The 137,189-nt window shown below is 49.5% G+C and overlaps 3 protein-coding genes across 3 annotated transcripts; all 3 read right to left on the bottom strand.

The window, feature by feature from the left end:
• Positions 1 to 16,984: 16,984 nt before the first annotated feature.
• Positions 16,985 to 45,347, bottom strand: BCL7A (BAF chromatin remodeling complex subunit BCL7A). The gene is made up of 7 exons (XM_066260646.1): positions 45,157 to 45,347; positions 44,702 to 44,797; positions 37,756 to 37,837; positions 34,301 to 34,397; positions 29,275 to 29,442; positions 23,696 to 23,817; positions 16,985 to 18,765 (listed from the first exon to the last, which is right to left on the bottom strand). The coding sequence occupies exons 2-7, from the start codon at positions 44,791 to 44,793 to the stop codon at positions 18,694 to 18,696; spliced, it is 633 nt and encodes a 210-aa protein (XP_066116743.1). The 5' UTR covers positions 44,794 to 44,797; positions 45,157 to 45,347; the 3' UTR covers positions 16,985 to 18,693.
• An 11,452-nt stretch (positions 45,348 to 56,799) lies between these two features.
• On the bottom strand, positions 56,800 to 122,992 carry CFAP251 (cilia and flagella associated protein 251). Its single transcript, XM_066260647.1, has 23 exons — positions 122,800 to 122,992; positions 121,718 to 121,929; positions 121,415 to 121,627; positions 119,193 to 119,561; positions 111,812 to 111,952; positions 109,882 to 109,991; positions 104,464 to 104,575; positions 104,124 to 104,204; positions 102,219 to 102,296; positions 100,829 to 100,879; positions 98,167 to 98,381; positions 94,425 to 94,619; positions 92,862 to 93,112; positions 91,944 to 92,095; positions 91,209 to 91,382; positions 89,361 to 89,545; positions 83,990 to 84,104; positions 83,205 to 83,368; positions 79,840 to 79,930; positions 79,473 to 79,616; positions 60,912 to 61,140; positions 60,140 to 60,241; positions 56,800 to 58,304 (listed from the first exon to the last, which is right to left on the bottom strand). Exons 2-23 carry the CDS (start codon positions 121,907 to 121,909, stop codon positions 58,171 to 58,173), a joined length of 3,498 nt encoding a protein of 1,165 aa, XP_066116744.1. The 5' UTR covers positions 121,910 to 121,929; positions 122,800 to 122,992; the 3' UTR covers positions 56,800 to 58,170.
• Positions 122,993 to 123,645: 653 nt separating this feature from the next.
• Positions 123,646 to 136,697, bottom strand: PSMD9 (proteasome 26S subunit, non-ATPase 9). Its single transcript, XM_066260644.1, has 8 exons — positions 136,426 to 136,697; positions 133,044 to 133,282; positions 130,040 to 130,142; positions 128,791 to 129,002; positions 126,713 to 126,814; positions 125,693 to 125,781; positions 124,282 to 125,374; positions 123,646 to 123,870 (listed from the first exon to the last, which is right to left on the bottom strand). The coding sequence occupies exons 2-7, from the start codon at positions 133,179 to 133,181 to the stop codon at positions 125,347 to 125,349; spliced, it is 672 nt and encodes a 223-aa protein (XP_066116741.1). The 5' UTR covers positions 133,182 to 133,282; positions 136,426 to 136,697; the 3' UTR covers positions 123,646 to 123,870; positions 124,282 to 125,346.
• Positions 136,698 to 137,189: the final 492 nt, after the last annotated feature.

The following is a 137,189-nucleotide window of genomic DNA, read 5'->3' as shown; positions in this document are numbered from 1 at the left end:
TCAAAAAGTTGTGACGGTTAAAACATAATCACAAAGTGCTTAGCACAGAATGAGTGCTAAATAAATGTACGACGGACTGGAAGAATTGAACCAGCCAGAGCAGAGAGGGACCTAAATAATGCTGGTATTCAACCGGTTTTGACTTACAAACGCAGCAATTTCCTTTGGTTCAACCCAATAGTTAACACTTCTAGAAAGCTATCAAGGTTTCAGGGACTCAAAGCCAGCCTGGGATGGGGGTGGGGAGGGAAGGGTGAGGGTGGGAGTGCATCGAGAAGTCCCGGGAGGCCTCGGTGCAGAGCGCCCATCCTAGTCCCTGCAGATCCTCGTGAGTCCGCCACGGAAGCACCCGTGCTCTGCTTTGAAACCAGTTTCACTTCCAGATTTGGATGGAGACTGATTGCCTTGCCCCACCCTCCTCCTTGAAGGGGAGGGTGTTGGGAATGGAAGGGAGGAAGGGCTCACCGAATTGGCTGCAGTAACGCCTTTCCTAGATGTCTCTACGGAGGAAAAGGTCACAAGGGACTGCCAGCTTCCAGTGTGAATTTGAGGTCCGCCTCCCCCCACCCCTCCCACCGCACCCCCACCTCCCGCCGCTGCCATCAAAGCACCACTTTGAACTCTGGTTGCAAATATCGGAACGTCCAGTCTTTGAGTTGCCTTCCTTCATCTGAAAATTTTTTTACTTGGTAAACTCTTAAAAGCTCAGCCACATTGGACACAGCAATTCTTTCACTTCTAGAATTTTCTCCCAAGGATATGTGTGCAAGGATGATGATTGTAGTGCCGTTTATAAACCGGAACAGAAACAATGTAACGTCTTTGAAGAGGGAAGTGGCTGGATATATTATAGCCCCAACTATTGTATAATAGAACACTCCATGCTAAATGATACAAATATCCATGATGCATTGTTGAGTGGAAGAAACTTTTTTTTTTTTGTATTTTTCTGAAGCTGGAAATGGGGAGAGACAGTCAGACAGACTCCCGCATGCACCCGACCGGGATCCACCCGGCACGCCCACCAGGGGCGATGCTCTGCCCACCAGGGGGCGATGCTCTGCCCCTCCGGGGGGTCGCTCTGTCGCGACCAGAGCCACTCTAGCGCCTGGGGCAGAGGCCAAGGAGCCATCCCCAGCGCCCAGGCCATCTCTGCTCCAATGGAGCCTTGGCTGCGGGAGGGGAAGAGAGAGACAGAGAGGAAGGAGGGGGGGTGGTGGAGAAGCAAATGGGCGCTTCTCCTATGTGCCCTGGCCGGGAATCGAACCCAGGTCCCCCACACGCCAGGCCGACGCTCTACCGCTGAGCCAACCGGCCAGGGTCGGAAGAAACTTTTAAAAAGTTATCTGTAGCTTGATATCAATTTCAAAAATAAACGAGTTCATTGGTGGCGCAGTGGATAGAGCCTCGGACTGGGATGCAGAGGACTCAGGTTCCAGACTCCGAGGTCACCAGCTTGAGCGCGGGCTCATCTGGTTTGAGCAAAGCTCACCAGCTTGGACCCAAGGTCACTGGCTCAAGCAAGGGGTTACTCGGTCTGCTGAAGGCCTGCGGTCAAGGCACATATGAGAAAGCAATCAATGAACAGCTAAGGTGTCGCAATGCGCAACGAAAAACTAATGATTAATACTTCTCATCTCTCCATTCCTGTCTGTCTGTCCCTGTCTAGCCCTCTCTCTCTCTCTCTCTCTGTAAAATAAATACATACATACATACATAAGTTCACATATTTATGTGTATATGTACTATGTTAATTAACACTAGTTATCTGGATTATCTCTGGGTGGGTGAATTTTTTAAGATTTTATTTATTTATTTTTAGAGAGAGAGAGAGAGAGAGAGAGAGAGAGAAAAAAGTGGTGGAGGAGCATCAACTCTCCTGTGCCTTGACCAGGCAAGCCCAGGGTTTTGAACCGGTGACCTCAGCATTCCAGGTAGAGGCCCTATCCACTGTACCACCACAGGTTAGGACTGTGTGGGCTGATTTTTATTTTTCTTCTTTATGCTTATCCTAATTTCCAAAAGAAACAGTTATTACATGTATACTTGTTTTTGGAGTGTACTCTTTATTTCTGTTTTGTTTCTTAACACAAAGAATATCCATGAAGGAGGATGTATACTTTTTATAATTTAAAAAAGTAAACTCAATCCTGGAAGATGATAACCTCTTTTATTTTTAACATTTTTTATTTATTGACTTTTTAGGGAGGAAGAGAGAGAGAGAATCAATTTGTTGTTTTACTTACTTATGGCATTTATCGACTGATGCTTGTATGTGCCCTAACGAGGGACCAAACCCTCAACTTTGGTGTATTGGGATGGTGCTCTAACTGAGCCACCCTGCCTGGGCTAGAAGGATATAACCTCTTAAGGCTGATGTTATTGTAGAATTTGGCAACCTATGGGCCATATTTGGTGCACACATATACTTTGTATAATCCTCACTATAAGTTCCTAAAAACTGTACTAAAGAAGAAACAAGATGAGGAAAATCACAGTTAAAACTGCAGGGAAGCCTGACCAGACGGTGGCGCAGTGGATAGAGCGTCAGACTGGGATGTGGAGGACCCAGGTTCGAGACCCTGGGATTGCCAGCTTGAGCGTGGGCTCATCTGGATTGAGCAAAAATCTCACTAGCATGGACCCAAGGTCACTGGCTCGAGTGGGGGGTTACTCAGTCTGCTGAAGGCCCACGGTCATGGCACATATGAGAAAGCAATCAATGAACAACTACGGTGTCATAACGAAAAACTGATGATTGATGCTTCTCATCTCTCTCCGTTCCTGTCTGTCCCTATCTATCCCTCTATCTGACTCTCTCTCTGTCCCTATAAAAAATAAAAATAAATAAATAAATAAAATAAAACTGCAGGAAGCAGAGAACCACCAAGAGTAAGATGGGTGCTCCAAGCTCACAATGGCTACAAGGAGGTCTCAGGGGCAGTTTCCCAGAAAATGGAGAATGCTTGTGGAGGATCTAGGCTGAAGCCCCCACCTTCCTTCCTACTGAGTGGCAGGCAGAAACAGCAGGTGTACAGAGGGACATGCAGTGCTGCTGCTCCAAAAAGCTGAGAACTCCCATGAAGGACAAAGAGCTCCCACACCCCGTGCACCACAAGTACACAGGTAGCCATCTCCTCTCCAGAAATCAGAAGCATTGTAATCATTCCATTGCAATCAAATCAGCAAGCAGGCAAATAGGAATTCCCAAAATCAAAGTATCACAGACCAGCAAAAGTCAGCAAACAAGTAAAGAAAGCCAGTGCTCTGGAAGAAAGTTCCTGAGAAGAAACAAGTAGGGGAAAAAGTTAACAGAACAAACAGAAGACTTTTAAAATAATTAATAACTTTACAAAGACTATGGAAGATCCTGTATGCATTAAGCAACAACCCATATGGGAAAGAAGCAAGGAGAAGTCTTGGACAATAAATATAAATTCAAAATTGTGAATAAGCAGAAAAGGCTGGGTTGAATAGCAAAATGAATAGGGCTGGAAAACACAGCAGTAAATCTGAGAATTTCTCCCAGAAAACTGCCAAAAGGACAAAGGGAAATTAAGTGATATTGGAGTATACAGTCAAAAGCTCCAACACCTGCCTAATAATTCCATAAAGAAAGAGGAAAGTGAGAGGGACAATGGAAAAAATAGAGGAAATAATAAAAGCAGTAATTAAAGAAAATTTCCCAATGTGCAAAAAATACAAGGCTTCCATATGCATCAGTACAGATTGTGCTGAGGTAACAAACCACACTCAAATCTCAATGGCCAAAACCCACACAGGTGTGCTTCTGGTTCAAGCTACCTATCTATTGGCTGGCTACCTGTCTATCACAGGTTGGCAGTGGACATTCCAAGACTCAGGCAGACAGAGCAGCCACCATTGCCAGTGGCTGTGACAGGGGGAAGGGGGGGAGTGCTCAACTGGGTCTTGCATTGTTAATTGAATGCTTTGGCCCAGAAGGGACATGTACTCACAAAGTAATGGTCAGAACTAATGACATGGCCACACTCAACCACAAGGAAGCCAGGAAGTACAATCTGATCTTATGACGGGAAAACAGCTAGCCAGAAATATTTAATGAATAGCACTGATGACTGATGACAACTATCTCTTTGGATTTCAAAGATCCCCATAAATGCAATCCCAGAAACAACCCTCAAAAGCATTATTCTAAGTGAAAGGAGCCAGACTGGAAAGGCCACAGTAGTCTTGCTGTTCGCTCTGCCCACTGCCACTAAATAGCCACCAATTGCCGGCAGCCTCTGGCACCTCCCTGAAGTCCTCTGTGCCTGCTGTCCCTGACTCTGGAGTCTCCTGATTTAATTTTGCACTAAATCTCCAGCCTCCAGCAGAAGGGAGAGAGGGGCAGTCAGCCAAGGCTCTGCAGGATGGTGGGGAGGGGGATTGGCAACCTGGAGGTCTGACTGCTTCATATGCACACTTTTCAACCAAACCCTGTTTTTTTGTTTTGTTTTTTTTAAGGTTTTTTTTTTTTTTTATTTATTCATTTTTATTACAGAGAGAGGGGGGAGAGAGAGAGAGGGAGAGATAGAGAGAGAACAGGGGGAGGAGCAGGAAGCATCAACTCCCATATGTGCCTTGACCAGGCAAGTCCAGGGTTTTGAACCGGCGACCTCAGCATTCCAGGTCGACGCTTTATCCACTGCGCCACCACAGGTCAGGCCAAACCCTGTTTTTAATCCTCTGCTTTCTGCAGTGCCTGCTGCTTCCAATCCCTGAGGCTTTCTAGGATTCAGGTGAGGACTGACCTGCGCCGTGGGATCTACCCCTGCAGCACTTGGGTCTGTTCTTCTTCTATCATCCTTTATGTAGTGGTTTGGGCCACAGATGTTGCCTTATTTCACTAACTATGGATTTTCTGCCTCTGTTCCTTGTTTTCTTATATTTTGGGAATGAGTCTGAAGAAAAAGAAAGGGGTGGGCCCTGGCCAGTTGGCTCAGTGGTAGAGCGTCGGTCTGGCGTGCAGGAGTCCCGGGTTTGATTCCAGGCCAGGGCACACAGGAGAGGCGCCCATCTGCTTCTCCACCCCTCCCTTCTCTTTCCTCTCTGTCTCTCTCTTCCCCTCCCGCAACCGAGGCTCCATTGGAGCAAAGTTGGCCCAGGCGCTGGGGATGGCTCTGTGGCCTCTGCCTCAGGCGCTAGAATGGCTCTGGTTGCAACAGAGCAACGCCCCAGATGGGCAGAGCATCGCCCCCTGGTGGGCATGCCAGGTGGATCCCGGTTGGGCACATGCGGGAGTCTGTTTGACTGCCTCCCCGTTTCCAACTTCAGAAAAATACAAAAATAATAATAATAATAATAAAAAGAAAGGGGTGAACATGTCCTTTTTTATTTTATTTTATTTTTTCATTTTTCTGAAGCTGGAAACAGGGAGAGACAGTCAGACAGACTCCCGCATGCGCCTGACCGGGATCCACCCGGCACGCCCACCAGGGGCGAAGCTCTGCCCACCAGGGGGGCAATGCTCTGCCCATCCTGGGCGTCGCCATGTTGCGACCAGAGCCACTCTAGCGCCTGAGGCAGAGGCCACAGAGCCATGCCCAGCGCCCGGGCCATCTTTTGCTCCAATGGAGCCTTGGCTGCGGGAGGGGACGAGAGAGACAGAGAGGAAAGCGCGGCGGAGGGGTGGAGAAGCAAATGGGCGCTTCTCCTGTGTGCCCTGGCCGGGAATCGAACCCGGGTCCTCTGCACTGAACATTTATTTACAATAGTAAAAAACAGTATCTAAAAAAAATTTTTTTTAGCCTGACCAGGCGGTGGCGCAGTGGATAAAGTGTCAGACTGGGATGTGAAGGACCCAGGTTCGAAGCCCCAAGGTCACTGGCTTGAGTGTGGGCTCATCTGGCTTGAGCATGGGGTCGTTGGCTTGAGTGTGGGATCATAGACATGACCCCATGGTCGCTGGCTTGAGCCCAAGGTTGCTGGCTTGAGCAAGGTGTCACTTGTTTTGCTGCGGCCTCCCCCCCCCCCCCGCCCCATCCCGTTAAGGCACATATGAGAAAGCAATCAATAAACAACTAAGGAGACTAAGAAGCCACAACAAAGAATTGATGCTTCTCATCTCTCTCTCTTCCTGTCTTTCTGTTCCTATATGTCCCTCTCTCTGTCTCTCTGATTCTGTCACACACACAAAATAGTTTTTTTTAAATGTGACTTATTTTCTAACATTTTTAAAATCATGACACAAACATAAGAATGTTAGGATTTTCTTGAACTAGCAGATCCAACATCCCTGGGCCCATATTTTTCCACTTGGTAGCAGCTGGAGCTTAGGAGTGACTAACCCATTGAAACACAGCACTCCACAGTCCCCACCATTCCCTATTGCCCAAGGTTTTTTGCTGATCCATATTCATTACCTGCTAGTTCCTGTAGGCATTTGAGTTTGAAATCCCGGTTAAGCGTCATTGCTAGCTGTGTGCCCCTCAGAGGGGCAAGTCAGTGGAAACTTTTCCTATGCGGTGTGAGAGAGAAAAGACAGCCACAGGAGAAGTGAAGGTCATAGAAGGAAGAGAATACTGGGGACCAGACTGAGGGGCCGGAAACCAAGAAGGTAAGGGGGCTCTGGGGACAAAACTTTCACCGTTTGGGGATAATTCATACTTACTTCATAAGGTTGTTGTGAGGATTGAGTAAATTAACATATGTAAAGCACTTCAGTGTCCCACATGGAGCATGTGTTATGTTGGCTATTATTAGTGGTGTTTTTTTTTTCATTTTATTGGAGTATGAATTACACACAGTAATGTTCTCTCTTTTTAAAAAGTTTTTTCTAATTGAATTTATTGGGGTGACATTGATTAATAAAATTATATAAGTTTCAGGTGTACCATTCTATAATACATCGTCTGCATATTGTACTGGGTGTTCACCACCCCAAGTCAAGTCTCCTTGTATCACTATTTATCCCCCTTTACCCTCTTCTACCTCCCCCACTCCCCTTTCCCTCTGGTAATCACCATAGTGTTGTTGTCTGTCTCTGTCAGTTATTTTTCTCTGCTTAATCCTTTTACCTTTTTCACTTAGCCCCTCAACCCTCACCCCTTCCAACGGCTGTCAGTCTGTTCTCCATATCTATAAATCTGTTTCGATTTTGTTTGTTAGTTTATTGTGTTCACTAGACTCCACATGTAAGTGAAATGGTATGGTACTTGTCTTTCTCTGACTGGTTTATTTCACTTAGCATAATGCTCTCCAGGTCCATCCATGCTGTCGCTAAAGGTAAGTTTTCCTTCTTTTTCATGTCTGAGTAGTATTCCTTTGTGTAAATGTACCACTGCTTTTTTATCTACTCATCTACTGATGGGCACCTGGGCTGCTTCCACTTCTTGGCCGTTGTAAATAATGCTGCAGTGAACATGGGGGTGCATATATTCTTTCAAATTAGTCTTTTGGGTTTATTTGGCTATATATATATATACCAGGAAAATAATGTTCTTTCTTGCCCATGCACAGTTCCACAAGTTTGACAAAATATACAGTCATGTACTCACCAGCGCAATCATGACGTGAAATCATTCCACCACACACACACCGTTCCCTCCGCCCTTGGCAGTTAACACCCCCTTTCTCTGCCCAGGCCCTGCTAACCACTGACCTGCTTGTTGTCTCTCTAGTTTGGCCTTTTCCTGAATTTCATATAAATGGAATTATTCAGTAAGTAGCCTTGAATCTGGCTTCTTTTCACTTCGCATAATGCATCCGGGTTCTTCCCTATGATTGTGTGTATTGTAGTCCATTCCTTTTTCATTTCTGTGTGGGATTTCATTTGATGAATGTAGTACAGTTTGTTGACCCCTTCACCAGTTGCAGGCCACTTCAGTTGTTTCCAGTTTTGGGAAATGACGAATGAGGCCACTGTAAACATTCATATACAGGCTTCTACATAGTTTCTGTTTCTCTTATGTAAATACCTAGGAGAGTGGGATTTGCCAGGTTATGAGGTAAGTTTATGTTTAACGTTATAAGGACCTACAAAATTCTTCCCAATGGCTGTCCCACTTTTTCTTTCCACCAGCATGTAGGAGAATGTTCATCTCTGCATCCTCACCAGCATTTGGGATGGTCTATCTTTTCAGCTTTTAGTGTGAACATAGGGCATCTCATTGCAGTCTTAGTTTGTCTTTTCTTAACTAACGATGCTCATCTTCTTTCATGTGCTTATTTGCTTTCTGTATATTTTCTTTGATGAAGTGTCTATGCAAATATTTTGCTAGCTTTTTGGGGGGGAGGAGGGTGGGTGCTGGCTTTCTTATTATTGAGTTTTGAGAGTCCTTTATATATTCTGGATACAAGTCCTTTATCAGATGAGTATTTTTCAAAAATCATCTGCCCATCTGTGGTTTGTCTTTTCATTCTCTTAACAGCTCTGCAGCAGAGCAGAAGTTTGGAATTTTGATGAAGTCCAATTTATCTTTTCTCTTTTATAGTTAGCACTTTGATGTCTAAAAAAGCTTTGCCTAACCACAAGGTCACAGTGGTTTTCTCCGATGTTTTCCTCTACTTTTTAGAGTGACATTTTGGTCTGTGACCCGGTTTGAGTGAATTTTGCTTCCAGGTGCGAGGTAAGGGCTGGGGTTCATTCATTTTGCACAGGAATATCCAAGTGTCCGAGCATCCATTACTGAATACTGGCAGTATCATCAGGATCTTCGGTGTTCTGGGGGTCGGGGTCAGCAAGAGCACATCCTGGCCCCACATATTCCTCCCACCTGACAGCGGGGGCCTGTTGCAGTCTTTTGCTGGCAGGGAAATTGAGTTCAGGTTATTTTAGGGCCTCTCTCTCCTCCTGAAATTTTTTACATAAAACAAACCATGAAAGGGCACGGGGTGGCTGAGCGGTCTGGCAACATCCCTTTAAAAATAAACAAGTGCAGGAACTGAAAGGCAGGAGCCATCTCTGGGGACCACTTCGAGAAACAGTTTGGGGCCTGGACATCCGCCGCGCGTGGCCCTCCTGCCCCTGCCAGATGACAGGTCTGATATGGTGAAGCCAAGCAGGATGTTTCACATGTCACCTCTGGCCAGGGAGACCCCCCCCCCCCCCCCGCCTCCAGACGTACGCCTTTGCAGAGACAGGTCATACTGGTCAAGCGTCTAACCTTGGGGGGAACTAGAAGACTTCTGTGGCTGAACAGCCCTCAACAGTCTACACAGCCAACCACACACCTCTAGGGGAAACTGAGGCACAGGGAGGGTAAAGAAAGAGGCATGTGGATTCGGCTTGTTTTGTTTTTAGCTTTATTGAGCTGTATTTTACACCCCGTGAAATTCACCCATGTTAAGTGTACAGTTCAAAATCATTTCCTCCTGCCTCCAATCTTTGCTCCCCATCCCAGACAACCCAGGCTCTCCCTTGTCTCCATAGTTTTGCCTTTTCTAGACATGTCATGTAAATGGAATCAGACAGTCTGTAGTCACAGTGGGATTTCAAGCCAGGATCTACCAAGGAAGGCAGAGAGCCAGGACAGCGAGCACCCCCACCTGCACCCAGCGCTTTCCCTGCATGCTATGCCACCTGGCGGGCAACACTCTGAACTTCCGTCCCCACATCTTTAAAATGGGGCTACAAATTGGTGGTACCCTGCCTCAGGGTTCCTCAGGATTAAAGCTAGGGAGAAACGGGGTAATGGAGGCCCAATGTCTTGCAGGTTCCTGATACTCCACAGAAACGGGAAGCAGACCAAGTGCCCAGCAGCAGGAGGGGTGGGCAGGTCCACTGTCGTGTCCTCACCCCGTGGAAGCCTCTCCAGCAACAACAATGACCACGAATGGACTCCAGTGGCATGCAACAGTATCGGAGGATCTCACAAACATCACCCAGAGTGAAAGAAGCCAGACACAAAAGAGAATACCCTACGAATCCATGAATATAAAGTCCAAAAACAGGCAAAATGCATCTGCAAAGAGAAGTCGGATAGCAGTTTCCCTTCAAGGGTAGTGACAGGAAGGGATGGGGGTACGTCTGGGGCTAGTCATCTGCTGTTTCTCTATCCAGGTGCTGGTTCGCAGGTGTATTCAGTTGTGAAAATTCACTGAGCTACACTCTTACACATGGATAAAAAATACAGAAAAGTCTCGCATGGCGCCTCTTAGTAGATAATAATTATTATTACAATGATACAGTGTTACAATAGGAGAGTGTGGTTGAGTGTAATAGTTGGCAAATTTTATCTGTACGGGGCCAGCATGGTGAATATTTTTGACTTTGCAAGTCAGTCTCCATAGCAACTACTCAGCTCTGCTGCTGCATCTCGAAAACAGCCCAGGATAACATGAATAAAATGAGTGTGGCTCTGTTCCAATAATACCTTATATATAAAAACAAGTGGTGGCTGGCTTTGCCTCCTCTAGTGGTTGAACTGGATTCCAAAGCCTCCTTATCAAGTCCCTGCAGGATCCTGTTCAGTCACTTCCCTGCCCTTGGTTTTTCTATCTGTATAATGGGTGGCTGATGCCAGCTCGACACTATTATTCAAGGTAGCAAGGAGATAAAATGAACTCGTATTTGAGGGCGCCCACAGGGAGGAAAAAGCAGGAGTTAAGAGCCCTTGAGATTCTTCACTACAAAGCAGACTGTTATTTCTGCCAAAGTCTGAAGAGAGAAAGACGTCGACCCCAAGTCATCCAGTCTCCTAGGGGTATCACAGGGGAAGACAGGCCCTCATCCTAATTGTTGTCTCCCAGAGGCCTTGCCCACAAGAGCCTGTGGAGGGGAAGCAATGGTGGAGGAGAGAGATGAGAAAAATGCACCCGCGGTGAGCTGGCCCTCTGAGGCCCAGGGCCCGGAGCTCCCTGTTTGGGCCCACATTGCTCAGCAGCCAGTGCCCGCGGCAGGGATGTGGTGGCGGCAGGGACATGGGGATGTCTCGTCATACCACCTGCCTTTTGCTCACACCCTTCCCTCATCCAGAGTTCTCTTCTGCCTGTTTCCTGATGGGCTTCTTCCCATCCCCCCAAAGTATGACTCAGGCCTGGGTCATCAGGGGTGCACTGGGTGGATAAAGTCCAGTGTCAGACATTTGGAGAAGAGGTGAGTCTTAGGAGAGCAAGGTGTACCTCAGAGGGTAAGCCCAAAGCAGCTGGGGGTGGGGGAATCGCGCTTTTCCTTGTGTCTCATTTTCTAGGAGCTGGACTTCTGAAATCTAAATATGCTTGATGATAATAATAATAACAACAAAAGCAACTAACATTTATTAAGATTCACTATGTACCAGGGCTTGTCCCAAGCATTTTATGTGTTATTAATTCATTTAATCTTCACAACAACTCAAGTAGACACCTCATTCTCCCCATTTCCCAGATGAGGAAACTGGGGCCCAGAGGTTGAGACACTCACCTGAGGTCACACAGCCCTAAGGTGCTCGACTTCTGAGGACCATAGAAGAGGTTGCTTTAGAAGTCCCAAATGGGTCCATGTTATCTTCTGTTTATTTCCTTGTCCTAGCTATGAAATTTCAAAGTACTTGTCACATGGAATCATTGAAAGGGTCACAGTTTGGAGGAGGGAGGGAGACACTCCCAGTTATGAGTCAGAGGACTGTATCAATAGCCACTCCCTCTGGATTTGTCCAGGAGACCCTCCATGCCCTGGGTGAGGAAGGGTGGGGCTCACATGGGAAAGACCCAGTGAAAACTGACCTACACTACCAAGGGCATCTATTGGCTCAAAAATTGAGACGTGCCAGGGGGGGCTGTAGCCTAGTGCTCAAATGCTGCTCACACCATCTTTCAACTCTCTCCTGGGTTGGCTTCATTTTCAGGGAGGCTTCTCCCCACCTTGGAGCAAAGCTGGCTCCAGCAGCTCCATTTAACAATGCTGGTGAACCCTCCCACAGAACTCTTCCCCAACAGTTCCCGCAAAAATTCCAGGACTGACCCTCATTGGGCCACTTTGGGTCATGTGATAACCCCTGGACCAATTGCTGTCACCAGTGAGAAGGACCTAGGCCTAGATCACATGGCCACCCTTGGGACTGAGTGGGTGAGAGGGGGTCCTCTAGTGGAAGAAGAAGGGAATGCAACTAGCAAAGGCAGCTGGTGTCTACTATAGCTAGTGCTCGACTTACGACCACGATTGGTTCCGACAGACCGGTCGTAACACAATTCGGTTGTAAGTTCAGTAGGCTATAGGTACAGTACTGTGAAATATTATAAAAATCTTTAAGTCATACTTTATCATAATTTTCTTTCATTATTGTTATCATAATTTTCTTTGTTCATTTTATGCCATTTGTATCATCTCTACACCATTTTGTTTATTTTTACATCCGTCAGGTTTAAGTAAAGCACTGCATTACCAGTACAACTGGTTTAACATCTGCAAAGACAATTTCCTCTTGGTAGGTATCTTGGGAGGGGTTTGATGAAAAATATCCAAGACGCAAAACACAAATTGCTGTACCGAGTCTGGGATAACAGTTGAAGTGGTGCACGCAAAGATGGTAGTGCTCCAGGAAGCTGATCTGCACTGTCGTGTGCCCAGCTGGGCAATGCTTGTGCTGCCAGATGCGGAGCAGTTGTGGCTAGCAATTGTGGTCGTAAAGTCAAATGGCCGTAAGTCGCATAGGTCGTAAGTCGATCAATATTTGTATAGGCATTTCGCCCAGAACGGGTGGGTAGACTTAAGGTGTTTAGGGGTTGTAGTCCCCAATGAGACCAACCACTGACCTCCATGACACTTGTTTAGAACCAGACCTGGACAAGAGCTTTCTCTGCCTCCCCCAGCCCACTTGTCTGTGGTACTGCCTTATATCACCTGGGGGCACAGAGCCCCTCCAGCTAACACCCAGCCTCCTGCCTGGCCTACGGTCCCAGTTCCCAAGCTGTTCTGCCCACACCTCCAGTCTGGCCTTTCCCAATCCATGCCACCCTAGCAACCCAGCCCACAGTCCAGCAGAGCCCTGGCTCAGAACCTCTAGCCACTCCTTATCAACAAAGAAAAACAACAAGGTTCTTAGCTATATACCTGGGTTTCCTCCACCATCCTAGGAGCCTCCCTGACTGTGCCATCAACATGTGCTTCTCCCGTATTTCCACACTGTCACACACCGATGTGGACCGGCTGGCTCACTTCTCTGCCCAGAGGGAAAGGGCCAAGTTTGAGCCACTGCTGACCCCGGCTCAGCACACAGATGGCGCTCAATGGATTCCTGGAAAGTCTTGCACAGGACTGCTCCCTGCACAGGGAGATGAGGAAGCTGGACAGCTCTGGACAGAGGGGGAGCGGACACGGACAGGGGTGGACATGGACAGAGGGGGAGCAGACACAGACAGAGGGGGAGCGGACACGGACAGGGGTGGACATGGACAGAGGGGGAGCAGACACAGACAGAGGAGGAGCGGACACGGACAGAGGGGGAGCGGACACGGACAGAAGGGGAGCGGACACGAACGGGGGCGGACATGGACAGAGGGAGAGCAGACATGAACGGGGGCGGACATGGACAGAGGGGGAGCGGACACGAATGGGGGCGGACATGGACAGAGGGGGAGTGGACACTGACAGGGGTGGACATGGACAGAGGGGGAGCGGACACGGACAGAGGAGGAGTGGACACGGACAGGGGTGGACACGGACAGAGGGGGAGTGGACACGGACAGGGGTGGACATGGACAGAGGGGGAGCAGACACAGAGGAGGAGCGGACACGGACAGGGGTGGACATGGACAGAGGGGGAGCAGACACGGACAGGGGTGGACATGGACAGAGGGGGAGCAGACACGGATAGAGGGGGAGCGGACACGGACAGAGGAGGAGCGGACACGGACAGGGGTGGACATGGACAGAGGGGGAGCGGACACGGACAGGGGTGGACATGGACAGAGGGGGAGCAGACACAGACAGAGGAGGAGCGGACACGGACAGGGGTGGACATGGACAGAGGGGGAGCGGACACGGACAGGGGTAGACATGGACAGAGGGGGAGCAGACACAGACAGAGGAGGAGCGGACACGGACAGGGGTGGACATGGACAGAGGGGGAGCGGACACAGACAGAGGAGGAGCGGACACGGACAGGGGTGGACATGGACAGAGGAGGAGCGGACACGGACAGGGGTGGACATGGACAGAGGGGGAGCGGACACGGACAGGGGTGGACATGGACAGAGGGGGAGCGGACACGGACAGGGGTGGACATGGACAGAGGGGGAGCAGACACAGACAGAGGAGGAGCGGACACGGACAGAGGAGGAGTGGACACGGACAGGGGTGGACACGGACAGAGGGGGAGCGGACACGGACAGGGGTGGACACAGACAGAGGGGGAGCGGACACGGACAGGGGTGGACACAGACAGAGGGGGAGCGGATACGAACGGGGGCAGACATGGACAGGGGGAGCGGACATGGACAGAGGGGGAGCGGACACGAATGGGGGCGGACATGGACAGAGGGGGAGCAGACACGGACAGAGGGGGAGCGGACACGGACATGGACAGAGGGGGAGCGGACACGAATGGGGGGGTAGACACGGACAGAGAAGCTTAGAGACACAGAGAACATAAAAGAGAATGGAGATGAAGAAACTGGGACCTGAGGGTTTGGGGACAAGAGGGGAAGAGAGTGCGGGGAAGATCCTTAGAGACAAGTAAGGAAACAAGGGGACTTCATCCATAACAGAGACCCAAGGAACAGACACACAGTGGGGAGAGAAAAGGGCAGAGGGAAAGGGTACCGACTAAAGCATTTGTTGTTAAGCCAAGGCCCCCATGGCCTGTGTCCTGAGCTGAACTTTCCTTATCAAGAGTTTATTCTGCACCTGACCAGGTGGTGGCGCAGTGGATAGAGCATCGGACTGGGATGCAGAGGACCCAGGTTCGAGATCCTGAGGTCGTCAGCTTGAGCACGGGCTCATCTGGTTTGAGCAAAAGCTCACCAGCTTGGACCCAAGGTTGCTGGCTCGAGTAAGGGGTTACTTGGTCTGCTGAAGGCCTGCGGTCAAGGCACATATGAGAAAGCAATCAATGAACAACTAAGGTGTCGCAACGAAAAACTAATGATTGATGCTTCTCATCTCTCTCCATTCCTGTCTATCCCTCTCTGACTCTCTCTGTATCTGAAAAAAAAAAAAAAGGTTTATTTTGCGGAGTAACCAGTCCTGGTAAAAAGACAGGAACACGTCAGAAAGGGAAGGGTTGGGGAGGGGTAAGGCACACAAATGCAGAGGATATCTGCCTCCAGGTCAGTCAACAGGGTGAGACCTTGAGCAGGCTCAACGATACTCCTCCCCTCTCCTTAGCTCCGCTCCCCTAGGGTGGGGGTGGGGGATCAGGCGGCAGAGGGAGACTGGCCAGAGGGGGAAGAAAGGAAAAAGGAAAACAGCTCAGGGATGAATCCTGACCTGAGGGGGAGATGTGCCTGAGCCACTGGGGGGGAGGGAAGGCCCTGGGAAGGTTCAGACTCTGGTGAGAGCGCCTCATCAGATGGCGGGCTAACACAAGTCAAGACAAAGTTGCAATCCACCTGTGCTGTGGACGGACCTCTCAGAGCCCCTGCCATGGGCCACAGCCTCCCAAAGTCAGGGACATGACAAACTGATGTCCTCGGCCAGGACCCAGGTTGGGGGGGCCAGGTGTGGCTTTTCAACATGATGTGAGCATGACAGTCCTAAAGTTGCCTCACTGGTGTCAGTTGGTCAACCACACCCACCCACAGCACCCACTGGTGCCTAATGATGGCAGCCAGTGTGACTGTGGGAGACACCAGTGTCTGTGTGCAAGGGACACTTTGTACAGGTGTCCTGCAGAAAGTCGGGGCCACGCAGCCATGCCCAAGGCCTGAGCAGCCGCCGGGGGACATTCTGACCATCAGTCGGGTTTTTGCTCTTTACTAACATTACAAAAAGCACATAGTGGTGTTTGTGACTTGAATTATTTATTTCTGAAATGGGACCATTGTACATTGTACAAACCATATCTACTGATGGAATAAATAAGTGAAAAATTATACTGCTGTACAACACACCAAAAAAAAAAAAAAAAAAGAAAGAAAAATAATTAGATAACGTGAAAAAAAGGTCTTTATACCTCTAACCAGGTCCTTGGCGGTAATGAACATTCCAAATCATGATGTCATTTTGTAACGGGAGGTCACCACCCTGTGAGTCGGTCAACTGCCCGCCGGGTGCGGGTGTAAGTGCCAGCACTTTGTGGAATGTGTAGCCGCAGCTTCCCCAACTTCAAGTTTCTCGGGGAATGAGTTTGCCCTGGGAGCCCTTGAGGCCGTGGAGCCCAGTGTCCACGGAAGGCAGTCGCTTGGGGCCCCGCCCTGGCTCGGCAGGCCCAGCTGAAAGGTCTGAAAGGTCTGAGATTCCGTGGCGGGAGGGGGCTGGGCAGGGGACAGCGGCTCCTTCCGGGGAGCGGGCTGCCGGAAGGAAGGAAGCACATCTGGATTCTCCGTGGAAGGCTACCCCAGCCGCCTCAAGGGGGGCCCACTGTCTGACCACCGGCCCATCCCTACCTTCAGGCACTTCAGAGAAAAACTAATGAGAACCTGGGTGGCCTGGATGGTGTCCTTATTCTCCACCATGTCAACTCCCCTTGCCTGTCCCAGCGAGGCCCACAGAAGGGGCGCAGGGGACCCTGGAGGACCGGCAGTTTCCATGGGTGCGCGTGTGTGACTCTCCTTCAACTGTCTTGGTTGTCATGTCACCTCTCGTGTCCCAAAAAAGAGCAGAAAAGAAACATCCAAATTCATCTGTCACCAAAATGGAGCTTTGCTGCAAAGAAAAATGTGACTCAAACTCTATGGGATCTGGAGGTAAAGCCGCCGTGAGTCGCTGAGAGGTAAGGGTGCCCAGTTCCCAGTAGAACTGACTGCCTGAGGGGTGAAACTGATAAGGATTAAAAAAAAAAAATTTTTTTAAGACAGAAACCTTTCGGCCATCACTCACTTCAACGTTAGATCTCCAAAGTTTGTTTGCTTTCCCTTATTTCAGGAGACATTTTTGCATGAGGTATTTGAAATTCAGGAAACGTTTCGATTCTTCTTGAAGTGCAGGAAATAGACTGGCTCCCTTAAAAAAAAACAACAGTAAGAGTCTCACCCTCAGAAACTCTTAGAAAGTGGAACCTGGCAGACACTTCCCATGGTGGTCAGGAGATCCACGCGTCAAAGGCGGTACCTGAATATGCACCAATCAGCAAAAAACAAAAAATCAAAACACCCCAACAACTCCAAAAAACAAAAAACCACCAACAAAACCCGCCCTGCAACCCCCCCCCCCAACACACAACTCAAAGGGAGTTGGAACTCCAGTGCAGTAAAGAAAGCTCGATAATAGGGTGAAAGTCTGAGGAGTCCACATAGGAACTAAGAGCAACCGGGCCTCTGAACCAAACATTTAGGCAGCTGGTCCAAGGGGGGCAGCTCCACGTTAGTGAGAGGCAGCTGCCCCAGCCAGGCGGGGCGGGGGTCAGGGGTTTGATCACCCCTTCCTGGAGGAGTGCAAAGCTTTCCAGCTCCTTGGTGCCTCCTCTGGCCCTGCAAGGCTGACCCATCTAGGCTTGCGTCCCTGGTGGGGACTGACATCGACAACGGGGTGTCCTGGGAATGAGACAGGATCCAATTTGGTTGGCTCGGTGGCATCAGGAACATTATGCAGAAGAAGCAAGTAGATTCCCTGGACTGCAATCTTGCCCCCCACCCTGGGGCAGGGCCAGGGGTCCAGGGGAAGCAGAGGGCAGCAGGTTACTATGGATTTGAAATCCAAGCAACATCCTGTCCTGTGAGACGGAGTTCTGCACCAGTGACTCCTGCCGTTTGCACCGGGCCTCCTCCACCCTGCTCTCGTCTTGAGACAATCCTGCAGTCAGCCACAGAAGCCACTTCCTCTTCAGAGGTGTAGGAGAAAGCAGAACGATGAGGGCTGAGGCTGGAAGCGCCAGAACAACCTAAGTGGAATCTGCATGTCCGTTGGGACCACTTGGAAACACCAGGCTCAGATGCCTTGAGCAAGTGAGCATATCAAGTCGCCAGCCTGTGGGACAGTGCCCTGACATCTGAGACTTCTCGTACCCTGGAGGCTTGGCAGTTGGCCGAAGTCCTACTCTTCTTCTGCAGCCTCAGGACTCTCCTCCTCCCTGCCCAAATCTATTCCCACTGAAGTTCTGGGGCAGGGAGGAGCAAGAAGTGAGGGCTGGGGCAGTGGCAGCCTCCACAAAACCGAGAGGGCACTTTCGCAAAGGGAGATGCAAAACAACCGGGAAAACATGCCAGAGGTCACCTCAAGGGCACAAGGCACAAAAAAAGAAAGCGGGAGGAATCGGTGGAACAGTGAAAAGCCCCGGAGGAGAAACGCGGATTCCTGATGGGCACCACCCTCAAATAGCTTATATATCGTTAGAGAGAGAAGTGGGGGAAAGGAAAAACAATTACAGCAGCAACGCAAATGTAATCTTGGCTTCAGAGACAGTGTCTGACACTCCTGAGCTGTCGACCTGCCTCCACAAGGACAGTCACTTCAAGATTTGAATGTTTTGCTTCACAGCAGAAAGTTCTTCAGTGTCTGAGAAGTCACGCCATCTAGGTGTTCTTGGATTTGCACTTGGTAAACTTGAAAAGTTAGTAGTTCTAACCCCAAGGGCTTGCCTGGGGGGGGGGGAATTGTAGAATGAAGCCTGCTGATGGACCTCCCGTGAGAGGGGGACCGGAGATGGAGCCGAGCGCCTACATCTCTTCAGAGTTTGGTTGCGAAGCCTCCAGTTTCATCTTTTTAGAGGGCGGCCCTCCTTCCAAATCCTGGAGGGGTGGGGAGAGCAAGAAAAGAGAATGGCAGGTTAACAGGCCAGGAGATCAGTTTACCGCACCTGGGAGGTTCAAGGTCCGCCCAGGAGGGAAATGAGGGAAGGACCTCTTCGGCCGGCCCAGTGAGTGTGGACGTTAGCTGGTGCACAGACCTGTGGGGAACCTCAAACCCAAACTCCTGCTGCATCTCCCCAGCCTGGAGTCCCACGGGCCCAGTCTGTCCCTATCACACTGGCTTCCCTCCGGGTCACCCTCTGTTTACCCCTCTTGGACACCTCTTGGAGCTGGTGTCCTCATTACCTGTCTTCCAACCTGCAATTAATAGCTAGGGTAATTATTTATGCACAAGTTTCAAGTTTACATTTCCAAGCCTGAAGGCCTAGACCAGCCTTACCACACTAACTATGGCTCCTGGGGGCCCAGGACTGGTGCCTGGCCCGGGCTGACACTCAGCATTTGTTAAAATGTGAACAGGCCTGACCAGGCAGTGGCACAGTGGATAGAGCGTCGGACTGGGATGCAGAGGACCCAGGTTCGAGACCCCGAGGTCGCCAAGCTTGAGCACGGGCTCATCTGGTTTGAGCAAAAGCCCACCAGCTTGAGCCCAAGGTCAAGGTCACTGGCTCCAGCAAGGGGTTACTCGGTCTGCTGAAGGCCTGCGGTCAAGGCACATATGAGAAAAGCAATCAATGAACAACTAAGGTGTCGCAACGCGCAATGAAAAACTAATGATTGATGCTTCTCATCTCTCTCCGTTCCTGTCTGTCTGTCCTTGTCTATCCCTCTCTCTGACTCACTGTCTCTGTAAAAAATAAAAAATAATAAAAAATGTGAACAGGAGTGTTATCCTGGGGAGAGGGTCCACAGTGGTCACTAAATTCCCAAGAAGTCCCTTGACTCAAAAACAGGTTCCACAGCTGCTCACCCACCTCCTTCCTTGACTGTTCTGCTCAGTCCTCTCAGGCATCTCCAACCTGACCTAACACCTGAGACTAACTCTTTCTTTTCTATTGAATTTATTGGGCTGACACTGGTTAATAAAACTATACAGGTTTCAAGTACACAATTCTTGTTTTGTTTTAAGTGAAAGAAAGGGAGACAGTGAGACAGACTCCCACACACACCCCAACACCCCCGTCTGGGCCTGATGCTCAAATCACCGAGCTATCCTAAGCGCCTGAGGCTGACGCTTAGACTAACCAAACCATTGGCAAACCAGCCAGGGTCTCAAGTGTACAATTCTATAATACATCATCCATATGTATTATGTGTTCACCACCCGAGACCAACTACCAACTCTATTTTCTTTAAATTTAATTATTGCCTTGGCAGGATAGTTCAGTTGGTTAGTGTTGTCCAGAAGCACAGGGGTTGCCAGTTTGATCCCTGCTCGGTCAGGGTGCATACAGGTACGGATCGATGTTCCTGTCTCTCTTTCACTCCCTTTCTCACTAAAATCAATAATAAAAAATAGGCTAAAAATAAATTGAAAAAGAAAATATATTTGAATAATTCATTTAAAAACGTATTGACTGATTTTAGAGATAGGAATGGAGAGCGAAACATCAACTTGTTGCTCCATTTATTTGTGGATTCATCAGTTGTCTCTTGTCTGTGCCCTGACCAAGGACTGAACCCACAACCTTGGGTATCGGGATGAGGCTCTTAACCAACTGAGCTACCCGGCCGGGGAACCAAGCCTGATTCTTGACTTCCCCCATTCCCAATGGGTGCTCCTGCGTCTGTTGGGGGCACCGACATCAATCTGGGATAAAGCTTGCCAATGCCTGGGAGGTCCCCCTCTTTCCACACAGCCACATCCAGCCTAACAGCAAGTCCCTTCAACTTCATCTGCGAAGACCCTCCAGCCCGCCCACCTCTCCCTCCGCCGCCACCACCTCTTGCTGCGATGAAGCCTCTGCCTGCTCCGCGGCCTCCCTGCGCAGTCCGCCTTCCATGCAGCCCAGGAGCGCTTTTCAAAACAGAAATCCCACGCGGGAGATAAAACCCGCCGACGCTCCCCCGCTGACCTCACAAAACCCCAGCTCCTCCTCAGGCCAGGTCCACTCAACCTCTCACCTTCACCCCAACATGCTCTCCCGGTCGGTCCGCTCGGCATCCAGCGCCCTGGGCTCCCGTCCATTCCTTGGGCTCATACCTGTCTCCAGGCCGGGGCACCTTTGGTTCCCTTTGCCCAGAAGGCCTGCGCTCCCGGCCCTAACATCTCATCTTTAGATGCCCGCTCCCAGCCCACGCCTCTCCGCCCACACTGTTCCAGAAGAGCGTCCCACCCCATCAGGCTTCTCTGCCTCGCCCTGTACTGTCTCCCACGGCGCACGTGGTCACTGTGGGATTCCTATGTCCGCGGCATCCTGGCCGAGTCTCCGCCTCCCCGATCCAGATCCGTCCCTGTCCCAAGCCCCAGGAGAGCAGGAAGGGACCTCAGCTGCTTGTTTACCCTGGGTCTCAACCTGGCCTAGTGCCTAGGAGACAGCGGGTGCCCAATTAATGTCAGATAGAGACCCCGGGTCTCCATGTAAGATGGGCATGCGCATTTCTTGCCACTCCTGGGAGCAGGGATCCCAGGGAGATAAACAGAGACTCTGTCTTTCCCCTCCCCCGTCCTTCTTCTCAGTGCTGAGAGCTCAACCCGGGAAAACAAAGCCGGTGAGCCACTGTGACCTGGAGGAAGGTGGTTGCTGCTCAGGAGAAGGTCGTCTTCTGCAGGGCCCTTCGATGGGAGCGGGGACCATCTGTGAACCTGGGAGTGGAATCCAGACAGAGGTGAACAGATCTGAGTGACACGGAGGGGGGAGGGCCAGGAGGCAGCGGGTGAGGGAGAGAGGAGACTCATAAGCTCGGCAAGGGAGACGCGCTGAGGAATCCTCTCGACAGGGAAGTGGGCTGATGCAGGACTCTTCTTTTTAAAACAGACACGGCTGAAGTTCAACGTCAAATTGTCTGCTTCACCAAAATGCACCCTCGGTCCTGCCAGCAAGCCTAGCAGCTCTGCAGGTGAAGGAGCGTGAGTCTGTGTGGGCACAGCGAGGATGGTCGGGGGTGGGGATGGCGGCATACTGGAACGAATGACTCCAAGACTTTCAGACGTCAGGGGGTGGGGGGAGCACCAGATGTCCCCAAGGTGTGGACCTAAGTTTCAAGCTGATCTTTCCTCCACTGAGTTCAAGAGTCCGGGAGACCGCAGCTGACATTTTTGTTTTATTAACTAAACACGATGCTTTGACTTTTATTTTCCATCTGAGAGGCTCATGCAAGGCCTGAGGCTTTGTGACTTGCTCTTTACATTTCACACAGGGGGACTACTTCTTCACTCTTTTTTTTTCTCTGTATTTTTCCAAAGTTAGAAGCAGGGAGGCAGTCAGACTCCCACATGCGCCTGACCTGGATCCCCCCCCTGGCATGCCCACCAAGGGGCGATACTCTGCCCATCTGGGGCATTGCTCTATTGCAGCTGGAGCCATTCTAGCGCCTGAGGCAGAGGCCATGGAGCCATCCTCAGCGCCCGGGCCAACTCAGCTCCCATGGAGCCTTGGCTGTGGGAGAGGAAGAGAGAGACAGAGAGGAAGGAGAGGGGGAAGGGTGGAGAAGTAGATGGGTGCTTCTCCTGTGTGCCCTGGCTGGGAATCAAACTCGGGAACATGCCAGGCAGACGCTCTACCACTGAGCCAATCAGCCAGGGTCTACTTCTTCATTCTTTATCTGTACCTGGGTCAACTGTGCCCCTTTTAACAGCACTGTGCCAGTCTGTTCTATACATGACCCCAGATTTATTAAAGCCAGATCTCTTTTGACAAACTTCCCGCCACAGCGCATGTCTTCCGACCACACTCCCTTGGTGTCTGGGCATTGGAGAGTGTGCCATAGGATAAAGGGGAGAGGCAGGCCCATGGGTCTGTATATGCTGACATCCGAGAGGCACGTCCTCTGGGGAGGCCGGGTTCAAGGCTCCACACGGTGCACAATGTGCAGAAAGAGTATGGCCAGCTGCTAAATATTTCTAAAGACTTATTCTATGCAGCATTGAGGACCCTGAAGAATTATCTCCTAACTCTAAAAGACTCCTGCTGAGTCCTGTCCTTTCCTGTTTCCGCTGCTGCGGGTCAGTTTCTCCCGCGGTTCTGGAAACTGCTCAGCATTGTGGAGACGGTTTCACTTGTTGACGCTGGGTTACCGCTGAGTTCCCACTCCTCTCGAATGAGCAGAGAAAGGGTTGACAGTAAAAGCTTTCATGGTGGTTGGGGCAACACTGAGGCGTCTCTTGTGTCCAGCCCCACCATGTGTTCCCTTCTTTCTGCCACCTCCTCACACGCTGGCCCTAGGACAACTCTGCAACCCCATTTTGGCAGCTGGAGGAGACATGGAGGCTCAGTGTGGGCTAAGTGACAAAGTTGGGATTTGAACCCAGGACGTCTGCTCCTATCTACTGGGTCACCTGCTTCTGCATTGATTCAGCCCGGATTCTGACAAACAGTGATGACCCAGAAAGGGGTCTGGGCAGGGGGGAGTAATGTCAGTTGCAAAATATTTCCAAAGACTTTATTTGATCCAGCATTGAGGATTCTGAAGAATTATCTTCCTAGCTCTAAAGGAAGTTGAACTGGGGTCACTGAAAGTAGGCCATGCTTTTGTGGAGACAAAAAAAAAAAAGGGGACAAAGCTGAGGCTGGGGTCAAGGACCCTTCCCCTTCCTACACCCTCCAGGGTCTCATCCTTCGGGGCAGCCCCAGCACCCAGGGCGGGACCAAGACGATTGCTCACACATAACTGCTGAACGAACGAATACATGCAAGTTCCAATCGTCTCAACGAGAGAAAGAAAATAACAAAACACCTTTCAACATACCCCCGACCCCCCAACGGGAGCCTGGCCGCTCTGGCTGCCCCTGAGACCTCGGTCAAGGTACCTGAGAGACTGAGGACGGCTCCGCCGCTAGACCCGTGTCTCCAGATGGCTGCCGCTCGACTTTCTCTAAACTGCTCATCGCATTTTCCACCGAGGACTGTGAGTTCTGTTCGTCAGAAGCGTCTGAGGGAAAAGCAAGATGACAGAAGCTGCTTTCAGACACGTGATGTATGGGGCCAGATGGACCAATTACTAAAAATACCTGGAAAACTGGGTAGTTTGGGGACCTGTCGGCTCGCCAGAGCTACAATAAACTGGGGGAGGGGGCAGCGCTTGGGAAGCTTCTTGCTTATTTTTTAGGGATGCCTGATTTAAGCAGCTAGTCCACATGCTGGCCCTGTGGTCTCTAGCTCTTTCCTGCACACCCATTACCTGCCACTATCCCCCTAGAGGACATCTAAAGGATGCTCCATGCTCTGTGCACCCAGCGCCCTCTGGTGGACACAGCGCACTCCAACCATCATGGCTGCGGACTCCTGCCTCTTTCAATATAGGGCCTACCTTTTCCACCCAGGGGGAACGGGTAGAGAAACTGCCCCCTGGTCAACATTCCCCTTAATAATGTGGGTACTCTTCTGATCGTCAGAGTAATGACTGGTCTTTGCAAGAAACAGAAAATACAGAAAAAAGTCTAGATAAAATCGCCAATTATCTCACACCACCCACCGCTTTACCACCCCATTAACATTGTAGGGGATTTAGTCCCATTTTTCCAGATGTTTTTTCAAACCCTGAGGGCACATAATTCCCCTCTCTCCCTACATGGGATGACACAGTATTTTGGATGAAATTTTCATGTCTTTAAAAATCCTCTAAATAGAAGAGCGGACAAGGTGGCTACACAGTAGTCTGTCAACAATCAATTATTTAATGAATCCCCTTTCGCCAGTTACTTGGGCTATTTCTTTCTTTTTTTTTTTTTTTTTCTGTATTTTTCTGAAGCCAGAAACAAGGAGAGACAGTCAGACAGACTCCCGCATGCGCCCGACCGGGATCCACCCGGCACGCCCACCAGGGGGCGATGCTCTGCCCATCTGGGGCGTCGCTCTGCCGCCACCAGAGCCACTGTAGCGCCTGGGGCAGAGGCCAAGGAGCCATCCCCAGCGCCCGGGCCATCTTTGCTCCAGTGGAGCCTCGGCTGCGGGAGGGGAAGAGAGAGACAGAGAGGAAGGAGAGGGGGAGGGGTGGAGAAGCAGATGGGCGCTTCTTCTGTGTGCCCTGGCCAGGAATCGTACCCGGGACTTCTGCACACTAGGCCGATGCTCTACCACTGAGCCAACCGGCCAGGGCTACTTGGGCTATTTCTTAAGCACTGGCCTCCTTGCTCTGCCACCACGTTCCTTCCGCAGAGCAGAGCTCACAGAGGGAGCGGCCATATCCTGCCCATGGTCCTACTCTGCAGGCACTCAGGGGCCCCTGTCACATGTCACCCTGATTTTTTTTTTTTTTTACAGAGAGGGATAGATAGGAACAGACAGACAGGAATGGAGAGAGATGAGAAGCATCAATCATCAGTTTTTCGTTGCGACATCTTAGTAGTTCGTTGATTGCTTTCTCATATGTGCCTTGACCGAGGGGCTACAGCAGACCGAGTAACCCTTTGCTTGAGCCAGCGACCTTGGGTCCAAGCTGGTGAGCATTTGCTTAAACCAGATAAGCCTGCACTCAAGCTGGCGACCTCAGGGTCTTGAACTTGGGTCCTCCGCATCCCAGTCCGATGTTCTATCCACTGCACCACCGCCTGGTCAGGCGATTTTTTAAAAATTTATTCATTTTAGAGAGGAGACACAGAGAGAGAGAGAGAGAGAGAAGGGGGGGGGGAGCAGGAAGCATCAACTCCCATATGTGCCTTGACTGGGCGAGCCCAGGGTTTCAAACCAGTGACCTCAGCATTCCAGGTCGATGCTTTTTATCCACTGGGCCACCACAGGTCAGGCTCACCCTGATTTTTAAAAAGCACACTACGGGCCCTGGCCGGTTGGCTCAGCGGTAGAGTGTCAGCCTGGCATGCGGGGGACCTGGGTTCAATTCCCAGCCAGGGCACATAGGAGAAGCGCCCATTTGCTTCTCCACCTCCCCCCTCCTTCCTCTCTGTCTCTCTTCCCCTCCTGCAGCCAAGGCTCCATTGGAGCAAAGATGGCCCGGGCGCTGGGGATGGCTCCTTGACCTCTGCCCCAGGTGCTGGAGTGGCTCTGGTGGCGGCAGAGCGACGCCCCGGAGGGGCAGAGCATCACCTCCTGGTGGGCAGAGCGTGTCGCCCCTGGTGGGCGTGCTGGGTGGATCCCAGTTGGGCGCATGCGGGAGTCTGTCTGACTGTCTCTCCCCGTTTCCAGCTTCAAAAAAAAAAGAAAAATAAAAGAAAAAGAAAAAATAAAAAGCACACTACGGTACTCAAGAATGCTTTGCTTTCTGGGGTTTCTGAGACTCCCGGCCAGGACCTGAGCTGGGGTTCCCTGCTGCTAATGGTAGGGTGGTCGGTCTGCTGCCTCCAGGGCTGGGCTCTGCATACAAGCTGATATCTGTTTCCAGACAGACCTGGGTGCCCATGAGGCCTCTGTTACTCCTCTCCTGCGGGACTGGGGTCCTCAGTCTCAGATTACCCCTGCCCTCGGAAAATCAAGACTGATAAGAACCACCCTGTCAGTCACTGTGAGGATTAAAGGGAATGGCAGGAAAAGTACCCCAGGGCAGCATAATTCAACTGGTGTGTACCTCAAGAATCTTTAAAACACGTAACACCTGATGATTTAGTCAGGGGTACTGACCTTTTCCCCCTTAGATTGGTAAATAAAAAAATGACAACAGCCGACACAACAATAGCCAGTCCATGTGAATGAATCAACACGATGCCTGTTTTTGTTCCCCATCAGATGGGGGGGGGGTGTCTTTTTTGGTGTGCGGCAGAATTTTAGCCATTAGTTTATGTGTGCCATGAGATGAAAAAGGTTGAAAATCGCTGATCTAGGGCACAGAAAGCAAAGCCCGCACAAGCCCAACATTTCTTTGGTCTTTTTCGTTTTTACCTTTAAAACCTGGGTAAACGGCAGCTCCTCACAAAGTCAAATACAGAATTACTTACACGACCCAGCAACGCCAGCCCTGGGAGTAAGAGAGCTGAACACAGCTCCCAAACTAATACAGACACCCGAAGGTTCACGGCAGCCCTATTTACAATGGCCCAAAGAAGGAAATGGCCCCAATGTAAGTGAGCACATGCATGGACAAACCAGGCGTGGTCTGTTTGACTCAGCTGCAGGATGGAATGAAGTACTGATATCTGCTACAAGGCGGCTGAACCTTGAAAATACGATATACTAAGTAAAAGCAACCACCAGACACAAAATGTCCCATATTGTAGGATCCTATTTATAGGAAATACCCAGGACGGGTACACCTACTGAGACAGAAAGCAGAGCGGTGGGTGCCAGGGGCTGGGGGCTGAGGGGAAATGGGTAGTCGGTGCTAACGGGGACGGGGTTTCCATCAGCTACCAGGGACGGGAGATGAAAACATTTTGGAACTAGAGGTGATGGTTGCACAACTGAATGTATTGAACGCCACTGGCACGTGCACTTTAACATGGTTACCTTTATCTTATGTGTATTTCATAAAAAATAAAAATCCATATTAATGTTATATTCTATTCACAATACGTTTGCCCTAACAAATGTTTTCAATTGTAACTGCCTTCTCTCTGACCGCAGTTCCTTTTCTACCCTACAGACTGGGTTCTGTGGTGCGGTGTGGAGTGGGAGGCGGGGCCCCAGATGTAGGTAGAGATCGTGAAGGTGGCTGGCAGCCTGGGGAGTCACGCTGACCCCCTTGCCTGGCCTTAGCGCTCAGCGGGAACTGGCCTCGGAGCTCGGGGCGTGCTCTGGGGTTCGGTGCAGTGGCCTGGTTCTCTTAGCACGACGGGGCTGGAACTCACCCAGGGAAAATTATTTTCCTGGGGCCTAAATTTAGTCCAGGGAGTTTGAACATTATGTCATTCCCTGAACTCACTGGGCAGTAAACAAGTTCGCAGCAAGGTCAACAGCTGGCAACCAAGCGGCCCTGTCCCACAGGCCGCATGCTCACACCTGGGAGAGGCGCGGTGGGAGCACGGGTGGCCCCTCGTCGTGGGCGCGTGGGCCCAGCCCGCTGTGGTGGTCCCACCTGAGTAATACCGGGAGACTGTGCAGGCCCATGGCCTGGGGTAGTCAGAAGAGGACTGTGGTAGGGCTCCCCTGGACTGTACAGCTTGTGGGGTGGTGGTGGGTGGCGGTGGCAGTTACCAAAGTGGGGTGGTTATGGAAGGAAGCTTTTACCCAAGCTATGATTCCTGCACCCAGCCCTTTAAAAGGAGAGACAGACCCCAAACAAGGCCATGGCCAGACAGGAAGCAGGACGGAAAAGAAGCCAGGACATGGTCCTGCAGGGCCCTGCCCCTAGTGCCCCTGGGGCGCCCCTGCCCCACTCGGGGCTCACCAGGCCCTTCCCAGTGCCAGGCTCAGCTGAGCAGTCTGCCCTCTAGCTTACTTCCCTGAGGTGACCTGGCAAGAGAGGCAAAGGCAACTTCCATTTGCCTCACATTATAAATGAGGAAGCAGAAAGGCGTGCAGGCAGGGACGCTGGCAGCCTAAGGCCACACCGCTGGCGCGTGTCGGCCCAGGTGTGACCAGCTCATCCTGTGTCCACAGTGCCCGGGACTGTGAGAGAGGTGATATGGGGACAGCACTGCCCTGGCAAAGAGCAAATTCAAAACACTACGGCTCCTGTTGTATGCAGATGGCTTTCATATCAGTATAAAATCAAGGGACCTTCTGCATGTGAAAATGTTCATTTAAAGGGGTCCAGAGACCTCAAACATAAACACCCATACACCTCTGCTTCCTTCCACAGTCAGACCACTTCTTACTGCTTCCTCCATTCTTAGCGTGGTGCACCTGCCACCCTCTCCCACTCAACAACTGCGGCAGCCCCCCCTCCACTGGTCTCCTGCCTCCATCTGCCCCTTCTCCCCCATCTGTTCTCAACCACAACAACCGAAGTGATCCATCAGATCATGGCCCTCAAACTTCCAAAGGCTCCCGTCTCACTCAGCATGAAAATCAGGGGCTGCTAACTGGCCTTCTGAACCCCAAACACTCCGGGCCCTGTCTCCTCTCCGATCCCATTTGACTGTCTGAGCTCCCCCCCCCCTCCTCCAGCCACACTGAGTGTTCTCCTGCCTCAGGCCCTTTGTACAGGTTCTCTCTGCTTGCAGTGTTCTCCCAGTTACCCAGGCGGCTTGCTCCCTCGCCTAACTTGAGCCTCATTTGCTTGGTGAGGTTTTCCCTGGCCACTGATTTAAAATCTCAGCACCTCCCCTTTCCCTTCCTAACTCTATAATTCTCCAGAGTGCTTATTTTCCAAATACTAAATGGTGGGATTTTTAAAATGTCCCCCCCCGCAAATACAAACCCCAGGCCTTACCTTTCTTCTGGGGCCAATATATGGCAAGGTCCCCTTAAAGACCTGTCAATCAGCCACCTGAGCTGAAGGCTGGATAAAGAGAGGAGCCTTCCCCAGCCCCCCAAGCCCGGTCCCGAGGGCACATACCTTCGGCCCCGGGGAGCTCTTTCCCCTCGGCCTGGGCCTCATCAGCCTTGGTGTTGGTGCTGTCACCAGGCATGGACGAGTTGGGCTCTGGCGCGGGGCTGGAGTTGCTGCTGTTCTCCTGTTTGATGGGGGAGGCGTCTGCTATGGAGCTCTGGTTGCTGTTGTCATCTGTGTGTGGGAGGACAGAACCACAGGTGAACCCATGCAGCTGCTGAGGAAAGGCGGGCTGGGGGGCTGGGTTTCAGCTCCTCCACGCCTAGCCGCCCGCAGCAGGACACTGTCCCAGGAAAGGAGACACTTCCTCCTCTAGAACCTCTGAGCTGGTACACCCAGCACCGTCCCTCACGTCCTGCAAGGCAAAGGGCTCTGGGAGTTGGGCTGGATCTGCCCCTGTCACGGGCTCCCTGAGAATCTGTGTTCGGACGCAGCCAGCCACAGACGGTGGCCGAGCACATCCGAAGTCTTTGGGGGGGCCTCTGAGGCCTCGTTCTGGGTAAGGGAACCAGACTTCTCGTGCACTGGGCACTGAAGCACTTGACCCTGATCTGAACAAACCTCTGGACCAACTTCCCCTGGATCTGAAATAAAGGCCAAGTCCAGCCACACAAAGTGGGATATCCCACAGCACGGTTGGCCCAGGCTCTTCAAGTCAGTAACAAACAAACAAGCAAAAATCAGAGAAGACTACTGTAAACTGAGGAAATTTAAGAGCTCTAACAGCTGCCTGGCCAGGCGGTGGTGTAGTGGATAGAGCGTCAGACTGGGATGCCGAGAACCCAGGTTCGAGACCCCGAGGTCGCCAGCTTGAGCACAGGCTCGTCTGGTTTGAGCAAAACTCACCAGCTTGGACCCAAAGTCGCTGGCTCGAGCAAGGTGTTACTCGGTCTGCTGAAGGCTCGTGGTCAAGACACATATGAGAAAGCAATCAATGAACAGCTAAGGTGTTGCAATGAAAAACTGATGACTGATGCTTCTCATCTCTCTCCATTCCTGTCTGTCTGTCCCTATCTATCCCTCTCTCTGACTCTCTGTCTCTGTAAAAAAAAAAAAAAAAGAGCTCTAACAGCTAAATGTGACCTAGGAGAAACTGATCTGAAACCTGTTTCAAATGAGCCAGTTGTAGGAGAGGTGTTGGGACAATTGGGGAATCTGAATACAGCCTGGAGTTGAAAAAACGTTAAGGGCTTACTGCTAATTTGGTGAGGGGTGACAATAGCACAGAGGATGACAACGTCATTTATCAGTGACGTGTGCGCGGGTGTTTGGGCCCAGACTTGCAACAAGAGAAATTTTTACTTTAATATGCTATCACACAAGTCCCACACCGTGGTCAGAGTTTCCCGAACTGTATTCTCAAGAGCCGTGCGGTGTTTTTTTTTAAATGGACATTGTATTTCAATTTGAAAAGTTTACATGTTTTTAAAAATCAGATGAGGCCAACACGGCATAATATTAGTGGAAATCTAGGTGATCGGTCTACGGGGATGGTATATCTCACTATTCTCTGTTGTTCTCTATTATGAAATTTTTCACCATAAAAAAGAAAAAGTGAAGAAAGGTAATTGGACAATGACAGAGTTGGGGGGGGGTGGTCCCAGGGCACAGACACCCTTGCTTTGGAACCCCTTCCTCGGACACAGAGAGCCATCTTGAACTCCAAATATCCTAGTAGTGATTTCAAAAATAGTACTATAATCTTATGCTGCTTTTCTGGGCCATGCTGCACACCTGGGACCAAGGCCACTTTCGTAAAGATGAGAGAGGGCAAGGAGGGGCGGGTCAGCACGTCCTAGGCACCTGCTACATGTTGGCACTGGGCTCAAGAGTCACCGTGTTTAATCGTATCAACAAATAACGAGGTAGGAGGCCCTGGCTGGTTGGTTCAGTGGTAGAGCGTCGGCCTGGCGTGCAGAAGTCCCGGGTTCGATTCCCAGCCAGGGCACACAGGAGAAGCGCCCATCTGCTTCTCCACCCCTCCCCCTCTCCTTCCTCTCTGTTTCTCTCTTCCCCTCCTGCAGAGAGGCTCCATTGGAGCAAAGATGGCCCGGGCGCTGGGGATGGCTCCTTGGCCTCTGCCCCAGGCGCTGGAGTGGCTCTGGTCGCAACAGAGCGACGCCCCGGAGGGGCAGAGCATCGCCCCCTGGTGGGCAGAGCGTGCCCCTGGTGGGCGTGCCGGGTGGATCCCGGTCGGGCACACACGGGAGTCTGTCTGACTGTCTCTCCCCGTTTCCAGCTTCAGAAAAATACAAACAAAAAAAAACAAACAAAAAAAAACGAGGTAGGAACTGTTAACACCCTCACTGTGCCGAGGGGAAAACTGAGGCTCAGAGTGCCCCTCACTCAGGCTGGTCTGCCCAACTCCGACCCCCCCCAAGTCTTTCTTCTACCTCCCCACCACCGCCCAGGAAGCGCCAGGCAGTCACACAGCCCTAACCGGGTAAATTGCATCGGATTTTAACTGTACTCTGGGGTGCTCGTAACACAAAATGTTCTCTTGTGAATTCTGGGACTTAAAAGAATAAAAATAAAAAAGATGTATGCTCTTTTGATTTACCTTTCGAGCAAATCTAAACTTCCTTCCTAGGCCAACATACGTGTGCAAGTGTATAAGAAGCAGAGAGGGAGGAATGGGTCCCTCCATGAGTTATGTTAATAAGTGACAACGGCTTGGACGTTTAGCAGGTTAGCTGCCTGTGTCTGGTCTCCCAGTAACAGCGTGACCCCGACACAGGTCTAACCTTGGCTGAGACTGCAGAGTGGGGTGTAGACGCCCCCTTCTGCCACCTCTGGCTACCCCACCCTCTCACCCGGAGCCTTCCGGAGAAGTCCAGCCTGACCCACACCTTTCCAGGCACCGGCACACTCACATGCTCTGGGCCCGGACTAGCCTGTGGCCGCATGCGTACCAAAATGAAAGTAATACCAGGAAGGCTGTGGCTACTGGTTTGTTCGGCATTCTAGTTGTTTTTTTTCTGGAGTGTTTGTCTGGATTTTCCTAGGGGCCACAAACTTGGGATCCTGTCTTCAAAGGACCCCTCACATGTTAGCACTGCGACTGATAAGCTTCCTGGCTCTGGGCAAGGGACCGGCACCTCTCTCAGCCTTGCTGTCCTCGCTCCACCTGGACAATGGGACTAAATGAGGTCATGAAACGGGCTTAGCAAGGTGCCTGGCACCCTGGGACAGTGTCTCAAATGTTAGCTACTAACCTCCCAGGTTTTACGAAATCACCGGATTCAATACCCACAATGACCTTTTTACAAAGTAGGCATTACCACCCCCCTTCGACAGATTAAAAACAGACAAACTGCCCTGGCCGGTTGGCTCAGCGGTAGAGCGTCGGCCTAGCGTGCGGAGGACCCGGGTTCGATTCCCGGCCAGGGCACACAGGAGAAGCGCCCATTTGCTTCTCCACCCCTCCACCGCGCTTTCCTCTCTGTCTCTCTCTTCCCCTCCCGCAGCCAAGGCTCCATTGGAGCAAAGATGGCTCTGTGGCCTCTTCCTCAGGCGCTAGAGTGGGTCTGGTCGCAACATGGCGACGCCCAGGATGGGCAGAGCATCGCCCCCTGGTGGGCAGAGCGTCGCCCCTGGTGGGCGTGCCGGGTGGATCCCGGTCGGGCGCATGCGGGAGTCTGTCTGACTGTCTCTCCCTGTTTCCAGCTTCAGAAAAGTGGAAAAAAAAAAAACAAAACAGACAAACTGGAAGGCTTATGAGTCAAATGACTAGTCCAGGATCACGAGGCTAGGGAGAGATTCTAGGAGAGTCGAATCTGAACCCAGGTAGGATCTCTGCTCTAAAAGGTCCTTCCTCATCTGAAATTCTATGACTGACCCAAAAACCCTGAGCCAAGCCAGGAGTTTTCTCAACTCCTGGGAGCGGAGTGCTAACCAATGCCAGGGAGACGGGTTACGTCCCAGCCCAAATACCGACAAGACAGCCTGCCCGGGTCTGGAGGGTTAAAAATTTGATCAAATCGATATTCCTTTTTGATACATTTATTCACCTAACACCACCTCGTTGTGCAAAAGGCTCAGAGTAGTCGCCAAGTACAAAGACAGTGAACTAGGATCAAGAGATGGAAAAAGGCAAGTGTTGTAAGCTCTATACCAGAGGCAGCCCAGGCAGGTGACAAAAGGAGGCAAGCCAGGTGGGCCTAGAGGGGCCATGCCCCCCCCAGGGGACAGTACTCGGCTTCCACAGGCTGGGGGGGGGTGCCCAGGGCTGCCCTAGCAGATCTTCCCAAAGATGGCAGGAATGCAGATTTCCTGATTTATAAATACCACAGAGTCAGACTTTTTTTTTTTTTTTTTAGAAACTGCACGTTTGACTCTCTGAGGTCAGAACGCAGGGGGCCATTTTCCGGGTAGGGGTGGGGGAGGGGACAACCAGGAGGGAATCGCAGGGGGATTACTGGGACCGTCTGGGCTGGGCACGTGGGTGTGTGTGTTTGCGGACACTTCATGGAGCCACAGGCTCTGGACCTGTGTGCCTTTCCTCTCGGATCAAAAGGTAAACGGAGACATAAACACCAGCGATGTCACGGACAGCTGCAGACTGGCTAAGGTGCGTCCCTAGCTTAGAGGTGCTCGGTGGGATGCCGGTGACAACTTTTGATGTAAAACAATCAAGGAAGGCAGACTGCCGATGTGGATTCATGTGAAGTCAGAAACCCAGGATGGAGGAGCTTCCCAGGAGCCAAAGCAAAATGGGGAATGGGACACACAGTCATGTGAGTGGTACATCAGGCCCAGGAAGGAAAAAGAACCGTGCACACCCCAGAACATCCCCTCTCGCTGGGTGAGAAGAGGATCTTATTTTATGTTTCCTGGCTTGTTGGGCTGGAAAAAGAAGTTTCTTCTCCTTCCCTGGGCCTTCTAGTTGGCACCATGGCACCAGTCCTGCCCAGCCCTCCTACCCCATGCCTGGAATGTGGACAAACCTGCTGGTGAAACAAAAGCTGACTGGGTTTCTGCCCCGGCCCAGGGACCTGGCAGGACAGGGCCCGGCAGCGCTGGGGGAGCTCACCGTGCATGTCCATCATCCCTGGGGAGGAGCTGTTCTCCGGAGTGGTCACCTCTGAGCCACACTTCTCATCTTTGCCCTTTTTCTTGTTCTTGTTTTTCTGGAGAAAACAGCAGAAACCGAGTCACCAGATCACGTGTGTGCATGCAGGCGTGAGGCCCTGGAGGGTGGCGTGCATGTTTCATCCCACAGACTCATTGCAGAGCCCCCGAGGCCCTGGAGGGCTTTTCTTGGCCCACATTTGAACTCGTCCCATGAGGGACCTCGATGGCTTCGGAACCACAGCCATGCACAGGGAGGCTTCTGGCGCTGGGGAGGAACCCCAGTATTTGTGGGGCTGGCACCAGCAGGCATGCAAACACCCTCACTGCGGGAGTCTCCTCCTCCTTTAGGTTAGGGACAGCATGTGGGGAAAAGGCCATGGTCACCCACCCAGAGCAGCTACAGCGATGCCAGGTAAGCCAGGAAAAACAGAGCTCACACATCCTTGCTATGGTCAGGCCTGAGGGCTCCCTTTCTCCACACCACAAAGGAAGACAGGGGTGGAGGTGGGGATGGGGGTGGGAGGGGCAAGGGATGCTGTTTTTTGCGCATGGTGCCATTTTTTATAACTGGAAGAGAGTAGTAGTGTTAGAAGCATCCTGCATCAATGGGTAAGAGGCTCATTAAATAAATTAGGGTGCATTCATTCAGTGCAATGTGATACAACAATTACAGAGAATAAGGCAGCTCTTCATTAATAATGAGGAATGACCCACAAAAACGCCACCCTGAAACACCATTTCCGCATCTTCAAGACGTTTTTATAGCAAAGGCGCGGAATGGAATGCCACCGTTCACAGTGAAAGAACAAACAAACACCGGTTTGCATGTTCACAGGTACGGCTCTCCCGGGAAGGGTAAACACTGGCCGCCTCCAAGGGCGGAGCTGAGTGGGGTGGGGGGCGTGGGCTGGGACAGGGAACAATTTATGAAAAGATATACATTAAAAAAAAAAAAGGTAACACTTGAAGGTTATGCAGACTTAGAAAGACAGAAAGTAGACTGTGGTTTCCAGGACCTTGGGGTGGGGGCAGCGTGGTGAATGCTACATTTTCTTTTCGGGGCGATGAAACTGTTCTGAAATTACAGAGGTGATGGTTGCACAGTCGTGAATATAGAAACATGACTTGTGCACTTTAAAAGAGTGAGTTTTAGGGCAGGTGAATGGTCTCACAGTTTAACGTTCTTAAAGCAATGTTTGAATTTTGTAACATGTTTTACCTACTGTATTTAAAGGACAGTTTTCAAGTTCTGAAGAAGAAAAAAAAATGGTGCAACCATGTCATAATTGGGTGTTTAAAAAGAAAAGCTGTCCTCCACAATGCAGCGTCTAGGCCACAATCCACAGAGAGGTGGATGCAGCTGTCTGGGATGGGGCCCAGAAGCCTGCATTTCTTCAAGATTCCCAGGGGATCAGATGCTCAGCCAGGTGGTGGGACCCTCCTCCCCAGAGGGAACAAGGGCAGGGAAATGGCATGCTCGTCACGGCTCAGAGATGATAGTGAATTAGCTTTATCTGAGCGCCGTCGGTGTGGCCACACTGGGTTATGTTCTCTCCATGTGACCTATCGCTTCTGCTCTGCGGCTGACACCTCAGGACCTGGATATGATGGCTTCATTTCATTGCATGGAAGAAGGAACTAGGTCCCAGCGTGCTGGGGTCCCCGGCAACACCATAGACCCATCGGGGGTGGTCTGTCCAACTCCAAATCCAGAGCTTGCTGCCCAGCCTGGAACTGCCCTGTCCTTCCCGACAGCCCACATATTATGTTTTCTCCTTGATCACGATCCATTTGGCACTTCCCTGATGTCTGTTTCATACTATTCTATAATTATCTTTCCCCAATGAGATTATAAATTCCTTGAGAGCAGGGACTACATCTTCTTAAATGCAACGGTGTGTGTACAACACTTAATGAAGTGCAAGGCACAGACAGAGGCCGGGGCCAGGCAGGGGCCGGAGCAGCCTGCAAGGAGCCTGGTCACACTCTGCTGCTCTTCCTCTGGGAACGGCCAGCACCAAATGCGGCGATGGTCTAGGTCTCAGGGCCCCTGGGGAAGGCAGCTGTGGTGGCTCCAGGAGCCTAGGCCAAGCCAGAAGGGGTGACAAACACCTGTGTTCTCAGCTCAGTGCCCCTCTACCCAGGGGTAGGTGGTCAGAAGGTCAAGAATGGCACCTCAGCCCTGGCCGGTTGGCTCAGCGGTAGAGTGTCGGCCTGGCGTGCAGGAGTCCCGGGTTCAATTCCCGGCCAGGGCACACAGGAGAAGCGCCCATCTGCTTCTCCACCCCTCCCCCTCTCCTGCCTCTCTGTCTCTCTCTTCCCCTCCTGCAGCCAAGGCTCCATTGGAGCAAAGATGGCCTGGGCACTGAGGATGGCTCTGTGGCCTCTGCCTCAGGTGCTAGAATGGCTCTGGATGCAGCAGTGCGACGCCCCAGAGGGGCAGAGCATCGCCCCCTGGTGGGCATGCCGGGTGGATCCCAGTCAGGCACATGCGTGTCTGACTGCCTCCCCGTTTCCAGCTTCGGAAAAATGGAAAAAAAAAAAAAAAGAATGGCACCTCAGGTCTGCCTGGAGACCCATGGCTGGTAACCAAAGACAGTGGAGGGAGGCTTTGTAACTCTGCCCTTACGGCCCCTTAGAAACCTGCCAATCACCAGACTGTTGCACCCAGGAGCAAATGGAACCATGCAGCTTAGTGTCAGCCATCTTCCTAGAGGGCTGTGCACATGAATAAGAAAGGTACTCCAGGCCGGAGGCACAGCCCATGCCAAGGCCTGGAGGTAGGACCGTTCAGGATTTTGGAACGACTGGAAATGACAGTAGCTGACCTGGGATCTTTGGAAGTGAGCGAATGGCCTGGGAGCCAGCCACTAGGCTGAAAAATGGCCAAGGAGGGGCTGTCACCAATCCCTGGGTCAGATCAAGCACAGCTGCTGGGGCGCCCTCTAGTGGTCAGAGTCACCTTCTCTCCCCCCCCCCCCCCTCATCTGCCCAGACTTCCTGCCTGCAGAAAACTCATTCTGGATTAAGAACCAAAAGGTGTTCCAGGAGTGGAGGGAGTATGTGCTCTGGGATCCTACCTGCAGTGTGACTCTGGGGAAATGGCTTCGCCTCACCCAGCCTGTGTCCTCACTTGTACAGAGAGGATAGAGATCAACTCCACAGGCTTGGGATGGGAAGGAAATGAGCAAGACCTAGCCTACGGTCGGGTGCTCAGGAATGGTGCTACGAGGATGGGGGGAGCGTCTGCTTGTCTGTGGGCACCACTGCGGCCTCCCCCACACCATGGTGCCCAGGGCCCTGGGGAAGGGATACCTCTGTAGTAAGGTACGTCCTCACTGACATACCGCGGGGCTCTCAGCCCGGGAAATGACATGCAGGGGACATTCCAGGGGACAGGCCCCTCATACTCACATCGTCAACCTTTGGCTCTGTCACAGGAACCCACTTGTAGATTCGCAGGGAGGTGTCACCCACGGTCACCCACTTCTTCTCCCTGCAGAGGAGGGGGAGCAGCCGTTACCAGGGGCTTCGGGGGCAGCCCTGCTCACCCTTTGGGGCAGCGTTGGCTGCACTCCCTTGGGGCAGCTGTGATGTCGTGGCCATTCGAGGTTAAGAGGACAGGGCCTGGGTCACACAGATATGGTTCAAATCCCAGCTCTGCCGCTCATGGGGCCCCTGGGCAAATAAATTGCTCCCTGCCTCTGAGCCTCAGTGTCCCTATCCACTAGAGACCGCATGTGGTTGGTTGTCAGTCTCTCCAGGGTGCCGTGAGGCTTGCCTAGGAGAATGCACGTTCGGGTCTTTCTGGTGCCTGGAAGGAAGTGCTTGGTAAGATGGGGGGTCGGGGGAGCCCTGGGGAGATGCCTCTGGATGGGGGGACCAGGTCCCAGGTTCTCCCAGTTTTCACCCCAAGGAGCCAGCAAATGGGGGCCACCCAAGCCCCTCTGGGCAGCCGAGGCGGCTACTGTCAGACCAGCCAGGTGTTTCCTCCTGTGGGTGGGAGTAGGGGTGGGGGTCTGCGGTCAGGGGGTGGGGAGCAGGAACACACAGCTGGGCTAACCACGCCGAGCCCCGCCACCAAGGACAGCTGAGGGTGTAGGAGGGCAGGGCCAAACCTGGATGCCCAGGGGCCTTGCCCCAAAGGCAGTCCTCGGGCACTAATGCCAAGGGGCTGTGACAGGGAAGCCCAGCCGGTGGGAGAGATGCCCGGGTCCCCAGCTCCTCAGTCCTGAGACTGGCCCGCCCCCTGCCCAGCCGTGTCCTCAACTCCTTGGGGACAGTGTCTAGTGCCCTCTGCCGCTAGAGGCAGGTTCATGGGTGAAGAGAAAATCAGAAGCCACAAAAGGAAAAGGGATGACTGGCTTTTTGTTAAGGATAATAATGGCTCCCCTTTCCTCCCCACCACTCTGCTCCAAGCCATCATCTTTCTCTAGATTACTGTCACAGCCTCAGACTGTTTTTGACCCCCTGCAGTATATAAGCCAGGTGTATCATTTCCTGCCCCAAACATGGGGAGCAATACCCAGAGACCACACGGGCTCAGGGAGGAGAACACACCCGAGGGAGAGCTGGGATTCAAACCCAGGCAGTTCCGGCTCCAGGGTCCACGCACCTTGCCACCGGGCTCCGCTATCTTGGGAGAAGTGGGAGGTTCATGAAGGATCTGCTTACTGCTCGATGGCGACCGACAGCAGGAGGTCAGGGCCAGACGCCCGTCGGGGCCAGGTGGCATAGCTGCCAGGAGCCCTCAGCAATCTCAGCAACAAGGTTCCCCAGCACCAAGAACTACACGTGGCATGGGAACCCCTGTTAGTGATCTGCCTGGCAGCCTCTCCAACTGCCCTGCCCAGATCTCAGCCTTGGGTCTTCCCCTCCATGCATATGGCGGGGCTCTCGCGCTGGTGGGACATGTGACAGCCTCTGGGCGCTCCACCACAAGGGGTTCTGGGTCCCTGGGCATGCTTAAAGCCACCTAACCCACGCCACACAGACCTCTGATCCCGAAACAGTGCCTGATCAGGTCCCACATGTTCCCCCTGGAGCAAGACAGGGCCTCGCTTTTATTATTATACTAGTGACCATTTCCAGTGTGCACCTCGTGTGGCAGGAACTGTCACGTTCCCCATCGGACAGATAGAGAAACTGAGGCACAGGGAGGTGAAGTCGTTCTTCCCAGAGCCAGAGTTCAAACCTTTCTTGCCACATGGCTGTTCAGAGCAGCCTCTCCACCCCCATCCTTGCCCCTTTTAGCCCAGAGAGAAGGAAGTCAAGGCAGGTCTCTAAGTCACCACCCAGCCATCTCCTGCCTCCTGGAGGCAGGACAGACAAGTCACAATCCCAGTCTTCCACCACCTCCATTCTGAACAGTCAGAAGGTGCCAGGAAGGGACAGGGGCGTTCCAAGAAGCAGTCTCAGTGACAAAGCAACAATCCACAATAGCCATTGTGTGCCGAGGCTTGGTGCCAAGCTTTTCATCCATATGCCCTCTCTCCCAGAGATCCCGACAGTCCTTGCAAAGGTGGACTACCATCACACCACTTTACAGGTGGGGAACAGGGGGCCCAAGTTCATGGCCACAAGGCCAGTCAGTGGCAGAACTGGGACTGGAACCAGGCTCTGACCCCAGCGCCCACCTTCTCCTATTCTGTCTCCTGTGTAAACTAAGACTCCAATCCACAGAGCACATCAGTAACAGATGCTGGACAGACGTGCCAACTGCTGGAATCCCGCACCAGTGACCAGACACCACTGCTCACAAGCCCTCAACTGGCTTTCTGGGCCTGTGCTCCTGTAAGTCAGCAAATCCACAGTATGAGGTAAAAAATAATAATAATTGACTTGCAATACACAAAACACCTTTCAGGGCAGAAAGCACACCAGATCTAGGTGTGCCGGCTGCACACGAGCCAGGACAAATGCTCACAGTTGCCGATGCTTCCCAAAGAGGTTATGGGCTCCTCAGGTTGTGAGCTCAACACAGCCAGGCTGCCCCGTTGCCCCAGCTGGTGACCTCTGGCCTGAGTCCCCGGCTCACCGTGCTTCAGTTGCATTTCTAGACATGGACACTGAGAGGCTTCAGGACAGAGGACAGAGAGGGAAGAGCTCCACCTCAGGCCTGCCACTTGGCCAGCGGTCACCAGAGCAGAGACAGAGCCCCGGAGGTCAGGTGTAAGTCACCGAGCCAACACCAGGGAGGACAGGAAGGGGCTTCACTGGCAGGCGGCATGAGCTCTGGGGGTCTCAGCAAGCTGGTGGTTTGGCACCGTCTTGGGAAACAACACCACATGGGCTCATGTAGAGGAGCAGCTGGGTTCCCGCTGCTGTCCCCAAACCCATCAGCCACCAACACAGCCCCCACCCCCAAGGAGGGGAGTAGGCTGTAGTTATCATCAATTTTGGGTGGTAAACACGTGGCCAGCAGGCATGTTTTGCCTGGCCAGCATGGTACTTTTAAAAATTTGAATCAATTGCCAGACTTTACAAAAAAAGAAAAAAAAAAAAGAAAAGAGAAAAAAGTCAGACAACATAAAAATCCAGATTCCTGGCTACTCTCAAAAACATGACCTGATCACAAGGGGTCCACAGCCCCCCTCCCATACCCAAGGGGCAATGGTGCTCCCCCAATGGGGCTCTGAGGCTCCCTCAGACACCCCAGCTCTCCCCACTGGCAGCCACTGGACCCAGTTGACCTCAGGCATTCAGGCACCACACTGCACCCCTACCTCTCTGAGGAGCTGTCCCTAGGTGCACCCCAAGCCCTCTTGCCTTGATGGCCTGCAGTAACTCGCCATGCTTAAATGTCTCTCTTCCCCCATCAGACTTGGGCTCAGACGGAGAGACCAGTGAGGTCCTGGTGACAAGAGAGCCTCCTCCCTGCAGGCTCCTAGATCAACTCCAAGCACCCATCCCAGAGTCTCCAGGCCAAAGCCAATTCCCAACGTTCTCCGAGGGCGAGACCGTCCTGGGGCCTCCTGGCTTCCTGAGAGAGAGCTCCACTTCGTATTCATTTCCCAGGGTTAGTCCCTGAAGTCCCTGAAGCCTCAGGAGGCCAGGCCAATGGCTGGCCTTACCTTCATGAGGCTGAGACGCACCTGACCTACCCTGTGCCTGGCAGGAGAGTGCCCCCAGAGGTACCAAGGTAAGGCCCGAGGCACAAACCTCCCTCGGCCCCAGGGACGGGCGGGAGGTCCTCGGGAACAGGCCTCTCTCTCATCTCCACAAGTCATTGAGGGACCCTTCAGACCAGACCCGCAGGGACTCCCTCATAAGCCTACCTCTCGTCAATTCAAGCCTTTGCTTCCTGCCCAATGACTCAGCCTCCTCTGCTCTCCACCTGCATGGAGCCTCCTAACCCTGGCCCAGCTTCCCAAAAAGGGGCCACCATTTTGTCCTTCCTTCAGCCATCTTCTGGCTGCCTCACACTCCGCCAACCGGCCCTGCTGGGACATCAGACAGAAAGGAGAGGAGGAACAGCGGCTCCAGACAGTGGTCACGGCTGGCTGCTGGCTGCTGGCTTTTTCCCGGGGCAGGGAAAGGGTGGAGCTGGCAGAGGGTGGAGGTTGCTGGGGTCCCTGGGGCTGGGGAGAAATATCCCCCTAGGCTTCCAGCTGAATGGTAGCTAGGCACGTCCATTATCCTCTGGGTAACGTGCAGACTGCTGCATTAAATCTGAATTTCAGATAAACAATGAGTAATTTTTCAGGGTATGTCCCAAATAGTGTACAGGACATCCTTGTGATTTTAAAAGAGGTATTTAAAAAAAACGTTGTGTTGCTTACCTGAAATTCAAATTTAACTCGGGGTCCTGTGATTTCATTTGCTAAACCTGGTAACCCAGCCTCTCAGCTAGCGGAGAATGGCATGGTTGGTGGCCACACAGTTAATAAACAACCCAGAGTTTGGAGGACGGACTGGAAATCCCATCCTAAAGGCACAGTGAAGGTGAGATTTCGTTTCTCTGGCGCTAAGGCAGTCTTTTTTGCTGAGAAGGGGCAGGAAAAAAAAGGGAAGGAAGGGAGGGAGGGAGGGAGGAAGGAAGGAAGGAAGGAAGGAGAAAGAAAGAAAGAGAGAGAGAGAGAGAAAGAGAAAGAGAAAGAAAGAAAGAAAGAAAGAAAACATCAGCAAAATTAAGTTTCTATGGAGTCCACCTTATAATAAAGACAACATTTAATGACCACTCCTGTGAGCAGAGATAAGCTCTGTTGGAGACAGGATCTTATTCTGGGGGGGATGGGAGGGAGGGTATAGAAATCACAGGACCCCCTTGTGGTCATGGTTAGAGAAGTTACATAGTCCGCCCAAGGTCAAGGCAAGGAAGTGGTCAACGGACTTTCAGGCCCTGAGATCCCAAAGCCTGAGGTCTTTAGAGAGCATGATAAGTTGTTTCCCAAAACACAAGGAGGGAGGAGGTCTGTTCCTCCCAACTCCACCAAACACTGGCGTGGCCTGCGGTGGGGCTCACAAGGGTGGAAAACCCCATAGCTCCATCTGTCCTCCCTGCAGGGCAGCTGGCAGGCAGGCCCTACAAGAGCAGCTAGCTGTCAGGGTGCAGGGGCCTCTGCCTGGCTGGGAACCTGGGGCAGAAGGCCCTACTACTCCTTGAACAGAGAATGTGTGGCAGCTTATCCCGACTCCTTTCTCACCTCCAGACCCGTGACAGAAGGGACTCAGGCGCAGACACCAGTTCTTTCTTTTGCACAGGCGCTAAGGGGACAACTCCAGCCTTCCCTCTGGGAATCCCAGAGGAGAGGGGGATTTTCCTGTGTGTGTTTTGGCCTGCAGCTGTTTCTGCCATTTTTAAATGGCTTCAGTTGGGCTCGGGGTGTCCTGCGCACTTGGGGAGCTCCCACAGCACCCATAGGCTTGGATCTCAACTTTGGAAAGCCTCCCCTTCTCACGGTTCTGAAAATTCTTTGTCCCACTGGAGCCAAACCCAGCCCTCCACGGGCATCCGGCCATCTGCAGGCAACCCTTTCCATAGGAGGCCCCGGAGCACGTGGACTTTATTGATTTTCCTCTTGCCTTTTTTGTTGGGTTTGACTCAGAAAGGACAGCTAACTTGCGACACGGCTAGACTGGATCCTCGCCCCCTGTGGTTTTTAGAGACCAAGGTGTTACTCAAGAAATGACACCCCTAAACATAAACATGGCCCGCCACGGGGAGCCTAACCAATTTTCAGGTTTTAAATAAAGGGTCGGGACGAGTTCGCTAGCGCTGACATTCAAGAACGTCGCGGCTGCTCCTCTCTCTCCCTGACCCTGATGAAGCCGTGGGAAAAAAATAAAGTTGAAATCAGGGAGCCAGGAGTTTTCAACAAGTCGGCCTCAACCTGGCGATCTGCTGAGCCTCGGGCCTGGCCCTGGGGCCGATTCCTAGCCAACCCCGCCGAGACTGAGCAAACGTTCGGCCCTGTTAATTACAACAAGGCCACGCCGGACACTCCAGCGCGAGCTGGAGAAACACACGCGGCCGACCCCGAGTCCCCCTGTGCCCCCACTCAGAGAACAAAACAACGGCTCCCTCCGCAAAACAAACACGAGCTGCTGGTTTGGGAAAGACAGACGCGGCCCAGGACCGGTTTCTGGCCAAAAACATTCTCTCGTCCAAGCCCCGCGCCCGGATGCCAGGAGGAGAGGGTGCAGGGGGTGCCCAGCGCCCCGGGCCCTGCGACATCTCCTCCTCGCGCTCGCCCCCATCTTGCTTCCTCGCCAAGAGCCCTCGCTCCAGGCAGTCCAAAGCGCTAAATTTAAACGGCTCGCGCTCTGCAAACTCCGCAGACTCGAGGGCGCCGGGCCTGGGCGGCGGGGAGCGGGCGGGCGGGTGAGCCAGCCCGGGAGGGAGCGAGGGAGGGAGGCCCGGCGCGGGCAAGGGCGCGGGGGCCGGCGCTGCGCCGCCCGGGGCGCGCGGGGAGGAGGAGACGGAGACCGCGGCGGCCCGCTCCGCGCCGCACAATGGAGCTCGCGCTCTCCCCTCCGCCGCCGGCATCGCGGCCCCGGCGCGCGGGAAGCCGCTTTCATGTGACTTGCACAAAACGAAATGGCTTCTGGGGCCGGCCCCGAGCCCCCCTCCCAGGAGTCCAGCGCCGCGGCGGGGACTGCCCGCCGCTCGGCCGCCCTACTCCGGGCGCCCCCGCCTCCAGGCTGCCGCCGCCGCCGCCGCGCCAGGTGGGCGACAGGCGCGAGCGCACCTGGGCAGCGGCCGCGGCCCCGGCCCCCGCCTCGCGCAGGTGACCCGGCTCGCGCACCGCCCGCCCTGTCCAACTCCCGGGCCCGCGGGCGGCCGGGGGCTGCGCCCGCCGGCTTTCGGTACGTGGTCTGGGGTCGGCCGGCTGCGGCGCCGAGCCTCGCCTCCGCTTACCATTTGCGCACTTTCTCGATAGCCGCCATGACCCTCTTGATATCATCTTTGGCCCGGCTCCTGGTCTCGGCTCGAACCGACCTGCCCGACATGGTTCTGGCGGGGAGAGAGAGGCTGCGAGCGCGCCGCCGGGTCCTGCTCGCGCTCCGCGGCGGCCACACTCGCGCCCGCCGCTCACTCACTCGCACACAGACTCACACACACTCTCTCACACACTCTCACACACATACACACACACAAAGCCGGGGCCGCCGCGCGCCCGGGCCCAGTGCGCAAGCGCCGGACGGCAGCTGCACCGAGCAGGGGGAGCAGCGCCGCCGCGGCCGCCAGCAGTGCGGCCTCCGGGCGCCGCTGCCGCCGGGCCGCCGGCCTCCCACCCACCCCCGGGGGACCGCGAGGGGCGCCCAGCGACCCCGCACGCGGCGAGGGCTGCGGGCGGGCGCGCCGAAACTCACCCAGAGGCCGCAGGTGCCGCGGGGTCCTCCGGAGAGGGCTGGGTGGCCGCGTAGGGGGCGCGTTCCTTGGGAGCCAGCCCGGCCGCGCGTCCGCCGCCCCGGGTTTGCGGCAGCGGGTGCAGTAACGCAAGTTTCCTGCGGGGCTCTTGACTTAGCGGAGTTGAAGGCGGCGATCCGGGACGCGAGGTGCTCTTGGAGAGAGTTGAGAAACACTCTGCTCCGTGTAAACGCGCGATCTAGGATGCCGCTCCCCTTTCATGCGTCCTTTTGGAAAATGGGGGTCGGAGGAAACGTGCCTGGGGCGGGGCAGACCCTGAGAGACACTCGCCCTTGCTTATTAAATGGCTTTCAGCAGGGAAAATTCAATGACGATCAGCATTTTGGAGGACTCTTGAGGTTGTTCCTTCCTCATCCCTTCCAGGCCAGCTCTGTGGAGGAATCTACAGTTGTCAGGACAACCCAGGTGCCACATCTTTAGTTCAAGTGCAGCTAAACCGACTTGACCAGAGTTAATTCAGCCCAGATGGATGCTGGGCAAAATGGGAACGACCCTGTCATCAAGCTCAGGGCCTTGGACGTAAACTATTCCAAGACCAACCATTTTACACCTGGGGAAAGTAAGTCACGAGGAATTTCAAGGTCACAGCCATAAATTAGACCTTGGACTACCACTCATTCTGGAACCAAGCAGTTTGCCCTGAGGTTTTGGTACGCTGTAATGGAGTGGGAGGCTGTACTGCAGGTCTTTTCCTAGGCGTGTCTTCCTACCATTCTGAACCACAAGTTCCTAATGTGAGAAATGGAGAGAACACCTACCTCAGAGAATCATTCTGAGGAAATAACGCCACAGCAAGTCTTAATGCAGAGGTCTCATATTGTCGGCCCTCTGTCCATGTCAGGCCAACAGATATGTGCTTAGGGTCACAAAGAACTGTTTATATATAATATAAACATATATATAATAGGAAGATAGCATATCAGAAATCCAATTATCAATTGATTAATACATTATCTATCAGTCATTAAGACAAGAATGAAGGCCTGACCTGTGGTGGCACAGTGGATAAAGCTTCAACCTGGAACACTGAGGTCACTGTTTAAAACCCTGGGCTTGCCCAGTCAAGGCATGTAGAAGAAGCAACTACTATGAGGTGATGCTTCCCACTCCTCCCCCCATCCTTTTTTTCCTTCTCTAATAATAATAATAATAATAGTAGTAGTAGTAATAAAATAAAATAAGACAGGAATGAAGTACTGACATATGCCACAACATGAATGAACCTTGGAAACATACTAAGTAGAAGTAGCCAGTCACAAAAGATATCATAGGATTCCACTTAGATGAGCTATGTCTGTTAGATAAAGCCACAGAGACAAAAAACAGACTGGTGCTTCCCTGGGGGCCAGGGGAAAGGGGAGTGACTTCCAATAGACATGGAGTTTCCTTTTGGGGTGATGAGAAGATTCTGGATGAAAAAGTTCTAGTGGTGACGGTTGCACAACCTTGTAAATGTACTTAATGCCATGGAACTGGACAGTTTAAAATGCTCAATTTTATGTTATGTGTATTTTACTACAATAAAATAAATCCAAATACCAGCTTTTCTAGAAATAGCAAAAGGTCTACAACCTGGGCCCCAAGTGCCACATGGCAACGATCAGCCCTGTGCCCCTCAGACAAAGCTCTCAGTGTCACAAGTCACTTCACTTATTTGTGTTACCAGATGGCCCCTGAAGGAATCTGGTTTTGATCTCTGAGTAAACTGTAAAGCTTTCTACAAATGTTCTTTATAAATCTAGTATGTCACTTTTTATAGTTTCCTGACCCCTGCAGATCCTTTAAAATTTCTTTCTTTCATCAAAGCAGTTGTTTTATAGTCGTCTGATCATTCTAGTATTTGAAGTGCCTGAGGGTGTTTTTTGCTAGTTCTTGCTCATGGTGTCCTATTTCCTTGTAATCTGTCTGGTTCTCTTTGACCACGCTGAACACTGTACTTTAAAATGTATTAATAGGGATAATTTGAGGCCCAGGGTGAAGTTACCTTCCTACATCCACATTCAAGGCTCCTGGGTCCTTGGACCACCCAAGTGATGCCACTATAGGGTGTACAATTGAGTAAGACTGGTTTGCTTATTGTACCCTGAGTGTGGGGTCCATGATGTAGGGCAGCTGGCTGACAAACCTGCACTTCCCAACTCTGTTCAGTGACCTCCTGTTGGTAGTTTGAAATCAGCCATGTTGGGAGCATTTACACTATGGAAATTGGCAAGTGCTACACACATCTCAGGACCCTTTTCCCAACCGCACCCAGAACTGGTCGGTCAACACTTACTAGCATACTACTGGAAGAGCCTAATGGGGTTCCAAATTATCGTGGGCAAGTCTCCCCTGAAATGTGAGCCTTATGATGAGTTTCAGACTGGGAGGCCTTGAAAAAAAAGTTTTTTGATAAACCAAACATTGCAATCTGCCTCTCAGGACTTTTTCTTGCCTATAACCACAACCATAAAAACCGTCACCAGCTCAGACGCTACTGGATTGGCACCTCACTTATCCATTGATGCAGACATTGGCTTGCCCAAAAGTTGGGCCACCTAAAGTCATATGAAAATAAAGGGATAGTAGATATGCAGTGCTTTGGAAGACTAATGTGTTCAAAGGTGAGACAGTGTAATCCAGACGGTCCTCTAACAATGAATCATTAAACGCAGACTATCTGGTCATGACCCAGTGACCTGGAGCAAAGTTGGAATCTGTCCACAAACAGGCTGGGCGAATTTTCAGGCCAGGAATCTAAAAGGCTGCCCAGGTGTCAGCTGCCTCTCTGCCGTGTATGCAGTCATTTTGGCTGCCCAGCATCTGAATACCCCTCCGAGTTCTGGGAGAGCCTTTGGGTAAAAAGTCACCTCCCACTACAGAAGCTAGAAAGGGCCTGTCTCTCTCTTCACCCAGGGAATTAGGTCCTGGGCATTAGCCATTTGGTGGATGGTCTAGCCAGTTTTGGTTTTTTAAAAAAATAATAGCTTTGTTGAAATAATAACTAACCTACCATAAAATACATCCTTTTAAAGTGGTTTTTACTATGTTCACCGAGTTGTGAAACCATCACCACGATCACTTTTAGAACATTTTTGTCATCCAAAAAAGGAACCCTCTACTCATTCATAGTCACTCTTCCTCCCTCTCTCCCCAGCCCCAGCAACCACGAATCTACTTCCTGGCTCTATGGATTTGCCCATGGACATTTCACATCAAAGAAATCATATATGTGTCCTTTTGTGTCTGGCTTCTTTTACTTGATATATCTGCAAGGTTCATCCATGTTATGGCATGTTAATACCTCATTCTTTTTTTTTTTTTGTATTTTTCCGAAGCTGGAAACGGGGAGAGACAGTCAGACAGACTCCCACATGCGCCCAACCAGGATCCACCCGGCATGCCCACCAGGGGTGAGGCTCTGCCTACCAGGGGGCGATGCTCTGCCCCTCTGGGGCGTCGCTCTGCCGAGACCAGAGCCACTCCAGCGCCTGGGGCAGAGGCCAAGGAGCCATCTCCAGCGCCCCGGCCATCTTTGCTCCAATGGAGCCTTGGCTGCAGGAGGGGAAGAGAGAGACGGAGAGGAAGGGGGGGGGTGGAGAAGCAAATGGGCGCTTCTCCTATATGCCTTGGCCAGGAATCGAACCCTGGTCCCCCGCACGCCAGGCCGACGCTCTACTGCTGAGCCAACCGGTCAGGGCCCCTCATTCTTTTTTATGATTGAATGCTATTTAACTGTATGGATTTATGATATTTTGTTTATCCAGTCTTCCATTTATGGGCATTGGCTTCTTTTCACTTTTGGGCTACTATGAATAATGTTGCTATGACTATTCATATACAGGTTTTTTATGCGGATGTGTATTTTCATTTCTCTTGCCTGGATACCTAGGAGTGGGATTGCTGGGTCATATCGTAATTCTAAGTTTAGGAAGTGCCAGACTGTTTTCCAAAGTGGCTGCACCATTTTACATTCCCACCAGCAGTAAATGGGGCTTCCAACTTCTCCAAATCCTCACCAACACACGTTATTATTTGTCTTTTTTATTTCAGTCGTCCTAGTGGCGGTGAAGAGGTATCTCATGTGGCTTTGATTTTGACTTTGATTTTTTGAGAGAGAGTAGGGCCAGGGGAGAAATGACTCTCAGCAGAGTGGCCGTTGAAAAACCTAAGAGAATCGGAAGCACTGAGCTGCCAGGGTGGGCAGTACCATTGGCATCCTGGTTGCCTTTGGTCCCTGTTCATTTTCAGAGCTTGCTTCTCCAGTCTCCACATTGATTCTGTGAGCTACCTGATAGTCTTCAAATAAAGTCCCTAGCCACTTAATTAAGCTAACCAGAGCCAATTTCTAGTGCCACGAACCAAAGGTCATGACTGATACTATCAATATATTCAAGCTGCCCCTTAGTTATTAACTTTCCTGAATGCCTCACCTCTTGTAATCCTTCACTTCTCCCCAAACTATTTTTTTTTCTTTCTTTTTTTTGTTGTTGTATTTTTCTGAAGCTGGAAACGGGGAGAGACAGTCAGACAGACTCCCGCATGCATCCGACCGGGATCCACCCGGCACGCCCACCAGGGGCGACACTCTGCCCACCAGGGGGCGATGCTCTGCCCCTCTGGGGCGTCGCTCTGCCGTGACCAGAGCCACTCTAGCGCCTGGGGCAGAGGCCAAGGAGCCATCCCCAGCGCCCAGGCCATCTCTGCTCCAATGGAGCCTTGGCTGCGGGTGGGGAAGAGAGAGACAGAGAGGAAGGAGGGGGGGTGGAGAAGCAAATGGGCGCTTCTCTTGTGTGCCCTGGCCGGGAATCGAAACGGGTCTCTTGCACACCAGGGCGACATTCTACCGCTGAGCCAACCGGCCAGGGCTCCCAAAACTATTTCAATAGTCTCCTCACTCTTGTTCCTTTTCCCAGACACACCCTCCTGCCTATCACCCAGTCCTATGCGTCTAACATGCAAATTTAACCCACTTCTTTTTTTTTCCACTTTATTTATTTATATTTTTTGTATTTTCTGAAGCTGGAAACCGGGAGGCAGTCAGACAGACTCCCGCGTGTGCCCGACCGGGATCCACCCGGCACTCCCACCAGGGGGCGATGCTCTGCCCATCCGGGGCATCGCTCTGTTGCGACCAGAGCCACTCTAGCACCTGAGGCAGAGGCCACGGAGCCATCCCCAGCGCCCGGGCTATCTTTGCTCCAATGGAGCCTTGGCTGCGGGAGGGGAAGAGACAGAGAGGAAGGAGAGGGGGAGGGGTGGAGAAGCAGATGGGCGCTTCTCCTGTGTGCCCTGGCTGGGAATCGAACCCGGGACTTCCGCACGCCAGGCTGACGCTCTACCACTGAGCCAACCGGCCAGGGCCTTTTTTTCACTTTAATCATCAAGTTTAACCTCCTTGATTCAGTACACAAGGCCATTCATAGTGTGACCATTGCCTTCTCTGGCCATCGCCCCTAGGGACCCCTCAGATTGGCTGCAAGTGCCTCGCTTTGGTCATTTCTCCTTTGCCTTTTCTGATCTCTTCCTCCTTCCCACCCCTGTATTATATCACAAGATACTGTAATTGTTGATGTTTCCCTCACTACAATGTCACCTTCTTAAGGACAAGAATAGTGCTTTGTGCTATATTGTACCTTGGCTTACCACACTGTGTTGACACTGAGGTCACTCTTAGTTAAAGGAGCTGTAGACCACAAGTTACTGCCTTCTAGAAGAGTAGGAAAGACAGAGGTACCAACAAAGACACTGAGGACAGAGTAAGTGGCAAGCATTTGCTGATGCTCTACGACACACAAGGCCGCCTTCTGCCAATTACTGGGGACTCAGGCAAATGCACAGTCAAACGCAATCACATGTGAAGGGACAAGATCTCTGAGAAAGTTGTGGTACTGTGAAGCCAGTAGACACGGCCACCCTCATAGCAGCCTGGCCCATGCAGGTTCGCATTAGATTTGGACAGTCGGTAAAGAAACAATGGAGCCAAAAACTGATGGGCCATCATCTTTAATCCTAGCTTGCACCCGGCAGGCAAGTAAAAACACACACTGGGCTCCAAAACCCACTCATTCAGTGCTCACAAAGCTACTGACTTTATCTGAGTTTCCTAGAATCAAAGGTTTCTAGCTCACCAGCCTTATTCATCTCTGTTCCCATCTCCTTCCTTCTCCCTGCACAACTGCACAAACTGGCTTTTCCTTCAGCACTCTGCCATCTTGGCTGCTTCTCCTGGCCTCCTCCACCTGGCCTTTCTCTGCTCTGCTCTCTAATGCTAATCTCAGGAACTGAGAGAGCAAGCTCCCGGTCTGCCCCCACTTTATAGTGCAGAAATCAAAACCTTTAATCCAATATACAAAATAGAGAAGTTTCTAATACAAAGTCACTTATCTGAGGTATGATGGAATTGTACCACCCCACATCAAAAAGGGTGGGAAAGGCTTAGTCCTAAAACCAAGCCCCAGGCTACAAGGATCCTGCCTGCCCACAGCCTGCCCCCAACACACATTAATATCACCTGGGCGACGGGCCTCCCCATGGGCAAAGCCATCTTCAACAAAGTGAGCATAATATATTTTATCTGCCCAACAGGTACCATGTTTAAAAAACATTGGGATCCCTAAAAAGAAGAAGAAGACATACCAACTCAGGACGTAAGGTTGACAGGGCTGAAACCCGCTGTGAGTGTTTCTGCCTTGGGGTGTTGTCGTGTGAACGTACACAGCCACTTAAGGACTGGCTCCACTGGTGACTTATCTGTGGCTTCCAGCTTTGATGCACACTGTCCCCTCTGTCTGGAATGTTCTCCCCCTCTCTTTCCATGAGCAGCTCTCAATTGTTCTGTGCTTTGGACCCGTGATCCACCATCCCACCCACTGCCCCCTTCACAAGGGCAGAAGCTGGCTGGCGGAAACTCCGTAACACACACTTCTATATTGTTTGATGTGCTGGCTAGGAGCAGGCGTTAGTTATAACTAAACATGTCCCCTTACCAAAGAAAATACCCCCACTTGCTTTAAAGAGTAGGAGATACAAAAAAAATAAATAACACGCTTACATTGCTGTGCTTTGTGACTTTCAATTAACACAAGAGAACAGGAGGGGTGCGGTCAGGACACAGTGGTCCAGCCCCTTTCAGCTGAGTGACCTTGGTGGCGAACTTCCCCGAGGCACCATCAGTGACTCCAAGCTATCCAGAGAGGAAGTGGAGCCAGCAGCCGGCAACAGTCTCTCTGCACCTGATGATGCCTCTCGCCTGCACATTGAGAAATACCCACTGTTACCTAGAAAGACAGGCCTTTCAGCAGCTCAGGAAAACAGGAGCTTAAGGTATGGGAACCCCACTATTAACTGTCCCCTGAGGTCAGTCCCTATACTCAATATTGCACTGCTGTTGAAGAATGTTGCATCAACCTGGGTTTCTTTTTTCTTTTCTTTTTTTAAATACTCCTTTAAGCTAAGCTAGCAGAGGGTAGCTATATGACATATGAGTAGGTAGCAACTTACTATAGATCCCCAGTGCCCTGTGTCTATTTGTTAGTCAGGTTAGAAGCACCTGCCTGCCGGAAATGCTGGCTAAATCCCAGAAGGACACGATGAGGCTGAAAACGCCTATAGCCATGGCTTAAGGACCCAGAGCTTTAGGAAAAGACCTGTCTGCATAGCCTTGAGGTGTTTGCAGAAGTGAGGTGGTCAACAAGTGAGGTGATCCAGGGGCACCCTGCCCAGACTGACTCTAGGAGCATCTGTTTGGGAACTGAGAGGCGTAGGGCAGGTCATGGACACAATCAGGAGCGACTGAGTCACATGGGTGGTACAGATATATATTTTTTAAATAGGTCCTGGCCGGTTGGCTCAGTGGTAGAGCGTTGGCCTGGCGTGTGGAAGTCCTGGGTTCGATTCCCAGCCAGGGCACACAGGAGAAGTGCCCATCTACTTCTCCACCCTTCCCCTTCTCCTTTCTCTCTTTCTCTCTCTTCTCATCTTGCAGCCAAGGCTCCATTGAAGCAAAGCTGGCCCCGGGCGCTGAGGACAGCTCCATGGCCTCTGCCTCAGGCAATAGGTTGGCTCTGGTTGCAACGGAGCAATGCCCCAAATGGGCAGAGCATCACCCCCTGGTGGGCATGCCGGGTGGCTCCCGGTTGGGTGCATGCAGGAGTCTGTCTGACTGCCTCCCTGCTTCTCACTTCAGAAAAATACAAAAAAAAAAATTTTTTTTTGAAATAAGTTTTAAATTTACAGGAGAGTTGCAAGGGCAGAATCGAGAGTTCCTATAGACCAGTGGTCCCCAACCCCTGGGCTGCAGACCAGTACCAGTCCGTGGGCCATTTGGTACCGGTCTGCAGAGAAAGAATAAATAACATACATTATTTCCGTTTTATTTATATTTAAGTCTGAATGATGTTTTATTTTTTAAAAATGACCAGATTCCCTCTGTTATATTCATCTAAGACTCACTCTTGACGCTTGTCTCGGTCACATGATACATTTATCTGTCCCACCATAAAGGCCGGTCCATGAAAATATTTTCTGACATTAAACTGGTCTGTGGTCCAGAAAAGGCTGGGGACCACTGCTATAGACCCATCACCCAGCTTCTCTCATGTGTACATCTTATGTAACCATGGCACAGTGATCGAAGCTGAGAAATTAACTGAACTACACACTCTGCGTGGACTTGACTGGTTTCTCCAGAAATCCAGGTTCCCACTTGGCTTTCCATCACTGTGTCTCTTCAGTCTCCTCCCATCTGTGATGGTTTCTCAGTCTGTTCTCGGTGGTCATGACCTTGACATTTTTTTTTAAAGAGTACCAGTCAGGTATTTTGTACAGATCCATTGCATTTGTAAAAAAAAATATGCTAGAAGGAGTAATCCTGGCCTGGGAGGTAGGTACAACAAACTCTAGTCAGGGCTGCTGTTTCTGTGTGGTCCGCGAGCTAAGAATGGTTTTCACATTATTTAAATTAAATTTTTTTTAAATATATATTTTTTAATCTTTTTTTAAAATTTTTTTATTTCTTACAGAGATAGAGTGAGAGTCAGAGAGAGGGATAGATAGGGACAGACAGACAGGAACGCAGAGAGATGAGAAGCATCAATCATCAGTTTTTCGTTGTGGCACTTTAGTTGTTCATTGATTGCTTTCTCATATGTGCCTTGACCGTGGGGCTACAGCAGACCGACTAACCTCTTGCTCAAGCCAGCAACCTTGGGTCCGAGCTGGTGAGCTTTGTTTAAACCAGATGAGCCTGCGCTCAAGCTGGCGACCTCAGGGTCTTGAACCTGGGTCCTCCGCGTCCCAGTCCGACGCTCTATCCACTGCACCACCGCCTGGTCAGGCTAAATTAAATTTTTTTTAATTCATTGATTTTAGAGAGACAGGGATAGGAAGGGGGAGAGAGAGAGAGATTAAAAAAAAAGAAGCATTCATTTGTTGTTTCACTTAGTTGCTTGTCCGTTGGCCACTTCCCGTATGTGCCCTGACCAGGGATCGAACCCGCAACCTTGGTGTTTTGGGATGACACTTTAACTTGACCAAGTTAACCATCCAGAGCCAGTTTTTGCATTTTTTAAAATGGTTGAAAAAAATTAAAAGAAGAGGATGTTTTAGTGATATGGGGGTGTTACCATGGAATCCACATTTCTGTGTCCACAACTCAGTCTGAACAGAACAAGAAGACCGTCACTCTTTTCTGGACTGTCTGTGGTTGCTTTGCCCCTGGTCCCGCTCAGGAGCTGAGACACAGCCCGTCTGAATGACGGAACCTCTGTATTGACTCTCTGGCACTTTGCAAGGAAAGTCTGCCAGCCCTGACAGAGAGGGCCTGTGAGGATGTATTCGAGAGCTAAGTCAGCAATTTAAAGGGCACTGAAGCCTGACAGGCGGTGGCGCAGTGGATAAAGCATTGACCTGGAATGCTGAGATTGCTGGTTCAAAACCCCAGGCTTGCCTGGTCAAGGTACATACAAGAAGCAACTACTACGAGTTGATGCTTCCTGCTCCCCCAAACCCCACCTTTTCTCTCTATCTCTCCCTCAAAAAGAGGGGGGCATTGAAGCTTCAAGTTCATTCATTCAATCATCCCACAAATATTTATTGAGGGCCCATTGTCAAAACCAGCAGAGCCTGACCTATGGTGGCACAGTGGAGAAAGCATCGACCTAGAACGCTGAGGTCACTAGCCAGTTCCAAACCCTGGGCTTGCTCAGTCAAGGTATATATGGGAGTTGATGCTTCCTGCTCCTCCCCCCTTCTTTCTCTCTCCTCTCTAAAGAAAATACATAAATAAAATCTTAAAAACAACAACAACCCAGTAGAAAGTGCTAACTAGTTCTGAATCTCCAGAATCAGAAGAGGTTAATTCTCATCAGCCATCTTCCCAAGTCTTGGGCACCGTGTCTGCCTGTAATAATACTAGCTGCTTTCCTATTCCGAGCGCGACCTTCTTCCAGTAGCTAACTCTTCGCTCGCACCGTCTCTTGTCATCCTCACAACCACCCCAGAGCTTGTTCCAAGAGGACCTGAGGTTTAAGAGATGAGCCACATCCAAAGGCACCAGGACCCCTATAGTAGCAGAAGGAGAAAACCAACCCAGCCCACCGGTAGGCTTCCAGTGCTGAGGCATACCTGGGAGGGGCCTGGGCGTGTGGAGTGGAGAGTGGGGCTTAGGGGGAGGCTTCCGGTGGCTCCCGGAAAGCCACTGCTATTATTCTGCATGCCCCTGAACTCTGAAAGCCACAGACCCGGATGGGTGGGTCAGTAGCCAGAGGCCCCATCTGGTCAAAGGGACACCACTGTGTGCTTTGTGGTGTTCTGGGTCTTGTCCCTAAGGCAGGATGTACAAGCTAAATGAGCCTGTCTTCAGTCTCTCCTTCCTCCCTCCCTGGCGCTGCTGCTGTGCCACCCACACTGTTGGAGAGTCTGAGTTCTCCGCGCACTTGGCAGGAAGGTGGCCCTGGGGGGGACGTCTTTCCTCCCCACTACATGGGTGGCCATGCCCGGGATGGGAGGTGGGAGGCCCTCCTGGGGCTGGAAGGCACACCCTGCTGCTCTCTGACTTGGTCAGACAAGCTGCAGAGAGGGGTCCCCAAATGGAAAAAGGGGCCCCGCGGGCCAGGCTGGGCCGGGAGTGGAGTGGGAAGTCATTGACGTGGATCTCACTGTCCCTTGCCATTTTGGCCTTCCGGGATGAACATCATAACCGGGACCCCACGCTGACTTTGAGGTGCAGGGAGCTGGCTCAGTGCAGAGGGAGCACCTCAGCCTTGGTCTGACAGCAGTCTGGCCACCGTGGGGCCAACTGGCCCCCGGTCAGTCCTGCTGAAGACGATTAGTCCAATATATGGAGTCACCGAGAACAAAATCAGAGTGTGTCAGATTCGATGGAAGAAGCCACTGCTAGGTGTCCAGACTGCATCCAATTCTGAGTTGTTATTATTACTATTTTTTAAGAGAACCAGTCATTTGAGGATTTCCTATTCCCTAAAATGTCCCCAGGAACTAGTTAACTGGCTTGGTAATATGTCTCCAAAGCCCTTAGCAGCTGCAAAATTGATTCATAAAGCTTGTTTTTTTCTTTCTTTTTTTTAAAGAACAAGATGTAAACGAGCCCTGGTGGCACAGTGTGACCATGAGTGCCTGTGGAACCTCAGCCCAACGTTGCAGCGACACAGCCTGGGTCAGGGCAGCCGGTTCCGTTCTATGTTCCTGAGCGTCTCCAGGTGGGCGCCGTGCAGTGGGGAGGCTCTGCGCATGGATGGACAGGGCGGCTGCTATTGTTTCTCTTGCACAGACCTGACTCCTTAGCACAGAGCACCTCGACAGGGACCAGAAATGTCATCTGACATAGTTCCTCTGGGAAGGATCTGGTTTGGGGCGGGGGAGGTCATGATAGACTGAACGTGAGCTGAGAGTAACATCCGGCACTCTTGCCTGAATAAGGAGACCTGTAATGGAGGACAAAACTCTAAAATCAGATCATAACTTTATTTTTTCAGGTCAAAACACCACTGAAAACTCAGTGATGTTCTCTAAACATGCCCCCCAGATGGGGACCTGGCCCCATTCTTGCCTACTGCGTATTTGTTTGTTTGTTGACTTTAGAGAGAGAATGAGAGAGAGAGCTAAACATCAATTTGTTGTTGCAGTTACTTATGGTTGATTCTAGTATGTGCCCTGACTGGGGATTGAACCCACAACCTTAGCACATCAAGATGATGCTCTAACCACCTGAGCTACTGGCCAGGGCACCTACTGTGTGTTTTGAAGGCCAGCATATTATGAAGCAGCGAATCAACCCCGTGGATGTCTGCTGTGTGTGTGTGGTGTGGGTTGGGTGGCAGCTCCCAGACTCGAGTTGGTGAGTTCTGCTCCGTGGGCTGGCCTTGTGGTTTCTGGTCCAGGTGCAGCACACAGAGTTCTGGGGTGCTTTTTGCATTCTTTCTGACAGTTGCCATCAGGGTTAAGCATGGCCGGTGATGCTTTTCATAACAGCCACATGTGACTGCTTGGGTGTTTTGCTGATCAGAAGCCATAAGCAAGAAACTATCAGGAGCCCAGAGATCCCAGCACCCGCCCCAGCCTAATAGCAGGCAGGGGCGACCCAATCCACATGGGGCCACATTAGGTCAAGGGTCCAGGGGGGCATTCAAGGGAAGTGGGGCAAGGTCGCATGTGTTACTAGGGAGGCCTGCTGCTGGCTGAGGCCCTCTCCGGCCCCAGGGACCACACCACCTCCGGTCCCATTCAAACCTCTTGCAGCAGCCTTGCCTTGCTTTATGGGGGCCTCCACCCACACGTCTGTTTCAGAGACAGTGGAACATCCAACTTTGTGAATTCCTTGGCTTAACAGAAATTTGCTTTTAATGCCTAAATGTTCTAAAGATCAGAGCGGGGCGTGGGGGTGGGGGAATGCAGGAAAAGTACTAACTCTTGGAGGGTGGGGGGGAAACCCCACAACACACAAAGTCTTTTGTGTTTCAAGCATTCCTCACAACATCACTGACCGTAGGATCTTGTCTGGAATCGGGTGACATGGTCAAGCCAAGAATTTCAATCGCGAATATATCTGCAGTGATTTCCTCCGGAAGGTTTTCGAAGCATGTTTCTGAACCTAGCCATACAAGAAGAAAAACAAATGTCTTCACAATGATAAGGATCCCATCTCAGAAGCAATTTCCAAAAATACAAGGAAACTAACATATGAGAGGGGCTCTGTGCTGTGGTGTGGCTTTGATTCCTCAAAAACCCCTGGGTGGAAACTGGCTAAAATCCTTCCTTTATATGGTTTGAATCACTTATTACCCGAATATTTGCAGACCTCATTGGAAAAACCTAACTACGTGATGCTGCTGATTTTACTGTTTTGAGACGCATAGGAACACAACATAAATACCTAACAATTGGCAAAGTTACATTCTGAGATCTCAAGTACACAAGGGTCAGGCAGGTTGGTAGGGACTGATCAGACACCGAAGTCTAGAACTGACTTGAGGAGCTCTGTCTCATTTAAAAATGGGGACAGACAGCACAAGAAGAAGTAGGAGGCCTGACCAGGCGGTGGCGCAGTGGATAGAGCATTGGACTGGGATGCGGAGGACTCAGGTTCGAGACCCTGAGGTCCCCAGCTTGAGCGCAGGCTCATCTGGTGTGAGCAAAAAGCTCACCAGCTTGGATCCAGGGTCGCTGGCTTGAGCAAGGGGTTGCTTGGTCTGCTGAAGGCCCACAGTCAAGGCACATATGAGAAAGCAATCAATGAACAACTAAGGAGTCCCAACGAGAAACTGATGATTGATGTTTCTCATCTCTCTCGGTTCCCGTCTGTCTGTCCCTATCTATCCCTCTCTCTGACTCTCGCTCTGTCTCTGAAAAAAAAAATTTTTTTTTAAAAAAGAAGAGGCAGGAGGAGGCCTCTGACCACCGTGGAGTCATCAGCCCAGCATCCCAGGCTTGTCACTGAAGTCACTGACACATGGGCAGGCCTGGGAGAAGGGTCTGGATTGGTTCCTCCTGAGCTTACATTTGCAACCCAAACTTGAGTGCCATTTCCCCTGTCCAGTGGACTAGAAGGAGGTAGGAAGTCCTCAGGAGAGGAGAGAAGGTGGATTGTTTAAAACTTTGAAGTCTGGCATCTTGAAGTCGGGCTGGCGCCACCTGCCATGTCACTGCCCTCTCCTAGTTGGGTCCCTCTTGACAATTCCTCTTCTTCTGAGGCAGCTTCTGAACTGTATTCTCTACCAGTGGCCAATAATCAGCCATCTGAGCGGGAGGATGAAGACCAGGTCAGTGGACTGAAGGAGAAAGCCAGGCCAGAAGACACCAAGGAGGGACAAACACAGGGACAGGTGCTTTCATGGCTTAGACACGGTGCCATTCACTGGACTTTTCAAAACTTATCCATGTTGGGTTCCCAACAGACTGGCTGTGTTGTGCTTAGGTTTTTTTTTTTTCTTTTTGTGTGTGTGACAGAGACAGCAAGAGACAGAAAGGGACAGATAGGGACAGACAGACAAGAGAGAGAGATGAGAAGCATCAGTTTTTCGTTGCGACTCCTTAGTTGTTCATTGATTGCTTCCTCATGTGTGCCTTGACCAGAGGGCTACAGCAGAGCAAGTGACCCCTTGCTCAAGCCATAGACCTTGGGCTCAAGCCAGCAACCTTGGGCTTCAAGCCAGCAACCATTGGGGCTCAAGCCAGTGACCATGAGGTCGTGTCTATGATTCCACGCTCAAGCTGGTGAGCCCACACTCAAGCCAGCGACCTCAGGGTTTCGAACCTGGGTCCTCTATGTCCAAGTCTGATGCTCTATGCACTGCGCCACCACCTGGTCAGGCGTGTGCAGGGTATTGAGGAGGGTGGCTCGCACCAGCCAGCAGAGATCAATGCACTTAAGTCCACGGTGGGTGAGTGAGCGGCAGCTGTAGGCCCAGACAGAGCTGGCCCCAATACCTTTGATAGAGGAGGCTGCCGGCTCGGATTTCCAGCCCTCGGGGTTCAGTCCCAGCAGTGAGGCAAAACAGTCGGACATCTCCTCCTCCGTCATGTGCTCACCTGGGCACGGAAAAGGAAAGGGGCAACCAGTCAGCTGTCGGGATGAGGCATGACGTCAGAGCTTAGCGGCACCATTGCGAGGTCTCAGAATTATTTTATGATTTCTTTTCCTTGAGATGCAAAAACAATCTAGAGGGAGTCCCAGGTTACTGTCACGTCTACTTCCTTATATGGTGTTAAAGCTGGGACAGGGGACAGACCTTGGGGCTTGTATGGAGAAATCAGACAAGTCCCTGATCAAAACTGCCCTCGGCTTTATTTCCAATTGCCTCACATTTGATCCCCAAGGTGTGATGCAGATAAAAGGACCACCCACAGAGAAAGCCTCCGTGACTTCTTCACACAAAATGAGGAAAAAAAACAATAGGGATAAAGGAAAAACAGGACTTCGGTGTGGTTTTATTTCATAACCGCACCTCATAATCGCCCTGTGAGGTTGAGGGCTGGCACTTTTGTTACCACTTAACAAATGAGGACGCTGAATCTCGAAGTTTTGGGAAGCGGGACCGGCACTGGCATCCTCCTGGTTCCCGGGACGGCACCCTTCCCGTCACCCCACGTTTGCCGTTTGCCAGCTGTGCAGGTCCCTCGAGCCGGGTGTCTGTCTCCCAGCTCACTTCCCTCTGGGGGGAACGGCCTGTGGACATTAGGAGGTAGCCCCGCTATTCACCTTTAGTCAGAAGCAGCTGCAGGAAATCCTCTCTCCGGATGACCTTCTTTCCTTCTGAGTTGGTGTGACCAAGAATGTCGAAGCTCTTCTGGACGTTCCTCATGGTGTTACCGAAAGGTGGGCGGTGATTCAGGTAAACTTTGAGGAAATCGGGCAGGTTGATTTTGCCGATTACCTCTCCGGTGTCCACATACTCACTAAATTTGATTTCGTTAAACATATCTTCAATCTAGGGAAGGAGTTTAAAAAAGAAGACGACCGTGGTAAGCAGGAAGGCACTTCTGATATACTCGTAGAAATCGGAGAGTAACTGACAAATGTTCACAGTCAGCTTAGAATATTGCCTGTTATGGACTGACTGTCTCCCTCAAGAGAGATATGTGGAATTCATAACCCCAAGAACCTCATAATGTGACCTTATTCAGAAATAGGGTCACCTGACCTGTGGTGGCGCAGTGGATAAAGCATCGACCCGGAATGCTGAGGTCACTGGTTTGAAATCCCAGTCTTGCCCGGTCAAGGCATAGATGGGAAGCAACAAAGAGTTGATGCTTTCCGCTCCTCCCAACCCCTCTCTCTCTCTCTCTCTCTCTCTCTCTCTCTCTCGTCTCTCTAAAATCAATAAATAAAATCTTTAAAAAAATAATAATACATTAAAAAATACCCAAAAAACCCAGGGTCATGGCAGATGTAATTACAGTAGTTAAGATGAGGTCCCATTGGAGTCGGATGGGCCTCTTATCCAATGTAACTGGCGTCCTTACAAGGAGAGGAGAGACACGCGGGGATAAAATGGGCCTGAATGGCAGAGGCAGAGAATGGAGTGGTGCGGTTTAAGCCAAGCAATGCCCAGGATTGAATGCTAGTAACCACCAGAAGCTAGAAGAGGCAAGGAAGGATTCTCCCCTGTGGATGTCACAGAGAGCCTGACCCCACTGATGCCTTGATTTCAGACCCCTGGGAGAGAATGAATTTCTTTTGTTTTTAAGCCGCTCAGTTTGTGATGCTTTCCACGGAGGCCCTAGTACACAGCATCCGGTTTGTCGGTACCGTTAGCATCCGCACAAGCCCTGCCACTTTTGACCAGTTTTCACCTGTGTGTCTCACACCGAGCCAACTACACCTTGCTTTGTGGGGCAGACATTAGTTTAATTGAAAAGACAGAATCCTCAAGCATTCAAAAGCTAGTTTATTAGAATAAGGAAAGCATTTAGTGTGGAGCGCAAACACAGGAACGAAGGCCCTCGTAAGTTTCTTAAGACAGTTAACCAACAGCACCACGATTCCATTTTCCTTCCTTTATTTTCCATTTTTATTCTGCAGTGTGTTTATAGGTACAAAAGATGATATGGAAAATATATGTAACTTCTGTGGCACATTTTTTAAAATGAACACCTAAGAAGCCACCATTCATTGAAAAGATCAACAAAACCTACAAATCTTTAGACAGACTTGCCAAGAAAAAAAAAAAAAGACAACTCAAATAACTAAAATCAGGAATGAAAGAGAGGATGTCAGCCTTTCAGAACTACATAGGCAAACGCCAAACAACTGTGTGCCAACAAATCAAATAAATTAGATGAAAGGGACAAATGCCCAGAAAGCTACAAATGACCAAAACTGACCCAAGAAGAAATGGAAAAATCTGACTTATACCTATAACAAATAAAGAGATTGAATTAGTCATTCTAAAACTTCCACCAAGAAAAGCCAAGGACCAGGTAGCTTCACTAGTGGATTCTAGCAAATATTTTAAGAAGAATACCTGTACTCCACAAACTCTTTCCCCGCCCCCCAAAAAAGAAGAAAAGGGAACATTTCCCAATTCATTCTGTGAGGACTTCTTCCTGATTTGGGAAGTCATTCTTTGTGTATTGTCCAAATTTTCTAGAATTGAGCATAGAGTGTGGACATGTCTACAGATTCCGATGGAACTATGGTGCTGTCTAATGCGGGTTTCCACCTGGGACTCTTTCTGTAACTGGCAAAACACAAAAAAAGGGAGAAATATAGGAACACCACCACCCCTTACGGCCATCAGCCTGAGTCTGCAGTATTTTCTGTGCTGTGCATGTTGCAGTCGACTGAAGTTTGGCAACTTGAATTATGCCTGGCAAAGGGCTAGAAATGAGTAATTTATTTCAGCGTCCATATTTTAAACTGATGTGTCTCCCAATAAGTTGTGGGTGTCGGAATTTACAAAGAGAGAGAACAAGAACAGAAGAGTGGAAGATAATTTCTTCCCTCAGAACATGCGCTCTACCTTGGACTGTAGAAATGAATCAGGAAGTGAATCTATATTTGTACACAGTATCGATCAATTATTTATTACCAGTTTCTCCCTGTCCACTCAAAAAATGTAGAATGAAAGCGGAAAGAGCACTCGTTTGAAGCTATGCCAAGTATCAGCCTGTCTGGGGCACCTGGGTATCTTAGTCTGGCCCCAAATATGAAGAAAAAAATAAAAGCCTCACAGTCCAACCATCCAATCATAATTTCTGGGAAAAATCTGGAGCATTTTCTTTCCATTTTTCCCCACTCATTCAAAATATATGTGTTTGTTTTGCAAAACAGGTATCAGATATAGATATAGATATATACACACACATATATACAGTATATATTGTATATATACTTTTGTATCAGATATATATGTACTATATACATATAGTATATATATATATACACACACACACTTTTGTATCCTTTTTTCCTTTAATTGTGTCTTAGTAATCACCCAGTACTTTCAAAGAAGCCACATATTCTCAGTACAATATATTAGGAATGGTCTTTTGAAATAACATCATTGGTTAGGATACAAATGAACTGTAATTGATAGCATAAAAGTAGCTTTAAATAGTAACACCCTTTCATATATTTACTGAGTTTCTATTATATACAATTGCATATTAAACCACGGATAATTTTATCTATAAATAAAACACTATCCAGAAGCATATTTTTATATTGTACTATGTAATTTTAATAAGTGTTATTGCATACATGTGCTACTACTCACGTGAGCTAGTGGATACTGGGGCTAAAAGTATGATCTTTGATGACTGACCTAGGTTCAAACCCTGGGTCTGCTACTTTCTATGTGGCCTTGGGTGAGTAACTTAACAGTCTTCATCCCTGGTTTCCTCATCTTGAAAAAAAGGTGCAAAATGGACAGTTTTGAAGCTAACTATGACAATGTATGCGGAGCGCTAAATACAACACCCAGCACATAGTAAGCGCTCAGCAAGCAGTAACTGTTCTTGTGGTTATACTTTGTGATGTCCTTGCCAATGCCATGTAATTAGAATAGAATAGAAATGAAGACTTTAGAATGGTGTTAACAATCATCTCACTGATATGTGGAAATTATAGATGTGATACATGATTGGACTCAATTCAGACATCGGAAACTAACTCAAAAATAACAATTAAAGGAATCCCAGGGTGCCTGGAGGTACTCGTGCCCAGAGCGGTGCGAAGATCTCGGTGAAGATCCTGGGCACAATCCACTGCGCAGGCAACGCACCTGTCACTCCTTCCCTGTATAACTGATCAAGCATCACCGCTCAACAGGCAGATTGGCAGTGTTGGCCTCGCTGACACTTCTTTCCCGAGCCCATTTTGCTAGGGTTAGATGGAAAGGCAGGTTCTGCCACACATTGAAACCAAGTTCGTGCTTGGAGAGGAACCTCGGAGACCCAACTGGGACACTGTGAGCCTTCCCGATGCCCCCATGTGACGCCGACTCAGGGTGGGGGGGAGCGGGAGGCCCACTGCCCTGCCTAGGGCGCTCTGGTTGGCATGTGCTGGCATTCTTACACGGGCCCGCCCTCCGCCACGGAGGCGGTTCCTCAGATTCACCCAGGAAGCTCTTGATGACGTTCCGACGCCCAGGCCTCATTCCCAGAGATCCTGACCGAAGTGGCGTGGGGTGGTGGCTGAGCTCCCTGAGTGACTTGAATGTGAGGCCAAGATTGAGAAGTGTGGCTTTAAAGCAGAAGTTCTCAGACCAGTTCAGGCATCAGAATGGCCAGGAGAGCTGGTGGAAACACAGACTGCTGGTCCCCGTGCTCAGAGTTCCTGATTCGGTGGGTCTGGGATAGGGACCTTGAATCCGCATTTCTTTCATTTCTTGAAAAATTTATTTTTTATTTTTTATTTTTTTACAGAGGCAGAGAAAGAGAGTGAGGGATAGACAGGGACAGACAGACAGGAACAGAGAGATGAAAAGCATCAATCATTAGTTTTTCGTTGCGCATTGCGACACCTTAGTTGTTCATTGATTGCTTTCTCATACGTGCCTTGACCGCGGGCCTTCAGCAGACCGAGTAACCCCTTGCTCGAGCCAGCGACCTTGGGTCCGAGCTGGGAGCTTTGCTCAAACCAGATGAGCTCAAGCTGGCGACCTCGGGGTCTCGAACCTGGGTCCTCAGCATCCCAGTCCGATGCTCTATCCACTGCGCTACCGCCTGGTCAGGCGAAATTTTTATTTCTTGATTTGAGAGAGAGGGGGAGAGAGAGCGAGAGAAACATTGATTTGTTGTTCCACTTACTTATGCATTCATTGGCTGATTCTTGTATACGCCCTGACCAGGGATCGAACCTGCATATTGGGATGATGCTCTAACCTACTGAGTGACCCATCCAGGGCCTAGAATCTGCATTTCTTGCAAGTCCCCAGGTGAGGCTGGTACTGCTGGTTTGGGGGCTGCAGCTTTGAGGACCACCACTTTTAGACAGCAGGGCTTCACGAAGGCGACACTTGTGCCAGAGAGAAAAAGTGCCAGCCTTGTGATCCTTGTGAGAGGGTGACTATGGTGGCAGCCGAGGTGCATGTGCTGCTTCTTTGGGCCTGTGTCTGTCTCCTCTATTAAAGCCATAGCGTTTGCTTTCAGCTGTTTCCTCTGCAGCTCACTCGGGAGCCCTGCACGTTGTAGGGCCCAGAGAAACGGTGGGTGAACGAAGTAAATGAACAGCAGGGGCACCAGTGAGGGCAGGGAAGAACTTCTCTTCCAACTCACCAAAGTGGTTGTTTTAGAATGACTGTTTTACTGCCCTAGTTAATTTTGTTCGATCAACTAGTAGGGGCTAAGCATTGGGTTTTAGTGCTGGGTGAATAAAAGGCAAGTCAGTTAATAATTACGTATTAGAATAGCCCTGCGGTTTGGGAGTTTATGGGCTCAGTCAGTCTGCAAATATGTATAAGCACCTACTAAGGGCCAGGCACCCTGTCTTGGCCATGTTAAGGGGCACAAGAAACAACATACACGCATGGGGCGGGAATGAACAGGAAGGTTCAGTCAAGGCTGTTCTCAGCCCCCGGTGTCCTTGAGAAGAACCTGAGGGCTTTAAAAAAAAAAAAAAAAAGAAAAACCCTTTCCAGGCTCCACCCCCTTGATTTGATTGGTGGAGGTGGGGCCCAGGCATCAGTATTTTTTTTAGGCACATGTCATGGTTGAGCACTGTGGCTCTAAAAGATTCGGTGCCAAAATGTGGAACAGCAACATCAGTGGCTGGAAGAGCTCTCAGCTAGGTAGGCCTGGAAGGCTTCCTAGAGGAGGTGAGCCTGGGAGGCAGCCACAAAGGACCCAGCCAATAAGAGGTGGGAAATAAGTGTGAGGAGTAGGGTGTGGGCAAAGGGGAGCCTGTGACATTCTTCCAAAGCACTTTCCTTACGTCTCATCGCCACTCTAACAAACAAATGCACACTCTGTGGTGCAGAGACGCCGACTGACCTTATAGTTCTCAAGGTCAGAAGTCCGAGGTGGGTCTTAAGGGTTACGATCAAGGGGTCGGTGGGTCCGCGTTCCTTCCAGAAGCTCTAGTGGAGAACTGCTTCTCTTCCTATCCCAGCTGCCAGAGGCAGTGCCGTTTGGGGGCTCGTGGTCCCTTCCGCCTCCAAAGCCGCAGCCTCATCACTGGCTCTGACCTCTCCTTCCCTCGTCCTGTCTCCTTGGACTCTGACTCTCCTGCCTCCCTCTCATAAAGACCCTTGTGATGACATCGGGTCCACAGGCTGACCCAGGATCACCTCCCCATCTCAGGATCTTTAAGTTCATTGCAAAATATCCCCTTTTTCGTGAGAGCTGGTGTATTCACAGGTTTCAGGGATTGGGACAAAGACATCTCTTGGGAGCATGGTTGTGGCTACCAAGCCTTCCTTTTGTGCTGGGGAGTCCTGAGGAGAGTGGGGGGGGGTTACAGTTGGGCCAGGCGTCCGAGGCCCTGGTGCTACCCGCAGGTAGAGGAGGCAGACATGTGGCCCAAGGGCTCCAGCTGCAGGCATGCTTTGTTTGGTTCCCACGGTGCTTTGAAAATCAGGAGATTTCAAAGAGTCTGGATTTCGAACTGCTCTTGAAAAATCAGAGGAGTCTGGTGACTGTAGGCCTGCATTTCCAGACGGTGAGATTTGAATGAGCTGAGAAGAAACCGTCCCCTTCAGAGAAAAGTGTTATCTGGCAGTGACAGCATGACATCCAGGCAAGAGGGGGCCCCCGCCCCAGGCTAAGGACTTTTGAGGCACCCCTCTGACTACCTCACCACCCGGGGTCTAGGTCCTATGCCCTGCCAGACTAGACCACATGCTGGGAACCCTGAACCCCAGGCTCCGCTCCCCCAAACAACAAAAGCCCATTCTAGGGCCTGTGCGGGTCTTTTCCAGAAGTTTTCCCCCTGGGAGTGACCTGCCCCCTTGTTGTGGCTTGAAGGGAGGCCACAGATGGAGCCAGAGGTAGGACAATAGCCGGCAGTCACCAGCCTGGCTCTTACCATGCTGACCCCCACAAACGCAAAACTGAAAGAAGCCCAGGATTCTTTGTTTGAACCAGCCTGTGTTAAAGGTAGAGTGGTCAGGGTAGGCATTTATTTAACAGCTTGTGGCTTGATTTATATATAACTTATAAACATGTAGACCCTGGTTGGGTAGCTTAGTTGGTTAGAGTGTTGTCCCAATATACCAAGAACTGCAGGTTCGATTCCTCAGTCAGGGCAGGTACAAGAATCATCCAATGAATGCATAGATAAATGGAACAACAAATTGATCCCTCTCTCTGTCTCTCTCCCTTCCTCTCTTTCTAAAATCAATAAAAAGTAAAAATAAAAATAGAGTTAGACATATGGCACCTAGACCGCCATTGGCATTGCCACACAGGCCCATGACACGAGGGTGACCTCTTCCTGGTGGGCCGAAGCCCCCTACCCAGGGGTATTTCACTATTGCCTCTGCCATCCACCCCACAGGCCTTGGAGCTTGGGCTCCTGCCATCAACCGCAGGGAGCCATTGATGTCCTCAGAATTATGTTTTATAATCAAGTTTTACGGCCTCCTCGTTAACAGGAGGGGAACATGATACATCTGAACCGAGGCCCCTCCTCATTTTTATAAACAGGCTCCCGGTGTGGGCCGGGTTCTTGTGTAATAGCTCCACAGACCCGCACCCTGGGAGGGCTCTCCCTCCCACTGACGCCCACTTCCCAGCACGCACAGAGCTCTCCAGAACACCAGCCACAAAGGAGGAGGCGGCCTTGTGTCACAGCACGTCCCCCTGTCTCCCACCCTCTCCAGTCGCTGGCTGGCCCAGCATTTCTAGGCTGACCTGGGGCCAGGGAAGCAGGCCGAGGGGGTGGTCTCAGGGCTGGGCAGCGCCACTCTGTGGTCACATCTGGAGACACCTCTGCTCTCTCTGCTGCGCCCTGTGACTCACAACAGCCCTCGCTTCCGCTGGTAACTCTATCGGACGACAGCTGCCTCTTTCTGCAGAAGGGGGGCACACCGGGCTCAGGTCCTGCCCACTGGATGCAGTCACAGGGGAAAACCGGCCTTCTGTGCTTGGCCACAGTGCTGTCTCCCATTGTCCCGGGAGGAGGAGGGGTGGGGGAGGGTGGCTCAGAAATGACAATACCACCCATTCCCAGGGCCCTTTCTGGTGACCTTCACCCAGCCCCTCATTGGAGCATGGTCCTCAAACAATCCAAGGCCTTTTCCCTGCCCTGGGTGAATGTTTCTGAAACGTTTTTAAATCAGAAGGACAAGTCTTTCATGTCTTCCCAAAGCCACAATCAAGGGTTTGTGAGGGGTCCAGAGCTTAACCCTTCCTTGCAGCTGCACCCAGAAATACTGTGGGTAAAAACACTGCCAGTTCCTCACACAGGTCAACGTGAAGTCACCATTGCCACAGCGATCTTACTCCTCAGTATGCATACAAGAGAGATCGAAACACACCTCTGCACAGAGGCTTGCACACAAACATTCATGGCAGTGTTATTCGTAACACTCCAAATAGAGAAACAAACCCAAATGCTCATCAGCCAGTGAACAGGAAACTAGAATGAGACCTGTCCGTGTGAGTGGACAGAATACGGTTCAGCAGTAGGAAGGAAAGAAGTCCCGATTCACACCTATGGCATGGCGGCCCCGCAAGGACAGTGAAGGAAGCCAGACAAAAATACCACATGCTGTTTGACTCCATTTATAATGAAATGTCTAGAATGGGCAAGTCCACAGAGACAGCAAGTAGCTTCATGGTGGCCAGGGGCTTGGGAAAGGGGAAACGAAGTGACTGTTCATGGGGACGGGGTTTCTTTTCTAAGGGGATGAAAATGTGCTGGGATTAGACGGTGGTGATGCCTGCACAGCTCTGAGAACAAACTAAAAGCTGCTGAAGTGTACACTTTTAAGTGGCTGAATGGATACCTGATACATCGCTACAAAGTTATTAAAAAGAAAGGAAAATCATATGGGGATGAAGCCAGGACAAAGGCAAGTAGCAACACCAATGATCTTAGTATTTCTCAAAATATTTGTTCCACCAGCACTATGGCCTAGCCTTTTAAAAGCAGTACAGATTAATAACATAGTTTCTTTAAACATTTCAAACGATGGAGATATAAACAAGAGAGATAAACACCCTGTCATTCCCCACCCCTCAGGAATCACCAGTGTCTGACGTCTTGACGTTTAAGGGTTTCTCACTTGTGTGTCCTAACGGGAATGCACACATAGAAACAGAACATGGGGCTGAGAGTCAGCCGGCTGGGAAAGGACCCCAGCTCCACCCGCGGCAGCTGAGTGGCGGCACAAGTGCCCCTGTCCCCCTAAGCCTCACTTTCCCCGTCTGTAAACCGGAGACAATGAAAGCATCACTGTGCAGTATGGACGGACGACACCAATAGGGTTGGCACAGTCCTTGGCACATGGCGGCGAGAGCTCAGGAGAGCAGGCCCGTCCGTTGCCATTGGTGGTGACAGTATCGTATTATCACACCTACATCCTTTTCTAGTGGTGGCATGGCGTTTCCGGATTTCTTTCTTTAAATACATTATGTGTGAAAAACAGAAATCGATTGGCTTGCCCAATCGTCTCTACGCAGGAGGTGTAGGGACTCTTGGGCACCGGGACGACCTTCCTGGAACAATGGGCCATTTCTCTTCCTTTCAGGATGGAGATACCGCCTGATCTTTTTGTTTCAGAGCAGATCTAACGTACAGAGGGCCTCTCTGCAAAGTGCAACCCTCCAAATCCCCACGGGGTCTTCACTGGAGCAGAAATGGTGCCCGCCCACGACCCTTGGCTCACATTTCTCCTCCCCGCCTAGGGGAAGCCGGACCACTTGGCCGCAGTCCCTCCATCCCAGCTGGGCCCACCGTTCAGCCGCTAAGATTAGCACATGGGGCTTTGTGAGGATTTGCTAGTTGATCTTCCTGGGTTTTGTTTTGAATACAAAACCAACACAAACTCCGTGCTTGCAGTCCAGAAAAACTAACTAGTACAGAAATGCATGCATGCGCCACCCCCACACCCCCAGTTCATAACCACAGCTGTCTTCTGAGGAGTGGGGGCACTAATGGGAAAGTTTTTCCTCAACAGACCCTCTAGATAGGCTTATAAGTGCAGGCTGGGAAAGAGAGGCGAAGGAAGACTGAGTCACCACTCAGCAAAGGAAGAAGAGTGTGGGGGTTCTGGGGTGTCCCAGGACGCAGAGGGAGCAGAGTGCCCCAAACTGCGTAGGGCAGGGGCCCGCAAGGAGGCCCGTGGGGTGGTCATCAGGATGGAGGAAGGTCTGATATGTACTTTTAGGGAAAACAGCTATGAAATGGGGTTATGTGGGACCCCTTCTGGTGATTCCCAAATTTTCAAGAAAGTTGTTCTGTATGAGTAGACTTTTTGTTTTTGTAGGAACTCTTAAAGGAGGGACTGAGTATTGGGTCAGCAATGATGTGGTGGGGGGTGGGGACAGAGTCTGCACATGAGGGAGCCCTGAGGCCAGTGAAGCATGAGCCCCTAGTGCAGCTCCAAAACCCTGATTAATGGGGGCCAGGGCTGGGTCCTAACTAGCACCAGAGGGCCCGCCCAGCTGACAAGGGGTTATGTGCAGAATGTTGAAAGAATTCACCCAAACTTCGACCCTCAGAAACCAATATCATTAAGGGTTTGGAACATGATCTCTCAGAGCTCAGCCAGATATATACAAATACATACATATTATTAAAGAAATGAGACTGTGCTTTACATGCTGTTTTACAACCCGTCTTTTAATTAAAAAAAAAAAAATCCCTCACATTCTTTCTGAGTCAAGAAACAGGCCAACTTCACTTCTGAATGACTGCTGAGTTTAAGTATGCCTCATTTTATATGTCTCATCTCCTACGGATGGACGTTAAGGTGGTTTCAATTTTTTTTTTTTTTCATTTTTCTGAAGCTGGAAACAGGGAGACAGTCAGACAGACTCCCGCATGCGCCCACCAGGGGGCAACGCTCTGCCCACCAGGGGGCGATGCTCTGCCCATCCTGGGCGTCGCCATGTTGCGACCCTCCTGGGTGTCGCCATATTGCGACCAGAGCCACTCTAGCGCCTGGGGCAGAGGCCACAGAGCCATCCCCAGCGCCCGGGCCATCTTTTGCTCCAATGGAGCCTTGGCTGCGGGAGGGGAAGAGAGAGACAGAGAGGAAGGCGCGGCGGAGGGGTGGAGAAGCAAATGGGCACTTCTCCTATGTGCCCTGGCCAGGAATCGAACCCGGGTCCTCCGCACACTAGGCCGACGCTCTACCGCTGAGCCAACCGGCCAGGGCCTAAGGTGGTTTCAATTTGATGCTGTTATCAACTATGCTGTAGCAATTGTCTCTTCCGTATACACATCCACTACTGTTTCCTTGTGTGAGCTTTTCTGTAGGACACACTCTTAAAAGTACATTGGCTGGGTCCAAAGATAAGCATGTTTAAAAACAAAGTGATCGGTCTGACTTGTGGTGGTGCCCTGGATAAAGCATCGACCTGGAATGCTGAAGTCACTAGTTTGAAACTGTGGGCTTGCCTGGTCGAGGCACACAAGACAAGCAACTACCTGTAAGCTGATGCTTCCTGCTCCTCCTCTCTGCCTTTCTCTCTGTCTCTCCGCTAAAATCAGTAAGTAAAACCTTAAAAAAAAACATAAAGCGACTGTTTATTTCCTCTCTAAACATTACTAACTGATGCTAAAGTTCCCAAATAGAACAAATGCTTTAGGGCTACTAGATTACTCTGAGGTCAAATAGTCATATCAGGGGTTCTGTTGTCCTCATTGTCTTTGTGGGCAAACATGACCAAGGAGCGTCCGTTGGTCATCCGTGCGCTCCTTCGAACAACACTGAGGAATCCACTGTGAGGTCATTCGCCCCGCATATACCTCCTCACCAGGGCTGGCCTGATGTTTGTAGTAAGAAGGACAGGCACAGCTGTCAATTCACTGCAGAGGCTTCCCAAGATTATAGAGCGCTCTGCAAGCTAAATAGGAATGTGGTCCCCAGTGGCCAGGGAGCGCATGGGACGCACGGGCCCTGCCCCAGCATGATATTCCAAAGCACCGGTGGAAAAAATATATCCGTAAGGATAGAAGATGAAGCTTTCTCCTAAATCAACTATAAAAACCACAACACCTACGTTTTGGTTCCTTCTGTGATGCTATAAACATTGCAAATTCTTCAATTAAAACAAAAAAAGGTCTGTAAGAGCAGCCCACCCGGACCACGCTCTGGCCATGTTCTGCCTAAATGCAGATTCTGCACAAGATGCATATGGTGAGAAATTCTTTGCAGGTGTGTGTGGGGGGGCTGTAGTCTCATATAATTTGGCTTTCGTTTGCCACACGGACTAGATTCAAATCCCCAAGGCAGCTGAAATGATGTAGGAAAAAAATATAAAGAATGTATAGCCTTTGGGGGAGCTGGCTTGAATCTCTGTGTCTGAGTCTTTTATGTAACTAAGTGTTAAAAGGCTCTATTAGCTGGTTGGAGCCTCCTGTATGCAGCTTCTTGGGGAGGCGGCTGTATCATGATTAGGAAATGTTCCGTTCACCACGACAAAGCCCGGGTTTAAAAGTTTCAACCCATGAAAATATTTTTTTAATTAAAATTGCTATAAATCTAACATGAAAATGAGAGGCCAAAAAAGTTCTCCCCATGCGGCTTTGGATATGAACTAACTCATCAGCTTACGACGCCTATACACGGATGTGGCCATGTCTGGGTCACAGGGCCCTCAGAAAATATTCTCGGAGAGTAAGTATGTATGTGTTTTTTTGTTTTTTTTTGTGTGTGTGTGAATTTTTCTGAAGTTGGAAACAGGGAGGCAGTCAGACTCCCACATGCACCCGACCAGGATCCACCCGGCATGCCCACCAGGGGGCAATGCTCTGCCCATCTGGGGCGTTGCTCTGTTGCAACCAGAGCCATTCTAGCACCTGAGGCAGAGGCCACAAAGCCATCCTCAGCACCCGGGCCAACTTTGCTCCAATGGAGCCTTGGCTGCGGGAGGGGAAGAGAGAAATAGGGAGGAAAGAGAGGGGGGAGGGGTGGAGAAGCAGATGGGCGCTTCCCCTGTGTGCCCTGGCCGGGAATCGAACCCGGGACTTCTGCACGCCAGGCTGACGCTCTACCACTGAGCCAACCGGCCAGGGCTATGTGTGTGTTTTTTTAAGTGGATGGGAAACCTGGAGTTGAGGAATTGATGAGACACTGACTGGGGTGCTGATGCCCCGGTTCTCGGCAGCAGTGGGGGTGGCAGGGGTCTGCAGACAACACTCAGTGAATGAACACCTTACAATAACTTTATTTCTCTTTGTTTTTATGCCAGTAAATAATGCTCAATGTTACTTTATAACATTTATTGCAACTACCTTTTTTCTTTTCTGGGTACTTTTCACTTTTTAGCAAGATTTTTATATATTGTTAGCTATATTATTATTATTATTATTATTATTATTAGGGGTTTTGGAGGGTATTTTTCCCGAAGTGAGAAGCGGGGAGGCAGATGGATTCCTGCATGTACCCGACCGGGATCCACTTGGCATGCCCGCCAGGAGGCGATGCTCTGCCCATCTGGGGCATTGCTCATCTGCAACCAGAGCCATTCTAGGGCCTGAGGCAGAGGTCATGGAGCCATCCTCAGCGCCTGGGCCAACTTTGCTCCAATGGAGCCTTGGCTGCAGGAGGGGAAGAGAGAGACAGAGAGAAAGGAGAGGGGGAAGGGTGGAGAAGCAGATGGGTGCTTCTCCTGTGTGCCCTGGCTGGGAATCAAACCCGGGACTTCCACATGCCAGGCTGATGCTCTACTGCTGAGCCAACCAGCTAGGGCTTATTATTTTTCATATTATTATTATTGTTGCCAATGCTGGGATCACGGAAGATTATCCTATCAATGAAAGATAACCTTCCATGATTAAACTTCCTACTTCCACAGGAAGCAGGAAAGGACGGGTCCCTCTGCACCCACTCTCTCTTTCGCCACACTTCCAATGACAGGTGGGTGCCGATCACGAAGGCTAAACACTGAGAATTCCCTCATTAACAAAGCAGGACTGCAGAGAAGAACACATTCATGGCCTGGCCACAGTGACAAGGACGTTGGGGACTGTGGTGGGGGCCCTGGGACAGAGGCACCTCCTGCCTCTGGGGTTATGGCCACTAAACATGGCTGTGTGACACACTGAAAAAGAAGGCAGCGTGGAGAAAAGCAAGGTCCAGGGAGAGCAACACCTCCGGGGGACAGTGTGAGGCCCTGGGAGAAGGGAAAACGCAGACCCACCCATCCCTGCTCTTGGAGAGTCTGATCAGCTAGATCAGGATGGGGCCCAGGAATCTGATTGTTTTAGTGAATGCCCTGGGTCATGCTGAGGCAGCTTGCCAGTTTGGAAAACACTGTCCTAAGGAACCTGCTTTGGACACACAGCCCTAAAGGGCACATCCCCACGGGCCACACAGATTTTCTTGGTGGCTGCTTCCAGTCCTGGCCATGGACCTTGACAAAATGCACACAGGTCGGGAGAGCCCTGGAGGAGCTTGAAAGAATGCCCGGTGTTTTCCAGGTACTTGCTCAGGACTCAGCATGAGCCTGAGAGCTCCCACAGCTTACTCCCCCCAACCCCCATTATCTGGAGAATACAAATCAGCTTCCAGTCACACAAGCAGGAGGCCTCTGGGTAGGCCACCAAAGCCTAGAGAAATGGCCAGGACCACAGCTCACATCACAGCAATGTGCTCAACCACCTAATGTGATCATCAAGTGTTAGCTGGGTGCCTGGAGTTATGCCTGCTGGATGATGACCCATATAATGCTCACCATTTTTGGAAAGCTGTTTAGCAACAGGGCATCAGAGTTCATATTGTGTGGCTCAGTAATTCTATTTCCACAACGCTGACCCAGGAAGACAATCAGAAGAGCACAGAGACCTCACACGGAGGGGCTCGCCACAGCCTTGTCTCTGACAGCCACTACGCTTTGGACAACATGTATGTCTGTCAGCTGAGGACAGTTCAATGGTGTGTAATAGATCACGTTGTTCGCATCAAGCTAATAAGTGTCTGCACAGCAAAAGAAACAATCGACAAAACAAAACAGCTGCCTAGGGGATGGAAGGAAATATTTGCAAAGCACACTATTAAAAGGGATAATCTGGCCTGACCAGGCGGTGGCGCAGTGGATAGATTGTCAAACTGGGATGCGGAAGGACCCAGGTTCGAGACCCTGAAGTCACCAGCTTGAGTGCGGGCTCATCTGGTTTGAGCAAGGCTCACCAGCTTGAGCCCAAGGTCGCTGGCTTGAGCAAGGGGTTACTCGGTCTGCTGAAGACCCGTGGTCAAGGCACATATGAGAAATCAATCAATGAACAACTAAGGAACTGCAACAAAGAATTGATGTTTCTCATCTCTCCCCCTTCCTGTCTGTCTGTCCCTATCTATCTGTCCCTCTCTCTGTCTCTGCCAAAAATAAAAAATAAAAATAAAAATAAATAAAAATAAAGAGGATAATCTGTTAAGGGGTTAATATCCATGATATATAAGGAGCTCATACAACTCAACAGCAAAAACAAACAACCCATTTTAAAAACGGGCAAAGGACCTGAATAGACATCTTTCTAAAGAAGATATTCAAATAGCCAACAGACACGTGAAAAGGCGCTTATTGTCACTAATCGGCATGAAACGCAAATCAAAACCACAGTGAGATGACAGGAGACAGCAGGTGTTGGTAAGGAGGCAGAGAAAAGGGAAACTTTGCACACTGCTGGTGGGAATGGACAAAGAAAATGTGGCTTGTGTGTGTGTGTGTATTGTGTATATGGTTACTGGGACTATTGATATACATACATAGATACATATGTGTGTGTGTGTGTGTGTATACACACATTCTGTACAATGTTGATATATATACTAATATGTACCTATATATATACTCTATGATCCCAATTATTTGTTTAAAAGCATAGATCTGCCTGACCAGGTGGTGGCGCAGTGCATAGAGCATCAGACTGGGACGCAGAGGAACCAGGTTTGAAACCCCGAGGTCACTGGCTTGAGTGCACGGTCACTGGCTTGAAGCCCAAGGTCGCCGGCTTGAGTCCAAGGTCGCTGACTTGAACAAGGGGTTACTCGCTCTGCTGTAGCCCCCTGGTCAAGGCACATATGAGAAAGCAATCAATAAACAATGAAGGTGCCACAACGAAGAATTGATGCTTCTCTCATCATCTCTCTCTCTTCCTGTCTGTCTGTCCCTATCTGTCCCTATCTCTGTCTCTCTCGCTAAAAAAAAAAAGCATAGATCTATCTAAATCCATATATAAAACAATAGAAGGAAGTCCGCTAAAACATTAATGGTGATTATCTCTGAGTAATTTCTATTTTCTTCTTTACAGTTCTGTATTCTAAGTATAGAATAAAGAAAAGTTTATAAAACAAAGATGTAGCTTTTAAAAATCATGTTTTCAGCCCTGGCCAGTTGGCTCAGTGGTAGAGCGTCGGCCTGGCGTGCAGGAGTCCCGGGTTCGATTCCCAGCCAGGGCACACAGGAGAAATGCCCATCTGCTTCTCCCCCCCTCCCCCCTCCTTCCTCTCTCTCTCTTCCCCTCCCGCAGCCAAGGCTCCATTGGAGCAAAGTTAGCCCGGGTGCTGAGGATGGCTCTGTGGCCTCTGCCTCAGGTATTAGAATGGCTCTGGTTGCAACAGAGCAACGCCCCAGATGGGCAGAGCATTGCCCCCTGGAGGGCATGCCGGGTGGATCCTGGTCAGGCACATGCGGGAGTCTGTCTGACTGCCTCCCCATTTCCAACTACAGAAAAATACACACACAAAAATAATAAATAAATAAATAAAAATAATGTTTTCAGAGAATTGTTAATAAAATGAAAAATGCTTATAATATATCAAGTGAAAATATAGGATAAAATATGTGTTCAATATGGTACCAGTTAGCTTTTTAAAATTTATGCATATAATTTAAAATACAAATAACCATTCAGTCTGTGTAGTGAGTTTATAAGTGATTATTTTCTTCATTCCACTTATATCTTTTCCAAACTTTCTACAATGAGAATGCATTAACATTTCAAGTGAGAAAAAAATCCTAATCAATTGCTTTATTTATTTATTTATTTTTATTTTTATTTTTTGTATTTTTCTGAAGTTGAAAACGGGGAGGCAGTCAGACAGACTCCTGCATGCGCCCAACCGGGATCCACCCGGCATGCCCACCAGGGGGCAATGCTCTGCCCATCTGGGGCGTGGCTCTGTTGCAACCAGAGCCATTCTAGCACCTGAGGCAGAGGCCACGGAGCCATCCTCAGCGCCTGGGCCAACTTTGCTCCAATGGAGCCTTGGCTGTGGGAGGGGAAGAGAGAGACAGAGAGGAAGGAGAGGGGGAGGGGTGGAGAAGCAGATGGGCGCTTCTCCTGTGTGCCCTGGCTGGGAATCAAACCCGAGACTCCTGCATGCCAGGCTGACGCTCTACCACTGTGCCAACCAGCCAGGACCTATATTTTTTTAAAGATGAGATAATGAGGCAGACTCCTGCATATGCCCCAACTGGGATCCATCTGGCAACCCCCATTTTGGGCCGATGCTCGAGTACCCAGCTATTTTTAGTGCCTGAGGATGATGTGCTCAGTGCCCAGGGTCATGCTGAAACCAATTAAGCCACTGGCTTAAGGAGGTAAAGAGTGAGAGAAAGGGGGAGAGGGTTGAGGAGAAAAGCAGATGGTTGCTTTTCCTGTGTGCCCTGACCAAGAATCAAACCCAGGATGTCCATACACCAGGCTGATGCTCTATCCACTGAGCCACTGGCCAGGGCCATCAACTGCATTTTAAATTTTTTTTTTTTTTGTATTTTTCTGAAGCTAGAAACAGGGAGAGACAGTCAGACAGACTCCCGCATGTGCCTGACCGGGATCCACCCGGCACGCCCACCAGGGGGCGACGCTCTGCCCACCAGGGGGCGATGCTCTGCCCCTCTGGGGCATCGCTCTGCCGCAACCAGAGCCAGTCTAGCGCCTGGGGCAGAGGCCAAGGAGCCATCCCCAGCACCCGGGCCATCTTTGCTCCAATAGAGCCTCGGCTTCGGGAGGGGAAGAGAGAGACAGAGAGGAAGGAGAGGGGGAGGGGTGGAGAAGCAGATGGGCGCTTCTCCTGTGTGCCCTGGCTGAGAATTGAACCCGGGACTTCTGCACACCAGGCCAACGCTCTACCACTGAGCCAACCGGCCAGGACCTCAACTGCATTTTAAATCAGAGTTTCTGTGCAGAACATTCTCCCTGGAGTGCTGCTGCTCCCATTTGGAGGGCCCACACACACATAGCTGGGGGTATATTATGAGGTCATGAGGAGATGATGTCTGCTGAGCCCCACAGCCCAGGATAAGCACCCAGCACTGCAAGGTACCCTATCAACCACACAGGCCAGGTTAATGGCAACTGGACAGGAAAATATCTAACAGCGAGCGTTTGCTCAGCCCTTCCTGTGCCATGTGCTTTGCAGGCATCATGTACTTGAATCCTCACTCAACGCGGGGCAGCTTGTCTAATCCATAAACCTGTGCTCTCACCAACATCCAACTGTGGTCAGAAGCATGTTTTTTAGGAACATCTTGACAGGGAGTCTGTTTCTAAGGAGTGCAGCTGCCTGTCCCAAAACTTTCTTTCTCATCCATTTGTGCAAGAATAATGTCACATTTTCATGGTGACCTATACTTATTGTTCTCAGAGGTCGTTTTCATAAATAACGCGCCATCCCACAGCTATCCTTGTTTTTATTCTGCCTACCTTCTCCTCCGATGGGTAAAAGCCAATTGCTCTCATGACAAAAGGCAGCTCCGACAGGCAAATGTGTTCCGACACTTTCCTGGTCTCCATTGTGTCGATACCTTGACTACGGAGCTGAGAATAGTAAAAATAGTCTTCCAGCTCCTGCGTGGAAATAAAATGGAAACACAACACGCGTTTTGGCTTAAGCCTGAAGCATCCATTAAGACTCCAAGGACATTTTCTACAAAGTACATTTTGAGCTCAGTGAGAAAGAGAGCTTTGGAAACAAAACAAAACAAAAAACCAGGAGGGTTAACCCTGGACCCGTGCATTTTGCAAACTTAACTAGATGTTACCAGGCAGTGTTTACTCAGAGGACGATTACCCTGTAGAGTTGTCCTTCCCTGCCACCAGACATCAGACCATAGAACGGGCTCAGGTCTTCACCCCCGAGAGAAACGGCTGCCTCCAGGGCGCTGGAACAGTGACAGAAACAGGGCTGTTAGGGAGCTCCCAGCCGCTGGCAGCCTGAGCCAGGAGGCCGCTGGGCACAACCCCCCCAGGCCATTCCCGGTGCAGACACGATTAGGGTCTCCAGAAGCTTGTTAAGTGAATGCCCTCCCAAAATGAAGCTGAAAAAAATGAAACATTCCATTTCAAGTGCGGCACCCGGTTGGTACGGGGCACCCGCCTTAATGATAGTGCTATTTGCTGGCTGATGACAGGGTGGGTGGCTGGCAACCTGTTTCCACTCTTTGGGGAACATGTGTCCCCCCGAGGGAGGGCTCCCGTGTGCTGAAATCACCGTCCTCCCCAGCAGGGCGGCTCTGCTCGTAACTTTAGATGGGCACATGGCCAGGGCCAAAGGCACGGGGGTGGTCCAGATGAACCAGCAATGCTAATTGCTTCCCCAAAAACTTGGGAGGCCACCAGGGGCCCCGCCAGTCAGATAAAAATAACCCTCTGCTCTCTAACATGGGGTCAGGTCTTCCAAAAATAGGCCCTTTCGGCAAGAAAACCTACTTTTCTGTATGAGATCGACTTTGCCTCATGCAAAAAAAAAAAGGTACTACTAATAATATGAAATTGTTATAATAATCCACTCACTGGATTTCTGCTGTCAGGCCATGAGCCTCCTTGTGGCTTATTAAAACACACTTTGGTGTAGACCACAGCAGGGAAGTGGTTTAGTATCCAGACTCTGGACTCCTTCCTGGCTCTGCTGCTTGCAAGCAGTGTGACTATGAACAAGGAACTTAACCACCCTGGGCCTCGGTTTCTTCTTCCGTGAAGTGGGAATAATTGCAGGGTCTGCTGCACAGATTGTCATGAGAATTCAATAAGTGACTGCAATAAAGGGCTTGGCACAAAGCCTTTTATTTTTGTCCTGTGATAAATGTCTGCTGAGGTACGGGCCTGGAGCAGGAAGACCCGGCTGGAGTTCCACCCCACCACGGATTCCCTCCGTGGTTTGTGCAGGGCATGTGACCCTCAGAGCTGGTTTCCGGGTCGGCAAGGTGGGGAGATTGACAGTCCAGCTCTCACAGTGTGTGGGAGGCAGGGACGGGGCTGGGCCCAGAAAAGACCCGTTCCAGGGAGGTTAGAGTGATCAATACCGTTGACTGGGTACTGACATGCACCTACACTTCCCTCAAAAGAGCCCCAAAGCTGCCCTCGGTCCTCCCGCCGGGGCCCCGCACAAGCCATGTGCAAGCAGCTGCATTAAGGTCTGTGGTGGTGGCATGTTCTCCGGGTGGGCCCCGTCCTCACCCAGCTCTTGGCTCTGTTATTAGCCATCAAGGCAGGTGTCCAGCTGAGAGGGCCCCCTCTCTGTGGCCTCCAGGCCAGGCCAAGGCCACAGCCAGTCCTGACAGGCTCCATCAGCCGCGCGGCCACTTTTAGCCATGCGGTTCCGGAGGAGGGCCAGGTAAAGGCCAGAAGTAACACAGAGGAGTCTGTCAACACCAGGAATGCCCAAGGGGACAGGCTCACCAGAGCTCCGGGTTCTCTGAGAACAGCCCTCTGGTGGTCAGAGCTATACGGTGTCCCCTGTTCCTGGCTACTGTCAAGGGGCGGGAGAGAGTCAGAGGGGTGGGAGTAGGGCTTGTCCAGTCAAAGCTGGGGAGAGAGACTCACTCTCTCTGCTGACAGCAGCAGTTTGTGAAACTTGGGGGCAGTCAGTGGCCACATTCCAGCTAAGTGACGCCATCAGCCCTGCAGAGAGTGGAGCCACCGGCAGAGCTGGGCACAGAGCACGTGCTGCGGGCATCCAAGTGTGCGCGTCCCTGATCCTCCCGCAAGGTCATGACCTGAGGTCCCGACAACCTTCCTGGAGGTCCCCTTTTTTGCCTAAGCTGGCTTGTCACCGGGGCACAAAAGGGAAGCACATTTATTGAAAACCTACTATGTGCTAAAAGTCAGTCCACACAGTACTTCCGGGAAATGAGCTGAACAAAGCTCGAGAAGCAGGAAGCACCTGCTCAGTAAATGCTCCCGAGGGGAAGAGGAGGAGGGGTTACAGCGATGGCAGTGGTCATTATTCTCACTCATAACAACCAAAGGGGGCGATTAACCTCCCATTTAGCAGATGGAGAAACGGAGACTCAGAGAAGGTAAGTAACGTGCCTGAGGTCACACAGCAAGTAGGTAGGGAAGGTGGGACTTAGATCTGGGTCTTTCTGCTCTTGTCTGACCAGGGCAGAGGGATGACAGGTGGGTGTGAGGTTAAGTATAAATGCAGGGGATTTTTTTTTTTTAAGCAAGAGTGAGAGAGAGATGGACAGACAGGATGGGAGAGAGATGAGAAGCATCAACTTGCTGTGGCACTTTAGTTGTTCACTAATTGCTTTCTCATGTGTGCCTTGACTGGGGGGCTCCAGCTGAGCCAGTGACCTTGGGCTCAAGTCAGTGACTTTTGGAGTCAAGCCAGCAACCATAAGATCATATCTGTGATCCCACGCTCAAGCCAGCGACCCCATGCTCAAGTTGGTAAGCCTGTACTCTGGCTGGCGACCTCGGGGTTTTGAACCTGGGTCTTCCATGTCCCAGGTCGATACTTTATTCACTGCGCCACCACCTGGTCAGACAGTTAATGGCAGGATTTTAAGACATGCAAAACAAGAAGAGAAAAGGGTGGCAGGAAAGCAAAGGTGGGAAGAAGGGAGAGAATGTGCAGAAAGAACTCCAGGGGAAAGTGAAAGGGGGAGCCTGCAGGGGGAAGGCTCCTCCAGCTGGAGCGGGAGACGATTCCTCATATCCGTTCCACCCAACGATGCTGACACCATCAGTGGGTCTGGTGATAAATTTGGTTTGTTGACTTCACGGTTTTTACATTTCTTCCCATTAGGGAAGGACTGAACATATTCAGACCCCAGAAGCAGCAATGAAGCGCTAATTAGCTGATAATGATCCTTTGTCCCCACAACAGATTAAATTGAAATTCTTGGAAGCCTAGACTCTGGCCAGGCCTAGGAAAGCTATTGAAAGGTGCCTATCCCCCCCCCCCCTGCTTTTTTTTTAAATTTTAGATCTCTACCGTTACAGATCCCAAGGTGACCAAGGAGAGGACAAAAAGCAAAAGGGAAGACCTAAAGGCAAGGCCTGGGTCATTGGTCACCTCTGTCCCGGGAGGCCTGGCACAGGGCCAGCATGTCGTCAGGTTTAACCCTTGTCCGCTGTTGCCGAGAGAAGAGAAGGGGTCTACACATGACACCTTCCTCAGGGAGCCGAGCTTCTCGCCCTGTCACCTACCTTAGGTTGATTTCCCACTGCATCACTGATCGGTCCCATCCTCCTGCTGTGAAGGCATAGTGGCCGTCGAAGGACAGGGCCAATCCGGCCACCCCGTCTGGGTGGCAGACAATGGCAGCTGTCTTATGGGGATTGCCATCAATTGGTAAGATCTGAAGTCCAACCTGGAAAGGAATATGTAATTGGATATTCAGACTCGGGTAACTGGGCCGAGGCTGGGCCTGCCCCACTCACACGCACCCTCCAGATCTGTGAGTGGAAGGACCCGTGTGTCAGAGCCCTCTCAGTGCGTGCGAGCCGCGCTTCCTGTGGCTGATGGCTTGCATGCACTATCCCCTGCAGGGTGGCCCCTTAGGAGGACACATCAGGTTTCAGCAGGGACCCTCAAGGGGAACCTTCCTCCTGTCTTCATAGTCAGATAGATGCCCACAGTTACCCAGAATAATTCTAACATCCTATGATTTTTATGCTTTCCCATATAGATTATTTATTAAATGTTATCGCTGTAGATAACTGATTTGTCTTTGTAAGACTTTTATTTTTCCACGGAAATAAATCAGGAAGAGAAAATCCTTTGGTGGACCATGTGTCCACTCAGAAATGCCTTCGAAAGGTCCTCCTCACCCACCGACAGCAGCTTTCGGTGTCACTGGGGATCCGAAAGGGAGGTGTTGGGCACAGCTAAGAAACCACGCATCCTTGCTATACATCAATACTCGGGACTGACTGCCGCTCAGAACACACAGAGCCATCTCACAGAGATAGACAGAGAGCAGACAGGATACCTTGTCTCTGTTAATGAACACCAAGTAGCGTTTCTGCAGCTCCACAGCGGTTTTCACGGGGAGGATTTGTACCTGCTCCATGGGAGAACCATAGACAGGCCCGAGAAGCGTCTTTCTGCAGGAGGAGAAAGAGCCCTTTTTATTTTTCAATTCCACAAATCAGATCCTAGGTTTGATGACTAAGCTACCTTTCATGGTACCCCCCCCCCCCAACATTTTACACTCTGCGTTTCCTGTGCTGTCACTCAGCTGAGCCCAGCTGTGATGATCTCTCCCTGCACCGTGGCTCACAGCTGTCAGAAATAAGGGGCAACAGCTCCAAACGGCACATGCTCCGGGGGAAGCGGGCTGTGGAAAACGCTTTTAGTGGCGGAGGCTCTAACTTGCCTCCTTGACAGCTGGGTGAAGGGAACGTTATGCCTTGAGAATGTGGACAGGAACTAGGGATGAGAACGCGGCGGCAAGGAAGTCACACGCCGACCAGCAGGATGCAGGTCAGCGACACTCTCCCAGAGGCCAGCCGAGAGGTGAGAGGGGTATGCGCAGGCCTCTGTGCCGCACGTGGATTTCCAAAATGCTATCAGGGAATTGAGTGGTATGAATCGTATCCCCCACGACGGGCCGGCTAATCTAATTCAGTACACTAACAAGGAATCAGGTCTGAAGGGAAGTTCACAGACCGGGCTTTACGTGCAGAGCTGGACTGTCCTGGAGCCAGCACAACCTGAGCTCAGGACTCTGGGGTCACACCTGCTGAGGCTCTGGAAGGGGCCTGGCCATTTTATTATTATTATTATTATTATTATTATTATTTGAGAGAGAGACAGCAGGGACAGACAGACAGGAAGGAGAGAGATGAGAAGCATCAGTCTTTGTTGTGGCACCTTAGTTGTTCATTGATTGCTTTCTCATATGTGCCTTGACTGGGGGGCTACAGCAGAGCGAGTGACCTCTTTTTTATTTTTTATTTATTTTATTTTATTTATTCATTTTAGAAAGGAGAGAGAGAGGGAGAGAGAGGAGAGACAGAGAGAGAGAGAAGGGGGAGGAGCAGGAAGCATCAACTTCCATATGTGTCTTGACCAGGCAAGCCCAGGGTTTCGAACCAGCAACCTCAGTATTTCCAGGTCAACGCTTTATTCACTGCGCCACCACAGGTCTGACACGAGTAACCTCTTGCTCAAGCCAGAGACCTTGGGCTTAAGCCTGCGACCATGGGGTCATGTCTATGGCCTCATGCTCAAGCCGGATGAGCCCAGTGCTCAAGCCAGTGACCTCAGGGTTTTTTGGGGGGTTTTCTTTTTTTTTTTCAGAGAGAGAGAGGGATAGACAGGGACAGACAGACAGGAACAGAGAGATGAGAAGCATCAATCATTAGTTTTTCATTGCGCGTTGCAACACTTTAGTTGTTCATTGATTGCTTTCTCATATGTGCCTTGACCGCAGGCCTTCAGCAGACCGAGTAACCCCTTGCTGGAGCCAGCAACCTTGGGTTCAAGCTGGTGGGCTTTTTGCTCAAACCAGATGAGCCTGTGCTCAAGCTGGCGACCTCGGGGTCTCGAACCTGGGTCCTCTGCATCCCAGTCCAATGCTCTATCCACTGCACCACCGCCTGGTCAGGAGTGACCTCAGGGTTTTGAACCTGGGTCCTCAGCATCCCAGGCAGTTCTCTATCCACTGCGTCATCACCTGGTCAGGCAGCCATCTTTCTTTTTTTTTTTTTTAAAGATTTTATTTATTCATTATAGAGAGGGGTGAGAGAGAGGGAGAGAAAGAGAGAGAGAGAGAGAGAGAGAGAAGGGGGGGAGGAGCAGAAAGCATCAACTCCCATATGTGCCTTGACCAGGCAAGCCCAGGGTTTTGAACTGGCAACCTCAGCGTTTCCAGGTTGACACTTTATCCACTGCGCTACTACAGATCAGGCCATTTTTCTTAATTATGGACCTTTAATAAAAGATAGAGCAGCCCGACCAGGCGGTGGCGCAGTAGGTAGAGCATTGGACTGGGATGCGGAAGGACCCAGGTTCGAGACCCCGAGGTCTCCAGCTTGAGCGTGGGCTCGTCTGGTTTGAGCAAAAGCTCACCAGCTTGGACCCAAGGTCGCTGGCTCAAGCAATGGGTTGCTCGGTCTGCTGAAGGCCCACGGTCAAGGCACATATGAGAAAGCAATCAATGAACAACTAAGGTGTCGCAACGAAAAAACTAATAATTGATGCTTCTCATCTCTCCATTCCTGTCTGTCTGTCCCTATCTATCCCTCTCTCTGACTCTCTCTCTGTCTCTGTAAAATAAATAAATAAACAAACAAACAAATAAATAAAAGATAGAGCACACAAAATTGCACACACTTCACACCCCACTACACTGGATGTGCGCCCCCCCATGTGAGGCCAGGAGCTATTTCACCTTTATCATATTAGGAGCCTCTCATTGTTTGGGAGTGTACCCATCCCCCACCCCCTCCACAGCCCGGTACCCAGCCTGGGTCTGGTGGGAACAGTCGATTCTCTGTGTACACACACACAAGCTGAATAAGTGAAATGCAAATCCACTCACAGCCATTTTTAACACCATGTTAGGTACTTGGGACACAGAAATGAGTAGAAGCTACATAACTATTATCTGATGTTGTTCAAATATCTAACCATTACTCAAAATTAACATTTTTCTTCTGATTGAGAAAATTATGTAGGCACTGTGAAAAAACTTCGAATATGTCAGCCTAAAGAGAAAGATCTTGCCATGACTACATTGCCACACCCTTTATCCCAAGATAATCACGGGAACAGTTTGGTGTGGATGACTTGAGAATTTTAAAATATACATTCTAACCAATATAATTATAATTTTATATGAAAAAAATATATAAATCGTATAAATATAATTTTACATGAAAATGTATTCATGCTTATGTGGCAGTTTGCTTCATCTTATTATAGCTTGGAGATATTTCCACGTTTCTATGCAAAGAGCTTATCTTTCTTTTCCTTTTTTTTTCTTTTCTAAAAACAGCATCGTGTTTTTGGTGCACTAACAAGCCACCATTTAACTAATCCTCTATTAATGGTCGTTCAGATTATTTCCATTTTAAAAAATATTTTCAAACAAGACATCCTTTGACTTATGTCTTGGCACGCTGTGTGCGCACTTCTGTGGGCTGCGTTCCTAGAAGTCAGAGATACGATCGAATTTAATCGAGGGTAACAAACGAATGAACGGCTCTCGCGGAGGTCACCCGGCTGCCACCCCAACCCCCAGCAGCAGTAGCAGCTGGGGGGAGGTGCCCTCCCCCGCAGCCCACTGCCAGCACCAGGTGCCATCCATCATTTTTATCCTTGCTAATCTGATTTGTGGAGACGCTGCCTTGCTTTCATTTGCGTCTCCGGTACGCCAGTGAGCATCTGCTCCTAGGTTTATTGGCCTTTTTTCTGTGAACTGCCTTTTTGTGTTGTCTGAAATATCTTTAAACGCATTTAAACATCGTTCTGGATTTATCCTGAAAGGACCTGTTCCTTCCCCAACTAAGGCACGGTCACAGGCTTTTATTATTCCGGCAGCTTGCAAGGTGCTTTTTTTGCAAGGGGTTCTCCAGGGAAGGGTGGAGATGTTTTGGCAGCTGTGTAGCTCTGTGAACAGACCAAGTGCCTCCGACTTGTCCAATTCAAAATGGCGACCTTCACATTACACGAAAATTTGCCTCAAGAAATGATTTCCTAAGAAAGGTGCTCCCTGTTAACTTCAGGTTGATCTTCAAGCACAGAAACTCCAGAGTGTGGCTCTGGGTCCCCGGTTAGTAACGGGGAGCAGGACCCTCAAGTCGGCATCCTCCGGCCTCAGCCTGGTTTGTTCAGCAAGCTCTTAATTTTTCTCAACAGTGGGCATACCTATTGGATAGACTTCATCCCAAAATTGGCGCCCGTTATGGTGATGTATAAAGACTCTGAAATCTTCCTATCACTCTGTTTTACTTATTTCCTTCAAATGTCTCAGTCCCTGTGCTTTAAAAGTTTTTTATTTATATTTATTTTTCCTTAAATTGCACTGGATTTCTCTCCTGTTCCTGCCACATGACAGGGCACTTCTCAGTCCTTTTCCCTTGTGCCCTTCTAGAAAAAAATTGGGGGGAAAATGATTCTGGGTGATCGTCGCCTTTTGAGGACCTACCTGTCTTAATAAGATACATTTCAAAAAATGACCTTCTTCAAGTCTGGGACCAACTGCTGTTGGCCAGTTTTCCAATTCCTTTCTCCAACTGGGGTCACCAAAGCATCTAGCCCTGTCTCTCCTGCCTCGGGGCCCCTGTTCTTTCCAGCCATACCCACGAGGCAGCCAAACCACAGGCGGAAAGAGGAAGCCCTCTAGGGTCCCCAAGCTGAGGCTGCATCAGGCCTACTTGTGCCAAGTGGACAACAGGGTCAAAGCTAGGTTCAAGGGTCAAGCCCTGCTCTTTGACCTTGTTTCGCTGCCTGTCTGGGCCTCAGCAGAATGCTACGCTGCAGGGCTGTTCAGGATAAAATGAGGTGACTAGGGCAGAGCCCGGGCTCAGGGAAGGTGCACAGTAGTCAGATTTTGTCATGAGGAGCAATCCTGGGAACCCTAGGTGTAGCAGCCCGGGAGGCCAACACAGATGCAGACGTGTTTGGGGATAGAGGAGCTGCTACTCTACAATGCCAAGCCTTGGGTGCCTTAAACTTGGTCCTCTGACCTCTTCTCTAGCTACGCCTTCCCTCCCTGAATCTTCTCTCCTGGCTCATGGCTTTAAAGCACCGTGTGCTCCTGCCCTCAGCGTGGATCTTCAGCCCAGCCTCCCCCATGAACTCCACTCCCCCGCTAAAATGCAAACTCAAGGATGAGAGAACACAGTTTTGTTTCCGTCCTCACCCTGAGCACCTAGAACAGCACCCACTCCTGTCGGGGCTCAGGAAACACACAAATGAACAAAGGCAGAGAGTCCGGGGAATGCAAAGTCTTTCAGAGCCAAGAGCCAGAAAAGTCAAACAGTTGGTGGCATTCAAGTGAAAAGGTGTGTTTTCATGCAGGAGGGAAGAACAGGAGATGCTGGAGAGCCCGGTGACTTTTCTGGTTCCTTCACTGAGTCTCAGCGCCCAGCGCTGGGGGCCTCATCTCTTCAGGGCTGGGCTCGGAAGCAGTGGCTCTGGGCTGGAATCCTGCCTTTGGGCACTTTCTCGCCATGTGCAGTGAGTAAAAATGACTTACCTTCCCTGTGCCTTGGTTTCCTCCTCTGCAAAATCAGTGATAGTCATGGTAGCCAAGCTGCTCCTGGGTCCTTAAGTTGGGAAGTAAAGTTGGCCAGGGGCTGAGAAACTGACTTACGCACCGTGTTAGCTAGGGGGAAGCTTCCGGGGCCTACCTGCACATTTTGGTGGTAGAATTAAAAAGCTTCACTTTGTAGCCACTGTTGGTGATGAGCAGGAAGAGTTCCTTGGTGAGTGGGGGGTACCAGATCATACAGGTGGGGTAGTTGCCCTGGTCGGTCTGGTGGATGTCCAGGATTTCCAGGTGGTCTTTGTAGCTCTTGAGAAGATCATACTCGATCTGCAGAGGAGCCCAGATGGGTGGCCATGAGGACTAAGCTGAGTGAAATCAGCCCATAGTCCTGTTCTGATGGGAGACAGTACTAGGCCTCCTAAGAGAAGACTGGCCTACACACTTAACCTGAGAAGCTACCATGAGCGAGCGTTCATTATGAGCAAAATGAAGAGCTAAGTGTTCTAAAACGTGGTACCATTCAATGCTCACGACTCCCCAGCCAAGTAGTGCTGCTGTGCCCATTTTACAGATGGGAAAAGCAATGTTCACAGAGGTTCAGGGGCTTGCTCAAGGTCACACAGCTAAGAAGTGGTAGGGTGATGGCTTAAATTTAAGTCCAGCTGCCTCCAAAACCTGAACTCTGAAAGTTATGTCATACTGCTTCACTTCTCATTATCTTGGGAGTTCTTCAAGGGTAGAAACTAACTCATATCTAAACCTCAGCACTTCACAGTCATAAGTTAGCAGCCTGCTGAATTTCACCCACAAGGTCTGTTTTGGTAGCCAGACCAGGATGGATGGAAGGAAGGAGGGAGGGAGGGAAAGAAGGAAGGAAGGAAGGAAGGAAGGAAGGAAGGAAGGAAGGAAGGAAGGAAGGAAGGAAGGAAGGAAGGAGAGAGAGAAGAAAGGAAGGAAAGAAGGAAGGAAGGATGAGTGGGTGAGTGGATGGATGAATGGATGAATGGATAAGTGGGTGGGTGGATGGATAGGTGGGTGGGTGGATGGATGGATGGATAGGTGGGTGGGTGGATGGATAAATGGATGGATAGGTGGGTGGATGGATGGGCGGGTGGATGAATAGAATAAAGGAAGGAAGGGAAGAAAGGAAGGAAGTTAAGATAGATGGATAGGCCTGACCAGGCAGTGGCACAGTGAATAGAGCGTCGGACTGCAATGCCGAGGACCCAGGTTTGAGACCCCGAGGTCACCAGCTTGAGCGCGGGCTCATCTGGTTTGAGCAAAAGCTCACCAGCTTGGATCCAAGATCGTTGGCTCGAGCAAGGGGTTACTCAGTCTGCTGAAGGCCTGTGGTCAAGGCACATATGAGAAAGCAATCAATGAATTACTAAGGTGTCGCAACGCGCAACAAAAAACTAATGATTGATGCTTCTCATCTCTCTGTCCCTGTCTATCCCTCTCTCTGACTCTCTCTCTGTCTCTGTAAAAAAAAAAAAAAAAAAAAAGATAGATGGATAGATCCATAGACCAACGGACTGATTTTGAATTCTTTTAGCTTGATCACATAACATCACATTTGCCACTGTTTCTACCTTTCCTTCTTATCTCACACCCTCTATTAGTTACCACATATAGGTAACAGCCTGCCTCCAACCCCGAGACACAAAGAAAGTGTCAGTGACTGCTGGCTTTCCAAATTACACAGAGTGGTGAGGGTGGCTGAACTCTCCATGCTGTGGGAACACCACCTCCCTGCTGCCCGACACGCTGCTTCCCAGCACCCTCCTCACTCAGGATGTGAGGGCGACGCAGTGTCAGAGCTGTGGTAAGGCCAAGTGCCAACTCGGAGAGGTTTATGCTACTTTGTGACACACTCATTTTCTCCAACAAACACATGTTATTGTAGGCCCGGTTCCGTGCCAGACACCAGGTCTGCGACAAGAAGGACACAAGTCCTGGTGGCCAGGTGCAGGAACACTGGACGGCTCACCAAGAGTCTGTCTCTCCCGAGGCTTAGGAGCCGAGGATCGTTGCTGTCCAGATGAACCCCGAACAGGAGGGTCTGAATGCTCTTGCGGTGCGAACGAAGTCTTGCCAAATATTGCCAGACCCTCTGTCCACTTACGACCTGGACCATGTAAACGGCCACGGTAAAACTGATGTCCTGAGTAGGAGCAAAAGAACAGAAGTTACTCCTTGCTACATTTGGTAACTTAAAAACCATCATTATGTTTTTCCTACCAATTTTGCTGTTAAATATTTTATCCGAATAGAAATGTTTGTCTATTGGAGCAAGTGGTAAAATAACCCCTATTTTACAGATGGGAAAATTAAGGTTAAAAGTAGATAATTCACAAAGGTGATGGTGGGAGGGGGAGAAAGTGTCTCTCTGACACCCGTAGTCTTGCTCTCCTTTCTAGTCCCTCCCTCATTCTCCATGGAAGCCCGGACCCTTTTTGCCTTTGTCTGCCCTTTCTCTTTTTATAACAGCTTGATTCAGATAGAATCTACACTGCAATTCATTTCAAGCATGCAGTTACATGGGTCTTAGTATATATATTCAGAATGGTACAACCACCCATCACAATTTTGGAGCATTTCAGCACCTCAGAAAGAAACCTTGCACCCTTTGGCTGCCACCGCCCACCACCACAGCCCCCTCTGTCTTTCTGTTTTAAATGAGGTTGCTAAAACCACGGGGACCGCGCTTAGCAGAAACACTTACAGCAGTCGCCATATACTTGGAGTCGTGGGAGAAGCTGATATGAGTCACGCTGGTTCTGGAATATTTGAAAGGTTCTGGGATTGCATTTTCCAAGGACATGGCATCCAGAATGTAAACTGCCCCATCTGTGAAGCTAGCTCCGAGAAGGGCCCCTGAAACCACAAGCCAGAGAACAGCGATCAGAAAGGACGTCACGAACGTAAGAACCGCACGCTCCGCGCCAGGCCCTTGCTCTAGCTGCCGAGGAGACAGCCACGAACGGGACACACATGGTCTCTGGAAGGAGGTAAAAATCTGAAAAGCAGCCCTGGCCGGTTGGCTCAGTGGTAGAGCGTCGGCCTGGCGTGCAGAAGTCCCGGGTTCGATTCCCGGCCAGGGCACACAGGAGAAGCGCCCATTTGCTTCTCCACCCCTCCCCCTCTCCTTCCTCTCTGTCTCTCTCTTCCCCTCCCGCAGCGAGGCTCCATTGGAGCAAAGATGGCCCGGGCGCTGGGGATGGTTCCTTGGCCTCTGCCCCAGGCGCTAGAGTGGCTCTGGTCGCAATGAGCGACGCCCCGGAGGGGCAGAGCATCCCCCCTGGTGGACAGAGCGTCGCCCCCTGGTGGGCGTGCTGGGTGGATCCCGGTCGGGCGCATGCAGGAGACTGTCTGACTGTCTCTCCCTGTTTCCAGCTTCAGAAAAATACCCCCCCCCCAAAAAAGAAAAAAATCTGAAAAGCATGATGACACCCCAGGGTGAGTGCTTAGATGCTACTAAGCACAGAGGGCTGCAGGATGCAGAGGGGTAAGGTGTGTCAGCTAGCCTGGTGCGGGGAGGTGGGGTCAAGGAGAACTTCCAGGAGCAGTGACAGCCAAGGCCATAGCCATGTGGGCTGGTTTTGATTTGGAACCTAAGATAGGCTGATAAAAATGAAAATACCTTCGGGGTTGTAGGTCAGACTCTGGACTCCACGCCCCTTCTCGAAGACCCTGCTGAAGAGGTACTTTTTCCTTGCATAGTCCCACACTTTGATCATCCCACAGAAACTCCCGATGGCGAGAAGGGGCTGATATGGGTGGCAGGAGATGGCACAAATGGCTCCCTTGGGCTCTACAAATAACTTCTCAAGTTTGGTCTCATTTGCCGTTAAGTGGTACACAGTTGCATCAGATGTTCCGATGATGAAATCCCTGTTTGCCAAGGAGAGAGCAAATGGCATCACTGTTTGCAGGGAGCGGGCGCGCCAGCCATGCGGCTTCTAATTGCACCCGGAACGCCTCTGTCGTCTGTAATTTAGTGACATTATTAACCCAACGTCTCCAAAAATATACCGCTCATACCCAACAGCCTCTATTTGCAAGTGAAAAAGCCCACATTTCTACATGTAAATTGAGTCATTAAGCATGCAGATGGACAGTCAGTTGTACAATTAGCTAATCTGCGCATGCAAATATTCATTTGTGTATGCAAATATGGAGTTTGGTGCACACATACAGCCGTGCCTGCAGATACTGCAAGGGTAATTAAGCAGACTCACAGATAATTCCATCTTGAAATGTTATGGCTATTGATTATCAAAGGCCTTTAACCACACTGCTAGGACAAACTCAGCTTCAAGAAGAGACCAATGTGCAAGCAAAAGACTCCAGACGGAGCAGAGATTAGAATTCAGGAATAAGCCCTTTCCAGCCTCCAGTCACGAAAGATTCTTTTTTTTTTTTTTTTTAATAGAGGGACAGAGATAGAGTCAGAGAGAGGGATAGGTAGGGACAGACAGACAAAAACGGAGAGAGATGAGAAGCATCAATCATCAGTTTTTCATTGGGGCACTTTAGTTGTTCATTGATTGCCTTCTCATATGTGCCTTGACCGAGTAACCCCTTGCTCGAGCCAGCGACCTTGGGTCCAAGCTGGTGAGCTTTGCTCAAACCAGATGAGCCCGTGCTCAAGTTGGTGACCTCGGGGTCTCGACTCTGGGTCCTCCACATCTCAGTCCAACGCTCTATCTACTGCGCCACCGCCTGGTCAGGCAGTTTTTTGTTTTTGACACCTTAGTTGTTCATTGATTGCTTTCTCATATGTGCCTTGACCGCGGGCCTTCAGCAGACTGAGTAACCCCTTGCTCGAGCCAGCGACCTTGGGTCCAAGCTGGTGAGCTTTTTGCTCAAGCCAGATGAGCCCATTCTCAAGCTGGTGAACTCAGGGTCTTGAACCTGGGTCCTCAGCATCCCAGTCTGACACTCTATCCACTGCGCCACCTCCTGGTCAGGGACAAAAGATTCTTATAATGAAAATAATGTTTCGTTTAAAAAAAAAAGAATGATAAGTGATTATAATTAGCCAAAGAGATCCACTGACGAGCCAGGTAAAGGATCGATGAGGAAGGCCTGTCCTTTCTACTTCACACTCCAGGGACAAGGTAGACATTCCAGGGCACGCCGACCTAAGGAAGACATCGATCATTGCTGACCATTCGAATGGCCGGATTCGTTAACAACTTACCTTACAACAAAAAAGTCGCCTTTTAAAGTGCAATCTGAAGGGTAGTTTGATTGTTCAGTGGGAAGAGTTGCTGGAGTCTTTGAAAAGGACAATGTTCTTATGGTGCTGAGTTTGAAGTCACTATACCAGTTCACAATGGACAGGGTCTGATCATAGAACTTAATGCTACCCTTGACGTCACCTGTGACAATATAGCTGACATGAAAAACAACATCAGTTTGCTACAGAACAGTGGTAAGTGCCACACTTAATCTTGTGTTCGGCTCTAGAATCCAGGTGTGGCAAAAACTTCACTTAGCCCCCCGCCCTGCGAGGCTGGCTCTACCCTAATCCCCTTTATATCTAGAAAAGGCTCAGAGAAGGTAGGGAGGAGATTTTCTCAAAGCCTGAGGTTGCCAGATTTAGCAAATAAAAATTCAGGGGGCCCAGTTAGATTTTGATTTCAGATCAACAATGAGCCATCTTTTAGTATAAGTATATCCTCCATATCGCATGGGATATACTTATGCCTGCAACCCTAGCAGAGCCACATAGCTAGACTAGCAGGGATCCAGGCATATCCACGCTCTGCTATTCCCTGCCCTCCACAATCAGCCATGGTGACTTCCATTCTCCACCATGAGACCCACAGATAACAACAGAGACTGTCTACCAGCCCTCCAAAATCACAAGCCACTCGATGGGAAGGCCTTGCTGTTAGAGCAATCATAAATACCCTGTCCAGTCATTCCAGCCAAAGGCAGAGCTACGTGACTAAGTGGCTTTGATTTCCAGTCCTCAGATCCATCCCAAATGGGCTTGCTTTTTTTAAACCTCTGACATAATTCTAATCATGGGGGAAGTGTATAGGGGGGCTGAACTTCTTCTTATATATGCAATTAAATGAGGTTCCTTATCAATAAGCAAGGCAGGTAGGTGGGCAGAGTAACTGACTAAAACATCTTTCACTGCCCTCTGCTGGACAGCAATGGCAAAAACAGACCAAGTGTTGCAGGAGTCCCCAAACTTTTTTTTTTTAATTTTTATTTATTCATTTTAGAGAGGAGAAGGAGAGACAAAGAGAGAGAGACAGACAGACAGAGACAGAGACAGAGAGACAGAGAGAGAGAAGGGGGGAGGAGCTGGAAGCATCAACTCCCATATGTGCCTTGACCAGGCAAACCCAGGGTTTTGAACCGGCGACCTCAGCATTTCCAGGTCGACGCTTTATCCACTGCGCCACCACAGGTCAGGCAGTCCCCAAACTTTTTACACAGGAGGCCAGTTCACTGTCCCTCAGACCATTAGAGGGCCGCCACATACAGTGCTCCTCTCACTGACCACCAATGAAAGAGGTGCCCCATCTGGAAGTGCAGTGGGGGGCTGGATAAATGGCCTCAGGGGGCCGCATGCGGCCCGTGGGCCGTAATTTGGGGATGCCTGGGAGACCTTGGTCTTCGTGGTCTGGCTCCCCTGGTCCTGGCTGGGTTTCACTGAACAAGAAGAGATGGGAATGGAGGCCTAGTCTTTAACTGGGCCCTAAGCCCCAACTAATTCAAGGTCAGTTGCACCCTCAACGGCAATTCTTTTTTTTTCTTTTTTTTTTTTTTTTTTCATTTTTCTGAAGCTGGAAACGGGGAGAGACAGTCAGACAGACTCCCGCATGCGCCCGACCGGGATCCACCCGGCACGCCCACCAGGGGCGACGCTCTGCCCACCAGGGGGCGATGCTCTGCCCATCCTGGGCGTCGCCATGTCGCGACCAGAGCCACTCCAGCGCCTGAGGTAGAGGCCACAGAGCCATCCCCAGCGCCCGGGCCATCTTTGCTCCAATGGAGCCTTGGCTGCGGGAGGGCAAGAGAGAGACAGAGAGGAAAGCGCGGCGGAGGGGTGGAGAAGCAAATGGGCGCTTCTCCTGTGTGCCCTGGCCAGGAATCGAACCCGGGTCCTCCACACGCTAGGCCGACGCTCTACCGCTGAGCCAACCGGCCAGGGCCCTCAACGGCAATTCTTCCACTCGCTCTCTTCACACTGAGTGAGGATAACAATTTGCATTTCTCTTTGTAACGCTGTGCCAGGACCTCAGTGTCTTTGTACTTTTTTAAAAAGAAAGGAAAAGGAAAGCAGGTGGCAGAGTGACTCCAACCACATGGGCAGGGTCCCGGCCACTAGGGGAATTCTCTCTGTCATTTTTGGGAACTTCATAGTACACAAATAATAACTAATAATTTGACTCAGAGGCCCCTCCCCATACACCTGTGCCAGACAGTGAGTGAAGACTTTTACATGCCTGTCTCACTAAGCTCTCATAAAATCACTCTGAGATGGATACCACTGTTGTGCCCATTTTACAGACAGAAAAATGGAGGCTCAACCAAGTTTCAGTTCCTTGCCCACTCAGCAAAACAGAAAGTGTCTGGAATGTGAACCCCCCCCCCCAGGCAAGGGCTTTTATTCTTTTATTTTCTATTTTATTTGTTTGTTTATTTATTTATTTATTTTTCCTTCTTTTCCAAGTGAGAGGAGGGGAGCTAGAAAGACAGACTCCTGCATGTACCTCAACTGGGATCCACCCAGCAACCCCTATCTGGGACTCATGCTCTGCCCATCTGGGGCCATGCTCACAATGGAGCTATTTTTAGCACGGGAAGTGGAGGCTCTATGGAGCCATCCTCAGCACCTGGGACCAACTCACTCTAATCAATCGAGCCATGGCTACAGGAAAAGAGAGAGACAGAAAGAGAGAGAAGAGGGAGTTGGAGGGGTGGATAAGCAGATGGGCACTTCTCCTGTGTGCTCTGACCAGATATTGAACCTGGAACATCCACATGCCGGGCCAATGCTCTACCACTGAGCCAACTGACCAGGGCCATGTGAGGGCTTTAATCATCATCCATGAGCCCCACACAGCCTCTCAAAATCAAAGGGTTAGTTAACTTTATAAAGTTATGTTGTATTTCATCTTTTCATAATGGCTAAAGGCTGTTTTGTTTTTTTGTTTTTTTAATTTTTTTATTTTTTTTATTTTTTTACAGAGACAGAGAGAGAGAGTCAGAGTGAGGGATAGACAGGGATAAACAGACAGGAATGGAGAGATGAGAAGCATCAATCATTAGTTTTTCGTTGCGCATTGCGACACCTTAGTTGTTCATTGATTACTTTCTCATATGTGCCTTGACCATGGGCCTTCAGCAGACCGAGTAACCCCTTGCTCAAGCCAGCAACCTTGGGTCCCAGCTGGTGAATTTTTGCTCAAACTAGATGAGCCCACGCTCAAGCTGGTGACCTCAGGGTGTCGAACCTGGGTCTTCCGCATCCCAGTCCGATGCTCTATCCACTGCGCCACCGCCTGGTCAGGCAAGGCCGTTTTGTGAGTAGAAAAACAATATTGCTATTCATGTTGTTTTCTGAAAGTGTGTAAAATTAAGGGTGCTAAACAAGTCTGTTTAGTGGAGAAGAAAAAAAGACCAGTTACTTTTTGTCTCATCAGCACAAAGGGATTAAAAAGAAAAAAAAAAGTAATATAGGCCTATGGTTTAAAAATAAAGCAATCCCATTAGCACCAATGAGGCTATAAAAAGGAGTCAGCCCACCCCCAGCCTTGATCCTGGTCCCCAGTTCTTGTCCTCAGAGGCAGTCACCATGCCCACCTAATTCCTCAGGAAATAGTCTATGCAGAGACATATTACAGGTATGCATGCAAAGGGTTTTAAAACACTTTTGTCCTCATCTTTAGCTGCTTTTTTTTAGTTAAGTGAATTACCTGTCAACTGTAGTAAGCACAGTAATACCCTCTTTCTGCAAATGAACCAGTTTGCAGGGTTTGATATAGGGGAGGCCCAGACACGGGGAGGCAGATGGCAGTGCACGGTGCACATCCCAGACGACCAGCTTCCCTTCCCCGGTTGCAGAGAGCACCTGAGTTAAATTCAGATGGAAGACGGACTGGCTGAACTTTCCCACGAGCTTGTTGAAGGTCTGCATTTCAAAAGGCAGATTATGAGTTACTGTTGGTAATAAATATAAAACAAAGCTTTTATCAACACGCAGTGTTTTATAACATGACACTGCAAAACCACTCCCCCATGGGTTGCCCAGGTCCAGGAAGCTCTGGGTTGTGTACTCTGTTCATTAAATTGTTTAAAGTGACAGAGCGGTCAATTACTGTTTATATCTGTTAGTTTCTTTACTGAGGTTTCAGAGACTGACAAAGAAACTAAAGTCTGTCATGTGCAAAAGCAAGCCCTTGGTGTAAAAGATCATAAAATAATTCTCCTGGTCTCCTTGTTGATCATAAATTACTTTCTCTTGGCCCTGGCCAGTTGGTTCAGTGGTAGAGCGTCAGTCTGCATGTGGATGTCCCAGGTTTGATTCCCGGTCAGGGCACAGAGAAGAAGTGCCCATCTGCTTTTCCAGACCTCCCCCTCTCACTTCTGTCTCTCTCTTTTTCCCTCCTGCAGGCATGGCTTGACTGGAGCAAGTTGGTCTCGGGCACTGAGGATGGCTCCATGGCCTCCATCTCAGGTGCTAAGAAGAGCTCAGTTGCCAAGTAACAGACCAACACCCCAGAAGGGCAGAGCATTGCCCCCTAGTGGCCTTGCAGGGTGGATCCTGGTTGGGGCACATGCGGGAGTCTATCTGTCTGCCTCCCCTTCTCTCACTGAATAAAAAAAAAAATTACTTTCTCTCCAGTATAAATTAAGTACTGTACACTGGAATGCCCCCTCAGACTCCTTAGCACATTGGTGCTACATACAATAAGGCATGAGGCCATCTTTCTTAGACAATGTCTTGAAGAGGAGGTATAGGAAGAACCCAGAGCAGCAGGTAAAGCCCCTTGGTGAATGCGCGGCAGATGAATAAATGACAGCCACTCCACAGTCTGTCCTAGGATGCAGTAGGTCTGCCACTCACTTGTCTAATCAGACAGAGAGAAACCTGGGGTTTACCTCTTCTGACCTGAACACAGGAGGGTCAGTAAAATAACAACTGGTTGGGCCCTGGCCGGTTGGCTCAGTGGTAGAGTGTCGGCCTGGCGTGTGGCAGTCCTGGGTTCGATTCCTGGCCAGGGCACACAGGAGAAGTGCCCATCTGCTTTTCCACCCCTCCCCCTCTCCTTCCTCTCTGTCTCTCTCTTCCCCTCCCGCAGCCAAGGCTCCATTGGAGCAAAGATGGCCCGGGCGCTGAGGATGGCTCTGTGGCCTCTGCCTCAGGTGCTAGAATGGCTCTGGATGCAACAGAGCAACGCCCCAGAGGGGCAGAGCATCGCCCCCTGGTGGGCATGCTGGGTGGATCCCGGTCGGGAGCATGCAGGAGTCTGTCTGACTGCCTCCCCGTTTCCAGTTTCGGAAAAATGAAAAAAAAAATAATAACAACAATTGGTTAAGCAAGGGCATCACATTTTTTTTTCTAAGAGCAGCCCCTTGTCAATACAAGGCATTTTTATTATTTCAAACTGTAGAGACTTTATGGAACATAGCTTTCACAAATAAATAGAGCTGGCTGTATTTATTTGTTGATGATTTAAAAAAATTTTTTTAAAATTTTATTTATTCATTTTAGAAAGACGGAGGGGGGGAGAGGGAGAGAGGGAGAAAGAGAGAGAGAGATAAGGGCAGGAGGAGCAGGAAGCATCAATTCTCATATGTGCCTTGACCAGGGTTTCGAACCTACAACCTCAGCGTTCCAGGTTGATGCTTTATTACTTGTTGATGCTTTGATGTACGAGAAACAGAGTTTGCAGACAGACTTGTCTTTCCGATGCTTCTATGTCTCGTCCTTTTCTTCTTCTTTGGCATGCCCTCTGAAAAACTAGATTTCTGCAAGTCATACCAAGAGAGAAGACAGGAAGCAGAACAATCCTGTCTTTTCTCTGTCTTCATCCTGTGTGGTTCTCACTGGAAGCAGGTCAGAGTAAGGATGGGTCTTGAGTAAGGATGCGCTGCGGAAGACGGGACTCAGTCCCACCTCGCGTGCGATCGCTTTCAGTAAGCAAGCAGGATAGGTGTTTCCTCTGACACCTGACTCACTAGCTTTCTAGGGGCTCTTAACATCTAAACACCCAATATCACTTCTTGTTACTCTGAACCCTGAGCGGCTCAAAAGACATCCACCCATGTTCAACTACTCTGCTTATACGACTCCATCTTAACTTCCTCCTTTGTCCTATGCATATATACCTTACAAAAGCCATAGCTTTTTCCTTTTCTTTTTTTCTCATGGGAGTAGACTTCCTTTTCTGTAACACTTTATTTTTAACAGTACTTTCGTTATTTTCTAATTCAATATAGTAAACGATCCAACTAAAATTTTCAAATTATTTCCCCAGATTAAGACATACAGAGTAGCCCAAAATGACTACACTTAAATGAACAGGTTTTTTCTCCACAAAATAGTATGTATAAAATAGCTACAGGCATACTCACTTTTTCTGTTAAAAGTGGGGCACTGTGAGTAAGTATCTCTCCCTCTTCATACTGGTAAATACAGAAAAAAAATCATCACTACTAAAAAAAAAGAGCTGGTTTCCAAAGGAAGAACTAGGTAACAACAAAGTCAAAACAAATGCTTTTAGACAGAGTCAGAGCTGTGCAAGAACTGCTGCCTCCAGGGACAGCTAACAACATTCAGAGAGAGAAGCAGCTAGACAGGAAAGGCCACAAGTGATTGTGACTCGACATGGCCGTTAATGCAAATCTGAAATCTATGTGTATAAGGCTCCCAACCCACCATAAACGCCTGAAGTAATAGTGACCATCACTGAAAATCAGACAATCAATGTTTTTTTTTATTGATCGGCATCCTTTATTGAGATAAAATTCACATCACACAAAATTAACCATTCACCATTTCAAAGTGTATATAATTCAGCGGCATTCAGTATGCTTTTTTTGGCATTCAGTATGTTGGCAATCCCATGCAACTGCTACACTGTCTCGCTCCAGGACTGGTTTGTCCCCTCAAAGGAAACCCCAACCCACAAAGCAGCCCCGCCCCATCCCTCCCCAGCCCTTGACAACCACCATTGTGTGTTCCATCTCAATGAGTTTACCAATTCTGGATATCTACTATACACTCTTACACTACTATAGACTACACTGCTATAAATAGACTACAATACTATAGTAGTGTAATTCTTACACTACTGACGTTTTGTGTCTGGCTTCTACTCAGCATCATATTTTCAAGATCCATCCACACTATGGAATGAATTGGTATTTCGTTCCTTTTCAATGGCTACGTAATATTGCATCATATGGGTGGACCACTTTTTGTTCATCCATTCACCTTTTGAATGAACACCTGGTTTGTTTCAACTTTTTGGTTATTGTGAATGCTGCTGGCGCTCCTGTATTTGTTGGTTTGCCTGTTTCCAGGTCTTTCTAGGAATTGCTGACTCATAGGGTAATTTTATATTTAACTTTTTTGATGTTGTTTTAATCTCATCATTTGCCCTGTGTCAAGGACATCTATTGCTGATCTGTTGGCTAAGTCCTCTCTAAAAGGAAATGAAGTCCAAAATCTTAAAACAGAAGAAAACAAAAAACCTTGTAATTTAGACCTGGTAAATATACTCACATAAATATTTGCCTTATTATTTTAAAAAATTAAATAAAATTTAAATTACTTCTGATTTAATATGCTAACTTCCAATGTGACTAAAATAAATATTGTCATTAAATCAAAACATTTTAATATATATTTATTGCTTCCTAAGTCCATAAAATATTGTTACATTTCCAAAACACCTGTACTCAAAGAATGAACATGGAACTTGTCCGTACATTTAAAACAAATCAAAATATTTTTACTTACCCAAAAATAATATATCACCTGTGTTTTACTATTGCTCACCAACTCTTTATTATTTCTTGGATTAAAAACAAGGTAGTTCTGAAATATATAAAGGATGAAGACATATTCTGTTATAAAAAAACAACAACAAAAAAACTTGCTGTTTCTTTCTGGTTAAGCTAAATGTTAAAATGAAGGGGCAGTTTTATTAAAATAAATGAGCAGAGATATAAAACAGAAAAGACATGATATTTTATAAGCAATGGGAACATAATTTAAATACTGAGGGTTAAAATTAATGGTCTTGATGTATTTATTCCCTCTCTTATTTAGTCTCATTTATTATAATTAGTCATCTAGAAATTGGAGCAAGCAGAAGTAAATCAGTATTCACCAATAACCTTTATCCTGTGTCCTTTGGGAGAAAGACTGTTGCATATACATTTCTAAATCTGACCTGGCCACAGGGTAGCTTGGAATGAATGCCCAATATTGGATGTCGGTGAACAGCAGGGGTTGCCTGGCCCCTTTCCCCAAAATCCACCCCGCAGACACTACAGAAGGGACGGAAGCATGAAGTGCAGAAACTAAAAGAGAGCACAGCAAAAAGTGAGAAATCCGTGGGGAAACTTTCCGCACGCCTCTGAAAATGGCCTGGGTGCGGGGGTGGGTGGCTGCAGCCCGACATGCTCGCCTGCAGGGGCAGCACTGAGAGTCAGGGTGGAGAAACGCTTTGTACTGCTCACTCCGGCCACGCCCAGCCCACCTCCCATTCTTGTGCTTCTGCCGAGGTGGCTTCACTCGGGAACAAAAACGACCCAAGCGGGGGCTGAGATTTCCTATCAAGTCAGCGCAAAGGCAAGGGCGGGGTGAAGAACCCAGGAAACCAGGTGCCTGGATGAGACCTCACAAGGACCGAAAACCAACCGCAAACCACCTCGATCTCTGATTAGATGAAGGTGGCAGCTTTGGGACATGCCTGTAAGAAGTAAAAAGTTAAGTCTTCCTTGGAGGAAGTTATTGTCCTGAGCCTCAGATGATCCCTACAGATTTTAAAGCACAACATTGGGCATCCAATGAAAAATAACCAGGCACATGAAAGAGACACATCCAAATGACTGAAAACCAAGGAGAAAAAGCAGTCAAAAGGAAGAGACACACAACCCTGACCAAATAGCTCATTTGGTTGGAGCAATGTCCAGATACACAAAGGTTATGGGTTTGATCCCAGGTCAGGGCACATATAGGAATACATCAGTGTTTCTGTCTGTCTCTCTCTCCTTTCCTCACTCTTTAAAATCAATCAATCAATGAACTTTGAAAGAAAAAGAAAAGAAAGAAACCCACAGGAGATCCAGGTACTAAAGTTACTACACACAGACTTGACAGTCACTGTCATTAATACATGTAAGAAATAGAGGATGAGCCTGACCGGGCAGTGACGCAGTGGATAGAGCGTCGGACTGGGATGCGGAAGACCCAGGTTCGAGACCCCGAGGTCGCCAGCTTGAGCCAAGGGCTCATCTGGTTTGAGCAAAAGCTCACCAGCTTGAGCCCAAGGTAGCTGGCTTGAGCAAGGAGTTATCCAGTCTGCTGCAGCCCCCCACCCCTGTCAAGGCACATATGAGAAAGCAATCAATGAACAACTAAGGTGTTGCAACAAAAAAACTGATGATTGATGCTTCTCATCTCTCTCCATTTCTGTTTGTCTGTCCCTATCTATCCCTCTGACTCTCTCTCTCTCTAAAACAAAACAAAACAAAAAAACCTGCTGAAAACCAAGAGAAAAATCTTAAAAAGCACCCAAGGGAGGGCACAGGAGGGAGGAGGAACACACGTAACAAAACTCCACTAGAGCAAAAAGTCATCATGGCCTGGCTTGAGTGCAACTTTAGGTAAATCTTTACAGGTTCCAGTGGGACTCACCTGAAAGCCATACTCTCTGGGAAGGTCCAGGGTACAGGCTGGTGTCTCAGCTGCTAAAGTCCACCTCCAGATGCAGACTCTCTGTAAGTGAGAGCAACAGGGAAATGAGATTTCTGAGGGCCGCTGACGTAACCACACCTCTTGCGGTGACCCTGTAACTTCCGTGCACTGAGCCCAGCACCATGAGCTGAGCCATGAGCACAGAGCCCCTGACAGCACGCTGTGGAGTCCGGTCACCCCGAGAGCATCACAGATGTCATACGGCCCAAGCAGAGCTACACCTGGGGACACTCTTAATGGGCTGGCCAGCCCACTGAGGCCACCCCAAAGGTCCCTATACCTGGATTTCAGCGTCTGAGATGGTTGCCAGATACTTGGCGTCATGGGTAATGGCTATGGCTTTGATGCCACTGCCTTCTGGGCAGCTGTCAAATATTGTGTGCACAGGAATCCTGCAAAACAGGATGGGGGTGGGGGTGGGAACAAGCATTCACTGGGTCTGCCTTGGTTCCCAGAGTGACCCACCTCAAAAACATAACCACTATGGATAAATAAATGTAGTATTTCCACACGATGGAATACGACACAGACATGAAAAGGAACAGAGCACTGACCCCTACTACAACGTGGTTGAACCTTGAGAACATCATGCTGAGTGAGAGAAGCCAGACACAGAGGGCCACAGACGGTCTGACTACATTTCCATGCAACCTAAGGACAGGCAAATCCGTAGGGACAGAGAACAGATTGCTGTTTTTCCAGGGCTGGGAGTGACTATTAAATGGGAAGGGGGTTTCCTTTTGGGTTGATGAGAATGTTTTGGAACCAGACAGAGGTGGTGGTTGCACAACCTTGTGAATGTGCTAACTGCCACGGACTTGTTTGCTTTTAAATGTCTCATTTTATGTTAGGCAAATGCTACATCAAGAACTAAAATGGCTGGGGGCAGCTCCTCTCTTCGTGAGCTCCAAGCCTCTCTCCATGGCTGAGTGTCAGCTCTAAGCCAGGCGTCAAGGACGAAAATACAACGAAAAGGTGCCCAGGATGAGATCCGTCCTGGCTCTCAGGAAAATGGCGTTCTCTCACGAGTGGGAACGTCAAGAAGTGCAGGCTTCCCGGACAGCAACCTAGCTGTATCTTTCCAAGTTTTCACCACACCCGACAGTCCCACCTCCACAGCAAATGTATGCAGAGACTGATCTCCTTCATGCTCACGATGACATGACTTTAACAGCAAATGTCCAGAGATAACACAAATCTCCATCAACAAGGGAATGGTTTAAGAACTGTTATGACATAACCACAATAATGAAAAACTACTAGACTGCCCTCAAGAAGAATGAGGCAGATTGGGGAAAGTTACCAAAACTGTGTGAAATAAGCAAATTGCACACAGTATACACAGCCCGTCCTGACTGGGTGTGCACACCTATCAGCACGGAGGAAATCTGGGGGACTGACTCCAAACTAAACAACGGTGACTCTGGAGAAGGGGCTGGAGTGAGGAGGGACTTGCATTTTTTTTAAACTTATAAACTTATACGTCACTGGCAAGGCTTTATTTATTTATTTATTTATTTATTTATTAGAGAGAGGGACTGACAGAGACAGACAGACAGGAAGGAAGAGAGATGAGAAGCATCAACTCATAGTTGCGGCACCTTAGTTGTTCATTTTTTTTCTTTTTCTTTTTCTTTTTTTTTTACAGAGACAGAGAGTCAGAGAGAGGGACAGACAGGGACAGACAGGGAGGAACGGAAAGATGAAAAGCATCAATCATTAGTTTTTCTTTGCGCGTTGCAACACCTTAGTTGTTCATTGATTGCTTTTTCATATGTGCCTTGACCGCGGGCCTTCAGCAGACCGAGTAACCCCTTCTTCGAGCCAGCGACCTTGGGCTCAAGCTGGTGAGCTTTTGCTCAAACCAGATGAGCTGGGCTCAAGCTGGAGACCTCAGGGTCTTGAACCTGGGTCCTCCGCATCCCAGTTTGACGCTCTATCCACTGCGCCACCGCCTGGTCAGGCCTTAGTTGTTCATTGATTGCTTCTCATATGTGCCTTGATGTGGGGGGGGGGGCTCCAACCGAGCCCAGTGACCCTTTGCTCATGGGGCTCATCTGGGGCACACAGACTTGGTGCCAGCCAAGCAGGACATGGATGCAGGACCCGCGCTCAAGCCTGATGAGCCCATGCTCAAGCCAGCTACCTCAGTGTTTTGAACCTGGGTCCTTAGCATCCCAGGCCAACGCTCTATCCACTGTGCCGCTGCCTGGTCAGGCCTGGCAAGACTTCAGAACTATATGATGCAGACAAAGCCTTGGCACATGCAGTATCTAATCAAGTGACATTTAAACATCTTAGTGAGCCCAAGAAATACAGGGAATGGTGGAATCAATGATGGAAGTACACTGTCATGTTGGGGCCCCCAACTTCCATTAGAAATGAAGAGTGGGCCCTGGCCAGATAGCTCTCTATCTGGAGTGCCGTCCCAAAGCACAGAGGTTGCCAGTTCTATCCCTGGTCAGGGCACGTACAGGAACAGATTGATGTTTCTCTCTCTTCCTTTCTCTTTCTCTCTCTCTCTCTCTCTCTCTCTCTCTCTCTTCTCCCTCTCCTGACCTCTCTCACTAAAATTAGTAAATAAATTTTTTTTTAAAAAAATTAAAAATGACTGGCCCTGGCCGGTTGGCTCAGCAGTAGAGTGTTGGCCAGGTGTGTGGAAGTCCCAGGTTTGATTCCTAGTCAGGGCACACAGGAGAAGTACCCATCTGCTTCTCCACCCTTCCCCCTCTCCTTCCTCTCTATCTCTCTGTTTCCCTCCCGCAGCCAAGGCTCCATTGGAGCAAAGTTGGCCCAGGCGCTGAGGGTGGCTCCACGGCCTCTGCCTCAGGTGCTAGAATGGCTCCGGTTGCAATGGAGCAACCCCTCAGATGGGCAGAGCATTGCCCCCTGGTGGGCATGCCAGGTGGATCCTGGTCAAGCATATGTGGGAGTCTGTCTCTCTGCCTCCCTGCTTCTAACTTTGGAAATATACAAAATTAAATTAAATTAAATTAAAATTAAAAATGAAACGAAGAGTGAGTGGGGGCAGGAAGACTTAACCCAGGAACAGGGGCTATTAGCTCCCCATTTTCTTTCCCATTACAGAGCTGTTGTCACAGCGAGTATGAACAGGCCTCGGCATGTGGCATCCGTGTCCCGCTTGGCTGGCACCAAGTCTGTGTGCCCCAGATGAGGACCAGTCTGGTTCCATCACTTCGAAAACCATCCCACTGATGGGCTGCTCCAGACATCACTTGGGAAGGCGGTCCTCACATTGTTGGGAATGACAGAATGATGCCCTCAGCTGGCAAAGACATCTTACCCTTGGGGATGTTTAGAATTAAATATAAAAGCCCTGGCTGGATAGCTCAGTTGGTTAGAGCATCATCCCAAAGCACAGAGGCTGCTGGTTTGATCCCCGGACAGGGCACATACAGGAACAGATTGATGTTCCTGTCTCTCTCTCTTCCTTCCTCTCTTGCTAAAATCAATAAATAAACATTAAAAGAATTAAATATAGAAAAGATGAAATCAGTCAGATCTACACTATTAACATACCTGTGACCAGAACACTGGTCCATTTTTTATTTTTTTTTTAGAAATAGGTGACATTTAAGAGAATTTAACACATCAGAGTCTCTAACAGATTATATTTGTGATTCTAATTTAAAGTACGTAGTTGATTTAGACTTGTAATTTTAAATTCAAATCATATTAGGTTCATAAGCAATATTAGAATACTTAAGAGAACTTAAAATTTGTCATTTATGTCTAATTTATTAGATTTATGAGAATTACTTAAGTTCTGGTGAAAGATTTATTTGTTAATGAGACTACTAAAGACCTTAAAGATAAAGCCAAATATATTCCATTTCTAAATGCAGTGTACAATATTTAAAAGCAGTTAATAATCAGATTTGTAAGTGGAGTCAAACATTAATCAAAGTCCTCTTAAAGGAGATTGCAAATATATGCTAGATTTATAAATAGAATGCGATCTATAGTTGAACAAAAAGCTTAAGGGAAAATGGATGGTTTTTAATTTGTCACTTTAATAAAGTGAACATTGGCCCTGGCTGGTTGGCTCAGTGGTAGAGAGTTGGCCTGGTGTGCAAGAGTCCTGGGTTAGATTCCTGGCCAGGGCACACAGCAGAAGTACCCATCTGCTTCTCCACCCCTCCCCCTCTCCTTCCTCTCTGTCTCTCTCTTCCCCTTCTGCAGCCAAGGCTCCATTGGAGCAAAGTTGGCCTGGGCGCTGAGGATGGCTCTGTGGCCTCTGCCTCAGGCGCTAGAATGGCTCTGGTTGCAACAGAGTGACACCCCAGATGGGCAGAGCATCGCCCCCTGGTGGGCGTGCTGGATGGATCCCGGTCGGGCACATGCGGGAGTCTGTCTGACTGCCTCCCCATTTCCAACTTCAGAAAAATACAAAAAAAATAAAATAAAATAAATAATAAAGTGAACATTAAGTGTAAAACCAAACAATCTTTTCTGGGTCCCAAGTCATCGCTGGTGATATCATAAAACTCATACCAACATATTGTCTGAATTGTTAGCCACAGATATGCTTTACTTCATAATAAATATATCTATATATATCACCGCCCTCACATTGCTCCCAGTCTGGTGGAGGGCAGAGGGGGGGGAGACAGCTTTGTAAACAAAAACAAAAATCAAAGGGGAAGCATTGTGAGGGGCCAGCTCGGGCTAGGAGAAGGAACTTCCGAAAAGAGGCTCACTGAGGGGAGCCCCCCAACCTCTGCCACCACCTTTGAACTGTCAGTTACACAGGAGACAACTTCTCCTCCTGTGTCAGCTGGATGGCCTATGCTTGCAGCTGATGGTGCGTGACAGCTCTACGGAGGCTCAGCATGCAGACGGGGAGCTTCCCTTTCAGGGGCAAGTGTTCGCACAGCTAGGATGCAAGGTGTCTAGCTCCCAAAGCATGGGCCGAGTGGGCAGTGGGCAGCGGGCAGCCTCCGAGGGGTGGTGAGTAGGGGGGCAACACGGTCAGGTGCTTGTGTTTGGAGAAAAGGTCACGCTCCAAATGTGGTGGAGAAAAACCACGTGACATGCGTCATGTCCACACATGTGTCTTTAAAACGACAGCAAATGTTCTGGAAGGACACACACCAAACTGACCACCCTGAGGAAGATGGCTAGAACTGGAGATGGCAGCCAAAGGAGACTCTTCCTTTCGGTTACATGATTAAAAAAATAATAATAATAAGTCACCCCATGAGTGGATAAACAAAAGGTGGGGATGGGTTTGAACATCACTGAGGAGGTAGGTGCACGGGGAGGTTTGGGGATCTTAGCAGGAATGCCTGTGAGACACCCAGGGGGCATGACCTCCTCAGCCTCCTCTAGGAAGAAAGCAAAGCAACAGGAATGATTAGAGGGGGGTTACTTAACTTCTCCGGCCTCCAAGCTGGGTTCACCGGCGCTAGGGACCCTAGGCCTAGTCTGCTCTGGGACACAAACAAACCAAGTTTCTGGGGTGAAAGAGCTAAGAATCGTAAGTGGGAGGTTCCCCATGGTAATGTCACCAGACCAGGCCTCGGGGCCACTGACAACCAGGCCCCCTGGCAGCCTCCTCCTCCCAGTGTCCTGTCCCTGGCTCTGCATGCTCATGCCGGCTTGTTCATTCTCTGCTGGTCACAGTGGCGGATGCTCTGTAAGAATGAGGTGGGGAGTGTGACTGCGCAGGGCCTACCCTGTGAAGGAGTCCCAGATGATGATCAGGCAGTTGGGCCCCTTGTCGGCTGTGGCGATCCACCGCCGGTCCTCGCTGACACAGAGGCAGGAGATCACGTTGGGGTGGCCCTGCAGGAACAGCGAGAAGCGGCTGAGACATCACGGATGCAGCCCAGGCTCGTTATCGGTATCAGCAGGAAAGGCTGGGGCCCCCGATGGAAACCTGAGCCCCTTCCTAAGCTCATCTGTCTGAACATTCTCCCTGGTGTTTCTCCAGAGCCGGCCATTTTCAGACATTCTCTGAAATGCCTAGGGGATAAGCTACACCCCCCACAAGCACAGTGGTTTCCTAGGGGTCTCTGCATGTGCCCAACTCTGAACTCAGGTTGAGAGTAAGTTCCTGGGCTCTGCCCATTGGGGTCGGGTCACTGAGCAGCTCTGGAGAGAAAGCCTCCTCACTGATCTCTCCAATACTCCCCCCACTTCACAGAGGAATCTTTTAGAAACACAAGATGGTAGCATTCCCTGCTGGAAGTAGCCCGTTTCCTCCTCCCCCCTCTCTCCTGCTCATGGGGTACCCAGGCCTGAGAACTGGAGCCCTCTCTGTCTGGAGTTCTCGCCCCTACCCCAGCCCCCAAATGGTCCCTGGGTGGCTCATTTTCACCCGTCAGATCCTGGCGTAAATGGCGCCTTTCTGGTCCCTGCCCACCCAACCTAACTTCAGTCTCTTCTCAGCCTTTAATTTTCTCTTCTGTAGCATTTCCACTTGTTACCATCTGTAATGATATGTTCATGTGTTCTCCTGTTTAATGTCTGTCTCTACACTAGACTGTAAGCTCCGTGAGGGGGGACTGGGTCTGTTTGGTTCATGACTACAGACCCATAACCCAAAACACAGTTTTTATAGCAAGTACTTGTGGGATAAAGTAATGAACAGTCAGGCCGTCTCCAACCATCTAACTCTGGGGAAGTGGGACTCCTGGCCGCCTCAGCCCATCTGTCAACTGCCCGCCCTCCCAGCTCTCTGAGCTGTCTGCAGGACTGCCCCTTCTCCCTCTGTGGGTGCCCCTGAGCTTGCTTGGCACTGCACACCCCCCACGACGGCAGATGCCTGAAGGGGCACCCCCATGTCTGGGATCCCTGGCACAACACTGAGTATTGACTGAACTTCTGGAAAATACTTCGTGATGTTTTTTGTTCTAGGCCTTGACTAAGGACGTCTTTATTAAAATATGGGCTAATTGAAAGGGTAACGTAGAACTGTCCACCAGGTTAACCATCAGACACCGAGAAAACCTGCCGCTCGGATGGGAGGGGTCAAATATGCCGGAAGCAGAGGAAACACAGGTGTGGGGAGGGCGGGCAGGTAGGCCACATGGGAGGCGCAGAGGGGCATGAACAGGAAGGAAGGTGCGGGGGTGGGGAGTGCAGGGACAGGACAACTGTTCTACTTAATACTTTCAAGTCAGGAGACCTAGGTTTCAGACCTGGCTTTACCATGAACTAGCATAGTCTTGGGCAAGTCAGTTAAAATTGCTCTGGGTCTGCTTCTTCTTGGAAAATGGAAATATTAACACCCACTCCTCAGCATGGCTAAGAGGATCGGAACCCTTTGAAATCTGGACAAGGACATAAGTGGTAATAAGGCCGCAAGTGCTGATCCCTCCCGGCCACATTTTTGCAGAAATGTAAAAAATACAGGTGTTTTGAATTCTTGTCACTATGCAATTAAAATCACCTGCAGTTTGTAAATTGATTCTAGTGAGAATCAGAGAGACAACGAACAAATCAGTGTGTTTCTAAAGGTAAGATTTACTAGACAGTTCAGAAGAGGAGCAGGGCCACGTGAGGGTGATATGGTGAAGCCGACCCTCCGGACAAAAGACCAAAAGCTGTGTCCAAGCTCAAGACGACCCCCCTGACACGCCATCAGAAAAACGCCTGCCCACCTGGAGGTGATGCTGATCATTCTTGAGCACATTGTGGATGACCGCGGTGTGGGCACTGGCATACAGGACAACCCTTGGGTTTTGGTCTCGGATATAGTACACAGGAAGGGAACTATTCCATCCAAACGACTGAGTCATAGTCTGAAAGACAAGGGTGAGACCGATAAGACACCACAAATGTGCCCAGCCCAAGGCTGTGACACCAGGAGCGCCTGGCATGAGTCTCTGGAGGAAGGATTTTACACCGTCAGTCCAAGGAAATCACTTTAAAAAAGTCCTCCATGACATGATGCCACGTGCATGACTCTTGACAACCTGATGTGGGGTGCAAAGAAGCCAGGCACAAAGGAACACATAGTGTATATTTCCATTGGTATAAGACATCCAGAACAGGCAAATCCATTGAGACAGAAGGCATATTTGTAGGTGCCAGGGGCAGGGGCTTCTTTAGGGGGTGCTGAAAATGTTCTGAAATTAGATAGTAGCAATGGTTGTGAGTGTGCTAAAAACAAAAACAAAAAAACCAATGGATTGTACATTTTACTTTCCCCCACATGGTCTTTTTTTTTTTTTTCAACTTTTCAAGTACTAAATTGTACACTTTATTTTTATTTATTTATTTTTAATTTTTATTTTTTTCATTTTTCCGAAGCTGGAACGGGGAGGCAGTCAGACAGACTCCTGCATGTGCCCGACCGGGATCCACCCGGCATGCCCACCAGGGGGCAATGCTCCACCCTTCTGGGGCATCGCTCTGTTGCTTCCAGAGCCATTCTAGCGCCTGAGGCAGTGGCCACAGAGCCATCCCCAGTGCCCGGGCCATCTTTGCTCCAATGGAGCCTTGGCTGCGGGAGGGGAAGAGAGAGACAGAGAGGAAGGAGGGGGGAGGGGTAGAGAAGAAGATGAGCGTCTCTCCTGTGTGCCCTGGCCGGGAATCGAACCCAGGACTCCTGCACACCAGGCCAATGCTCTACCGCTGAGCCAACCGGCCAGGGCCTGAATTGTACACTTTAAATGGGTAATTTGTCTGAAGATGTGGAGAAATTGGAGCCCTGGTGCATTCTTTGTGGGAATGCGAAATGGGGCAGCTGCTACGGAAAACAGGGGGGACGTCTCAGAAAGTTGAAAGCAGAACTACCATATGACCCAGCAATCCCGCTGCTGGGCACACACCCCAAAACAATGAAAGGCATGGTCTCGGATTAATATTTGTCTACCCGTGTTCATAGCAACATATTTTACAGCAGCCAAAACATAGAAGCAACCCAAGTGTTCACCCACAGATAAACATAATGTGACTGCTCTTCAGCCTTCAAAGGGACGGCGATTCGGACACATGCAAAAACATGGACAGACATGGAGGGCGTTCGGTGACTGAAATATACCAGTCACAAAGGATAGTACACCAGTGACATAGACCGGTAATAAGGATTGATACTGTGTGATTCCATTTATATGAGGTTCCCTAGAGCAGTCAGATCCCAAAATAACAAACAGACACTAGGACAGCTGTTGCCAGGGGCTGGGGGAGGGGAATAGAGAGCTGTGGTGGAACCAGTGCAGACTTTCAGTTTTGCAAGATGAGCGCTGAGGATTTGTTGTTACACAACAGTGTGAGTGTACGTAACACTTCTGAACCATATACTCAAAAGTGGTTGATAGGGTTATTTTTATCCTCTGTGTATTTTACCACCATGTAAAGCTTTTTAAGAAGGTGAATTTTATGGTATGTGAATTATATCTGTTTAAAAAGAGAGTCCTCGACAATAGAAAGGAACAACCTCCTGTTCTCCCTGCTGCCCAGGAGCTAGACCTAGCTCAGCACCAGACACAGAATGAGCTCCTGATGCTGCAAAGTTCAGTTCCCTCCACGAAAGTAGAATGGACAAGTGACAGTGAAGCTACTAGATAACTCTGTAAGAAAGGCAATTATTCAGTCTGGTTATTTGGTCCTTAGGCACCATCTTCCCTAGAAGAATCAAGTATAGAGAGACAAAATTGTCATGGTAGGCTTAAAACTTCTATATTGCCAGGCATGAATCCAAAATAAAAATGTTATGAAGTGAAAAATTAGGCTCTGGCTGGTTAGCTCAGTCAGCTAGAGTGTCGTCCCAAGACACCAAGGTTGAAGGTTTGATCCTGGGTCAGGGCATATACAGGAAATGACCAATAAATGTACAACTAAGTGGAACAACAAATGAATGCTTCCTTCTCTCTCTCTCATCCCCCTCCTCTCTCTGTCCCTCTAAAATCAATCAATTAAAAGAAAAAATAATGTGAAAAATTATAGGTACTATATATCTGAATACTGCTTTTAATTCAAAGGTAGTTAATTTATATCTTTTTTTTTTTTGTATTTTTCTGAAGTTAGAAGCAGGGAGGCAGTCAGACAGACTCCCACATGAGCCCAACCAGGATCCACCCGGCATCCCCACTAGGGGGCGGTGCTCTGCCCATCTGGGGCATTGCTCCGCTGCAATTGGAGCCATTCTAGTGCCTGAGGAGGAGGCCATGGAGCCATCCTCAGTGCCCAGACCAACTTTGCTCCAATGGAGCCTTGGCTGCGGGAGGGGAAGAAAGAGATAGAGAGAAAGGAGAGGGGGAAGGGTGGAGAAGCAGATGGGTGCTTCTCCTGTGTGCCCTGACCAGGAATTGAACCCAGGACTTCCACATGCTGGACTGACAATCTACTGCTGAGCCAACCAGCAAGGGCCAATTTATATCTTTTTATGTGCTCGAAGTCTTTTACAAAAATGACAGATGAACTGTGGTCGGTTCGCCCAATGGAATATTATTTAGCACTGAAAAGAACTGAGCCAGAAAGTCATAAAAAGACATGGGAAAGCCTTCCACACGTGCTGCCAAGGGAGAGAAGCCGGCCTGACAAGCTATATCCTGGATAGACTCCGACTGCACGACCTTCTGGAAAAAGCTAAAGCAGAGGCAATAAAAAGATCAGCGGCTGGCGGGGGTGGGGGTAGGGGAGGAATGAGTCAGTGGAGCTGTGAAACTATTATTCTCTGAGACACAACCATGGTAGATGCCACTATACATTTGTCAGAGACTAGAGAAGGTACGACACCAAGACTGAGCCCTAAGATCAACTATGGACTTTAGTTAATAATAACATATCAGTACTGGCCTATCCACTACAACAAATGTACCACATTAACTCGAGGTGTTAATAAAAGGGAAAAGCAGGGGAGGAAGAGGCACAAGGGGGTATATGGGAACTCTGTACTTTTTGCTGATTTTTATATAAACATAAAACTGCTGAAAAAAACAAAGTCTATTTTTAAAAAAATTAACAAGTCTGGTTCATCCAAGGTGGTAGTGTTTAACATGATGATTAAGTGGTTAGTTATTTAAAAAATCAGTGAATTAGGCCCTGACCAGTTGGCTCAATGGTAGAGCATCAACCTGGCATGCGGATGTCCCAGGTTCAATTCCTGGCCAGGGCAAACAGGAGAAGCGCCCATCTGCTTCTCTACCCCTCCCCTTCTCGTTTCTCTCTCTTTCTCTCTCTCTTCTCCTCCTCTCCTGCAGCCATGGCTCAATCGGAGCGAGTTGGCCCCAGGCACTGAGCATGGCTCCATGGCCTTAGTCACAGACACTAAAAAATGGCTCCAGTTGCAAGGGCCCCAGATGGGCAGAGCATCGTCCCCTAGTGGGCATGCCGGGTGGATCCTGGTCCGAGCAGATGCGGGAGTCTGTCTGTCTGACTCCCCTCCTCTCACTGAATTAAAAAATATATATCAGTGAATTAAACTGGAGTATAGAAACAATCTGGTGAGTTTCCTTTCTCACCTCTGAACAATTCTTATAAGGCTGAAATGATATACACTGTACACATGCTTCTCCCAGGACAGATTGAGCAGTGTGGTGGGATTTTCTCTCCTCCAGTCCTCATTCCTCCATTCTCCCCTGTTTCTGTCTGCTCATCCCTTGTGATTTATATTTGTATGTAGGTCTTTTATTGTGTGGGTGTGAGTAGTAGAATTATGGAATCACAATTTCCTCAAGCTGCAACTTCTAGGAACAGAACTATTTAATACCCCAGCCAGTTCTTAAAAGCCAATTCCTTCAAATGAGATCCTTTTGGAAACTTGCTAGTCCTAAAAGGCATTTTATTCATCTTGGTTACTTATTTTTCCGTTTAACAAGTTAGTGATGAAAAGGAAACATTCCTAACTAGACTTCTGCCTCCAGGAAAAACAAGTCTTCCAAGTTCAGAACCAGGCTAACTACACTCAGCAGTAACTGAATGTACTCACATAGCACCCATGTGAACTGAAATTACACTGTTTTCACCGCTGCCTCCTGCACAGGTTTTAATATTCATGATAACAAGTGATCATGGAGTTCTTATGTCAATCTCTCCCTAAAATATGGTGATTTGAAAAACAAAACTTTGTTGAAATCAGATTTCACTGTATGTGATCGTCATAAGATTTTCTCTCATAGATCTACGATACCTTGTTTCTTGGCTGAAAAATAGCATCCATGGCTATGCCGATTTAACCATGGGGAGAAGGCAGGGGACCCCAAGGAAAAGGACGCTGCAGAAACAGACAGAAATAGAGGGGCACATTCACTGCATGAAGAGCCTCTAGTGAGAGCAAGAAGTTAGAAGACACATAAATGGCTGTCAACAGAATAGTTGAATTTAAATGAGGAAGTGGATCAACATGCAATGATATAAAAAAAAAATTCTCCAAGACATATTAAGTGGGAAAATATTTTGCAGAAATGCATAATAGCTCACTAGTTAACAGGCCCTGGCCAGTTGGCTCAGTGGTAGAGCGTCGGCCTGGTGTGCAGAAGTCCTGGTTTCGATTCCCGGCCAGGGCACACAGGAGAAGCGCCCATCTGCTTCTCCACCCCTCCCCCTCTCCTTCCTCTCTCTCTCTCTCTTCCCCTCCCACAGCCAAGGCTCCATTGGAGCAAAGTTGGCCCGGGCGCTGAGGATGGCTCTGTGGTCTCTGCCTCAGGTGCTAGAATGGCTCTGGTTGCAACAGAGCGGTGCCCCAGAGGGGCAGAGCATCGCCCCCTGGTGGGCATGCTGGGTGGATCCCGGTCAAGCACATGCGGGAGTCTGTCTGACAGCCTCCTCGTTTCCAACTTCAGAAAAATACAAAAAAAAAAAAAAAAAAAAGAAAAAAAGAAAAAGAAAAAGAAATAATGGGGCAAAATTTCTAAACCCCACTATGTGCTTAAAAGTCATCCTTGCCATTAGCATTGTCTTTGTCATTCTCTCCTTCTACAGCCTCTTTAAAAAAAAAAAAAAAAGCTCACTAGTTAAAAACAAACAAACAAAATTTCACCACAAGCCCTAGCCAGATAGCTGGGTTGTTTAGAACATCGTCCTAAAGTGCAGAGGCTGCCGGTTCGATCCCCAGTCAGGGCACGTACAGGAACAGAAGATGTTCCTATTTCTCCTTCTCTCTCTCTAAAAATCAATAGAAGGAACATTTTTTTAAAAACCACAAAAAACAAACGTGTGGCAGGTGTGCACACACGCACCCATGAGCACACAGATAACACGTTTTTATATGCACAGAAAATGCTCTGGGGACTAACAGTAGTCATCTCGGGTAAAAGGGACTGGGGGTGTGTGTGCAAAAAGTGGAATCTTTGCCTTTAATTACTTTTTACAAAGGGCACATATTCATTTTAAATGAAAGAAAAAACAATAACGGCAAGAAGAACATGAAAAGAAAGAAGGAAAAAGAGCTAAACAAATTTGCAAAGAGAAATGTCTAGAAAAGTTTTGGTTCTGCAGTGAGTCCAAGGTGAGCAGGGGACCCACACCTGGACAGTGGCTTTTGTCAACTCCAGATAGTGGGGCTGTGACACAAAATTACTTGCTCTTGTTAGTAAAAGTCCCTGATTTCTTTTTTCAGAGAGGCAGGGAGAGCGAGACAGACAGGAACATCGAGCTGTTCCCACATAAGCCCTGATGGGGGAATTGAACTGGCAACCTCTGCACTCCAGGACAACGCTCCAACCAACTGAGCTACCCGGCCAGGCCTAGTCCCTGATTTCTTGGTAGCTGGCTAATCAGGAAAAGCAGTTGCAAGCTTTAACCTTTAACTCCACTGCTTAGAGTAGCCAAATTGATATGAAAAGAGGCTCTCAGGTGTGTGCATTTTACCACCACCACCACCATCATCATCATCACCATCATCATCATCAAAAACACTTGTCAAGTGCTCACAGTGTGTTAGGAACTACAGTGTTATATACAGTCAATCGCTTACAAATAAATCTCCCAAAGGCATGAACCTACAGCAGGGGGCGAGGAGGGGGTGTAGGAGATGAATCCTAGAAAACAATTTTCAGAAAACAGCAGATGGAGGAAGAAGGGGAGGGAAAAAGCCTTCTCTTCCTTCTCTTGGTAAGTGATAATATTTTCACTCCTCGCAGATGGCACCTCCTGGAATAACCGTCCGCGGCAGGGAAGGCGGGTTCCTCTGGGCTGCCTGGTGCTTTTCTCGGTGGCTTTCAGTACCCCCTACCTTTCCCTCAATGATCTGTCTGGGAATAGTTTCAGAAGCGTGGAATCGTTTTAGGAGCTTGTAAAGGTATCAGACCAATGAAGGCAAAAGAGGAGAGGAGGCAAAAGTAAGAAATGGAATGGAGGCCCTGGCCGGTTGTCTCAGTGGTGGAGCATCGGCCTGGCGTGCAGGAGTACTGGGTTCGATTCCTGGCCAGGGCAGACAGGAGAGGTGCCCATTTGCTTCTCTACCCCTCCCCCTCTCCTTCCTCTCTGTCTCTCTCTTCCCCTCCCGCAGCCAAGGCTCCATTGGAGCAAAGTTGGCCCGGGTGCTGAGGATGGCTCCATGGCCTCTGCCTCAGGTGCTAGAATGGCTCTGGTCACAACAGAGCGATGTCCCAGATGGGCAGAGCATCGCCCCCTGGTGGGCATGCCGGGTGGATCCCGGTCGGGCGCATGCGGGAGTCTGTCTGGCTGCCTCCCCATTTCCAACTTCAGAAAAATACAAAAGAAAAAAGAAAAAAAAGAAATGGAATGGAATGGAGAAGGAGGAGTTGTATGATGAGAGAAAAAGGAGGAGAAGGGAGAGGTAGAGATGGATTTTGAGTCTCCCACAAAAGAAAACAGCACCCTGTGCAACAGGCGAACTCCATCGGAATTTCCTGCCTGCTGAGCAACACTGCTGAACCCAGGAGCAGCGCTCACATCCAGTCTGTCCCACATGACCAGCCAGAGCTCCAGACTGAATTTTTAAAGTCACAAGTCTACGATTAAGTTTTAAAAGGATCTTTCTTGTGATATTTTCCCCCAAAATGCATAAAACCCCTCTCTCTCACAATACTCTCAAGGCACCGAGGGGAAATTCAAAAAGCATATTACACTTACCAAGGGGTACATGTTGGCACTGTCATCCTTTTGAAACAAAATGTCCTCGGTGGTGGTGGCCACCAGGGAGTCCTCCAGGATGTGGGCTTTGGGTTGGAATTCTTTTGCTTCCCCCTCAATGAAGTGGGAGACTCTCTTCTCTAGTCTCCCTTTCTCCTCCTTTGGGGCCACTTCTCTCCTTTCTTGTCCCAGTTCATCTCGGGGCGTCTGCTGGATTCTCTCCCCAAGCTCACCCGAGGGTGGGCTTTCAAGGGCCTGTATCAGTTGTTCGTCAGAACTGGATAGATCCAAAACTTCTAGTTGTGAGCCCAGGCTGTGCAGACTCTCTGATTCTGATGACTTCTCTGACTCACTATTACTATGGATTTTCTTTAAAAAGAAATAAAAGAAGATTATGATTCCAAATATGGTACATTCTCAGTTAAGTATTTTCCTTTCTTTTCCTAATCAGCCAGGTTGAGTGTTAGCCTCACACTGAAATTGTGAAGTGTTTTTTTTTTTGGTTGGGTTTTGTTTTTGTTTTTTTCATTTTTCCGAAGCTGGAAACAGGGAGGCAGTCAGACAGACTCCCGCATGCGCCCGAACGGAATCCACCGGGCACACCCACCAGGGGGCGATGCTCTGCTCCTCCAGGGCGTCGCTCCGTCGCGACCAGAGCCACTCTAGAGCCTGGGGCAGAGGCCAAGGAGCCATCCTCAGCGCCCGGGCCATCTTTGCTTCAATGGAGCCTCGGCTGCAGGAGGGGAAGAGAAAGATAGAGAGGAAGGAGAGGGGGAGGGGTGGAGAAGCAGATGGGCGCTTCTCCTGTGTGCCCTGGCCAGGAATCGAACCCGGGACTCCTGCACACCAGGCCGACGCTCTACCGCTGAGCCAACCAGCCAGGGCCTTTTGTTGTTGGTGGTTTTTTTTGTATTTCTCTGAAGTTGGAAACAGGGAGACAGTCAGACAGACTCCCGCATGCTCCTGACCGGGATCCACCCAGCATGCCCACCAGGGGGCAATGCTCTGCCCATCTGGGGCATCGCTCTGTTGCAACCAGAGCCAGTCTAGCGCCTGAGGCAGAGGCCACAGAACCATCCTCAGTGCCCAGGCCAACTTGGCTCCAATGGAGCCTTGGCTGTGGGAGGGGAAGAGAGAGACAGAGAGGAAGGAGAGGGAGGGGGGAGGGGTGGAAAAGCAGATGGGCACTTCTCTTGTGTGCCCTGGCCTGGAATCGAACCCGGGACTCCTGCACGCCAGGCCGACGCTCTACCACTGAGCCAACCAGCCAGGGCCAATTGTGAAGTGTTTTAATAAGGAGCCTGGACATTTTTGTACTCAAATAACATAAATCATGGGTGTGTCAGGTTTATTGCTGGCCTACTAGCAGACCCACAAAAGCAGACCCATTCCTCTGGTGAACATCTGACTAGTCACAGAGTCAGTTCTCCTTGGGCCAGAGCTGAGTTCTCCTGCAGGGAGGGTTTCTCGGAAGCTTATATTACTATTACCACACTAACTGTTCTAAGACAAGCACACTCCAGCTAACCCCTACGAGCCCTTTAAAGTCAGTTCCTCCTCCAGGAAGCTTTCCCTGACCATTTACCAAGCTATGTTAAGTTGTCTTGTTTTGAAAAATGTCTCCTATATTTCTCTCCGTCTCTCCACTTAGCTTATCATTTTATAATGTTTAGTTCTGGGTCTGCCTCCCTACACACCCTAGAACTCAAGAGAATGGACTGTGTCTTACCTGGGTTTTTTTTGTTTGTTTTGGGTTTTGTGTTTTTTTTTGTATTTTTCTGAAGTTAGAAACGGGGAGGCAGGCAGACAGACTCCCGCATGCGCCCGACCAGGATCCACCCGGCATGCCCACCAGGGGACAATGCTCTGTCCATCTGGGACGTCGCTCTGTTACAACCAGAGCCATTCTAGCGCCTGAGGCAGAGGCCATAGAGCCATCCTCAGCACCCGGGCCAACTTTGCTCCAATGGAGCCCCAGCTGTGGGAGGGGAAGAGAGAGACCGAGAGGAAGGAGACAGGGAGGGGTGAAGAAGGAGATGGGCACTTCTCCTGTGTGCCAGGAATCAAACCCGGGACTCCTGCACGCCAGGCTGACACTCTACCACTGAGCCAACCGGCCAGGGCATTGTTACCTGGTTTTGTATCCCCATAGTTTGGCATATAGTAAGCATTCACGAAATGGCTATGAATGAATGAATAAATGAATGACAATTACTACTTACTGAAAAAATTTCTGACTCGATTGACTGGGAATCAGCCAATGGAAGTCTCTCCAAACTGATCGTGGACATGGAGAGTTCTCCGGGCTTCACTGTGGTTTCTTCCAGGACTCCTGCAGCCACCTCTTCCTGTGCTGCTCCAGCCTCCTCCTCCTCCCTTTCCTCCTCCACTCCTTCCTCCTCTTCCCCTCCCTCCTCCACTTCTTCCTCCTCTCCCTCCTCCACTCCATCCTTCTCTACCTCCTCCCCTCCCACCTTCATTCCTCCCTCCTCTACTCCTCCCACCTCTTCCCTTTCCTCCTCCACTCTTTCCTCCTCTTCCCCTTCCTCCTCTCCCTCCCCCAGAGAGTCTCTCCATGCTAATGAGTCATCTTTTCTTGATTCCCAATGCATAATTTCTTCCTCTTCATAATAATTAGGATTATACTCGTCTTCCTCTTCCATTTCTGTTTCTCCATCTTCTGCTTCTTCTAGTGAGTTTTCCTCTGCATCTGACATTGTTCTCTGTGGCGTTTCCTCTAGAGAAATTGGACCATAATAATCAGCAACACCCTCTGTTTCCCCATTTTGATTCCTTGGCGCACTAACCTATTGATAAAATGTTCAACACCGGTCAAAAGAATGTCACACTCCTGGAAAAGCCTGTCCCAAATCTTGAAAATATTGATCCCAGGACCTCTCATCTTTCTAGGAATATCTTTAAAGCTCTCTAACTCATTTTAAATACATTTATATTCCAACAGGCAGCAACATGCACAACTCTGACATTAGCCACAATTCTAATATGACTCAAGCAGTGTAGCTTAGTGGTTAAAAGCGCAGGCTTTGCATTAGCCTCTCCTGGCATCCCAGTTTCACCACTCACTTGGTGCTGTGACCTTGGGCAAGTCACCGTATGCCTCAAAGTCTATATTTGCTCAAAGATAAAATGAAAGAAATATCCCCCTAAACCTGGGGTTATGGTGAAGATGAGATGACATACATAAAATTCTCAACACAGTGGCACCACATAGTGCTTGGGAAATGGTAGCAATCGTTTAAAAAGTTTAAAAACCTTTTTTCTCTTATTTATTCCTTATAACAAACTTAAGAATTTGAGGCTCTGATGTTGAAGTGACTTATTCACGGCCACACAGCTGGTACAGCAGCAGGGTCTAGGGCTCTTGACACAGAGCCTCTTCCAATGCCAAACTTTGCCAGTGAATCTTGATGGGGGGGAGGGGGAGGCAGGTGTGTGGGTCTGCGAGGCCCCTTCCTCCCAATCAGGTCTCCCTGGGGCCACAGAGGCCCAGCTCCGCCCAGCTAGGGTGAGCGCCCCCCTACGAGGCACCAGGTCCCGCTTTGCTGGGCACCCCCAGCCCGATCCGCGTGGCCTCCACCCGACTCACAGAGCTCGCCCACCAGGTCCTCAAAGTCCGGGATCCTCCCGCCACCTCGACCCCCGCTCAGCCACCTCCCGAGCCTCCAGAGGCCACTGCTTTCTTCAGCACCGGTTCCCTGGTGACGGTTGCCACCCAAGCCTTGTTCCCATAGTAACTGCAGCCGCCGCCACCGCCAGGCCGTAAAACTAGAGGGCTGGACGGTGGTAACGTGCCCAGAAAGCAGCTCGAGCAGGCCGGCGCGCCCCCTGCTGGTCGCATCAGAGAGGCGCCACTGCGACTGGGGCCATGCAATTGGCTTTCCTGGCCTCCCGTTTTTTCCTTCCGTCCACTTTTTCTGGTGAGAAGCTGCAGCAGGTAATACTAGCAGTTTTGACTTTCTGAAGGCTTGACAAGATTAAGTGAAGAAGTATGAACTGTTTGATAAAACTCTGCCAAAAGCAATCTAAATTTCCCGGTCTCGTGGAGGCGACATCCATCTCTCCTCCACACCTTTCCACCAGGGCAAGAAGTGCTGTGTTGAGAAAGAAGCGCTGTGTTGAGAAGTTAAGCTAGCTGGAATTAAGTACTGTACTACATAGGTTATTATCTTGCTGTTCTTATCACAAAACGTTTCGGCAAAACCAGTTTGGTTAAACCTGTTAGGATCATTCTACCTCCAAGTGACCTTCCCCTGGAATTTCAGACTCACGAAGCTTCTAAAGGGAGGCCTGCAGGGAACCACCCACAGCAAGGATGCAGAAGCTCTTTGCTGCTGTTCGTTTAGGAGAATGTGAATGATCCCCCCCACTACCCATGCCCCAATGCTGATTAATTTATTATACATACATCTCAAAAAGAAGGGGGGGAGATAAATTGAATAGGAGAAGCTGTTTATTATAGTCTAGGGCTCAAATAAAGAAAATGATTAGCACTTGGAATAAGAACACAATTTAAACAGCAGAGGTTGGTAAGCACTGTGGCCATGTGGGAAATACATGGGGATGTAGGGCTGGAGTGACAGTCTGGGGAAGACACTAGACAGGAAGGCTTTCCAGTTGAGCATGAGAACCCACGGCTGGAAGCACACCCCAATACCAACTCCCGCCGGGGCAAGCTGGATTTTTTTTTTTTTTTTTTTGTATTTTTCTGAAGCTGGAAACGGGGAGAGACAGTCAGACAGACTCCCGCATGCGCCCGACCGGGATCCACCCGGCATGCCCACCAGGGGCGACGCTCTGCCCACCAGGGGGCGATGCTCTGCCCCTCCGGGGCGTCGCTCCGTTGCGACCAGAGCCACTCTAGAGCCTGGGGCAGAGGCCAAGGAGCCATCCCCAGCGCCCGGGCCATCTTTGCTCCAATGGAGCCTTGGCTGCGGGAGGGGAAGAGAGAGACAGAGAGGAAGGAGGGGGGGGGTGGAGAAGCAAATGGGCACTTCTCCTATGTGCCCTGGCTGGGAATCGAACCCGGGTCCCCCCGCACGCCAGGCCGACGCTCTACCACTGAGCCAACCGGCCAGGGCCGCAAGCTGGATTCTTATCCAACCCAAGCACATCCAGTCTCAAGGAACACAGGCGTGCCTCAGGAAAACAGCCCAGACCTCTGAGAAGGGTCTGTGGAAATAAACACTGTGATACCAAGAAGAGAGAAAGACTAGAGGCACTAGGAATCCCGGAAACCCATCTTGCCATGTTAAAGAGAGAATGAAAAGAAGGAGGAATTGGCATTTTCAAGGGGTCTGATGTGCACACACTGCTTATTCCCAACAGCAGTGTCAGGCACACCTGAGTGGTTTATAAAACAGTGCTGACCTGAGGGCATGACAAGGAGGTGCACATAAAAAGTCAAATTAGAAGCGAATTTGCAGGCATTTTTTATTCTAGCAGTGAAGGGAGCTTGCTGCCCTCTGGTGGTTTATGGACAAGAAAGCCAACCCCTCGCTGGGCAGCCTGGGGAGCCTCCTGGTTTCTCTATTCTTAAAGGGAGCAGCTGTGGCTCTGGAGGTTCAACTGCTGAGGATGCAGTTTCTGTATTTAGAGCAGCAAGGCCACAATGCAAACACAGGTGGGTAGCCAGAGCGTCTGGAAACCCCCTGCAATAAACAATGATGTTCCTCAAATGTTGTTGGTCAGATGTGACTTTGGCACAATTGTGGTTCTACCCAGCTTTCTATGAGGATAGTCTAATTCCAGTCTAAGCTTTGATCTGCAAGGTTTATAAAAAATTCATTTGGGGTTGTATCAGTACTATAAAACTGTGTTCACTTGGGGGGAAGTTTTTCTAAAATAAAGTCACAGCAGCATCTGTCAGAATAACTCCCACCCTCTTGCCCACAATCAGAGGATTTCCACTTAGGGCCACGGCCTAATTTGTGAAAGATGCTAAGAAGCACTTCTCAAGTTTTTAACAAAGCCCCAGGAGATAACACTTGGAGGCCACAGCATATTCACCACCTAGAAGTTCAGGTTCCCAGCCTCCTGCAGATCCTTAAACTTCAGGGACAGAAGAGTTGGAAGAAGGCCCCCCTAGACCCAGGACAACAGAAGATGCTTTCCTGTTACTGCTCCCCAGGGACAATCATCTTTGCAGAGGAATAATGTTGCAGCTGGAAGGAAAAAAAAAAGAAACAGTGTAAGTTTGGCAGCTTCATTCAGGAAGATCAGAAGGTGAGCCCTCCTGAGCTTGTCACTACATTCTGTAGTTAGCTCTGTAAAGCAAATGGACCGTTAATGAAAGAACCAGAGACCAGGGCTCCCCCACCCCGTACGTGCAGTCTCATTCCTACCACAGGTATTCATCCTGGAGTCCTACTGGTCACCTGGAGATGCCCATCATTTCCCAGCACCGCCCCCAGGCTTCCTATGTAACCAGCACACAACAGAAGCTGCGGTGTGAGTGAACAAAGGAAAGGGAGATACCTTACCCCAGCAGTCCCTTCCCCGCCCAGCGTGTCGGGACAAGTCTAAGCTGGTGTTTCTCCCCTCTGCGGATCACTGTCACATTCAGGGGCTTCTGAAAGGAAAGTAACTCATTTCAGGTTCAACCTCTGTAGCGCTCAAAGAGATTCAGGCTAAAATGCTGAGATATATATTTTTTGCCCATCAGATTGGCAAAGATGCTTATTTTAAGCACTAGCCTGCAATTCGTGTGTGTGGGGGATGTGGCACTCTTGGGGCAGCCAGTGGGGCTGCAGATCAGCACCAACCTCTTGCAGAAACACATCCCCCCCCAAAAAAAAAACCTCTTTCAAAGGTATATACAGAAGGAAGGCTGTAAAAAATAATAAAATAAAATAAAAATAAATAAAAGGTGCATTGGAAATACATTTTGCAAAAGTACAAGATGATATACAAACAAAGTGTTCCTCCCAGGACTGTTTATAAATTTAAAAACTGAAAACACCCAATGTCTCTCTTAATAAGGTATTGTTGAAATATAGTATAGTGCCTAACCAGGCGGTGGCGCAGTGGATAAAGTGTCTGACTGGGATGCAGAGGATCCAGGTTCAAGACCCCAAGGTCGCCAGCTTGAACACGGGCTTGCTCATCTAGTTTGAACAAGGCTCACTAGCTTGAGCCCAAGGTCACTAGCTCGAGCAAGGGGTCACTCGGTCTGCTGTAGCCCCCTGGTCAAGGCACATATGAGAAATCAATCAATGAACAACTAAGGAACCACAACGAAGGATTGATGTTTCTCATCTCCCTCCCTTCCGGTCTGTCCCTCTCTCTGACTCTGTCTCTGCCACAGAAAAAAATGAAAGAAAAAAAAAGCAGTTTTAAAAAACAAGGAATTGAGGGAGGAAAAGCATTCTAGGCAGAGGGAACAGCACATTCAAAGGCCCCAAGCAGGGACTATGCTTGAGTAACAGCACTTTGAAGGCAGCAGTTAAAGGTGCTGGCAATTCTAGGGTTACCAACCAAATGCCACATGACCTCCAACTCACCCCCTCGCTGTGCTGTACCACGCTGCCAACGTTTTGCAGTGACTGGAAGTTTTGAGTGTTCACAGAGCCAAACTCCACAATCTCATCATCCACTTGCAGACCCTAAAGAAGAGAAATGGAAAACCAGGATAGAGATTAAATGTGCTTCCCGTGTTCTTCACCCTTCCATACCCAATTTAAGGTCAAGATCAACAGATTATTTTCTACAGGGGACAGTGGAGGCTCAAAGCAAAGAGGGCAGGGATTCAGATACCTCATGTAGAGGGTGGATAACTGGGTCACCTCCTCCAGGGACTCCTCCTAGGGCAGATCTAGTAGAAGGTGGCCAAGTCTGCCCAGTGTCTGAGAAAAGCTGGCAGTTCTAGAGGTCTTGAGATGTATGGGCAAAAACCAAATGCTGCTCTCCGGGGTCCTGACCCAGGTTCAGGGGCAAATGAACATCGGCCAACTCAGTCAGGGCCTACTTTGTTCAGGGGTCAAAATTCAGACAAGTTTGCCCTAGAAGCCCTCAAATAATCTGCCACAGGCACAATACTGACCCAGGACTAGGGTGACCCTTTCATTCTAACAGCCTAGCTGGTGATTCACTCATCCCCTCTACAAATAGTATTTGACACGAGTCAACTATAACAGTGTGCTAGATACTGTGGACATGGTGCCAAAGAAAACAGCCGATGTCTAACTAGGACCTTGTGACCCTAAAGAGGACCTGGAATCAGGACCCCGCTCCCTGTCTTAGGATGTGCCCTGGCACAAACTACTTCAGGGCTCAGAGGCTCTTTCCTCATGGGTGAAATGGAGTAAAGTTAGCACCGACTGCAGGAGGTGGCTGTGGGATTAAATATTAGATACAAGCCCACATGAAAACCTGCATGTGACATTCACAGCAGTATCATTCATAATAGATAAAAAATGGAAACTAAAAAGTCCATTAATGAATGGGAAACAAAATGTGATCTATCCACACAGTGGAGATTACTCAGCTCTAAAAAGGAATGGTACATGCTCCTACATGGGCAAGCCTTGAAAACACAATACTTAGTGGAAGAAGCCAGTCACAAAGGACCACATAGTGTATGATTCTATTTATACGATGTGCTCAGAACAGACAAGTCCATAGAGACAGAAAGCAGACTGGTGGTTGCCAGGGGCTGGGGAAGATGGGAGGGTTTTGGGGGGAATGACTAAATGGTATAGCTTCTTTTTTAGGATGATGAAAATGGGCCCTGGCCAAGTGGCTCAGTGGCAGGGCGGCAGCCCAGTGTATAGAAGTCCCGGGTTCAATTTCCAGTCAGGGCACACAGGAGAAGCAACCATCTGCTTCTCCCCCCTCCCCTCCTTCTCTTCCCCTCCTGCAGCCATGGCTCAAATCTTTGAGCAAGTTGGCCCTGGGCACTGAGGATGGCACCATGGCCTCACCTCAGGCACTGAAATAGCTTAGTTGCCAAACAATGGAGCAGTGGTCCTAGATGGGCGAGCATCATCCCCTAATGGGCTTGCCAGGTGGATCCCAGTCGGGGCACATGTGGGAATCTGTCTCTCTGCCTCCCTGCCTTTCACTTAATAAAAAATATTTTAATTAAAATGATGGAAATGCTCTAAAACAGACGCAGAGCTCTGTGAATACATGAAAAGCCACAGAATTGTATACTTTAAACTGGTAAATTTTATGGCATGTGTATTACATCTCAATAAAGCTGTTTAAAACATTTTAAAATACCCCATGAAAGATGTAGCTCATCTGGTGGGACAGCAGTTGTTATCCCCATGTCTACCAGTCAGTGTCCGGCTACAATGAGTACCAGGAAGAGATTCTCCATCCCTCACTTGCGACACTTGCCACCTTCCACCATGTGTCCCATATCATTCCCTGACCAGTTTAGTGGGCAGCAGGGGCTGACTCCTCTCCAAAACCCTGGCTGGGCCCTCAGCAGGTTTCAGTGTTTGCTGAATGAGAAAGTGAAGTCAAGCTGCAGTGCAGAGAGAGCGTGGCTCTGGTTTCCCATAGTCCCCCCCACCGCACCCCTGCCCTAAGGCACCCACTGGGTACAGATTTGGGTGGCCAGGCCTTGGCTTACCGCGATGCTGGCAGGGGAGCCGGGGCTGATGCTGTTCACCTTGGCAAAGGCCTGAGGGGGGCTGAGGCCCTCACTCTGCTCCAGGCTGCGGCTCCTGGCTTCTTCGTGGGCCTCGGCCATGTCCCGGGCCTGCTTCTCCTTGTCCCGAGCATGCAGCTGGTGCAGGGCCTCCTCCACCTGCTTCATCACCGCCTTGTGATCATTCTGCAAGCCTGGGAGAAGAAAACCGTATCAGGGCTAAGGATGGCAGCTGAGGACACCAGGCTCCCACATTCACTCACTGAATATTGAATAAGCACTTCCTACGTGCTCGGCCTTACACCAAAACACACTCAGGTGGAGTCATGATTCAAATGGGTAGTAGAAGTCAGTAAGCAGAAAACGTAGACAACAGTTCCCTTCCAATATGATTTGGTGGTAGACTGCTGGTTGCCCACCTGCAGCAGAGTGAACAATGGTCCCTCAAAGAGGCTCCTGTCCTAATTCCCAGAACCTGTAACTATGTTACTTTACCTGGCCAAAGGGACTTTGCAGATGTGATTAAGTTTCAGACGCTGAGATGGAGATTACCCTGGGTTATCCAAGTGGTGGGCCCAGTGCAATCAACAGGTCTTTGTAAGTGAAAGAGGGAGGCAGAGTGAGAGAGAGACGTGACAGAGTTGGAGAGCTGTGATTGTTGGCTTTGAAGATGGAAGGCACCATGACACAAGGAGTGTGAGTGACCTCTAGAAGCTGGAAAAGATGAGAGCCCCACCCACTCCCCTGAGCTCCACCCACTTCCTGATCTTAGCCTAGTGAGACCCATTTGCACGTCTCACTTCCAGAACTGTGAGATAACACGTTTGTGACATTTTATGTTACTAAGTCCAGGGTGATTTGTTATATCAGAAGCAAAAGACTAATATGCTACCCAACCTCTCTTCTCCCTCTGTTTCGTAAGTCCTAACACATAATTGGTTTGAGTAGGATTGTAAGCAATATTTGACTTGGGTTTCTATTGTTATTTCAATAAAGTTTCCACCTTCAAGTCAAGTTCTTAAAAACAAAGTGAAAAATGAAACTATAAATATAGAACCCTGAGCTTAACCCATTCCCTGAGTTCTCAGTCCTCTCACGGGGACAATGAGATGACCCTGTCAAGGCAGAAGTGAGGCAAGCAGATAACATAGACTCCTGGTGGTTTCATTTGTGTGCCTTTAACATCTCCTTCTATAAGGTGGGGTATGCCCCACCCGCAAGGGTCACTCACAGACGATGTTGTGCCTGGCGGTTCGAACTTGGTACAAGTCCACGTCTGACCGGGGGTAGCCCTCGCAGTCCACCAAGGGCTCGTTCATCCCAATGCCTTTTTGCTGAAGGGAAGAAATGTGGATCAAAAAACCTGCAAGGTATGAAGTCCTCAAGACCCCTTTCCTCAGACTATCTTCTTCCACAGTCTTTGTCAGGCGACAGTAATGAGAGCTGCCTTCTGTTGACCACTTGGCCCAGACCACGTGTTTTACCCACATCCTCTCACAGGAACTCTCTAAGGTGGGCCCTATTTTTTAAATTGCTTTTTGATAACACAAGTGATTCATGAATCATTCCTCTTCTGAAGATGGAACTGTACAGATAAAATTAATGACTCCTTTGAGCACGAATCCCCCAAGGCCAGCCTCCTCCTCCAACTACCCTGACCCCCTTCCTTCCCACAGGCAGCTGACACCTGGCTGGCTGATGGCCTTGGAAGTTGGAGGGGAGTGATACCCCCTGAGAGCACCCAGCTGTGGCAGGCCTTTGCTTCTGCTGAATATAAAAAAAAAATCTAAAAGGGATATCAAAAAGAGGCTCTCACCCCTGGATGGATACACTGATATCGCCAGATGGCCCCGAAGGAGGGGAACTGAGTGGTTGGTGGACAGGGGAAGGAGACAGACTTTTCATTTTACAGCCATTAGTAGACTTTGAATTTCGACAATGGGAATGTATTCCCTATTTGAAATAATACATTTCCTACCTACATAAGTTAAATCATGGCATACAAAAGCAATGAAACATGTTACACACTGATAATGATGCAGGGCAGGGAATTTGCAGTCAGCCTTTGACATGATCCCAGTTCTGCGACGTACAATCTGGGTGCCCTTGGTTAAGACCTTCACCTCTTTACTTTATTATGTTTTTAAGACTTTATTTATTCATTTTAGAGAAGAAAAAGAGAGAGAGAGAGAGAGAGAAGAAAAGAGGAGCAAGAAGCATCAACTCCCATATGTGCCTTGAACAGGCAAGCCCATGGTTTCAAACTGTCAACTTCAGCATTCCAGGTTGATGCTTTATCCACTACGCTACCATAGGTCAGGCAAGACCTTCACCTCTTTAAGTCTCAGCTTCCTCAATTATAAAATGGGAAGACTTAAGCCAGCAAGCCCAGGATCTAGCTGGCAACCTTGGGCTTGAGCTGGTGGCCCACAGGATTGAGCTAGCACCCCTGGGATCCAGCCGACAACCTCTGTGTTCCGGGGCAATGCTCTATCCATTGCATCACTGGCCAGGGATGAAATTTCCTTTTAAAATAAATTTATTTAAGTTCTGGCCAGATAGCTCGGTTGGTTAGAGCATCATCCCAAAGTGCAGAGGTTGCAGGTTTGATCTTCAGTCAGGGCACGTACAGGAACAGATGTTTCTGTCTCTATCTCCCTTCCTCTCTCCCTAAAATCAATTTTAAAAATTATTATAAAATAATTTTATTTAAGTGAAAAAGGGGATCAACTTTAAGAAAAACATAAAGGGAATAACAGTACAGGAAGTATATGGATACAGCATCCTGCTCATGGTAGACAATAACTTAAGTTTAAGAAATTTCTGGCATAACCCTTGAAAGCACAACAGGCCTAAACTCTAAATGCCACTTTGTGACTCTGAGCAAGTGACTTTTTCATAAACCAGCACCCTCCTGGCATATATAGTCAGCACCCAGTAAAACAGTACGCTGGCCTCCATCTGGTACTCTATCTTACTCCCATTATCTAAAATGCATTCCATCTGCCCTGTATGGGACATAATTAACCTACTCTCTCTACAAATTGACTTGTGGTTTTACACTAGGTGGCTTAAGAAAAACTATCAGTTTTGGAGCCAGACAGACCTTGGGACCTGACCCACCATTGCCACTTCTTAGCTACAAGACTTTTTTTTTTTTTTTGTATTTTTCTGAAGTTGGAAACAGGGAGGCAGTCAGACAGACTCCCGCATGCGCCCAACTGGGATCCACCCGGCATGCCCACCAGCGGGTGATGCTCTGCCCATCCGAGGCGTCGCTCTGTTGTGAACAGAGCCATTCTAGCACCTGAGGCAGAGGCCACGGAGCCATCCTCAGTGCCCGGGCCAACTTTGCTCCAATGGAGCCTCGGCTGCGGGAGGGGAAGAGAGAGACAGAGAGGAAGGAGGGGGGGGTGGAGAAGCAGATGGGCACCTCTCCCGTGTGCCCTGGCCGGGAATCGAACCCGGGACTTCCGCACGCCAGGCCGACGCTCTACCACTGAGCCAACCAGCCAGGGCCAGCTACAAGACTCTTGATAAGGGTTTGCCCGACTCTGGGCCTCAGTTTTCTCTTTATACAGTAAGAATAATGAGCCTTCACTGTCACTCAAAGCTTAGTACTTAGTCCCCTGACCAGTAGCATCAGCACCGCTGGTAATCTGCCAGAAATACAGCACGTACTCCTCATCAGAATCTGATTTTTTTTTTCAGAATCTGATTTTTAACGTCCACATTAAAGTTTAAGAAGCTCTGAGGTAAAGTTAGCAAAGCACAGAACACCTGGTAAACGTTGAACAAAGGATGGTGGTGGTGGATTATCAATCACCCGGCCTCCGCAAACTTCTTAGCTCTGTAACCGGAGGCAGGTCTCAGTTAAGTAGTTAGTTTCCTCACCCCTAAAGTGGGGGGAATAATAGAGCTCACCTCAAAGGGTTTCTCGAGGACTAAATGAGCCCACCAGTGCTGAGCGCCTAACAGAGCGCCCGGCAACACAGTAAGGGCTCCATAAACGCTGTCAGACCAAATACTGTTCGCAGTTCTCAACGTTATCTGCCCGACTGCTGCCGACAGAGGCCGCAGTTACGGCGCGTTGGGCCTCCCAAGGAGACCGATCCACAGCTGAGAGCTCCAGCGGAGGCCGCCCCGGTCTCCCAGTCCTCCCGGTGTCAGGAGACCGAGTCCGGAGGCCTTGGGACGCCCCTTAAGCCACCCAGGAGCCCCGAGCCCACACTCACGCTCTCCAGAACCTCATAATTGGCTTTGATCTGCGCTTCGATCTCCTCCTTGCGCCGTATCAGCTCCTGGACGTCGCTGACAGTCACCGCGCTGGTCTGTGGAGAGACCCTGCTCGACCGCGCTTCCTTCTCCGACATCTTGGACCTCAGCCCGGGATTCTGGACACCTCGTTTCCGGGTTGCGGACCCCCGAGGAAACTTTGGCTACGGCTCCGTCAGTAGACCAAAACACCACGGCCCTTCGTGAGCGCGGGGAGGGGCAAGGGGCCAGGTTTCCTTTGAAGGCGGGGCCATCTGAAGCCACACCCTCCTGGAAACGTGGTCTTGTGGCGCCTCCAATTGGGGCAATATACGGAGGAATGGTTTCCCGGTACCCCAGCGTGCTGGCCAGGGCCAGGGTAAGGTGATTTCTCCCTAGCTGGTTCATTTTCTGTCCTCATTCATTCACCTAACATTTATTGAACACCTACTGTTTGTATCTGCGAAGAGAACTGCGCGTGGTGCTCCAATCCAGCTCTTCATGTCTACACAGCTCTGGATGGCTTACAAAGCAAATTCATATTCCTATAACCTCGTTTTTCCAAACCCTACAAGCTTGGGTGCAAATCCGATGTTCCTGCCACCTGTTGCAATGTAGTGACCTAGGTAAATTACCTCACTTCTCAGAGGCTCAGTTTTCTCACCTGTATATTGGTCCTATATCAATAGAAAACTATTTCATAGAGCTGTCATTTTGCCAACAAATATTTATTGAATGCCTCCTATGTGCCTTACACTGTCCTGGGTGCTAGAGGTAAAGAATTGCTGGATTTAGTGCCTGTCACATGTTTACGTCTTTATGAATTTGGGTAACAATAATAGTAATATTGATCATGTATCAAATAGTTACAATGTGCCCAACACTGTTTAAGTGTCTCTTAACATGTATAATAATCCTATAAACCAGGATTATTATTATTACCCCATTGGACAGCTGAGAAAGTCATCTCAATAACCGCACTTGCCCCACTAGCAAAACAAGCCGCCCAAATTTCAACCCAGCTTAAAACCAAACAAGAAACTTTAATATCTTCACATGTGGCCCTTATATTTTGCAATGAAAAGGACACACCATCACTTTTGTAGTATTCCAACATGTTCTTCCTGAATACAAACATGGAAAACAAACAGACAAATCCTAACCAAGGGACATTCTGCAAAACAACTGACCTGAACTCTTCAAAAAGGTCAGCATTGGAAAATAACCCTGCGTGCTGGGCAATCACCAAGAAGACTAAAGAGATGCAACAATGAAATGCAAAAGTGTGCTTCTTGATTGGAACCTGGTTCCCCTCAAAATAAATAAATAAATAAATAAATAAATAAATAAATAAATGCTATGAAGGATGTTTTTTGGGACAATTTGAATATGGGATTTTATATTAGATTATAGTGCATCGATGTTAAATTCCCTCAGTAAGACAATGGTATTATAATTATATAAGAAAATCTCTTTGTTCAAAGGAGCTATTGTTTGTCATTATCTTATGTTGTTATTGTCAGTTTTGTTGTTGTTATAATAAACCTAGATCCCATTCCTTCTCCTGCCCTTAGAGCTCTTGAAGCCATTGGTTGCCTCCATCTCTACTCTCATCCCATCACCCCAAAATTTTTTAGATTGCGGTGACCGCAGCTTCTCGGTTACCCCTTTCATCCATTCTCTATAGGGCAGCCAGAACAACCTGCCCAAAGAGTGACACTGTAGCCCTTTCTGGATAGCTCAATCAGTTAGAGCATTGTTCTGAAGCACAGAGGTTCCTGGTTTGATCCCCAGTCAGGATACATACAGGAACAGCTTGATGTTCCTCGCTCTCTTTTCCTCTCTTGCTGAAATCAAAATAAAAAAAATAAATAAATAATAATAAAAAAAAAGGCCCTGGCCGGTTGGCTCAGCGGTAGAGCATCGGCCTGGCGTGCGGGGGACCCAGGTTCTATTCCCAGCCAGGGCACATAGGGGAAGCGCCCATTTGCTTCTCCACCCCCACCCCACTCCTTCCTCTCTGTCTCTCTCTTCCTCTCCTGCAGCAAAGGCTCCATTGGAGCAAAGATGGCCCGAGCGCTGGGGATGGCTCCTTGGCCTCTGCCCCAGGTGCTAGAGTGGCTCTGGTCGCGGCAGAGCGACGCCCCTGAGGGGCAGAGCATAGTCCCCTGGTGGGCTGAGCATCGCCCCTGGTGGGCGTGCCGGGTGGATCCCGGTCGGGCGCATGCAGGAGTCTGTCTGACTGTCTCTCCCCGTTTCCAGCTTCAGAAAAATTCAAAAAATAAAAATAAAAAATAAAAAATAAAAATAAAAGAGAGAGAGTGACACTTGTAACTCCGCTATTGGGAAGCTGTCAGTGCCTTTGCAATGCCCTTCTTTTGTCTTTCCGGATGCTTCTGATCACTGTTTGCCTTTTGGACTCACGCCCATACAACCCTCAACACACACATACAACTTAGGTTCCAGCCACACTAAGCTTCTAGCAGTTTCTGGCACATTTATTGCTTCATCTCTCTTAGCACAAGGCTTTAGCATATGCTCATCTCTTCTCTAGGACATCGTCTCAAGCCAGGCCGATTTCAGCTCCTCCTTCAAGATCCAGCTCAAACATTCCCTCCCTTGAGAATCATTCTCCAACCCAACCCAAAGATGAGCTGTTCACTGTACCATTTCCCTGGTATTGTAAATGCATGCTTATCCATGTGTCCACCCATTGAGGACTCAAAGGATGTTGGCTGAGGCTTGTTTATCTTCAAATGTTTGCCTCCATCAAACATTTGAAAAAGACTCCTCCACAAATAACAAATGTGAAGTAAAATACCCAACATATACTTTATCTCAGCATCAGTTCTTACTCTAGAGCAGGGGTAGTCAACCTTTTTATACCTACTGCCCACTTTTGTATCTCTGTTAGTAGTAAAATTTTCTAACTGCCCACTACTACTCTGTTAGTAGTAAAATTTTCTAACTTCCACAGTAATGGTGATTTATAAAATAGGGAAGTAACTTTACCTTATATAATTTATAAAGCAGAGTTACAGCAAGTTAAAGCATATAATAATAATTACTTACCAAGTACTTTATGTCATATTTTCGCTTAGTTTGGCAGAATAAATCTTTATAAAACAACTTACTATAGTTAAATCTATCTTTTTATTTATACTTTGGTTGCTCTGCTACCGTCCACCATGAAAGCTGGAATGCTCACTAGTGGGCGGTAGGGACCAGGTTGACCACCACTGCTCTAGAACATCTTCCTCCCATGGACCCACACACAGAAGCAATATACTCTTAGCTACTTGACAGCCAGTGTTTAACCAGATTCTAAGGGAACAGACTAAGAGAACAACCCTTGCATCTTACCTGCAGGGCCACAGCCAGCCAACAAAGGCTTTGTTTTAGAAAGCTGCCAAGATCTCCGAAAATCTGAACTGTTTGCCTCTTCCAAACGTCCGTATTGTGCTCATTTCCACTTCAGAAGGAGGAGGCCAAGAGAAACAGAATTGAAAAATAGATCCAGGAAGCTAGAGCTATCCCAGGAAGATCTGGTTGGTCATAATTCATACTGCCTGCCTTCAGGACTCGGCAAACTTTTCATATTTCCCCTCTGCCCTGGTGTAGGAGCCACACAGACTATACTCTGCCTGTCAGTTATACCCTGTTCCTGCATCAATAAACCAAGGGGTTGAACTTCAAGGTCCCAGTTATTGACAGGCTTGTGAAAGCTGGCTCACTAAGAATTTTTTAGAATTTTAGCTTAGTCACTGAATCAGTTCAGGGCTACATCATGAAATAACTACCACACTCCAAAGGATACTTACAGGGTGTTTAGTGAAAGAACTATTTACAGAATCAAGGACAAGCTTAAGAGAGCAAACAAGGAATGATAAAACCATCTGGGGTCCCTGGTCAGGTAGCTCAGTTGGTTAGAGCATCATCACAATACATCAAGGTTGTGGTTTTAATCCCTGTTCAGTGCACATACAAGAATCAACCAGTAAGTCTGACCTGTGTTGGCACAATAAATAAAACATCAACCTGGAACTCTGAGGTCGCCGGTTCAAACCCCTGGGCTTGCCTGGTCAAGGCACATATGGGAGTTGATACTTCCTGCCCCTCCCCTACTT

This window comes from Saccopteryx bilineata, chromosome 2, assembly GCF_036850765.1.
Source record: "Saccopteryx bilineata isolate mSacBil1 chromosome 2, mSacBil1_pri_phased_curated, whole genome shotgun sequence".
Lineage (NCBI taxonomy): Eukaryota > Metazoa > Chordata > Mammalia > Chiroptera > Emballonuridae > Saccopteryx > Saccopteryx bilineata.
This window is presented reverse-complemented; position numbering and strand designations above follow the sequence as displayed.

Excerpts from the sequence above, each read along its gene's own strand:
- BCL7A (XM_066260646.1), bottom strand. The coding sequence starts at position 44,793 with ATGTCGGGCAGGTCGGTTCGAGCCGAGACCAGGAGCCGGGCCAAAGAT. Across the intron at positions 37,838-44,701 it reads ATCGAGAAAGTGCGCAAATG|GGAGAAGAAGTGGGTGACCG; the intron begins GTAAGCGGAGGC and ends CCTCCTCTGCAG. Across the intron at positions 29,443-34,300 it reads AGGGATGATGGACATGCACG|ATGACAACAGCAACCAGAGC; the intron begins GTGAGCTCCCCC and ends TCCCACACACAG.
- CFAP251 (XM_066260647.1), bottom strand. The coding sequence starts at position 121,909 with ATGTCAGATGCAGAGGAAAACTCACTAGAAGAAGCAGAAGATGGAGAA. Across the intron at positions 94,620-98,166 it reads GTGCTTACTACAGTTGACAG|CTATATTGTCACAGGTGACG; the intron begins GTAATTCACTTA and ends TTTTCATGTCAG. Across the intron at positions 79,617-79,839 it reads GGGAAGGACAACTCTACAGG|GAGCTGGAAGACTATTTTTA; the intron begins GTAATCGTCCTC and ends ATTTCCACGCAG.
- PSMD9 (XM_066260644.1), bottom strand. The coding sequence starts at position 133,181 with ATGTCGGAGAAGGAAGCGCGGTCGAGCAGGGTCTCTCCACAGACCAGC. Across the intron at positions 130,143-133,043 it reads ATTATGAGGTTCTGGAGAGC|CAAAAAGGCATTGGGATGAA; the intron begins GTGAGTGTGGGC and ends TCTTCCCTTCAG. Across the intron at positions 125,782-126,712 it reads TGGTACAGCACAGCGAGGGG|AAGCCCCTGAATGTGACAGT; the intron begins GTGAGTTGGAGG and ends CTTTCCTTTCAG.